Below are 144,179 nucleotides of genomic sequence, written 5' to 3'. Positions count from 1 at the left end.
CCTGGAGAAATGGAGGCTGAGGGGAGACCTTATTGCTCTCTACAGCTACCTGAAAGGAAGTTGTAGAGAGGTGGGAGTTGGTCTCTTGTCCCAAGTAACAGGCAACAGGACAAGAGAAAACAGCCTCAAGTTGCACCAGGGGAGGTTTAAAATGGGTATTAGGAAACATTTTTACACTGAAAAGGTTATCAAGCATTGGAACAGGCTGTCCAGGGAAGTGGTTGAGCCACCATCCCTGGAGGTATTTAAAAGACAGGTATACATAGTGCTTAGAGATATAGTTTAGATTAGTGATGGTTTTTGTCAGAGTTAGGTTGATGGTTGTACTGGATGATCTGAAAGGTCCCTTCCAACCTAGTCAATTCTATGATTCTACAAACAAAAGTGACTTACAAACGTTAGCTAATCTCATCATTGGAATAGAACATGGTGCTATTAACATATTTGATTTTTTCCATAGAGATGAATTAATACTAGCAAAACAATTCTGGTCAGGAGCTCAATAAAATTTGCATGAGATCCTGTGATGAGATTTTGTAGTCTTCCCTTCCCTTCCCTTCCCTTCCCTTCCCTTCCCTTCCCTTCCCTTCCCTTCCCTTCCCTTCCCTTCCCTTCCCTTCCCTTCCCTTCCCTTCCCTTCCCTTCCCTTCTCTCAATGTGTCATGAAGATGTCATGCACATTCCTGACATCTCTGATCTGTTCTGTTTCACATTTGTTAGAAAAATTGAAAGGGACTGGGGAAAATCCAACGGAGGGATGGAAGACATGAAACTCCCCTGTACATGCTATTAAACTCACATGTTGCGAGCTTAATTTTTTATTGCTATTGGTGTCCACTTTGTAATCATTTAAAATGGACATTTTCTGTTATTTTTATTATAACCTCAGCAAACTGTTAACATTCCAAAATTTATTGCTAAAATGTTAAATAATGTTCAATAACTAGAGGGTTATAATCAACAGAGGAGAAATGATGCATTGATAATATTGTTAAATGTTTCTAATGTGACTGTTTTCTTCTATAATGCCTCATTCATCCCATTTTGGTAATACAGTAAACAAGCTGCTCTAATAGACAGGGAAAAATAAATTGTCATCAATTCAAGAGTGAGCAGCTGCTGGTAGACTTTATACGACCAAAAAAGAGAAAGTTTTGGTATTCCAGGGTCTTTTTAGATCTGATAGTTTCAGCTTAGAGCGTCCAACTGCCTCCAACAGAAGGGGAGAGTTTTGTTTTCCTGGTGGGAGTTGAGAGCTCTTCCCCACCTGGCCTCATGATGCTGCGTATGTCCACACCAAGTCTTGCCCCATCATGTGGGGACCTGGCTTGTGTCTGCTGAGCTAGGCTGGGTGAGTCTTCCAGCGATGTTGAGACAGCTTTTGAACTGAGGGGATGGTGCCCACATACAGAAGTTCCATATTGACAGGCAGTAGGTAATGAGTTTTATGGTTATTTTGGTACACTTGTTGTCATAGGCTGAAAATTGACCTGTACTTCAGATTTTATCTGGTTATACTTCATATTACAGTGGCTGCTTGTAGCAATGATAAGGTCATGACTAAGGCAAAGTCAGTGAGCAAAGGCAATACCTTTAATTACAAGTAGTAATATAGCTAGAAAAAACATTAGAGAGAAGCAGAAGGAAAAAAAAAAACACCACACCAAAAAATTTTTTATGATAAATACTAGCTGAGAACAATTCCAATTTCAACTTCTACTTTGCCCTGAACATTGTTGGATTTTGTTTAGTATGTAGACAAAAGTGCTATATTCCCAAGGCTGGGCTATTTTTATTTTTAATCCACACTTAATGATCTAATAGGAAATGCTACATGCACTAGGATTACATCTCAGGCAGAAATGGCTGCTGCACACCATTGCCTACAAAATATCAGCTAACAGAGAATTGTTGAGGTACAAAAACATGCATATTGAATGCAGACATTTGTCTTTGAAATTCTTCCTACAGCCAGAATGAAATTCAGCTGGATATTGCATACACATCTGTTAAGAGTTAGAGGAATGAGGCATGCCTTTCCAAAAAAAAAGAAAAAAAGCCTCAGGAAGAATATAGATAATTAAAAAAATACACCTGAACAAGGGAGGAGGTATGACATCTTACACAGTCAGGAAGACTTATAATTTTTTTTCTAGAGTTTCCTAAGAATAAGTCTGCCTTAAAAAGAGCCCGACACACCTGTTACAGTTTGTGAATGCTGGGTGAAGCCTGTCCCAGAGAGGAAAATCTTGATCTTGATCACCTCTGCCTGGCTTGAAGTGACAAGGTTAATACTGCCTGCACTGGAAAACAAAAAGGCATTAAAAAAACTTTGTTAAGTAACTGCTGCTGGCTTCCCATTTTTGGTAAGACATTTGGGAGGCGAGAGCAGGGGAGAACAGATGCTGGTGGCAGCCAGTAGTGGCCCATCAGCATGGGAACCTCATAGGACAAAAAATCTTAGAATTTAAAAGAATTTTTATCCACTCCATTTAGGACAACAAAACCCCATACCTGCAGATGGTAAATCACTGAGCGATGTGGTTCTGCATTCAGTTTCCTTATGACAGCTCTGCTTATCAAAATGTCTGAGAAACAACGGCCAGTCTTTTCATCTGGAAGCAGCAAGACTAGCTACGCTCTGCAACCGTTGACATCCATATGCAACCATGACTGCACTGCTGGAGCCACCATGGTTACTCCTGGATTAGACCAGGATAACCAAGAGCAGGATTTGGCCTGATGTGTTTGAAGAGCCATTTCTGGAACAGTGATAATAATGATTTACAAACTGGAAAAAGCATTCTCTTAGGTCAGACAGTGATTCCGCAGCTGATGAGGCAGAGAAAATGCAACACGAGCACGAACATACATGCTGAGTACAGAGATCAGGAAAAAATTGTCTTTTAAAATCCTCGAGCTTGGATTATCATATATCAAATAATAGTGACAAAGCAATTCCTGTAGAGAAGTAATTTCTAAGCCGTAAAATATGACTGACCTTGGATTAAATATAAAAAAAGATTAAAAGTAGGCACTGTCTCCTCTTCATTGGCAGAAATACTAGGCAATGTTTTGATCCTATTTACCTGTCTACAAAGATCAAATAAGACTGTGCCATGTTTATTTATCCTCATCAATCTGATGTTTGAAGCAGACCCAAACGAGTCCAAGTGTTATTGAATCATCATTCAAGTTTTTTCCAATTAAATTATAAAATCTGTCTTTCATCCTGTCATCTTTTCTACCAGCAGACCATTGTCTGTTATCTATGCAAAATCTGGGATTGCAGCTGAAGCTCAAGCTGCTTCAAAACCAGTTTGACAGTTTTGTGTTGACGAAATAACTGAATGTAAAGATAATGTGATTTTACATAATTTGACCAATATTTTTGTGCCCTATGTGTAAATAACATCACTTCTGTTGGTAGTAATTTTTGAATCTGAACAAATAGAGAATTTTTGTTTTATAACTGTTTCTTTCACCCTTTTTGCTAGATGAAGGAAAACCGAAACGAAAAGGGTTTTTACTCATCCCAATATGTAATAGCTGTGGCTCAGAGATGAGCAATGATTCTCAGTTGGTTTTCTGGTTTTTTTCCTGAGCAGTATGAAAAAACCCACTAAATGATTTATTTTTTTTTGACAGTGGATAGAGAGATTAATTATAGTTCTTCACTTTAAAGCATCTGTGTTAGTATCATGCATGCTAAATAAGTTTACAGCTGTGTGATAACATAATTGGAATTTAGTAAGCTTTGAACTACCCACGCTTGAATTGAGCTCTGTGAGCCTCGAGCAAAGCTTTTGACAGCTCAAATGCTACAATGGAAAACTGTGAGAGAATTACAATATTTAAAGTCCCCTAGATACCCTTCCTCTCTCCTTCTGACACTATGCATTATCTCCAAGAGCACCCGTCAAGGCTGTGGTGCGGGTCACACTACTGTGTCCTGTAAACTCGTCTTTGCTTGTCTTTCACAATCATTGAAAAGCCTACTATGCTAGCTGCAAAGACTCAGAAGCCTAAACTCAGCATGTTGCAGCCAACCAGTGTACCATAGCGGATGCTTGGTCGATGAAAAGCATGGTGTTCTACGTGGTGTGGTTACCGATGAAGGGTAATAAACACAAAGACTAATGAGGGCTGGGATTTTTTGTCCTTTACCCCAGGCTGTCCCTTTGCAGTAAATGTGCAGGGGAAGAGACAAGCTGTAGCCACCATTTTGAAGAAGGCCTGCAACAATGTTTACCCCTTCTAAGCTCTCTACTCCTCTTTAAAATCTCCTGTAGCTTTCAGTAAGTCAATAAAAGTATTTTTATTTTATTAAAAGGAGTTGTAATTAAGGAAACCTAGAAACAATTAACATCTCACTGATGTATATCTCATGTAGTCCTGCAGTGGAGTGAATCAGTGCTGCACTTGAAGTTTTGGGTTTCTTTCCATTTGCATCTTTAAGGCAAGAATGAAAGACGCAAATGACTGTTTTTCTTTCAGAATGCTTTTTAAAAGATGATTTCATAGTTTGAGAGATCAGGCAGATAACATCCAACAACAGGAAAGTGAGCAAAGCAGATGAAGAGATAAACTTGTACAATTATTTACTGGAACTAAGTGACCTTGGGAACTTTTAGGCCATATTATATGAAGGAGACAAAACCAGTTGTATTCACAAGTGTTTTAGTGAAGAAGGAATTTCCCAAATGTGTGATTTCAAAACACTCTTGAAATTCAATCACATTGAAAGATAGCAACATTCTAGAAAGTCAAATGTTCTTTTTTTCTTTACTGAACTGAGAGTTCTTCATTGTTGAAAAGTAAATTACTTTCATATTCGTTGCAATGTTCTTTTTCCAACTTCCACCAATTTTTGCTGTTACTCATATTTTTTCTTTAACCATTCTCTACTGGCTGTTTATAGAGATACTGAGTAAGATAGACCTTCCATTTCACAAAAAATGGTCTTTTCTGTATTTTCACATACAGAAGCATGTAGAAATCACTTTTTTAGTAATATCTCAAATGTTCCTGGACAGGGAGTATCTTGCTTACCCAAACATGGAATTACAACATTGCTTTACAGACTTCAGTCAGAAAGAAGCCTACATTGTGGATAGAGACAGACAGTCTTTCAAAGGCTCTGGAAGTTGCCATATAATTAAAAACTCAGACTTCTGTTAAGGTAATTCAAATGGAATAGCCATATTGATATCAAATTAAATATCATATCAATAAAGTCTCATTAACCTAAAATTAGTGTAGATTTAAATATTATAATTTGCATTGTGGAAACTTTTTTAAAATTTTAGTAACAAATATTGTCCAACAGGAAATCCAAGAACTCCATTATTTGCTTGACAGAATATTTGACTTTAAATAAACCTAGTGTTACTTCATAAGTATCCACTGCATGGTCAATGCATTTTCACCTCCCAAGCACTCAGCTGAAACCTTAACACATTTAGCTAGATTAGCAAGTTTGATGATATTTAGCCAACTCTCTTCTCCTTTTGAGTATGAATGACTGCAAGGCTGTTTACAGGGAGACTTAAGCCAGTCTTTATTTATGTGTTTACTATTTTAAGTTCACAAGCTACCAGAAAATAGAAGTACTGCTGTATTTGAACAAGCTGAAAATACTTAATTTCAATTCAGCTAAAATTCAGCTGAATTCCCCTGATGTGATCCACTGCTTCCTAGAAGCAGGAACTCAGATACTAGTGTTCTTCAAACGTCAGCAACTTTCTAACTGTCCAACATTTTACAAGTTGAAACGTAACTTTAATTTACTGGTTTTGCAAAGGAAATTGTATGTTAACAATTGTATCATGGGGAAAGTAGTCCCAGGAACTTCCACTTCAGTGTATCATGCAATCAGCTCTTTCAGTGTACAACTCTGCCTTACACAAAAGTAGCTCTTTTTAGTTCACTCTAAGAGGAAATTACTATCAATTCAATAAATCAAATGGGCATTTTTAGTTTCATCAATATGTATTTGATTTCAATAAAAGCTTTGCAAATTGTATCGTTCTTGCAAATGAAAAAAATCCTAAAAATTTTGTGCCTATTTTCACAATTTAAACTTTTATTCTAATTGCATGAATTAAGCCTAACCTTTCAGATTTTACCATAGAACGTTAATTCTGTATTTTCCCACCCCTTACTAAAATCCACAAGTCTTTGAAACTCTAATATTTTAAACTGCTATCATAGACATGCAATAAGGAACTTAACTATTTAAAATCTGAAGGAATCTGTGGTGATTGTCAGTTATCCCTGTGTAGTGGTATTTACAAAATATCAGCTTTTGAAATAGATTTCCCTATTAATGATATACACAATTGCTTGATTATTACATGAACAACAACAAGTAGGGCAGCATCTGAGTTTGGTTAACTGTTATGCATGTAACTGTCTATTTAAAATATAGAGATAAATGTGATGTTGTTTATCCCCATTCAAAGGCAAAGCAAAGAAAAATATGTTGCAGCTAAAAAAAAGTGGGATGAAATGTTTGCAAAATTATATACAGTAACATCTTGTTATATATTATGATTTAACTCATCAACTTCTTTGCACCGTCAGATTTGGTCATGATAATATATATTCAAGTATTATACTCAGTTAAATTTTAGATCAAACATATGATATAAATATCAACAAAATTAGTGGCTTAAGGAACAGTCTTACTCTTTTTGCTTCATGCAGAAGAAAATTTAATTCTTAATATTTATTTTTGTAAATAAATATTTATTTATTTTTGTGTAAAGTCTAGTTTACAGGAAAAAAAAAAAAAACTACAATACCAAATTTCTTACCCTCTTTGGTTTCACAAATAGAAATTCCCTTCCCTTCAACTCTCACATAGCATCAGGTGTGCCATCTAGCTCCCTGTAAGTACAAATTCAAGTACAAGACAGCTCATTTTAGAACTTGCTCAGCATACAGTTTAATTCCTACTACCTGCAATTGTCATTCAAACATTCATGTTTGTAGTCAACCTGTAATAGTCTCACAGGGTCATTATAATTATTTCAGGAACTTTGAGGTCAGTTGCTCTAAAGAAATACATCTTGATAATATAAAGGCATAATTTTGACCCAAAAAAGACCAAGGACTCTTAAGATGCGAATGTGACCTTTTTTCTGGTGTAACATTGTGAGAACACCTTTTATCATCCTAGGTAGTAGTAGCCTATCTAGTAGTTTAATTTGCTAGTAAGAAACAAAATGAGACAGATCATTTTTAACATTTCATATTCATTACTTACAAATAACATTTGTCTTCCATATCACATAATATCATTTATCATCTCTAGCTGGGTAAAAATCTTTAAAATGAATCAATGAAATCAGAAGAAAAATTAAGCTATAAGACCATGATAAATAACAATTACAGCTGAAAATATCAGCAGTTTTGGTAAACTCACATTCCATTCTGGATTTCGTTCATTTCATACATTTCCTCTCACACAAATATATAGTTCAGCTTCACAGTGCATCAAAGTCTATGTAACATACAGATCCTTAAAACAGGAATTTAACAGAATCCAAATGATTCATATAGATGCAGATGTGCCATTTCCTATTTTGTGTAATATACAAAAATGCATACACTAACAACTGCGTTGAAGTTTTTTTCCCTTTTTGCTCTTTTTCTTTGGGAAGTCCAGCTTACCTGCCATCTGATAAGAAACAAAACCAGTTACCAAATGTTTTTAAAATTACTTCAGAATCCTTTTGAGAGGGTAAAAACCTTCTGGAAATTTCTGTGTGCAAATAGTTTTTGTAAACAGTAATAACTTCTTTTGTCACATTAAAAAAAATCAAAAGGAAACTTGTCTTCTTTTCTTTACATGTGTGTATTCTTTGCTGAGTCATCCAACACCTAGCTACCCTGTCCTGCCCCACAATTTTCAATTTTTTAATCTTATCTTTTATATTACAGAGTTGCAAGCTATTTTCAGCCCACACAGCTGCATTAACTTTGCAAATATTTAAGAAAAATTATACTTTCTATTTACAATAGAGAAGTCTAAGGCATCAGAAGAAGCAAGTTTCTCAAATTTCCTCTAGAAAATGTTAGCATTCTGATACAACAGACTGTGAAATGGAGGAAAGGATCAAGATGTTTTTTTGTTTGTTTCTGCTTCTGACACACTGCTTTTCTACTACTCATTACAGGGGAGAAAGATACCAGGGAGTTTGTGTTTAGCAGATAGGAAAATGGTATCAAAGTCAAGCACAGTGAAATTAGATTTTAGATCCCATGTCGGTATCAAAGAGGAAATATTTCATATCAAGTTGCTGCAATGATTTGTAACAAGAAAGTTATATTAGTTCTAAAGCATTCAAAGATTTGGAGAGTTAACAGGCTACTGCTTTTCCTTCCTTAACCAGATGCTCTCCTTTTTTTCTGCCTCTCTCTTATGTTTGCTGCTGTTGTGACTTAATCCTTTCATAAATTTCCATTATGGAGTCTCAGCTTGAATTTATAAAACCTTGTATCTGCTTCTTAAATAAAATACTGTGTAATCTCATAGCTTATTCAGAATGCTGACATTTTCAACTATGAAATTAATTTTTGACAAACATTCCTTTTTTTTTAGTTTTATTTTATTTAATCTCTGAAGTAAATCTGCATGCAAGCAAATGGTGTTGGCTAAACTTTTGCACACACATAAAGTTTTCTGTTGATTACTGGCAACATCTCTCCTTTTATTGTTTTACGCAACATCTTGTATAAGACAAGAACTGTCCTTATTTACACTCCCAATGATTAATATATCTTTAGCAAATTTCTGCAAAAAAGAAAAAGAAAGGGCCATGAAGGTGCATAAGACCTGCTGCAGCTTCTGGGAGCTGCTGTGCATAAGGCAGCAGAACATACCTGGGAGCATCGTAAACATGTGGTTCAAAGAATACAGACTGTATGCCCCAAGGATAAAAGCATCCTGCCTGCTTAGACAGGGGCCAGCTGCACAGAGTGGCTTACACCTGCGAAGGAGTAGTCTACCTCTCTTATAATCCATGCTTACACCAAGGCATTCTCCTTTGTCTGCCATTCTGCCCCTCACTTGGTCTGTAAGTATAAGCAGGGTAAAAAAACCAACCAAACAAACAAAAAAAAACAACCCACAAAAACTGGAATCTCTTTGTGCCTTCAAAAAGCTACTACAAAAAAAAAAAGTCCTACACGGCTTAAACAAGACCTTCTGTTCTCCATATGGGTGGATAATAACATGCTCAAAGCCAGTGCCAGCTAAGTATGAGCACTTGCTGGCTGAGTATTTAAAAACACAGCTGTAACCTCAAAGTGAAGATATGTTCCTCAAAGGAAGATATGTTCCTCAAAGGAATATGTGTTCTTTTATGACTCTGAATAACCACTGGTGGGAAGATCTCACAGTCTGGACGTCCACTTCTGGAAATATACAAATCTTCAATGCCTGTCCTTCCATCTGCACGATATTTAATGACAAGTTGACAAAGATGTCATTATTGAGAACTCTCTTTCCTGTGACATTCACATTGTCATAATAGAAACACAGTTCTTAGAAAAGCCCTTCATGAACATAGTTGTTACCTACAAGATAGATAAATAGAAAATACTTTGCTTGCTTTTTTTCTATTTTTTATTTTTAGGCTTATAAAATATGTGTTTGAAATCGTATCACCGTGCATTTGATCTGGCTCCTGTTAACACATTTCAAATAGGAATTTCATTGCCAGATGTATTTTTATTATTTTTAACTTTTGAAGATGAGGGCTGGATCCTATATTGCTGTGACAATGCAGTCAGGATTTGTGTCCTGTAAGTGCAGATGTTCCTACAGTAAATTATCATACTCTTTCATAGTTAAAGGTGATGACTTTCACCTTTTTTAATAATAAAATTGCAACATCTTCAATAGAGAAACTGTCTCTGATTATGTGTTTGCGTAGCTCTGAGAAAAACAAGGCCTTGACCGTCCTGGGCCATCAGAATCATACTGTAATACAAATGCTCAATTATTAATGTTATTGTGGGCAATATAATTCTGGAATGACGGTCCAAATTGACTCATAATTGACTTAGAATTAATTTCTGATGTGAATATCTGCAGCGAGTTTGAGTCTGTTGCTAAAAGTTTGCTTAAAAGTCCAGTCACAAAAAAAAAATAAAAAAAAAAATTGCAGGCTATATGTGCACTAGTAAATTAAGCCATGCTAGGAAATGTTCCAAGTATTGTAATTGCATGTATTTTTCCATTGGTAGTATGCTTTCTGGCAGGTACTCAGCCGGGGTCAACCATCAGTCTCTCAAACAATCCCTTGGCATGATTATGAAGTTTAAGACCACCCCCTGGTTAAGTGGGACCGTCTTTGGAGGCTAGGAGGATTTAATGATTCGAATTCCAGCCTTTTTGCACCAGTTGGGCTCAATGCCAGCAAATGCTGCCTAGCACTGTTTAACTTGGTATTACAAACGTCGCCACAGGGGCCAGATATCGCAGTATCGTTGCTTACAATATTATCAACAACAGAGTCATCTGTCACAGCTCCGGAATGTGCTCATCATTTTGTTTAACTGATTTATATTTCAGTGTAAACTGTTTAGTGTCTTCAACTGTTTCTGTTCTTGTACATGGCCAGATTGCAAACAGCAGGGAAAAAATCCTATCATCCATAAGCAAGCATTTCATTTCTTGGCTGAAAATTTCACACAGGAGAGAGGTCTCTAGTTTGTATGCTAGTAAATGCATTTACAGCTGAGACACCATCACAAAATGGGCTGCCAGTTATGAGAATAAGTTTGCACATGACTGAACATGTCCAACCCACTTGCATTCAAATTATTTGGAACGAATGGTCTAATTTCTGATATTCTTCATTCTGTACTTGTCATTCAGTGCAGAGAAGTTCAGACCACCATAAACTTGTGTCAGCTGTTTTGATATCTAAAAAGGTTTTTTCGGGATTTTCTCTTGTATCACAGATATTTTTCAGAACAAGGTAGGAAATGTTTCCTGATTACTCTACCTATTGAAAAAACATTAATCAGCAATAATGATGGATGATTCTCCAAAGCTGTGTGATTTGGCTCACAGGACACCTCTCGTCTCTCTCGAAATAGTAATTTGAAAGTGGCTAGCTAAAAGTCAGGAATATCTATTTGGAGCTTCTCAGAAGCATCTTAATGAGTGGGGGAGGGATTCCAGGCAATAGGATTTTTCCTTGGCATACCAAGACAGGGAGGGTAAAGAGCCCCAAGAACTTCTGAAAGAGGTCAAAGTGAAAGTAAACTCCAAGGCCTATTTCCTGTTTACAGTATTGGATGAGTCTGACGGGGATTTCTCTCTCTGTGCGCGACTTCTTCCACAACAACAAAGAAAATTGTTACCCTTTCTGTGTCTCAGACATGCAAACTGGAATTGCTTTCCCACACTATCTGTACAGTTCTTTTGAATACTTAAATGGGAAGCTCCTCCAGGCAAAAGCTGAGCCTCAACACAGCACGTACAGCTCCCTGTACAGCTGACTCTGACCTACACCAACAGTACAACCGAGACATTATGTGATCTGACACTGAGGTTAAAGCTCATGTATTACTTATTTAAACTAAGTAACTCATGCCTAACAAAAGGATAACTTTGGTTTAAGAACAAAATTTCAATCATAATTAAAAGTGTTAGCTCACTTTTGTGTTTGTGCTTTTTTTTTTTTGACCAAGATTTTAAGACTTCTTTTTCTAAGGATGTTTAAAGATAACTTTGCACCAGAGGTACATTTAGTACAATAATGCAAACTGTGGCCTTTAGCCACTGCTGCAATGTAGACAGGAAAAGTGGAAGCAACTCCTTTCTCTTGAATAGATTAATAAATGAATGGCAAATGAAATCTGTTGTCAGTCACCAGATGGTGCAATTATCAACAGTCCTACAAATTTTGTTTAACTGTATGTATGGTTTAATCTCAGGGAAAATGCACTTCGTTGGTTATACATTTTTTCATCACAGAAGATACTGCATTTTATAAGCAATGACTCTAACTGGAATAATTTCCTAAGTGCAGAGATAAAAATAAGAAAATAGATTGCTTGATATCAGAGTTTCTTAAATGCAACCTAAAGAATCTGATTGTTATTTTGAAGCTGTGGATTTGTATCCATAGCTTCATAATTCATGCATTTCATGTTCATCTAGTAATGTCATTCTACATAGTAATGTTGCACAATTTAATATATTCAGCAGGATATATCCTTAAGTACAGAAAAGGAAAGTTCAGCAGGAATGTAGCATTACTTTATCTTTTGTTACTGGAAATAAAGTGATTACAGTCCTTGTATATACAGTAATAGATTTAGGAATAAATATTTAATATTATCAAATGTGGTAGAATATTTGGGAAGGAGATTAACAAAAACCCAGACGCTGCTGTATTTTTTAATGTGCGAAAAGTGACTGCATTTTAGACAGAAATTACCTTGAAACTTGATTCAGTAAATTCAGTTAGATTTTAAATTCTAATTCAGAACATTTAGTCCTTGAATAGGTCCATATATGAATAAAAGCAGTGTTGTTACAGTGCAAAATTATGTGCTAAACCCCAGTCTTCTTACAAGGCAAGTCTGAACAATTTTTCTGTACCCTTTGAACCCGATCCTTCTGTAATACACACTTGTAAAGCAAGAGTTAATTTGTCTTATGACAATGGTCTTCCTCATAGATGGGGCAAAAAAGGGCATCCCAAAGTCAGACTTATAATGAGAAACAGTGTAAGGGATTATGTACGTAAGTGTGCATGCACATACAAATATACTTTGAACACAGATTCACAGGAAAGAAATTACAGCTCTTATCAAAATAAACAGAAGTCGTCTATAAATATACAAGGCCAGAACTCCAACTGCAGTAAGTAAAATCACTTATGTCCTAGTTTGAAAGGAACGCATAGTATGTGACTTCTGATTTAATTAATCAAGGGCCCATAACTTTGGGAGGTTAAAATTCTCTCATCAAAGCGAAAGATCAGAACCACAAGTGTGGCTGAAGAACCCTTGCACTGCCATGAAAAAAACAAGGAAGGACCCTTTTATTCTTCTGGTCCTGAAACCCTGATAGGTTTGCTTTTCTCCCTTCTCTGTGAAGGCCAACAGTCAGAGATTGCTCAAACAAATACATTTCTATGGGTTAAGAAATTTACAGATTTGTGGCTGCACAAGTCAGTGGAGGAAGAGAAACAAAGGAGTTGCTGTGACGAATCTAGGTCACTCAAGGAGCTTGCCATGATGTATTTGGTCTGATTTAACTTCACGATTGCTTCATAGTGCAAAGCAGTCAACAGTGGGCAGGAACTAATTTCAAGTCAATAAATATATTAGCTTATTGTAACAGTAGAAGGATTATAAATGGATAAGAAAGAAAATGACAGATTATTACTTGCCTCAAAGTCAATCAACAAAAAAAATTGTTGTATGATTTTCTCTCAGAAACATTGGCCAATGATACAATGATCAAAACTTTAAAAAAAAATACATCTGTTGTACAGCTGAGTATAGAAATTTCTAACTGCAGACCCCTCCCCTAACAAAGAACAAGCCAACAAAAAATATTGGTTAAGAATTACTACCTGGTATAGATATCCAAATTAGGTCTGTGACACTGCCTGAAATTGTAGCATGCTATCATGAGTTATTTTGGACTGAAAAGTTCCAGCTTAAAGTAAAAATAGCTATAGCCAGAGAGTAAAAAAGGAACTAAAGAGAACATATAAATGTATTAGAAATAGGACAAAAAGAGTTTATAGCAATTTGATTAAGTTTTTCTTTCTCCTTGCAATTTATATAGTACCCTAGATAGACAGCTTCCTTAATTATGTGTGTGCATGGATTTCTGATTATGGTATACTTGCCTGAGAAGAAAACTCATACAAAAAACTTTCCACTTCACCTGAGATCATGAATGCTAATGAAAAACAAATGTTGAATTATGCAATTAAAAGTAGTGTGATTTTCCAATATGAATATTACTTTTTCCTTAGTAATTCTGTAATTATCCCAGCATATGCATTTCTAGCAAACTGAAGAAAATCCAAGTGCCTGACCTAAAGTGCCCTATTTTATCTTTGTTTTGCTTTAGAGTTTTTTGTATCAGAATATCACTATTCATTAAATATTTTTTATTGGTAACACATTTTGGCACTCAGGCTACTGACAAGCTGTCTTTATAGGCAGGATTCTATAGAGAACAGGGAATAAAGCCACAAGATGATATAAGGTTGAAATGCAAGTTCTGAACCTGCAAAGATTTATGCACCTGATGACTCCATGCACTGCAATGAATCCCTGCTGACATCAGCTGAGCGGTTCTCAAGATGCTGAGTTACATGTGGTTTCAAATACTTGCAAGTTTAGGAGCAATTAGGAGGGAAAACCGTTAGTACCTTGTGTCTCTAAAGCCCTAAAAGCAACTTAAAACAATCAGTTTCAGTTTTAGAAGTTATCTCCAGGGTTACACATGGTCTGCACATTTTCATGACATGGTCCAATATAACTTTTGATTTTAGATTACTGGACACCAGAACATCAATTTTGCTTTCATGACTTGCTTTCACTTGTCCGTTTCATGTAGGGAATGTTTTCAGTTAAATCCCCCTTGAGTAACAAGCCTAGTTAAGTGTTCTCCTCCTCGCTCAGCAGCCCATGTTGGGCTGCCCTGCTCTTCACTATGCATCAGCATGGCACAGATAAACCTCCTGAACCCACACCTCCCTTGTTGGTTACACCTACGTCTGACCCCGTGCAATGTGGTTTGGATTGCTGTTACTCCACCTTGGGCACCTCACCGAGGCAAGAGGGAGAGAGTGCCTCCATTTTAGACTATGATTTTTGAAGTGATGAGTGAAAATCTCCAGAGAAACTGTGAAATCTGTAGTCTCTTCTGTGGACTGTTTTCATCCTTTGCCCCATGGGCATGAACTTGGTTCTCCACTTCTGTCTAAAATGATGTCAGCACAGTGATCACTGAATCTATGGGGCAGACTCTGGTGGATTTGCTGCCTGCTTTTCAAAATGCAGTGTGGAGCTCTAAAAAGTCAGTCTGTAATTTAAAGCTACTCTTTGAAATATGCAAGGTTTTAGGCTGCAAATCCTGTGTTTAAGTTAAAAAAACTTGGGGGTGTCTCCTAGGTCACAGCATTCTGGACAAACAAACAAGGAGAAAACATTTAGCAACAGATAAATGCAAAGCTACTGCTTAAACAAAGTGGCCATGCTTTGAAATACCTGGTATTTGTATTTAATGTTTAAACATGCTGAGATTGCATCTCTTCTTCAGTGTTTCCTTTGCAGTAGCTTCTTTTTTTTTATTTTTTATTTTACTTCAGCTGAAGTAACTTGGTGACTTTGGTGGATTAGATGATTGTCTAAGAGAAGGAAGTGGGTTAAACCAGGTCATGTTTCCTCACCTCTGCTACAAGCTAAGAGCACGCACATGAACTGGTACCACAGTCCAGTTAATGCTCAATGACTTTTGAAGCAATGACAACTTGATCAAGTGAGTGTACTCTCTGAAGCGTCTTTTTTAAACAGATATTCCCTCCTCTGTTATACAGTGGAAGTAATGAGAAAATATTTATTTAGCAGTCTAATCAAGATCCAAGTACTACAAGGGCCTTCATTTGCATTCTTTTAGGTTTATTATTTTACTGAAAGGTGCTTAATGCTTGTTGCTACAGTGGCAGAAGGGCAATAATAACTGATGTAAAAGCTTAGGGTGATGTATAACTGTGCCGTGCTGTAGCACAGTCTAACAAACAGTAGCTCTTTGGTTTCCCTGTCCCAAGATTTCTGAGCACCCCACCTTCTCAGTGGAGCACTCCACGGCTGAGGTGGAGTTAATTTTCCCCACAGCAGACTCACAGAGCTGTGCTTTGTGTTGGCAGCTGGAGAGGTGTTGGTAACACCCCAGCGCTTTGACTACTGCTGAGCAGTGCTCGCACAGCATCAGGGCTGTCTCTCCAACGTTCCCCTCACCAGGAGGCTGGGGGTGGGCAAGGTCTTGGGAGGGGACACAGCCAGGACAGCTGACCCAAACTGACCAAAGGGATATTCCGTACCACATGATGTCTGCTCAGCAATAAAAGCTAAGAGAAAGGAAGAGGAAAGGGGGGCATTTATTACTTGTGATGTTTCTCTTCCGTAGCAACTGCTATGTGTATTGAAGCTCTGCTTCCCAGGAAGGGGCTGGACATTGCCTGCTGATGGGAACAAGAATGAAATCTTTTGTTTTCCTTTGCTTTGTCTTTGTTTTTGCTTTATTAAACTGCCTTTATTTTGACCCATTAATTTTCTTTCCATCTTATTTTCTCCCTTCCCTGTCCTGATGAGAAGGGGAGTGATAAAGCAGCTTGGTGGGCTCCTGGTGTCCAGCCAAGGTCAAGCCACCACACTGACTTTGCATCTAACACAGAGTCAGACTGAACTATTTGGAAGGAGGTATTAATTAACTCTTCCCCTAGACTAACCAAAATGCTCAAATTGGAGAACCTCCCAGAGCTGAAGTGAACGTGTGAGGACAGAGAGCAAGCAAGACAACAGAGCACTGCAGTGAGGAGGAAGAGCAGGAGGCTTTTAAAAATCTGCAGAGAATGAACTCAGATTGATGTCCTGTCCCAGAGATAGGTGTGAAGGGCAATTCAGAGGATAATTCAGAGGGCAATTCAGAGGGCAATTCAGGGAGCTATAGAGAGTTGCTCAGCTGTGAAAGCAGAACGGAGAAAGGGTAATCCTTCTTCTCTCCCTTTTTCATCTGTGCAGTGAGACCAAAGGCAAAAGGCGGTTTTCTTCTCAGGTTTTTATTTGCTTTGACTTATCCAGAAGACTTAAATTCAGTGCTACAATTTCCCTCATCCAACTATGTTACTTTGTTGTTTTAATGCAATACAGTCTAGTGACTGAAAACCTTTTTTTATGTGTTGGTGTTCTTGCTTCAAAGAAAACTTGGAGTAGCTCCATCTCAAGGTTCTAAGATCTCGTAATAAAAATGTTTTAAAACCATTTCTTGGCAATAGATGCCTGTTCTTTCCAATAGGTAACGGTGGTATTAGTGACTGTATTTAACTGGTAAATATGCGCCAAAGAAATTAGATTGTCGTTAATTGTGGATGCCATGGTTCAACATATTTATAAAATAATTGCTGTAATTGTACAATTACTGTACTTACAAGATGCCAAAAAAGTCTAGGCAGAAGGATTTCTTTGTGTTCATAAATTACAAATAGGAGATTGGCAACCAAGAATCAGGCATTATTAGAAAACAACATAAATTACTGCATTACTGATGCAATAACCTTGTATTTGAAGGAAATATGTAAGAAAGCATTAACAATGATGAAAGGAAAATAACTATGACCTTTGAAAATCTTATTCTCAGGGCTGGCAGCAGGTTGACCAGCTGTAGCTGAGGTCTTCCTCAGCCAGTTTTTTAGAGATTATACATGTAAGCCATGACATGTTTCACGGAGAAGTAAAGATACTTCTGAATACTCTCCTTCGTAACTGATTTGGGAAAAAAGGGATCTGGGTACAGTGCACAGGAATATAAACCAATCATCTCTTACAGTGGGAAGGAATTTGGTTCTCCAGTCCCTGCCTTGTGGTCCATCCACTCAAGAGGTGTGGGAAAAGAGGTTGCCAGTGAAGACTGAGGCAAAAAAATTGTTGAGTACCTCATCCTTCTTCTTGTCAGTTTGCCAGTTGCGTTCATCAGGGGAGGTACACTTTCTTTGACCTCCTTTTTCTGGCTGACATACCCGTAGAAGCCCTTCTTATTATTCTTTGCATTCCTTGCCGAGCTCAGCTCCAGACACGCCTTGGCCTTCCTGACCCGCTCCCTTAACAACCAGGCAGCGTCCCTATACTCTTCCCAGGATACCTGTCCTTGCTTCCACTGCCTGCACATTTCCTTCTTGCCCTTTAGTTTGACCAGCAGGTCTTGACTCAGCCATGTTGGTCTCTTCTCTTCCTTTCCTGATTTCTTACCTCTGTGGATTGAGAGGTCTTGTGCTCTATGAAAAACCAGCCTTAAAGATCTGACAGCTCTGTTCTACTCCCTTGTCCCTGAGGGCAGTTTTCCAGGGGGTTCTATTGACTAACTCCTTGAACAGCTGGATGTTTGCTTTCCTAGATTCCGGGGTCCTGACTTTACTCTTTGCTTGACCCATATAGCCTCAGGATTGTGAACTCCACCAATGCATGATCACTGCAGCCCAGCCCACCTCCTATCTTGACCTCTCCAATTAACTCACTTTTGTTGGTGACCCATATCACGGAATCACGGAATCACGGAATCACGGAATCTTCAGAGTTGGAAGGGACCTCTAGAGATCATCTAGTCCAACTCCCCTGCTGGAGCAGGATTGCCTAAAGCACATCCCTCAGGGCTGCATCCAGGCGGGTCTTGAAAATCTCCAGAGAAGGGGACTCCACAACCTCCCTGGGCAGCCTGTTCCAGTGCTCTGTCACCCTCACTGTAAAGAAGTTTTTCCGTGTATTTGAACGGAACTTCCTATGTTCTAGCTTGTGCCCATTGCCCCTTGTCCTGTCACTGGGAACCATTGAAAAGAGCCTGGCTCCGTCCTCCTTAAACCCACCCTTTAGATACTTGTAAACATTAATCAGGTCCCCCCTCAACCTTCTCTTCTCCAGGCTAAAGAGGCCCAGCTCTTTCAGCCTTTCCTCATAAGGGAGGCGCTCCAGTCCCTCAGTCATCTTGGTTGCCCTACGCTGGACTCGCTCCAGTAGTTCCCTGTCCCTCTTGAACTGGGGAGCCCAAAACTGGACACAGTACTCCAGTTGTGGCCTCACCAGTGCAGAGTAGAGGGGGAGAATGACCTCCCTCGACCTACTGGCCACACTCTTCCCTATGCAGCCCAGGATGCCATTGGCCTTCTTGGCGACAAGGGCACACTGCTGGCTCATGGATAATTTGCTGTCTACCAGGACCCCCAGGTCCTTCTCCTCAGAGCTGCTTCCCAGCATGTCCGCCCCTAACCTATACTGGTGTTTGGCACTCTTCCTTCCCAGGTGCAGGACCCTACACTTGCTTTTGTTGAACCTCATTTGGTTCTTCTCTGCCCAGCTCTCCAGCCTGTCCACGTCACGCTGGATGGCAGCATGGTCCTCTGGAGTGTCGGCCACCCCTCCCAGCTTGGTATCATCAGCAAACTTGCTGAGGATACACTCTGTCCCCTCGTCTAGGTCATTAATGAATATATTGAACAAAATTGGTCCAAGTATTGACCCCTGAGGGACACCACTCGTTACAGGCCTCCAACTGGACTCTGTGCCACTGATCACAACCCTCTGAGTTCTGTCACACAGCCAGCTCTCGATCCACCTCACTGTCACCTCGTCTAGCCCATACTTCCTCAACTTCCTCTATGGTAGGACTGTCTGTTACCTGGCCTAAGAAGTTATCCTCAATGCACTGCAGGGGTCTCCTGGATTGCCTGCAGCTCACCATGCTACTTTTCCAGCAGATTTGGGGTGGTTAAAGTCCCTCTGCAGGACAAGAGCCTGTGACCGTGATGTGTCCTGTAGCTGAAGTAAGAAGGCTTCGTCAATAAGCTCCCATAGATCAAGTGGCCCGTAACAGGCACCAATCACAAGCTTCCCTTTGCCTCTAATTCTTACCCATAAGCTTTCGACCCGCTCACGTCTGCTCTTCAGAGTGTGGAATAATTACTAAATTGGCCAAGAATACAAAAATACAGCATTGTTCACACATTAAGGAAAGTCATAAAATCAAGAGGCTTCTGAGGTAGAATACAGCCGCAGCTGGCACACGAAGAATGCAACATCTGTGATTCCCTGTACAAGGTTGTTTGCGAAACTACACGAGGGATGAAACGGAACGCGCTTGTTCCGTGGCCTTCCCTTGTGACGAATAGCAGATATGGGAACGAGATGGTACTACGGAACAGATAAGCGGCCTACACGCTACCCAAGCCAACATTTCGTCAAAAGTTGATGAAATGCTGTCCTTTGTGAGAACTTTGCTCACCACAATGTACCAAAACACACCTCCATCCCGGAGGTTATCCACCCCAGAGGTGTGAACACTCCTCCTTGAATACATTAATCATAATAAAAGTACGTATGACTAAAGTCACTCAAACTCCACTTTGAAGATAAAAAAATAGTATAAAAATAGCCCAAGAGAGAGGGGATGTCGGGGAAGACACCATCGCGAGGAATTCCACCGCTGATTTCCGGGATCAGTCGACGGGCTGAGCCTTTCTTCCCCCCTATAGGGACGCCTTTGGGTAAGACTTCGATTACACCAAGCACTTTCTCAGGGACTCAGAAATTTCTCTAGAGACTTTCTACCCTACATTTATAGCCAGGCTGTATCGTTTATAATTTTGTCACACGTTTGTATATTTAACAATACCTTTATTTGCACGTGCTTTGCAGACAGTGTGTTTATCACCGGCAATCCTAAAGAACCTGTATATCTGTTGTTTAAATAAACTGCACTGTTTAAGTAGCTAGTCATTTCGCTTTCTCACTGAACGCGACCAAAAGTTGAGAGAGGCCGTGCTAGTTCAGGAGCATGACTAGAATGAAGGTGCAGCCCACTATTAGCATATCCAAATCTTAATAGTTTAATACATATTAAACGCGATTGGACTGGTAGTGCTGAATTGGGCATCACTCAGAATTTAAACCTAGCCGCACCTAGCCTCCCACCTCGGTGACGAGTGTTAGAATGCAAGGGGGGTTATCTTCTGCCAAAACCGCTTGGCCCCGTTTCACGCAACACAGAGACAGCTCTTGATACTCTATCCATTTCTTGAAGTAGAGGGCAAAACCTCCACTGCGCCTGTCGCTTCTGAACAGTCTGTTGCCATTGATAGCCGTACTCCAGTCATAACATTTGTCCCACCAATTTTCAGTAATGGCAACCAGATCATAGCTTTCTAGCAGCACAATGGCTTCCAGCTCCTCCTGTTTGTTTCCCAGTGCTGTGTGTATTGGTGTAGACACACTTCTGTTGGGCTGTCGATCATGTCCACTTTTTAGAGGAACACCCCGTGATTCCTCTGAGGCATTTCACTGGTGTATCCCTCTTGGCTCCTATTATTTCAGGAACCACTGGCTCATCTCTGTACGACTTCAAGTTTGCTGCAGTGTAGCCAGCAAATCTCAGAGCAGCAGGCTCTGTGTCCCTCTAATCGTGCCCCTCTAACGTCAGCATGTCATCCCTCAGCTTGTCATGGGCAAGGTTGATATTATCCCCCTCCCCCTTCAAGCCCACTTTAAAGCTCTGACAATGAACACCGCTAGTTTGTAAGCAAAAACCCTCTTCCCCCTTTCAGAATTGTGAATCCCATCTGATGCCAGCAGGCCTGGTGTTGTGTAGTGTAGGCCATCCCATTATCGAAAAAACCAAAATTGTGTCAGTGACACCAGTCATGCAGCTATGTATTAATAGACTGGGCCTGTCTGTTTCTACCAGTGTTGCTGCCTACAACTGAAAAGAGAGAGGAAAAAATAACCTGTGCTCCAGATTCCCTTGCCAACTGACAAAAGGCCCTGAAGACTCTTTTGATTGCCCTTGAACTACAGGTTTTTGCTTCATCACTACCCCAGAAGAACAGTAACAGGTAATAGTCTGAGGGCCGTACTAGGCTAGCGAGTTTCCTAGTGAAGTTCTTAACTCAGGCCCCAGGGAGGCAGCAGACAAGAGGGTCTGCCCAGAATATTGGACTTTCTGTTCCCCTCAGAAAGGACGCGCCTACAACTGTAACCCATCTTTTCTTCCTCATGGAGGTGGCCGTGACACATGTAGGTAGGCTTTTCTGGCCTTGTCAACGCATCATCTGGTGAAGAGAGACTATCATCCACATCATCCATTGACTGACTTTCCACATCCAGAGCCTCATACCTGTTATACAGAGGCACCTGGAGAGGCAGGGTCGGCAGGAGAGGGTCTGCCTTCTGCTCCAAGTGTGGACTTGCTTCCATTTACTCCACTCCTTTAAGCTACTGCCTTCAGCCTGGTGGGGGGAGTATGCAGGTTCCCCTTGATCTTGTTTTTTTTTTTTCTGGTGGCAGTTCCTGTTTCTATCTCAGGGAGGGCAGACCATGGTTTCAGCAGTCTGTCTCTTTCTCAGACTCCATGGTGCTCCTTAACCTTTCTACTTCCTCCCACAGCTCTGCCACCAGGCTGAGCAGATCATCCACCTGGTCACACCTTACACAACTGTTCTCATTACTGCTGTCGGTTACCAGTGAAAGACTCTGGCACTGTCTGCAGCCTGAGACCTGGATGGCTGCATGTGTATGTGGGAGCTCCGTTTGTGTTGCCATATCCATTCTTCCAAGTGCAGAGGACGTAGCTTTCTGCCGGGTGGATACCATAGCTAAGCTCCTTCTAGGAGGGTGACAACCACCAATTGAACTCACCCCTCAGTAGAGTGACTGCTACATTTAGTAACACTAATGGGAGATACGTATTTCAGCACAGGAGATGTCAACAGAAAAAGCACTGACCATAATAATAAACTGTAGATACTTGAAGCCATAAGGGGCTTTTGGAAGATGCTAGAATTGCTAGACTGGAATCTGTGTTACAAAAACCTGGTCTAAATCCAAGAGGAACAACTTTTATTGATATTTATAAATTTTAGAGCAGATTGGTTTTTATCAAATATTTTTTCACAACACCTTGCTCTTCTCATTGGTGAAAAACAGGAGAAAAATAAAATATTTATTTTCACTATTACTTTCAAAATAAAAATATTTGATCATTAGCTCTGAATAAAAAAAGAATCTATTCAAATGCTTGCTGAGATTCATAAAAATAATGAAACAACCTGCAAATTAAAACAATATTTTGAACTCAATGGAAGGAATTTTTCTACAGAAAAATAAATCAAAAAAACAAACTAAGAAAGCCTCTCAGATTGACTTGAAAGATTTCCTCTGCTCTTCCTTGTTATTTTTTCAATAAGATCAAATAATAACTTCCAAATACATCTCTGGGATGTCATCATATTAAGGTCCAGAGTTATGGAAGACTATAAACTATACAGCTTAGAGATGCGACTATAATTATTTATACATAAATGTATATTTTAGATAGTATCTTCAAGCTGTTGAGTATTTTTTATTGGCAAAGCTGTTGCAGCCAAGTACAAGAACGCTAATATTGTTACCTCAAGCTTTTCATATGAGAAACACAGAAACCGTTGTTCTAGACTGAACTCATCACACAGCTCAATCTATATCCTACCTATCCTTACATTAGATAGATGCAACACAGTCAGCTTTCAGTGTCATTGTTGACTGCAATGTATTTGCTAAAACTTGAAGGAGAATGTAGAGAATCAGCTGTCCAGTAGCACAGGATATTTTAAGAGCCTTTTTGTGTCCATTGTCAAATATGCAATAACAAATCCTTCTTTTAATAATCTGACTCTTAAATATCTTCAGTTATCAGTGTTTACACTATCCAAGAATATGCTCCAAAGTACAATCATCCTATGCTCTTTTCTTGTCACAAAAGCTGCTGAAGAGCACAAAAGCTCAACAAATCAGATTATTTCTTAATCATCTGATTTCATTTAGGGAATTCTTTTCACTTCTGGAAATGCCAACTGACATTTGGCATCTTTGATTATATATTTAAATATTCATATACTATTAGTCTATTATCTAAACTCTGAGAAGGTACCTTAAGCTATTATGTCTGCACAAGTTCTTTACAAGCAACTTCTTTGCCAGTTTTGACTTACCCTGTTAGACCACCAAAATGCCACAAATCTGGAAAAGATGTTGAGATTATTTGAGGCTTAATTCAAATTTAGTTACTTGTCCCTTGCATATTCTTAAAAATCTTGAACCAAACTTTGACTTCCCTGTGAAAAGTCTCATTAAACGCAATGGGACTGCGAAGTATAGGCACCCTGAAGCATTTTTTTCCTTTTAAAGTCTAAAAACCGTGAAATTCCCACATAAATAACTGTAGGTACTCATAATTTCAGGAATTCTAGGACAAAATTCTCTAATACTGCAGACCAGCATTCTGTTCTGGTTTTTACAACCCAAAATATCTTCAAGTAGCCATTCAGCAATTTTAATTTTCCTTGCTAAATTTGCAGTTACTGAAAGTTTGGAAACTTTCAGTTTGTGAAAAAAACCCAAACAAAACCAACTGCCTGCCCCTGCCCCCCCTCAAAAAAAAAAAAAAAAGGAAGAAAAACAAACCCTACATAAAACCTAAAGTGTATTCATTTCACTGAATTTTTCATAACTCAAAAGAAGGATGTAGTTGTAGTTTAACAGGGAAATTAATTAGGGAAATTAATTATTTTATGGAATAGAGATGGGAGAAGTTCACAAATTGTGGTTGCAATTGTGAGAAAATAAATTACATGAAATATTGTTGTTAGACTGTAATGCCATAAATCATAGAATCATAGAATCATAGAATTGTTGAGGTTGGAAGGGACCTTTAAGATCATCGAGTCCAACCTTTAGCCTACCCTGACAAGAGCCACTTCTAAACCATGTCCCTCAGTGCCCCATCTACCCTTTTTTTAAACACCTCCAGAGATGGTGAATCCACCACCTCCCTGGGCAACCTATTCCAATGTTTAATAACCCTTTCAGTGAAAAAATGTCTCCTAATATCTACTCTAAACCTCCCCTGACATAACTTGAACCCGTTTCCCCTCGTCCTATCACTTGTCACCAGGGAGAAGAGGTCAGCCCCCATCTCTCTACAACCTCCTTTCAGGTAGTTGTAGAGGGTGATAAGGTCTCCCCTCAGCCTCCTCTTCTCCAGGCTAAACAACCCCAGCTCCCTCAGTCGTTCCTCATAAGGTTTGTCCTCCAGGCCCCTCACCAGCTTTGTAGCCCTTCTCTGGACACGCTCCAACACCTCAATGTCCCTCCTGTAGCGAGGGGCCCAAAACTGAACGCAGTACTCGAGGTGGGGCCTCACCAGTGCCGAGTACAGGGGGATGATCACTTCCCTAGTCCAGCTCACCACACTATTCCTGATACAGGCTAGGATGCTGTTGGCCTTCTTGGCCACCTGGGCACACTGCTGGCTCATATTCAGCTGGCTGTCAACCAACACTCCCAAGTCCTTTTCTGTCGAGCTGCTTTCAAGCCACTCTGCCCCAATCCTGTAGCGCTGCATGGGGTTGTTGTGACCCAAGTGCAGGACCCGGCATTTGGCCTTGTTGAACCTCATACCATTGGTCTCAGCCCATCGGTCCAGCCTGTCCAGATCCCTCTGCAGAGCCAACCTACCCTCAAGCAGATCAACACGCCCGCCCAGCTTAGTGTCATCTGCGAACTTACTGAGGGTGCATTCAATCCCTTCATCCAGATCATTGATAAAGATATTAAAGAGAACCGGCCCCAGCACCGAACCCTGGGGGACACCACTTGTGACTGGACACCAACTGGACTTAACTCCATTTACCACCACTCTCTGGGCACGGCCATCCAGCCAGTTTTTTACCCAGCGAAGAGTACACCTGTCCAGGCCATGAGCAGCCAATTTCTCCAGGAGAATGCTGTGGGAAACAGTGTCAAAAGCTTTGCAAAAATCCAAGTAGATAACATCCACAGCTTTTCCCTCATCCACTAAGTGGGTCACCTTATCATAGAAGGATATTAGGTTTGATAGGCATGACCTGCCCTTCACAAACCCATGCTGACTGGGCCTGATCACCCTGTTCTCCTGCATGTGCCGTGTAATGGCACTGAGGAGGATCTGTTCCATGACCTTCCCAGGCACCGAGGTCAGACTGACTGGCCTGTAGTTCCCGGGATCCTCCTTCCGGCCCTTCTTGTGGATGGGTGTCACATTTGCTAGCCTCCAGTCAGCTGGGACCTCCCCGGTTGTCCAGGACTGCTCATAAATGATACCAAGTGGCCTGGCGAGCACCTCCGCCAGCTCTTTCAATACCCTTGGGTGGATCCCATCCGGCCCCATAGATTTGTGCACCTCCAGGTGCTGAAGCAGGTCCCTCACCATTTCCCTTTGGATTAGAGGGGCTTCATTCTGCTCCCCATCCCTGTCTTCTAGTTCAGGGGTCTGGGTGCTCAGGGAACAACTGGTCCTACTGCTGAAGACTGAGGCAAAGACTTCATTAAGTACCTCAGCCTTTTCCTCATCCTTGGTCACTGTGTTGCCGGCCCCATCTACTAGAGGACAGAGATAATCCTTAGTCCTCTTCCTATTGCTAATATATTTATAGAAGCTTTTTTTGTTGTCCTTGACAACAGAAGCCAGGTTTAGCTCCAGCTGGGCTTTAGCCCTCCTGATTTTTTCCCTACATAGCTTAACTACCTCTTTGTAGTCGTCTTGAGTGGCCTGCCCTTCCTTCCAGAGGCCATAGATCCTCTTTTTTTCCCTAAGTTGTAACACTAGCTCCCTGTTTAGCCAGGCCGGCCTTTTTCCCCGACGGCTTGTCTTCTGGCACATGGGGACAGCCTGCTCCTGCGCCTTTAAGACTTCCTTCTTGAAAATCATCCAGGCTTCCTGGGCTCCTTTGCCCTGGAGGACTGCCTCCCAGGGGACTTTGTCAACCAGGCTCCTGAAAAGCCCAAAGTCCGCCCTCCAGAAGTCCAAGGTAGCAGTTCTGCTGACCCCTCTCCTTGCTTCTCGCAGAATTGAAAACTCTATCATTTCATGGTCACTGTTCCCAAGACAGCCTCCAACCTTCACATCCCCCACAAGACCTTCCCTATTTACAAACAACAGATCCAGCAGGGCACCTTCCCTAGTTGGCTCTCTCACTAGCTGTGTCAGGAAGTTATCCCCAGCACATTCCAGGAACCTTCTAGACTGTTCCCTCCCTGCTGTATTGTATTCCCAGCAGATGTCCGGCAAATTGAAGTCCCCCACGAGGACAAGAGCTCGCGATCTTGAGACTTCTCCCAGCCGTTTATAGAATATTTCATCTGCCTCCTCATCCTGATTGGGCGGTCTATAACAGACTCCTACTACGATATCCGCCTTGTTAGCCCTGCCCCTGATTCTTACCCATAAACACTCAACCCCATTATCACCATCATTAAGTTCAAAGCATTCGTAACACTCCTTAACATACACAGATGGAACAGTTTCACTTGCATAAAGTTCTTTATTCACCTCAATATTAGTCTAATTTTTCAAAAAATTCATTTCAGTGATCAGCTCCAATTCAGAGTTTGCAATTGCCATTATTACAGTAATACTACATCACAACGTAGGAAAGAGTCCTGATCTGTTAATTCCAAAAATCCTTAGGGATAAAGGTTCCTGGAGCTGAAGGGTATTTTATTTCTCCACCACACTATTATTCTTAGTCTGGAACATAGCTTACTTTTACAAGTTTAGTGTTAGTAATGACGTGAAACTTCAATGTACACAAGTAGTCCTTATACTTTTATGTGATCAATGAAAGACTTTTTTAGGTCTGGTTTGTCCGAAGTGCTAGATCTTATTTCAAATAATAAAACAACATAAAAGCTGTCTCAAATTGGAGGCTCAGAAGTGGACATGTCCAACATTAGTCATCAGCTGTCCACAAATAAAGATAATTTTCTTTATAATTCTAAGTAGTCGGTGGTGAAAATTATTTTTTTGTAGCTCAAGACTGGTTTGAAAAATAGATAGAAAAATATCCGTAATTGCTTCAAATTAGCTGAACAAAGAAGAGAATGTAATCTCCTATGCCTAAATGAGAAATCATAATTTATATTCTACAATCAATACTCACACACTCTGTGACCCCACTATAATAATGAGCTCCAAAAAATTTCCATAGGTGTCTATTTCTGTTGCCACCAAAGCTAAAAGCTACATTATCTCCTATTCTTTGCTTTTTCCATTTCGTGCCCGACCCCGGCAAAAGAAGAAAACATCTTAAGCATGATAAAGTGTTACCAAATGAAGTACCTCTTTTTGTAACTAAATGACTGGGAAAGCCTCCCAGCAGCCAGACTGCTGCCCAGGCATACTCCAGCACATAAGCAAAGGCAAAGACACAAGGTGAAGAGGCAAAGATGACTACAGGGCCCTTGTAATAATATTTGCCAATTTTTCGGGGGCTGGGGGGGTCAAGTTTCCCTGACTGTGTCAAAACACTCTGTGTCCTCCTTCTCCCTCAAGTGAAAGAAAATTAAAAGGTAGCCAACTTTTCCACACAGCAGCTTTATCACAGTTTTGTTTGAAGATGACAGGTGTCATACCATCTGCACTTTAAGCTTGAAAAATCTTTGAAATCATCCTCTCCACTTGGCAGGTTTTCAAATTTTCAGTCGCCTGAAACGTAGAAATAATCTGTCAACAAAAGGCATCAGAAAGGTTAGACAGTGCTCTGAGCTATAATCCCAGAAATGAGAGAGGCCAGACTTTGTCCTCACTGGTATTATCCAAAGAAATGTTGTCAGGCACTTGAGGACAGAGGGCACCAAGGCAGACGTCACCCAGCGCAGCTGGGAGATGTGTGTGGAGAGAGCTCTGAAGAGCAGTGGGGAAAGGGTGCCATCGAAAGATGAAGTCCTGCATCTCTTGCAGTCACTCTAAGCACAGGAAATTTGTGTTGTGCATGGTTGATGTCTGACCTTCACCCATTACGGGACTGATAACAAGATCCCTCATGTTTAAGCAGGAAAAAAAAGAGTTTAATAAGAATGTATATGAAGCAGCTTCAAAAAATAACTATGCATATATTTATATATATATAAATTGATATATAAATAAATATATACGCAGTTTTATATATATAAAATGAGCTATGCAATACTAAATTCATCCAGGAGTATTTTTCAAATTCTCTACAAATAAAATTGGTTTGGTAAATTTCCTATGAACTTCACCAAATGAACGTGTTTTCCAGACTGTACTCTAGTACTTCATCTGTGAAAGACAAAATATGGACTGCAATCAAATGCTGTTAAATTCATATTATTCCTGAAGTAGTTATTATATTTTTACCATTTACAAAGTTGAAGTGCTTTAGTTAGCAACCATAGCTGTTTCACTCAGTGATGGCCCTGCGTTATGGACTTTCTTCTTAGAGAAAATAAAGAAACTTACAAAAAGAAATTCACTGGAATCTTCATTCTTCCTCCCTTTCATTACATTGAAATTGTCACAGAAAGTGGCTGCTTATGTTTAAGTCATCATATCATATAAATAAAGAATTGTGACGTTGTTTCATAGAAAATATGCTATGTAGCTGTAAAGAATGTAAACAGTCTTCATATCAGCCTGTTCCTAAAGCAATACATACCTAAGCAAAGCAAAAATATAGCAGCTGGAAAGCAGAGTGTGAGCAGCAGGATGCAGTGTTTAGTTATTACCTGAATAAGTAACAAATTACAATGAAAGCACGTGTCAAGATGATAACAGTGTTCCAAGCAAATTGTTTGTTTTAATGATGAATTGAAGTACTAAGCTGCTCCTTTGGAAAAGTTTTGAGATCCAAAGTGTATTTTGTCAGTATAAAACAGGAAAAGGCACAATTTAGCGTCTACATAACAATTAATCTGTATAAATATTTTGCAGAACTAATTTACATTTTCCCATGCAGAAATATCAAATGTTTTTTCGTTTTGGTGTGGGGTTCTTTTGGGGGGTGGCAGGAACAAACAAATGAAAACCCAAAAAAACCCAAACAAAAATACCTAATGACTGTTCCTATTATGCTAGTGAGGTAACTGCTGTAAGGAGATATCTCAGAACATAAATGAAGCTGAGATGTTCAATTTCTTTCATGAGTGGACTCATAAATCTTTCATGTATCATATATCATTGAGCTTACTGTACAAAAAACTGATCCCCCTTACTGTCTTTCAGTTTGTTCTTAACCAAAGCCTTCTGAAACCCCTTACAAAAACATTAATATTTTTTAATCTTACACAGTATTGCATTCTTCACAGTTATGATATTACACACTACTGGTGGTTTTCATAGAACTCTCCCAAAAAATAAATGTTGCTGCATCCTTAGGGAGGTCTGGAACTTGTAACCTGTTAGAAAGTTTTGTTGACTTGTCATACACTGAGGATCTTCCGGAGTTCAGGCATCAAACAGGAGCACTCCTCTGTCAGAGTCTGGTTTGGAGACCTTCCTGCTCAAGACGGAGTAAGTTTGCAGCAATCGTGCATGCAAATTTTAGTACAGTCGAGATTTTAAGGAAATATGTTTGTATGGAAAGCTGCATGACTTTGCAAAGAGACTCTGTCACAAACTCCTGAACATTACCAGGATACGATCAATACAATTTTGGAAAGGTTACCTAATCAGGAATTTAAACCATGGTACCTGCACCTCCCTAATATCACAGCACCTGGAAGCAACAGATGCTTTCAGCAGCTTACTGAAGAAACAATAAAAAGGCCATAGCTCTTTTGAAAACCTGTGTTTTCTTTCAATGGCTTAACTACTTGCAGATGTATGCACTGAGTTGAAATCTTTAACTTACAACTGAAAATGAAAACTCCAGATGGTCTTGTAATTGGATCTTCCTGTTTCTCCAGAGCATCCTGGACCTTGGCAAATAAGGACAGGTGTTACAAACAGGTATAATTTTATTTTTTCTCAGTGTTGCTACCTGAAAGTGACATGAATATGAAAAATCCTTCTACAGTTGGAGATGATGTCAAAATAAATCCCAAACTGCCCATCAATATTTTAGAAAAGACAATGAATGCAACTTATTTTATTTTTTACTTGTCCAACAAGATTCCCTTCCCTTCCCTTCCCTTCCCTTCCCTTCCCTTCCCTTCCCTTCCCTTCCCTTCCCTTCCCTTCCCTTCCCTTCCCTTCCCTTCCCTTCCCTTCCCTTCCCTTCCCTTCCCTTCCCTTCCCTTCCCTTCCCTTCCCTTCCCTTCCCTTCCCTTCCCTTCCCTTCCCTTCCCTTCCCTTCCCTTCCCTTCCCTTCCCTTCCCTTCCCTTCCCTTCCCTTCTCCTCTTTTTCCTGATCTGAACCTACAGGTTTAGATCTCTGTCTTATTATGAACCTAGCTTTAAGCCTTCATCAGCAGGTTAAAAAACCCTATGTCATACATGCTTCTGCCTTACTTTGTCAGATGGAGTAATACTCTCCCCATCAATCCTGTATTTTGAAGAGGACCACACAAACAATGCCTTGCCAGCAGCACCAGCCATGCAGCCAGGCATTGATCCGCTGGAAGCACATGCTCTGTCCCAAACCCCTCTCTCTTACTGTTGGGATCAAGGAAAACACCACCCTGGCCCTTGTCCCCTCCACTGCGGCTCTAGAAGGCTACGCTCAGCCTAGGTCAGTTCCAAGTCTCCTTGAGCAGTATTGTTCTGCTACTTTGAACTGGCAAAAAAGAGCAATGGTCATAGGGTCAGCAAGCCTTGACAGTCTTTCTACAGTTTCAGTGGTCTGGGTCCTGGGCCTGTACCAAATCCTCCAGTAAATCTTCCAGTCAGTAGATGGGCGCCTCTGTCCCCCACTAGGACGGAGTTTCTAACTATCCCTGGTTTCTCCTTTGTGGAGTTAGTTTGGATCCATCAGTCAGGTGCAAGAAAACTAGAGGCTTCCCAGGCCAAAACTTGCTCTTTCTCTCCTGTTTCCAAGGCCTCGCTCCTGTTGTCCAACCAAATAACTGTGGGTAGAAAAAGAGCTTTTTTGATTCTAGTGGTCAGATTCATTCCATCTTCAATATAACACCTTGTTGTCCACGTTTCCCTCATCAAATGAAATCTCTGACCACCCCTTCCCTTCAATTCTAGACAAGGATCTGGTGCCCAGCAAAAAACACAGGTAAGTGACACTCTACATGTGTTAGTGCTTCTGCTTTTCTGTTACCTTAGGATTTTTATTTCTCATTTTCAGTGTGCTAATACCCATGCTAAGCTCACTGAAAAAAATTGTATTTCAGAAATAGAGATATCTGACTGATAAATAATTCAGAACTGAAAATGGGAGCCACTAAAACAATCAGATATTTTTAAAATTAAATCCTGTTTAATGCAGTGCAATGAATAAAGCATTCTGAGTCTGCTTTTGACCTCAACAGTATAGTCAGAGTGGAGGTTATATGTGAGGTCCTGAGAAGAAATAAAATTTAAGCTATATCACTTCATTCCTTCTTGGCTTTATACATTGGATATGGTCTATGGTCAATACTAATTCATCCTGAGTATCTAACTCATCAGTGGAGAGTTCAAGACCAAAATGATATAGTTCAAACTCTTCAGTGCTTAATTTCCAGCTGGTAGAAACTCAATCTGTAGTACAAGTCTTGAAACTATTTGTCAACAAGATCTGAGTCAATGCAGCACAGAAAGTCATCAATTAAAAATCCTTGTATCATAGTCAGCTACTACAAACATAGTAGGTAGTCAATTAATAAGCCTTTTTGAACATTTTCTATACCTCTATGAGGAGCAACTGAGTAGGTGCCTGAGCATAGCAGATGTCTAATACTTATATGTGGAAATCACATTACTCAGACTTCTAGGAGAGATCAGTTTGAGAGATTAATCTCTCTTGAGGGCATGGAAGATTTCTTGGTCTCAGAATTCTTAAGAAATATTAGAAAATACTCAGTATTATGTATAACTCTGGTTCAGAAGCATTTCAGCCAAAGCAGAGACACATGATACCTATACATTGTAAATGTATTAATCAGCATGTAGTTAATATTACTTTGCCTGGAAAATAAATACAAGCCTATTAAAATAGTGCAGCTAACAACAGTAAGTATGTATTTTGTAACACTGTGATGGTGTAGTCAGGTACCAAGTATAAGCATTTCGCATAAGCTTGGGAGCAATGTGATCACCAACAGGGCAAATGAAGATTAGTGTACTTGCACTTGAAAGGCAACACAGTAAAATAGTTGCCAGACAGAGGTTAAGATAAACAGAGGGGACTGCAACCAGGTGGGACTTCCTGCTGAATGCACTAGGAGGGTAACTAACAAGAACAAAGAAAACAAGATGAACACAAGTGAGCGCAAAGAACTCCCTCTTTCTGGGAGGGGAATGACATAAACCCATCAGATCTCGGTGAAGAAAGCTAACAAAAGAGAGAGGACAAACCTGCTCTGGCTCTGAATTTTCCTATCCAGCGGCTCTCAGACCTGACCATCACAACCTCCATGACCACACACCACCAAGGACCCCAGTTATCAGCCCAAACTCCACAGCACTGGACCCTTGGTATTGCATCCTCATAGCTCATCTGGGACCTAAGTGGCAAAGACTAACAAATTTGTATATATATTGATGGTGATTACTACTATGTAAAATCTAGCATATACTGTTCTGTTAATGAATCTGTTCTGAAGTTTAAAATTGGACACATTTGTAAGTCTCCTAAACACTCCCATCCCAATAAGCTCTGATCCTCTGATATATTATGAACAAACATATCAATATTCATATATATACACACACAGAAAATCTATTTACACTTTTATTCAGTCACAATATTAGCACCAACAATGGCGATTATTTCAGTGCTTTCCGTGAATGAGTCGTATACTTTATGTATCGAATTCCCTATTGACACACTGTTATTCCTTATAATATAGAGGTAAAATAAGTGTCTTGAGCAGCATAATTATTTGAAATTGTAGATATAATTTATTAAACATACCCATAATAACTTCTTTCTAAAAATTTAGTGAAAGATGAAATGTTATGACAGCTGTCAGTCTCAACAGTGTCAAAACATTAGACTATCAACCTCAAAAATAGCTTCAAATACATAATAGTGCAATTTCTCAAGTATATCACAAGAGAATGAAAGTCAATTTTCTATTATAGCTCATTTCCCAAGATCCAATTATATTTTAAAAAAATATTTGTAATAGCCCATAGAAGGCAAAATCTGACCATTTTGAAATAAGAAGTAGTGTTTTCATCAGCTTATATAGCTCCTTCTGCTAGTCAAAAAAGATGTGGAACCAAAAGACTACATATATAGTAGAAGATAATAAAATAATTATTTTCTAGGAAAGATAAATAATAATTTATTAGGGAAGACCTTAATGGGAAACAGGTTAAAGAAACCTTAAGCCTTAACAGAAAATTTGTCTGAAAAGTCTAAAAATGTAAAAGTGTGGTAGGATGTTAATTATTTCTTTTAATTTCAAGTAACATATGTACCACAATATGAACATTGAAAAGCTGTGGAAAGATTATTTTTTTTCCCTTTATCCCCCCTTCATATTTTGACTTCCTACAATTTCAAAAGAAAGTACTGGTTTTTTCCATTGCTTTTTGCTATATGATAAGAAAATTTAGAGTGTTTAAAGATAGTCATACAGAGGAAATATTATTATTAAAAACATCTTTAACCTAGAAGACAAAACCGTAACAATAACCAGTACCAGAAGTTTTAGATTCAGATGCTTTTAGTAATGCTTTTAGGCAATGCTTTTAGCACTGAGAATGACTAACCATTGAGACAATTCACCATGAAAAGTAGTGGGCTTTTCCATTATAGAACTTCTCAAATCAAATTCATTTCTGCACAGGAATCAGTTGAAAAATATCAATACACAACTGTATGTGAGTTACGTGGAGAATCAGACTGTATGAGCTGATGCTGCAGTTGATCTTGCACTTTAGGAATCTTCAGAGACTTGATGACCATACAGGTTTGGGGCATTATTTCCTGAACAGGAGAAAGGCCGTGCAGAGCTTTGTTTTTACATAGTTGTTGTGTTCTTTCTGCTGTGTTTCTTTCGTTGTTATCAGCTGATGTCATGAGGCAGAAGTTTGGTTCTACCAGCCCGCTCCAATTCAGTGAAGCAACCAACATAAGACACACAGTGAGACTTCACATCAGGAACCTACCTCTGCTTGCCAGAGCTTGGCCTAAGTGTTTCCCCCTGGAAATCACTTTTTGTATGGAAGCATCCCAATGGAGCAGTGTGCTAATGGGAAAATGCTTCCTGGGGCTGTACAGGCTCCTTCACAGTTCATTTGAGAGCTGTGAGAGAGTCATGTTGACACAGGAGCCAGAATTATCTGCAGCTCACAGGAAGAACTTGCATCTCTGAAATACCGCTGGCTATCAGCAGTCTGCTCAGAAGAAAACATGAGATCTGGGAAATTTCCTTACATTGCAGCGCTCTGGAAAGCTGTCTTGACAGCACTTCACCAAATGCCCAGGTAGACAGCACCCTTGCAAAATACATTTTGGGGGTTTTTCAGATGTGAGCTGGTCAGATAATGTAAATTTTCCTGTTATAGGTGAATCCAATTTTTTTACCTTTTCTTTCTCCAATATTTTAATCTTTCCTTTCACCTAAAAAAAAAAAAAAAAAAAAAAAAGAAAAAAAGAAAATTTTCAACAGAATTATTTCCAGACTACTTGCATCTTACTTTGCACCGTGAAGGACCTGACTATTCTGAGGAAAAGCACACTGGAGAAATATCTAGGATCATATATAACCACAGAATGGTTGATATTCTGCCTCCTACTGCTCAGGAAAAGAAGCAGTTAGGATGAATGATAAGCCTAATTTTTATTTTAATTTGGGTTGGGAGGGTGGTGGTGGAGAAAGCAATGGTGGAATTATTTGAAAGTTTTGGGTTTGGGGTTTTGGTTTTTTTGGGGTTGTTTGTGTTGTTTTTTTTTTCCTAGTAAGCCATTTAAACACTGAATATTGCCCGCAAACTACCTGTGAAAGCAGAACACAATAGTAATTATGACTTCTTACACCAGGTATTTGTAAGCAGAAATTTCATAGACTAGGATGCACTGTCACATCCATCTCTACTTTAGTATTTGAAGTTCTAAAAGGATAATATTATGTTATAGTACATTTTGGGTACTGCAAGAACTCAGATTGTTCTATTCAGAACACACAAATGAAGTAAGGTTTCCATTTTGCTTGCAAACTTATGTGTTTCACCTTCTGATATTTCAATTCCTAGCCAAGTGACATAAATACACTTGTGATATTATTATTTTGATTATATAAATGAATACATAAATAGTCATTGTCAAATAGGAAATTAAAATTAAAGGAGAAATATGAACATTAAAAGTCCCCTTTTAACATTTATTAAAGAAATAATTACTCTTGTAGAATTAAGAATAGGCTTGCAAATTCAGACAATATTTCATGAAATGATGCATGAATTATTTTATAGACATACTAAACATAAATTTCTCTCCACCCAGTGAAAAATCTCTGAACACCACTGGAGATACATAAAATGAACTTCGGAGAGAGAACTTGGCTTCAAGATAGTCTTTATGATATTATCATTTCCCATTTAAATGTTGATTTTGATAAAGGTTTTTAAGAGTTGCAAATATCTGTGTGGCTGACCATATGAAAAATGAGCTGTCACATGGAGAGAGACAGAACTTAGAATAATTTAATATTTGCTGAACTAGAGTTTCATTTAATATTTAATATATTTCCACATGATCTCCCTATGACCTTATTGTAAACGTAAAAGGAATTTGTGAACATTCTGATGTTTTGATCAAAGTTGATTTACTTTTTCCCAGGATGACATGTAGTTTCATCCCTGTCTATTTCAACCATCTTATAACTGGTTATAAGGGAGGTAAGTGTATAAATGAAAATTTCCAGTAATGCAGTATGGAGCAGAAAACTGTTAGCATACTTAACAGACTTAGCAGTAAGAGCACCAGTGTATAGCATTAATCAATGCATCAGAGGAGAAACAATAAAAATATCCCAGGAAAAGATCTTACAAAACAGAAAAAGAGAGATAAAAAAATGCCCTTAAAAACTACTTTTGAAAATAAGTAATATCTGTCCTTCCCTATAATGACTCTGCTTTTTGCACTTGGAGTGAAAAGCATGTAGATAATTTCTGAGAATTGCATTAAATCAGAAAAGGGGAAGACAGGTTTGATTTTATTCCCTGGAATTTCATGCTGCCATTGGAGTACTGTTGATGTAATATTGAAGTGACTATTATGAAACATCAAATGAAACCCAATGAAAAGTATATCAACCCCCCACTTTTTTAATGTATATTTTGTATTTTGCATGGCCTTTGTAAAACATGCATATTCCTTTTTTTCTGAACAAAAAAGACAACGTTTATTCTTCAAAAATCCTAACAACTTTTTCAAAAGCCGTATTCTTTTTTGTTTGTTTGTTTGTTTGTTTTCAACAAAATACAGCAAAGTGAAACTTTTTATCAGAACCTAGGATTTGCACTGAAAAAGATTCTGTTTCTGGTTTCAATGCAAACTTGCAAAACTTGATTGAATGCAACAGCTTTCTGTCAAGTTTTACAGTTTTTACAAATATGTATTGCTATTGTTTTTAACTTTTCAGTGGAAACATCTCATTAGTCCCCTAACACAACTTTACACCAAAGCTTCCTTGATCACCAGGACTGCAATAGTGAACACTGGAATAATACTGACATGAAGACTGATATGAAGATGCCATCATTTTCCAACCTGAAAAACTGACATAATAAACTCCAATCAACATATGAGAAATCATCCCATCCTGTTATTTGTCAAATTTCAGGAATCAGAACTTAAAAATGTTAACTGGAATTCAAGCATTTTCGCTCTTTTCATATCACAACATTCTGAAGTAAAAAAATAAAACAAAAATTGAAGAGCACCAATTGGAAAAAAAGAAGTGCTTTACAAACTCGAGGCTGTAGGTAGCAGCTTCTCATACTGAGAAACTATTCTCATTTGTCTCTTGAGAGATAGTTTACAATTTCTCAGCTAGAACTGTGGTGAAGCATGTGTGCTGCAAACCTGGCAATGTTATGGTCCATCCTCATAATATCTTCTAAGAGAAGGCACACTGGAGTTGCCACATAACCATGAAGTCTAACTGTCTGACCATGTTTAAGTATTATAACAGCTCTACTAGAAATGGATCCCTTGTTATAACAGTATTGAGGTGTTAATGCAAACTGATTAGAGTATAACCAGTTACGACGTTAATAACGTAGCCCGCTGTTTTTGCTGTACCTATGCAGACTGTTCGGCAAGAGCAGAAATTGCTATGACAATGCTTTGTGGCATTGTAACAGCCCAGCTTGACTTTCAGGGTAGTGGTTGGGGAGAATGTGGGATCGGAGCACATGCATGCACAGGACAGGAGTCAAATGCTTCTTAGGACGAGCACTGTGACAGAGTATTTGTCCACTGGGCAAACCAAGGCACCTTTTACATCATATAAAAGAAGGAAGAAGTGAAGAGAAGAGCCAAACGACCCTACCAGTGCTATGTCCAAATGGCACTTCCCAGTTGTCAGGGCTTATTCCTTACACCAAACTGATGATGTAGTATCACACTGTTGATGATTGCAAAAATTTAATATTGAAGCAAGGGCACAGAGCCTGCTGGCTCGGAAATGTTGTGGTGATGTATGAAGGAGGAAATCAGTCTTGCAAGCTTCTATTACTAAATGCCCATGGATATTGCAGTTTTAGAGGCCTCAGAAGGAAAACCAAATAGCTATTGCTAACTTCCTTTACATTGTCCACGATTTCATTGTTGTTGTGATTTTAACAAGCCAATGTGACTGTAGATCTCAGGTGCCTCTAGTGACTAATAATACCTATAGTTTCTAAGCTCTGAAAATAACTAGATTGTTACCCAGGCCCATACAGTAGAAACATTTATGTTAAAATATCAAACAAGTCAGAAACAAACAAACAAAATGATTCTTTTTGTACTCTTAAGAGATTTTCCTAGGGTGATGGGTTGGTTTAGTTTCCTGAAGTAGAATTTAGCCATTTTTGTTCAAGGGATTTGTCACTTGGATATACTAATATATTATATGTATTATTTTATATATATATATATAATTTTATATATATTATATTATGTATATTTTATATATATTATTAATCAAAGCATAACATAAAATCTGTGTAATCTGCAGCTGTGCATGTTGAAATATGACTATCCTTCAATAACTTTTGTTGTAATTGTTCAACTTGTTAACTGGTCTTTTGAAAAATGTCATCAGGGAATCACAGCATGATTGAAAAATTTAGTGTGGAAGGGGCCTCCAGACATCTTCTCTGCTCAGAGCTACTCTAATTAGACCAGGTTGCTCAGTGCTGTGTCCATTTCAGTCTTGGACACCTCCAACCATAAAGACTTCACAGTATCTCTAGTGACCAATCCAGTATTTGACCACCGTTGTGCTAAAAAAAAAAAAAAAAAAAAAATCATCAGAATTTCTTATATTCCAATTTACGCACATTTTCTCTTGTCCTACTGCTGCGTATCACCAAGAAGAGTCTGAGATCATTTTTTCTATACCCTACCTCTGTACTCACTGCAGAGAGCAGTGAGGCCCCCCTTCCTCTCCTCTTCCCCATGCTGAACCAGCCCAGTGCCCTCTTCCTCTCCCCGTATATCCTGTGCTCCAACCTTGACCATCAGGGGAACCCTCCACTAGACTCACTCCTATATGTCAGGGTCTGTTGTGTGCCAGGACCTCAAGCCTGGACTATAAGGGCAGACTAACCACTGGCAAACAATGGGTCAGGATCCCTTCCCCTTGGTGGTGCAGCCCCAGGTGTGGGAGCTGTTTTGCTATTTGAGCACACTGCTATGTCCTTGGTGACTTGCTGGCCCCAGGTCCCCTCTTACAGAGCTACTCTCAACCATCAGCCCCATCTTGTCCTGTTCCAGGGGTGAGTTCAGCCCTCTTCAGTACCTTTGTCTCTGACAGGCAAAAGGATCTTTCCAAGCAAGTCTTTGAGCAGTCCAAAAATCTGCTCTTCTAAAATTCAGGGTGGTTGCCTTTGTGCAATTCTGCTGTTCATCTTGTTTTCAGGATGTAAAGCTCCAGAGTTTCACAGCCACCACAGTCAAGACTGCCCTCAACCTTCATGTCTTCAACCAGTTCTTCGTTGCTTGTGAGTACCAGCTCCAACAGAACCTCTTCCCTGGCTGATTCACCAAATCACCTTCATCAAGAATTTGCCCTTGGGTTGCTTGCATCTGCACGCTTCTGCATCACTGGTGCTGTTTTGTCCCCTGACCCGTTCCCACAGGATCACCTTCCCCAGGGTGAAGTTCCATGCCTCTGAGTTACCCCTTTGCATAGATCACCCCCTCTCTTTCCCAGACAACCCCACCCTTCCTGAAGCACCTGTACCCTTGCACTGCAGCTGTGCAGGTGTGAGAACTGTACCACCATGTCATTGCAATCCCTCTGAGGTCCCAGCTCAGTTACAATGCACCCACAGCTGATGTCTCCCTCTTGTTCCCAGGACCACCTTCATTTGTATGAGAGCATTTGAGACAGGTCCCAAGTTGTGCAGCTTTTGCAGATGAAGTGTGAAAGCCTGTCTGGTCATGCTATCTCCTGGACCTCTTAACACCCTTGAGTCCTTGCTTCTCTTCTGCTTGTGGGAACCCCCTCTCATGTGTTTCCAGCCCCCTCCATGAGGCCAGTAAGTTTGTTTGAAAACACATCCTTGCCCCATGTTGTCAGACACATCCAATCTCTTTTCGGTAGCAATTTTTGTGAGAAAACTTTGCTAATTAGTAAGACAGGAGAGTAGGCATAAATCAAAATGCCGACCTTTTAAGCCATCATCCCAGTCCTAACATTATATGCGTGCTTTCACACATGCACTCTTACCAGACTGAATCCTTCCTGCAAATAACAAAATGCCTTAAGTGATGAGGATAAAGCCTACTTATGCCTGGATTATTTTCAGAGCCTAAAATCCCTTTATAAATCCAATCCATGACATCCAGAGCTCTCTTTTGTGTAAGCCATTTCCCTGTTGGAAAACTGGCAGTAAGCAGACCTCCATGTCTCATAGAGCTTTGCGTTATTTGCTATTTTGAGGTGATCACAATGCACGAAGGATAATGGAAACAAACCCAAGTATTTTGAGTGCATTGTTTCTAATTATTAACTAACTACATTTAATTTCAAATAAATAGTTTTTTAAATAAAACTATAGTGCTGCCTTTTCAGAATCCTGAATTTTCAGCTGTTCTGTGTAGCTGTATTCTAATACGTTCCTCACAAGTGATTACCCAAGATGCAGAAAACAGCAGATCCCAGGTTAAACTTGCTGGGCTGCACTTCAATTGTTTTTCCTGAAGATAGGAACTTTATATCTAAAAGGCTTCAGTAGTTTTCTTAGATGCTTAGAATTTTTAAGTTAGACAAAATATCTGCTTCTGTTACATGTATGTGAAAAAAACCTATTACTAACTTCCTACAGATTATTGTATGGAGTGGAAGAACACCTGGCATACTTATCATGAGGGTCTTACTGGCATGTCGTGTCTGTAGGAATACAAAAACTCAGCTCCATGAGGCACTGTAAAGTCTTACCTTTGAGATTATTACATTGTTATATAAAATAAGTAAGGAAGACATTACTTTTTTTAATAACATAAAGTTATATTCTAGTAATTCTCAATAAGTAACTGAAATAAGAAGAGATGAGTTACACAAGATAAAAGCGAAACATGCTGCTTCTGGTAGGATTGGATTTCAGGATTACACACATTTTGGCTTCAGTATACCTAGGGCACAAATCTATGGTTTATCGGAGATTTGTTTGCATTCTAGTCATAGCTTTGGGCAAATATGAAACAAGTATGAGAGCTACGACTGAAATGTAATTAAAAACCTGTGTTCAGAGTTTACCTTGGAATGAATTTTTACCACTAGTTAGACTTGCATTTTTTCCTATCTGTAACAGGTATCTGCTTTTTACTTAAATGAAATGTGTAAATTATATGCCAGATCCATCATCAGCAGCAAATATTACACGCTTAGTTGTCCTCTTGTTCTAGATTTACAACCTAGATGACTGGTATGAACAAGACAAGGACAAATTTGCTAATTTCTGAGCTCAATAACAACTAAACGAACATTTCATAACAATCCAACTGAAGATCTTTAGAAAAAAAAAATCACAGAATTTGCAGTTAAAAATGGATTTTTTTTCAGAAAAACACTCAGAGTTAACAATACCTGAGAGAGAGACAACTGTTTCCAGCTAGTAAACATGCTGTGTTACTTAAGCTTTGAATGTTCCAAACTGGAAAGAAAGATTGCTTTTGCCTCATCTATTTCAAAGATCAGTGATAACATTTCTTTTGTAAATTCCTACCTGGAATCACATAAACTATGAAGCAGAACAGAGCCCACTGATCCAGGAGTATTTAATTAAACACACAAACCAAAGACCTTTTCAAAGAGCCAACTGAATGTATTACTGAGAAAATTTAGTACTCTTAATCAATACTGATTAACCTTTTCTTTCAAACCAAAATCATGCTGAGAAATCTGTTGAAAATAAGGAACATAAGCTAAATTCTATATAAGTAGCTGCTTTTAATTTAATTTAATTTTCTTATAAAAATAATGTGTAGCTAGGAAAATCCATTGATTGAACAAGGTTGCTCAAACTTTGTCTTTATTTCATCTCAACGAAGAATCTTCACAGTATTTCAATGAAAATAGAACTCCTTCCCCCTGTTCCTCTGACGGTTTGTATGTGGGAGCCCATTATCCCAGTTTCTGGCTTCTTAACCGTTGTTTCCATAGTCTCTGTTTTTTTCTTACCAAGACCACATGTGGGTCTCATAAACTCTCCCTAAAAGTAAGAAATTACTTTCTGCATGTGACTACAGATCTCATGTCTTTGAAAAATATCAGAAATGCAAAATAACCTCTATCTAGTCAAAGAGGATGCAGAAATATTGTGTCCTTAACAAATGCAATTCTTTAATAAATAAAACAAATTATATCACTGATAAGAGCATAATGACCCAATGACCCAATACTCCTGAATAATGATAAATACTAACATGGAGAACACAAATACACATATTAACTTCTTCGAATAATAATTTAAAAAAGGAAAATAATTTTGCAGCTTAGCCAGTGGTGCGCAACATTTTAAACATCTAACGTTATCTCCAGGGTTTTTTTAAAAAGCACATAAAATGGAAGAGACTTTCATTTATTTGTCTTTTCGTAGTCTAAAATATAAAATAAATATTATAAATTAATTTGTAAGTCATATAAATTAATGTTCTAAAAGCTGAGATTGTACCTCAATTTATTACATATGCAAAATAATCCTGCAACAAAAGATATGCTTTGCAGAATTCTCATTGAAATAATTCTTAGTTAAAATCTTTGGGTTTTTTTTTTTTTAACAAGAAGCTTATACAAATACAGCATGCACAACTCTATATTTACAAGATAAACTCATCTTACAAGTAACACTTTTACTAAGTTTTGAGCTTTTCTTTTTTTTCAGAATTACTTTGGCATATGGCCATATTATATACACATATCACTTCTAATACCTGTGCAAGTGCTAGAAGGAAGAAGTATGGTGCTTAATCACTGGACAGATTAGAGAAAAACCTTTCATCAGAGCAGAACCTGAATTCCACTTGTGATTTGTGTCACAAGAAAAAGATTTCTCTACTCTTCAAAATTACTGCATAATTTTCCCACAGCTTTCTCACACACATGAATAGCTTTTACTATCTGCCCAAGCCTCTGCCCAAGACTTCAAATAGCACAGGTGATGATGAAAAGGAACTGGCAGACACACTTAGAAAAAGTTTATCACGTTATGCCTCTTTCAAACTATGTATTGTATATTCCCAGTTTCCAATAGAGCAATTTATCTCAGTTCTAAATCATATTCATATAAAAAGGAGCATACTTAAGTAATACTTAAATACAAAATTAATTAGTAGAACTCACTGTGATAAGTTACACAAAAGCAAAAAACAACCTCTAACCTTTTACATTCTTTTTCTGATTGAACTCTCCTAGTGACAGAAGAATTAAGGCAGCAGACGTCTTTAAAAATCTAGCAGTGTTTTTTTACTCGGTTTTTACAGCAGGAGCACGCTTTTATGTTCAAAAAGATGAATAATAATGCTGTGCAGGAGTTGTTCTCTGTTAAATGAAACAAGTTACATCAAAAAATGTAAGTATGCACATTATATGTAGTTGATTTATAAAAGACCATATCTTTTTTTTGTGTGTATTGGAATTACCAAATTCTTTGTTTATTTATAGTATACAACCATCAACATAGTAAAGGCTGAAATGGTTTGTTTGGGAGGGAGCATCTGTTATTTCAAGCTTTTTCCTTGGTGTTTATTTTTCCCATCATAGATTCTTTCATTTTATTCCTCCCTCTTCGTACTCTTGAAATATCTTAATTTTTTCAGCTATAATATTGCTGATTATATCCCTCTTTCTGCTCCATCTCCCTATCCCCAAATGATTATGGAGAAGTTTTGTAAGAGTGGTTAATACTGTGGCAGCTCCTAAACCATTTTAACTTTGTACATTACCACACTTTGCATACACTCCTTTAGCCATTTTTTTCCTATATAACAGCATTTATGTGAAGCCCACTGGTAAATACTTGCTAAACTTTTAACTCCTGCAAGCATTTTGGCAATGTAGACAAGCAAAAAGAAATATGGAAAACTTGAAAACACTGCAAATCTGCAAATATCTGAAATGGCCTAATAATTCCCAGAGTTGTCCTAATGAATTCAGTAAGACCACTTATAGTCAAAGTATGCAGTGTGTGTGTAAGTGTGTCTGGATCTAGAGAGTGCACAGATTAAGCAGATTTCTAATAAGGGGTTAAAAGTTTATGAAAAACATTTTGTATTACCTGGATAATGTATGTGGCTTACAGAATGCACTGCTTTGACTTTAGAGTGAATCATCCCACTGAAACAGTGTTGTGTTTTTTCTATTTAGAGCTTCTCTGTGAAAAATATTTATCAAAGGATCGACAGCGATCGCAAAAAATAGGGAGGGAGAGCAGATTCAAGAAGTTGCAATATTGTTAAGATGGTAAAATCTACATGCAAAGAGTGGGGATTCAGTTCAGTTACATTACCGTCAAAATACACAGAAAAATCAAGGTATACTCCACAATGAAAGTAAATTTCTATTTTACAAATTTCAAACAAGCAAGACTAGCTCCCTACATCATTATAAGTATATATGTATGATCCAGTCAATTACACCTGAAAGCGGTAATAACATCAATGCAGATGACACGGGAATTAATAATATTTTATTAAACTATTATAAGAATCTTTACACACTAATGACTAAGTGTTCTGTGGAGGAGACAGATTTATTTCCCGTGAGGCAAAATTTGTCATACCTGACTAAAGTCAAAGGTACAGAATCTACAAAAAAGAAAAATATACAATCATTAAATCCTTAAACATAGGCTGTGCTCCAGGATGTGATCGGTTGCTGAATTTTGCGTAATAATATATTTGACTAATTTCAGAATCTTATAGAAGCTGTTAATTAACTTGGCTAGGAGATTCCCACGTGTGACAAGATGTGTAATGGATGACTGAAAAGTTGACACAATTTTCACATGTGATAAGAAGAGTGATGTTCATTATGACCAATCCTGAACTACCTCTGCACTACTGAAGAATTAGCATCAAGTATTTTCTTCTGTTTTGCTTTTTCTTTTTAATATTAAATATTCAGGTAACACTCTGAACAAACCTCAATTTGTTATACATAATTATTTTCTGAAATTTCAGTCCAAAGTTTCAACAGTGGTATTGTCTCTTTTTTGCCCTTGCTGCTTGTGCCTGCACAAACACATGCCACTTCATAGTGAAGGAGACGACGGTGCAAAAATTAAGAAACATTTTCAAACCAGCCGAGATGCCTACAAGGCAAAGACATCCGAAGCCACCTCCAAACATTATTTTACTAAGTTTGTAATACTTAGTAAAATAATATTTGTAACACTGGAGTTAAAATTCATGTGAATGTATGAGTTGTGTGTTATGTGTGTGTGCAAGAAAAGAAAACTCTTATCCTGCCTGGATAGAAGGAGTTTATGACTATAAAACACAACAAACAGCCGAAGAAATCAGAAGATATTTGGTTTGTTTTTCCTGCCTTTTTTACAAGCATAACTGACTCCATAGATGTGAGCATGTGAGCTGTGTGTCCAGATCCAGACAAATAAATGAACATACATTCACTATGTTTGCATGAGGGATACCAGTGAGAAGCTGTAGAAATGTGTGATAAATATTTTTTTCATATACTTCAGATGGTTTTGTCTCTGACTAGTACAGTTGTTTTCATATCAGTATTGCAAATTCATTGCTTTTTAATAGTTTCTTTTGTACTATATATCAGACCATTTTATTCAATACCCAGTCTCACACTAGATTTGAATATACCTTTCAGTGGGAGCTGGATTCATATAGATTTTTTTTTCCTCAGAACTACTGCATTTTTCATTACTTTATTTCTGTCTTGTGCTATTACTTGCTAGAGTATTTGCTTTCTTGTTGTTTTTATTTCTTTACCAGATTCATGGACTGAGGTGATTTAGGGAATTCTGTAAAGGGAAGAAAAATTTAGACTTACCTGGTGTTACTGCTGCTCCTATGGATACACTGGCATGAACTCATCACCATGAGATGATAGGAAAGATGTCTGGGTGTCCAGCAAAACTTAATTAAAATTTCCCACAAGTGAGAGGGAGAATGGGAGTGGAAGGCCAAAAAAATCTATTCTGTACACAGACAACTGTCTCAATGGTGGATAAAGACGGAAAAGAAGTCATAATTTAGGCAGGTAATGATACATTTATATTAATGTCTTTGTCACAGAAACTTCTGAGACCAGTGAAAGGAGTTCAAAATTGACCTTTCTCATCCGAGACTAAATTTCTGTAGTCTCTGTGTTGTGGCCCCTTTTCGCAGCAGAAGGGACAAGCACCACCTGAGAAGACTCAGTCCTATAACTCAGGGGGAGGACTGAAATCTTTCATGCAAAATGCCCCGATTACTTTTGCTATTTAAAGAAGCATATGTTATAATACTAGGAAAAAAAAAAAATCATTGCTGTCTCAGTAGTAAGATGGATAGGATGGATGGATTACATTTCCACCTACTCTCATATCTCTGAAGTACGCAGATGACTGTGAAAGATGTGCTCTCTTCATGATCCTCTGCTTTTCTCTTCTCTTTAACAAATCCCGTTTTATAGAATAAATTCAGTAATGAATCTTCAGAATGTAAAACACAGAATGCTTGTTGCAGGTCCCCAAACTCCAAATTACAGAATTGGGAAAGCTTCCGAAAGACAACTAATGGAATAATTGCTCTACTCTGTGAGTTAAAGAATTGCTATGAAGAGGTTTAGGAAACATCTAGTGACTCACAGCAGCTGAATGTTCATGCCATATGGGCAACTCATTTCAAAATTTCTCTCCCTGATTTTATAATCCATCTACCTTTAGGGACTTTCTCTGAATCTTAGAAAAGTACGCATGGATTTGAAGATAATCTTTTTATTAATAAATCTTTTTAATGAACATAGCCAATAAGAAAAAAGTGAGTACAGGAAGCAATAATATATTGGGAATCAAATTAATTAACATGATGAAACCATAATCCTTTAATCACTAGCTCTCATCTGAGTTTTATTTTCTTATTAGAACATACACACTGATTTAAAACCTGATGTGAGATCCAAAAAGCAAAAGTGCACAGCTTAAAACAAATCTATCTGAAATTGGCAGAATTGAATCTGGATCATCCCACAAAACAGGACTCTTACAGACACATGATCTCTCATTCTCTCTAACTTATTTAGATCATTCTTTAGCAAATGCTGGCCTTCATATTTAGAGGAAAACATTCTCTATGAAGTTTACATCAAGTATCTACTTTTAGACTGGGCTGCCTACCAAACTTTACACCAGGATTTCAGAAAGCAAACAGAAGGTAGGATGGACACCTTGAGGCATTTTCAGGACATCTTATTTTTAAGCTGCTCTTTTACTAACTATTCGTCGTATTGCAAATAAAAGATAAGGAAATAAAACTAAATACTCAGAAACATATGGCTGTATTAATATGGCACTGAATACTAGGTGATATTTCGTTTTTCTTAGCAGAGCTTATTAGCTTGGCTAATCATCAGGCCAACTGCTGCTACTGGGCTTGGAGTACTGACAAAGCAAATAAATCTCTGTCTGCCTAGAGCATTGCCAGAGACATTCTGCAGACAAACTCCAAGCACCTCATTTTATTTTTTTTTCCCTAGCTTTCAAATGATTTTTCAGTTTTCCATTGCAATTGCCTTAATTTTCCACCATCCTTTTAAAGTTGTGGGTGCCAGAGGTGGGTGCTCATTTCCAATATTGACCTATCATGGCACAGTTATCTCCATACTTGCACTCCCATCACCCCTAATCAGACTTGCAAACGACCATCTTGATCCTCTCTGCTGCTCCTTTTCGATATATACTGCATTATATGATTGAGTTAAATATTTAAGATTCTGACGAATTTTGCATCATTGTAAGTATTTCTAGACTTGTGTTTGCTCCTAGGTCATCAATAAAGAAGCTAAACTACACCTAAACTAAGCACTGATCCCTTCAATGTTACACTAGAACAATTACACTATACTGATATATTTTACACTCTCTGTTTTAATACATTTACAGTGTAAAATATTAATGTTTAAAATAGAATATTGTACCATATTAAATTAAATGCCTTATAAAAGCCTAAGTTTATTACTTTGTTTATTCTTACATCCATCAGCAAAACTCACTATATGCGTTTGTCATATGTTGGGACAATGATATTTCTTTGACTACCTGCATTCTCCTTTTAAACAACATACTTTTCCAATTTGCCTTCCTTGATTCTTAACCTTTGCACAGTATGGAAAAGGTAGTGAGGAAGAGTTGAATCTTATAAAAATCTGTGCATGCATTTAAGTATTGGAGATATTCATAAATTATTTAGAAAAGAGGGTAAGAATGTAAAGGAATACGCTTTGCTGACTTCATCACGGTATTCAGATAAATGAAGATTAACATGTTGTGAAGAATAACGGAAGGATCTCAGAAAATTGTGATAATTCAGTAAAAAAGGAGCTGAAGTGCAGTGTAAATAAATTTAAACTGATTCACATAGTTATGTCTTAAATATCTCATTTTAAAAGGATTAAATGCATTTGGAAAAAGAACAAAAGAAAGGTGGAAAGAATGGTCAAAGTATGGAAGAACTTCCAGGCAAAGAAACAATTAAACAGGCTAAATCTGTTCAGTCTCGAAAAAAAATTACCATGAGGTCATATACTGGTCTACAAAATCCAACAAAGCATTCAGAAGACAACCAGGAAAGGACCGTTCAGTACCTCTTACATGCAAGAACTAGACGTGCATCTAGCAAGGCTTGGAGGTGAAATGGCTGAAAAAAAGATTAAGAAAGGGGTTCTTGTAGCAAGGATATTTTAATCTGTGGAACTCATCCCTGGAATGTCTGGGGCACTGAAAGGTCTCATGGGTTCAGAAAGCAGCTGGAGGAGGTTTTAGAGCAAAAGTCCCCGCAAGAAGAGAAAAGTCCCTGCCTTAGAGAATCCTTGAAAACCTGTCACTGGCAGTTTGGAGGGCACTGTGAGGAAGTATTATACATATTTCCTTTGATCTCATACCTTTCATTATATACATTTATAAAGAGAGGATATTAGCCACAGTGTACCTTTTCTGACCTTGAATACTTGTTCTTATATACGTAGTGTGGAAATAACTACTCCATACCTTCACTACAATCAGTCTTCAAGCAGTGATGAAATAAGAGAAATCCTTTTATAAACAGCCAGTGAAGTTTGTGTTTCTCCTGTTTGATATACCTATTCCCTGTGGCTTTCACTCAAGCTATGACAGTAGCCATTTCCACTGTCACTGGTGAAGGGAATCAGACAAGAGTTCTGATTCCAAGTTCCTCTCACATGGAACTCTGACTAGACAAAGAAAATGATGGTGCTAAAAATTATTTCTCATATTTGACAGTTCAAAACTTACTTTTTTGTACTTCTGAATTCAAGTGGTTATCCATGTAAGTGGTTAATAAAGTAAATAAGAAGTTAATTCTGGCCTTATTTTCATCTTAGACAACTGTGTTTCCATACACTTAAGGAGGTCATTTTAACTTTGCATAGTTGAAAATGAAATTATAAATCTTCACAAGAGAAAGTCTTGTGCATACGAGTTTCCTCTACATAAAACCAAGGTTCACTAAGGCCAATATGGTATAAATAGTTCCAAAATTTGATTTGACAGTTTCTTCTAGAACATCACTACAATCTAATTGAAAGGAAAAAAAAACAACAGAAAAACAAAAAAAAACCTGACCCAAAAAAACCCCCAAATCAAAACAGCCAACCCTAAACTTTTGCTATCTTTCCCACAGATGGGAAAAATATCAAACATATGTTTAAGTCTTTTCTTGTTATGTATGTTCGTTTCCATTAATAAAAAGAGCACTCAAAGAAAGTTTATGTCACACTGATTTTAAGCTCACCAGTAATTTTCCTGTGTTTTCTCTGAATAAACCTCACAAACCCCTCAAGAATTAATGTGATCAGAGGTGAAAATTTATGAAACAAAAATCAAAACTTTGCCTGATTTCTTGTCATGAGACACCTACTAATGATGCAGCATTTCTTTTAATCTTAAAAAGAATCCATATCATATTTTGAGTCTTCCGAGTCAATCTAGGAGTTGCAGCTATCTGGGGGAAAAAGTATGTAACACCCTCCCTTTACAGGCAACCATCAGGGCAGAGTGCTGAAGGGAGGAGTCACCTGTTTTTTCATTCTGTATAAAGGAACAGACATTTTTTCCTCCCCACTCTTTTGAAGTGCTCACTGTGCAATCTGCTAAACCTAATTAAATTAATCTGGTCTCCTACAGCACTCTTGATTTCCCCTGCTTTCATGGCAGTTTGAAACATTTAGTGTATGTATCCACCTTCAAACCCTGTAGACACCTCAATGAAAATGTAAGCAGTGAATTTAGCACTTGTCCTTAGGAAGATACAATTCATGGAGAGAAAACAGAGGATGGTTCTATCCAGCAGATTTTTGTTCTCATGTTGTTTCATTCAGCCTTTCAAGCATATGGGATTCCTAGCAGGAGCACAGAAAAGTGAAAACAGAGAAGGCCAATGTTCTCCATAGACACAGAGAGAGAGCTGTCTATTCACAATATGTGACTGGGATGGTTGTTACTGCTTTTGACTCTCAAGTAATGCTGGCAACAATGACATTATTAGGGTTAACCTACCTGTGTAAAGTAATGGCATTCAGAAATAATGTAATTCAAGTTGATTAATTTCCTGATTAATTCAAAAAAAGGGAAAAATTGTGCAGTTTAGCCATTGATTTCAAGCATCACAGACAGAAGGAAGAAAAGTTATCTTTTAATAACTCAGTATATGAGTAGTCAGGATCTCGACTTCAAAGCAGACTGCCTCTAGACTAGAGATAGGTCAGGTTCTGAAATGTAGTCTGAGCCTTTTTCACTTAGCCCATGACCTATTTAGGAGCTCATCACTTTCACAATGTTAAACTAATTGGTTAAACAATTTATTTAAACAAATCACTATTACTGTAATGTGTAGATGAAATGATGGAAACTAAGAGACATTTTTGTCTCACAACAGAATCTATTTTTGATTTTTGGAGTTTTAGTTTTTCACTATCTCCTTCACTAAATTTTTGAGCAGGGCAGATTTTCTTTAATCTTATTGGCAAGTGTCTGAGCTCTCCAAAGATATTTTGTCAGCTGTCCAAATTTAATTTGTATCTAAGATAACCCAGCTAGCTGGAAACTGGGGTTTTTTTCAGTTTCTTATAAATAGCAAAGGAAGTATATGACATGTTAATTTTCATAAGAACATTAAATACGGTCTTACTAAGATTGCTGTAGGAAAGGAAAAAAAAGGTTGCCTTGGGTTCAAAGGAGTCTGTGGCAAGTTTAATGGAGAAAAAAAGGCATGTTAAAGATACATCTGTTTATTTTTTTTTTCCCAGAATATTCTTGATTATAATTTTTGCTCTCTCGGTGTGACAGGATTTTAGGTCATACACCACAACGTAACACTGCAGTAGAAAACAAGAGGCCCTGGATGCAGATGCCTGTCAAAAAATTGTGCACACATACACAGGGGTAAAGTCTGATGCAGTTACTTTATAAAATAACTAATTTATGGTCATAATCAAATCAATATATAGCCTTAGCAAAGCCCATTAAGATGACAGAAGAGCTTTTCAGACTGAACAACAAGCCCTATATGCAAAGATACATGTTTGTATGGACACATCACACTGAGAAGAACAACAGTTCAACTGTCAGAAAGAGTTCTTGGGTTGTGCTTTTTATCTACTAACTAAGCATAAGTATCCAAAGACAGTTAAAAATTATTTCCATACAAAATTTTTACATACAAAAATTACGTAACATCGAATTTCTGTTTTCTCCAGGCTATGGAAAAACTCTGTGGTCTTCCTTTTCTGTAAATGCACAAGCAGTTTCAGATTTGAAACTCTTTCATTTACTAATATTTACCTCCTAGTTACCTATAAGCAAGACATATCATAAAACTGTAACTTAAATTGTTCCACAGTAACACTTTGACACAAAGCTGGGGGGGCTGGCTGACACAGCAGAAGGCTGTGCTGCCATATAGAGAGACCTGGACAGGCTGGAGATTTGGGCAGAGAGAAACCTTATGAAATTCAACAAGGACAAGTGTAGGGTGCTGCACCTGGGGAGGAATAACCCCATGCACCAGTACAGGCTCGGGGCTGACCTGCTGGAGAGCAGCTCTGTGGAAAGAGACCTGGGAGTCCTGGTGGACAACAGGATGACCATGAGTCAGCAATGTGCCCTTGTGGCCAAGAAGGGCCATGGCATCCTGGGGTGCATCAAGAAGAGTGTGGCCAGCAGGTCGACGGAGGACATCCTCCCGCTCTACTTTGCCCTGGTGAGGCCGCATCTGGAGTACTGTGTCCAGTTCTGGGCTCCCCAATTCAAGAGGGACAGGGAACTGCTGGAAAGGGTGCAGCAGAGAGCTACAAAGATAATTAGGGGACTGGAACACCTCTCTTATGAAGAAAGGCTGAGGGATTTGGGTCTCTTCAGTCTGGAGAAAAGATGTCTGAGGGGTGACCTTATCAACACTTAGAAATACTTAAAGAGTGGGTGTCAGGAGGATGGGGCCAGGCTCTTTTCAGTGGTGCCCGGGGACAGGACAAGAGGTAATGGGCACAAACTTGAGCATAGGAAGCTCCATGTAAACATGAAGAGGAACTTCTTTACTTTGAATGTGGCAGAGCACTGGAACAGGCTTCCCAGAGAGGTGGTGGAGTCTCCATCTCTGGAGACATTCAAAACCCACCTGGACACTTTCCTATGCAACCTGCTCTAAGGTGACCCTGTTCTGGCAGAGCGGTTGGACTAGAAGATCTCCAGAGGTCCCTTCCAACCCTATGATTCTATGATTCTATGATTCTAACACCACTTCTTTTTCAACAGTTGGTCTTGTCACTTTCTGCTCTAGCACTAGCATCCCACAGATGATTTTGTCCTTTTGCATATTTTCTTAAAAACGAATGGCAGGGGTGGGCTGAAAAAAAATACCCCAAATAATACAATCAATCCCACCGTTTATTTGTAAAAATAAAACTATTTCTGTACTCCGCTACAATTGAAACACCCTTTCAGAATCCCATCCATTTAAATTTTCAGTACAACTCATATTCGCATCTCAACAGCAATTAACAACAGCGCAAGGTATCTCAACACATAGAGTTACACATATAAAACCCGTTTTGAATACAGCGTTATCCTTCATATCTTTTTTATCCCGCCTCCATATGCCATTCTGCTTTCTTCCTTTAGGAAACTCCAGAAGTTGTAGCCAAAACCATTCCTTTCACTCCTGTTACCGCACTTATCCTTGTCAATACTGGCATCAAAAGCCCTGTTTGCCCTCATCTTCAAGTCTCTTCATCCTCGTCTTCATCTCTTCTCACAGTCTGGTTCTCCATCTTAGTTCTTAATGCCCTTCTTCAAATAGTTGTTAATTATTACTTCCTTCATCTTCACATGTGACACAAGGCTTCATGCCATAGAGTATGGCCACTGGTAAGTAATAAGTTTCTTTCTAAAACTAAAAAAATACATTTATTTCAACATTATTATTCTATACTTCCAGAAGCAGGCCAATGGCATCAGCTCAAAAGCATTTCTACTGTGCAGCTCTTTTCAAAATTTTATAATTAATGCAGGATTTGTTTCACAGAAGCAGCAACTCTAATATCTGCAATATTTGAGACTATCTCTGATTTCTGAGGTAGGTTCATTATTCACGAGAACACAAGATCACCTGAATTAAAGAAGTGTCTCACACCTATACTTATCTATCAAAGTGACTTCAGAGAGGATAGAAGCATAAAATGAGCAATCAGGGAGTACTAGACTGGAAAACTTGATCTGACTTGGTAGTTGACCCTGCTTCGGGCAGGAGGATGGACTAGAAGTATCCAGAGGTCTTGAGTAATTTTGGAGTCCTGACATTCTATGAGTCTGTCCTTGATAAAAGTTTCTCATCCAAATAGAAAAATAGATTTATACCCTGAAACTTTATCATGTTTGTATATGTGTGTACATGTATTTTATATATTTATATATTTACAAATACAAGTGCTTCTTCTGAGGCATGAACATGTGTGCTTAACATTTTTTCTAACACTTAGAAGGGACTTTTTTTTCTTCTTAGGTCAGGAAGAATATAGTGATAATTTCACCAAAATCATATGTACAAAACTCACACACACTGTAAAACTTATGGTCACAGATTTGAAGATTCTTTTAGGTCATAGAGGATATTGAAATCTTTCACTATTTCTTAATACTCTTAAGAAGTTTAAATATAATAGTTAGTTTGTTAAAATTCATAATCTTATCTCTTTTATTTTCACTTTAAAAATTAAGTCTTCTGAGCCTGGAAGCAAAGGTTTAATTACCTTTAAGCCTGTGGAAATCACTATTTTAAGCAAAAACTGGGAAATTTGTCTTTCTGTCAAACTTTAGAAATACTTTGTGTCATGAATGATGAAATGCAGAGCCTGCACACTTGTAGTTACAAGCCATGTCCTTGTTGAGGGGTTCTTATCACTTTAAAGAGATGCACAGCCATGATATGGGCTTGGTTTTTGTGATAACAGGCAGGAAGTTTGGGTCAGCATCCTCCTAAATTCAGTTCTTGCTCAAGACCCTGCAGAAGCAGATCGTTTCCAAAAATTACTTCAGTAGTAACTGCTTTCTTTAACCTACTATGTTTCTCCAGTCCTGCAATCGTGCTTAACTGGCTTTCTTGCTAACGTGTATAATATAACACTCAGGAAGTAATTTAGACATAACCTAAGAGACTGGAGGTCTCAAAGGAAGTGTTTTTGTCATACTATCATCACAATCAGACACATGGTATTGGTGGGGTTTTTAGGCCTAAAGACTAAAAATCCAGACTTCAGTGTCCTCGCTCCACAGCCACTGCAGAATGCCTTTATGTTTTGATAGATATATAGCTGATATAATGTCTAAACAGAAATAGCTACATATAATTTATGTACAATACAATGTGCAAACAAAACTGCCCAATTCTGTTAGAAAGAAGTAGTTCTTCCACTTACAGTAAAGACTGCATTTGTCTTACTGATATTGAAGACTATATGTTGCATGATTATATGGGTTACATGATTATATGTTACATACATGATGCAAACCCGCAATGTGGAGTAAAAGAAATAAAGATCTGAGGAAGGAAAAGATTCAACTCGAACTTCAGAATAAACAAGGATAGACATCTTGAAAATCTTACAGTGCTTCAGAACCACTGGTCAGAGGAGAAAAACTGGGCTTCTGAAATTCATAGTGTGGCTTCTCAGGGGAGCTGTAAGTGGAACCAAAAAGCTGAGAGCAGCGGGAATACTTTAAGCTCCCAGACATAACTTTACTTAGAAGTTGTCACTTGTAAAGTATTTGTTTTCCAGTTTTCCTCAAAACACAAAAAAGTTACTGAATTTCTGTTCCCATTTGTAATCAAAATAATTTTTAAAAATCCAAAAGCCTCTAACAATAAAGAGAATTTCCATTCAGATATTATGAATATGTCACTGCCAAAGGTTTATGATGACAGACCAACTATATATGTTCAGTAAGATCTTTTGATGTTATCACTGATGCTATTTAACATGATTTTGTTCTGCTGGCAGTCACCAGGGACTCCCAATCGTTAATAATAAGTTTTCCTCTTTTTCATGTTGTTTTAACTACAGGTTCTCTGACCAATTTGGTGGAACCTTCTATATAAATTTTTATTCCACCCTTCTGTTTGCAAAAAGCCTTTTGATTTACTTTTGGATAATAGAAAAGTGTTGCTGTCTGAAAGGAAATTACTTTTCCACATACAATTTAAAAGATTCTCTTCCTTCCAAGAGATACTCCAAAAGCAAAATACTAGAAGATTGTGGCACCAACCTGTACAAGGCAATGGATGGGTTTTGTGGGTTATTAAACAACAAAATAAAATGGAGGAGCAGCTAAAATGGCAGCAGCTCTTTATGTAGCAAACACTAAAACTGTAAATAAGGTCTTTTCACAAATGAGCCCAAAACTACCTGAGAGTACATTTGAAAAGTAACCTCATAAAAAGAATATACACTTTGTCTACCACAGGGTGGTAAATTTAAACCTTTTTAGAGATCTAAAATGTAATTCACTCCACACACCCTTACGTTAAAAAAGACATGTCAAAAGTAAATTAATATGTTACTTACACAAATAATCAAATATCTATTTTGAAATTAAAACCAAAATTATCGTAAACCAAACAACTGTCTAGATAGACAATATTCAAAGGCAAACATAATGCATGCTAGCCAAATTGAAAATACAAAATAGAAGGCAAATACATGAGGAAAGCTAGAGAAAAAGTATTTGAAAAACAAAATCAGAAGGAAGTGGGATAAAAGAAGATCTGTGATATCATAGAAAGCACAAGTAGAGTGCTGAGATCAAAATAAGCAGTTTGATGCTTTAAGCCAAGAAACAAGTGATGGTTTCATCATATGAATCAAGTGACTAGAAGAGCAGGAAAACAAGATCTCCTTAAGAGCAACATTATGAGCAAATCTTCTAAGGGAGAGCAAAGAAATATGGAAGAAATCAGTTTAAAATAATTTAGTCAAATCTTGACATGCAAAAGCCTCGGTACCAAGGCAGAAAAAAATTGCTGGTGGTGTTTGAATGTAAAAATTTAAAGAGGGAAGGGAGTCCTATAAAGTAGAAATACCAAAAATTATATCTGTTTAAAACGTGAGGAGGAAGTATTTTACTTAGCTTTGTTAAGGGTAGCAGAGGGAAGGTTAGAGGAGGAAACAAATCAGAGACAGCATTGTAAAGTACGCTGCTATCAAAAACCCAGAAGCAATGGCATATGCCCCAAATAGAGAATATCTTAGCTGACTATATCTTCCTCTAGCAGACAATTAAAGTCCACAGCACAATTATTTCCTTTGAACAGTCCAGTAACAGTGGCATAGAGCTCATCAAACAAGATTGACTGTTACTCAATATTTAAAGTAGCATTAACTTTTCTTTGGCATAAAGTCATGCCCTTTTCAGGAAAAATGTGTTTCTTGGAACATCTAATTGTATAAGGTCCATGTATATTTCGATTGGATGTCTTAATCTTAGAAAAAATTACTAATTTCAGGGACTATGGCCTGGAACGGGAGATTTGAGGTTTCTGTCACAATGCAGAACTCAGCAGTAGAAACCACGGTATTCACTTTCAGGGAAAAGAGGGCAAAATTCTCTCATGTTACTTCTCCTCTATTTAAAGAGTAACTGAGTAACTATTTAAAGAGGCACTGAAGAGGTCTACTGTGTGTCCAAGAGAATGACATATAAAGAGACCAAATGCTGACAGTTAATAACTTTTTAATGAGGAATGACATTAACTAGGAAGTAATAAATAGATTGCTCAGAGAGGCTATGGGATCTCCATCCACAGAGGCACTGGGAACTTGACTGGTCCCAAGCAACCTTGTTTAAGATGGCATTGTAGAAGGTCATACCAGGGGCTACCAGTGGTTCCTACCAGCTCAAATCATTCTGTCATTACACAACAATTCCTTATTGTGAAAATTATTTTATGGCGGTGATTTTTTGCACAAAAGCACTCTTGTTGAGAAAAAGGTATGAGGATGACAAATGTATACCTGAAGCTGTTTTAAACTAGTGAGAATAATATCAGCGGCAATAAAATATTTGGAGAAAGCTTTAAAACCAGATTTCTTTTCTGAAACCAGGATTTCCAGGCCTACAGAGAAAACCCTCCTTATAGCAATCAAAGAAAAATCACTCTGAAAATGGTGTAGCAGTTACAGGCCTTTACCTAGAAGTATGCCTATGTGCTTGGAAATTGTTCTAACATGATATAGAGCAAATCCCAGTGCCAGCAGGATGATCAGGGTGCAAATGCTATCAAGGAGGGGGAAGAATACACAGACTTCCTCAGAGCCCCCTACCACAGTAGTTAGACCAGCAGCTGAAGAGGTTCTCCTAGAGTCAGTGGTGATTTTGAAGGCACTTGTCTCATAACTATTTATTTTAACTTCTTTACTACAAACAGTTTCCCTGTGACAAATCAAAGTGGGTAAGTTAAATTCTGCTGGTTTTGAACACAGTTTTGAAGTCTGTACCATGTTCCTGTTCCTGTTCCCGTACATCTCAGGTTTCTGTTCACAGATACTTTGCCAAGAGCAGAATTGTTCTACATGTGCCTATGCTAGGATGTGTACAGGGCAAGAAACACCAAACAGCTGTGCATGGAGAAGAATAAAAACACCATCCAGATGGACAGCTGAACAATGTAAATACAGCGGCTTTGGCTGCCACACCAAGTGTGCTGAAAACCTACCAGAAGCTCAGGGAGGGCAAGATCAATTACTCTGCAGCGGCGGGAAGTCTACTTTTCACTGACTTCTTTTGGGATTACAGTGACCACGTCAAACCTTTGTTGGAGAGCTAGCACAAGACTTTACTAAAGCAGGAGATTCTGCCTCACCGGAATATTTAACTTGCCTGTACACCTGTATCCAAGCCAACTTACGGGAGAGGAGAGGCTAATCAAACTGCATGACATAATTGTTGAGTTATGTTGTTAATGTGATAGAAATGCAACTTTTTTTAGCAGTTAATTTTTTTGGGGGTTGTTTTTCTAAACAGATATTTTTGATTATAAAATATAACAGCAACAATTTTGTTCCTTAGAATATGTTCATTTAAAAGAGGCTTTCTTAATATGCAAGTATGAAACAAAACTAGTCAGTGAGATCTATCTGGTTTTTCATCTGAAAGCCTAATTTGTCACTTGAAGTCATAACACACAGTTCATAAACTCAGGAATTTTGGGCCTGTTAGAGGAAGATTTTGTGACAGATGATTGAATTTCCCAACTAGAGCATGATTTTATATTATGAAGAACGGTGGTATATTTCAGTAGAAAATTTTATATTGACATAAAAATATTTGCAGTGTTTTGGCTGATTGTACTTTCCATGAATCTTTATAAACACCTCTATATTTCAAGGGCTATACCACATTACATAGGTTGTGAAAACTTTAGCAACATTTACATACAGATGAGACAAAAATCCAAATGTGGAAATAGATATTTATGAGCTTTCACATATAAGTAAAATTTTATGTCTGTGTGTGCATGCATGTGAACGCATGTATTTATTTCCTTACTGTTAGTTCTTTTTTTAGTTTTCTCTCCTGTGTGCAATAGCAAGGACAGTAATTAAAAGGTATGAAAAATACTTTGAAAAAAATGCATGTGATACAGTTACTGTTATTTCAGAGTATGTCTTTGATTCATCCCATCATCTCTGCTAGTGTTTTGGCAAGGTAATTAATATTTCAGTAGAATGCAATGTTTTTGACTCATCACATACCAATAAAGTATCTGTTTTACATATAATTTTCATAATTTTCAAAAGATATACAGGAATGAAATGCAAAGGAATAAAATTTAGTTATGATTTAAGACCTGTGTTTTCAAAATCCTCACACCACTTCCAAATATTTTTACAAGAAAATATAGAAGTCTCTTTTGTTGTCTGCTCAGGTTTTTCTGAGGACTGCAGAATATCTTTATTGTTACTATCAGAGAAAATAATAAGGGGCAAGGCTGTTAAACAAGACTAAAAAAATTAAGAATCTAAGTACTTTTCAATTACTGTAGGTAGTCTCTGTCATAAAGACAGAACTATTGAAAATTTCCAAATTGGTGATACTTATAAAAAAATAATTTTGTCCTGATGACATTTACTCTGAAAGGATACTCATGGTCATGATACATAAACACATTTGTGTGGATGAGTGTAAAGTCTGACGTAATTTGAATTTAAAGTGGAAGACTGGGCAGAGTATCAAGGAAAGATATTTCTTGTCTTTAAACCGTAGTAAAACTTTTAACACTCTTTAAATGCCTTTTGCTGCCTTTTTCATATTTCTCCTTAGATAACAATCTTTCTGATTAAGAAATACTTCCAAGAAAGTTGAATTAATATCAAAGTGAAACCAAAATGAGAAAAATTACAAAAGTTTTTAATACAAAGAAATCTGATGATGTTTTTTTCTGATATATGATGAAGGACACGGCATATGAGACAATTTCCCTCATGAATAAATATAAATTAAAGCCATTTTTCACCAGATATGTATTTAACTTTCTACAGCTATATCATCAAACACAAGAAGAGTATAAAATTTTATATAGCACCATAATACTTTTAAAAACTGGAAGTTTTTCACCAGTACTGTAAAAGTTGTCATAGCTAGCCCCCTGAAGCAAGTAGTTCTTGATTTCCTTTTATGTACATATCCCAGATGAATTATTTCTAAAAAATATTTATTTAAAAATTTAAAGATATTTCTATGTATTATTTAGAAATAATTTATATTACATTTAATCTGAAATACATTGTCATCATTTTAAGTCCAAAGACAAGCTGTGTCCATCGCAGGCAGCTGTCACACTGTGCAGCTGTCACAGTCCCCTGCAGATCCTGCTGGTGGCATTGCATTCCCTGTGTGAAACAGTGGTCATGAAAGTGCCCCCTCACCCAAATGGACAGCACCAAGCATAAAATGATGATGGCAGAGAGTAAAAAAAAAACTCACCAGAGAGATAGGTCCACAGGAGATAAAGTAATTGAGTTCCTGTGGTTGGAAGGGCTTCAGGAGATCTCTGGACAAGCTTCCTGCACAGAACACATTTAATTCTGAGTAAAAAGCATGGGGTTTTGACCAGTCATGTCTTGAAAACCTCCAAGGCCAGAAGGTCCAAAACCTGCCTCAATGCTTAATTATCCTCAAGGTGAATTTCTTCTTTTTTAACCTTAGCTCCGTTCTTACTGATGACGCTATGTCCCATATCTCTCATCCCATACCACTGAGAAGAGCCCATTCCTGTCCCCTTCATTCTCTCCCCATAGACACTGAGGTGCAGTTATGGGCCTGTGAGATGTCTCTACTCCAGGTTCAACCAGTCCTGGCCCCACAGCCTTTCCTCACAGGGGGAGTGCTCCAGCCCCACTGTCCCAATGGCATCCCCTGAGCCCCTGTGGTTTGTCAATTTCTTTCCTTCACTGGGCAGTCCCAAGGAATGCAACAACAAATCAGAAGCTTCAAAGCATCTAAGCCTTTAGATAATGATTTTGCATAGGGCACGATTTGGTTCTTCTTTTCTTCCTTTTATGTTCACTTTCCTAGAATTCTTTTGACTGGCTTTTTGTCAACTCCATGACTTCTTTTTTTAGGTATTATTAAATGATACATAGTATTTATAACCCTTTTTTGTTGTAAACTTCCTCTTTCAGCTGATATTTTCGTGTATACTTTCTGTGACATACAAATGTTGGTGAAGTCCAAAAATCATTTCTCCAAAGAGTTAAGTTTACATATTATTTCAGATTACATTTGCAGGGAAAAGCAAAACTTAGAAAGGAGAATCCGTATTTTGATTAGGGCATGCCATCCTGAGTATACCCTGCTTCTACACTTAGAACATTTTTTTCTATACAATACTGTAAATCCTGAGAGACATCCTACTATAAACTTCATAATTTCCTCTGAAGAAGAGAGATTTTAGAAGATGGCCAGACACACAGTTGGTGAAAACTATCACTGCTTTGTAAGTTTCAGGATGCCAATGACGGACTGTCATTTTTTTTTTTTTTCAAAAGTATGACTCCTGTATAAATGCCAAACCACACGTGTTAAAGGTTAGCTGAAAACTTACTGCTACTTGTGTGTGGAAAGTTCCTGAATGACACCAGGGAAAACCTTTCATAAAGCAAATCATAAGCAATGTTTCTGGACCAGCTTCTGAACGTTTGCAACTCATATATACGAATATATACAATAAAATACAACAAATATACATTTTTTTTGTGCCCATACACACACATATGTCTAAAGCTATGGCTATACCTATACATATTTCAATGGGGTTTTGCAAGACATATTTTTCCACAGCATTAGGTACAAAAAGGCTAATATCATCCATTTGGCAGGGAAACCAGGTACCCCTGAGGGACCTAACAAATAACCTGGAAAGTGAAATAAAAGGCAAGGGTAGGTAATAATTAGCAAAGATGAGAAACTGAATTGCTTTGTTACATAATTTTAACTCTGAGGAATTTGTGATGTTTAAGAAAGGCAACTTGAAAATGGCCATTCAATGAAAATTTGGCTTCTTAAATGAAGGGCTTCTTAAACAAAGCTGCAAGTTTGCTGGCAATGGAAAAATAGTGTTGGACAACACAGCATCATTTGCAGAGGCTATACAGACATATATGCAGGCACCTGCATTGCATAATGTAGAAGTAACTGAGTAGTGTTCCAGTAGGACGCAAAGTAAGATTGGTGTTGCCAGCAATCTTTTACTGCACCTCAGATAGAAGCTTCTTTTCAATTAGACCAAAACGTACTCATTATCACAATATCATTCATACTCCTGGCAATTAATCTGTCACCATTCATAGTACTCATTTGGAAGTGCAAGTTGTTGTGGACCGGATCCAAAGTCCATTGTAGTCAATGAAACTAACTTGAATTTATTTCAGGAAGATCTTTAATAGGCAAATCTAAAGTTTTCCACACAAAATTAATTCATCAACTAAATAAAATGTTCCATTGCTTGGCATGTCTGTATCAGCTGTTAAGTACAATTCATGCTAAGAGTTTATTTAATTTCATTCACAAAAAAATTCAGATCTGCTATCTCTGCATGATTTTTTATGCTATCTGTTAAATCATGTTACTGAAATGCAAAGGTGGACTAAACATTACTAGCTCAGAAAGCATTATTTTGTCTCATAGGATTGTCTGCAGAATTTAAGATGACTGTATTTCAAACCAGATATCACTTTTAATGCAACATCAGTAAGACAAAGCAGGAAAAGTCAGGAAGTATTACAAGTAATAGAATTCTATATAGCAAATATCTTCATACCTTCAAAATAGGAAATTCAGGCTTTTAAATTGTTATGTGAAGACTGTTTTTTTATTATTTAAGAAAGCATATATCATCACTTTCTCAAGAATATTCTGGTTTTGGCAATGATTAAAAATACAGAATTATCTTAATGTTTTGAATAGGTTTGCCAACGCCATCTAACGTTTATGCAGTATCAAATTTCTGGTGGTAGGTCACATTTCAGTCCTTTTGACAAAACCTCCATAAAAGACATACTGTGATCTGGAAAACAAACATGTTTGAATAATTTAGCAGCTATATATAGGCCTATGAAATATTAAAGGGACAATAAAAAACTATAGGGAATTTCACACAGATCATGGCTTGACATCTGTCCCTTCCCTTCTCTTCACTTACCACTGCATTTAGAGGGTACTGCAACTACTAACCACTCCAGACTTACAAGAAGCCATCTGCTAAATAATTCAGACTTCTGCATACCAGTCTACAGAACTTAAGTGGAATCTCTTACACAAAGAAATGTAGAAGCACACAATCATAACATAACTGAGGTTGGAGACACCACTGGAGATCATCTAGTTCAACCCTCCCTTCTTAAAGAGGGTGTCCCTCAAGGGTTCATACTGGGTCCAATGTTTTTAATATCTTCATCAACAACATAGGCAGTGGGACTGAGTGTGCCATCAGCAAGTCTGGAGATGACACCAAGCTGAGTGGTACATTTGATTTGCTAGAGGGAAGGGATGCCATCCAGAAGGACCTTGACAGGCTTGAGGAGTGGGACTGTGCAAACCCCATGAAGTTCAACAAGACCAAGCACAAAGTCATGCACCTGGGTTTGGACAGTCATGAGTATCAGTAAAAACTGGGGCATGAACAGATTGAGAGCAACCTTGAAAAGAAGGACTTGGAGATACCGGTGGATGAAAAATTGGTATAAGCCAGTAATGCATGCTTGCAGCCCAGAAAGCCGATCGTATCCTGGTCTGCATCAGAAGAAGCGTGGCCAGCAGGTTGAAGGAGGTGATTCTCCCTCTCTACTTGCCTCTTGTGAGACCCCACCTGGACCACTGTATCCAGCTCTGGAGCCCTTAGCACAGGAAAGGCATAGACCTATTAGAGTCGGTACAGAGGACGGCCATGAAAATAGTGGTTCGAGATCTGGAACACATCTCCTAGGTAGAAAGGCTGGAACAGTGGGGTTTGGACAGCCTGGAGAAGAGAAGGCTCTGGGAAGACCTTATTGAGACCTCCCAGTACTTAAATGGACCTTATAAGAATGACAGAGAGAGACTTTTACCAAGGCCTCTAAAGACAGGACAAGGAACAATGGCTTTAAACTAAAAAACAGTAGTTTTAAACTGGGCATAGGAAGAAATTTTTTATGATGAGCGTGGAGAGATACTGGAAAAAGTTGCCCGGAGAAGTTGTGGGTACCTCATCATTGGAAGTGTCCAAGGTCAGGTTGGACAGGGGTTTAAGCAACGTGATCTTGTGAAAGATGCCCCTGCCCATGGCAGGGGGTTTGGACTAGATGATCTTTAACCCAAACCATTCTGCAATTCTATTATGCTAAAGCAGGGCTGTGGTCAGTCAGGTTTTTGATATCTCCAAGGATGGAGACTCCATAACCTCTCTGGGCAACCTTTTTTGGTATTTGACCATGCTCATTGTACAAAGACGTTTTTCTTATTTTTAAATGGACTTTCTTATATTTCAGTTTGTGCTCATTGCCTCTTGTTCTATCACTGAGCACCACAGAGAAGAGTCTGGCTCTGCCTTCTTTATACCCTCCCATTTTTATACACATGGGTGAGATTCCCCCCAAGCCTTCTCTTTGGCAGGCATGTCTGACAAGACATAAGTTTACCTTCAGAAATCAATGGTGATGACTCCAAGTCACTTCCTTGTCCTGCCAGTGTCCAGGAATGGTTTTGAGAACCATATATTCTATCACCTTCCCCGTGAATGAAGACAAGCTGACCTGCATTTTTTCCATGGATTGTGTCTCCTTGCCCTTCTTGAAGACTGCAGTGTTATCAACCTCTTCCAGTCTTCAGGAACCTTCCTCAGTTGCTATGACCTTTCAAAGATAATTGAGAGTGGTCTTTCAATGACAATGGCTAGCTCTCTCAGCACTCATAGGTGCAACCCATCAGATCTCCTGGATTTGGCTATGTCCAATTTGTTTAAAGGTCCCCAGTCTGATCCTCCTCCACCAAGGGTAAGTCTTTTTTACTCCAGACTTCCGCACTGGTCTCAGCATTCTGCAATTCCTGAGGGATGATCCTACCAGTAAAGACCAAGATGAAGATTTTTCTGTGTCCTTTGCCAACAGGGCCCCTGAACTATCCAGCAGTACACCCACATTTTCCCTGGCTTTGCCATTGCTAATGGTGTACTTAAATAAGGTCTTTTTGTTGCCCTTCACATCCTAAGGCTACCCCTAACTTGTACATCCCTATTTCATTTTTCTTGTTCACAACAATGTTGATCTTTCAGATTTTTTGTAGGTTGTGAACCATTTTTAGAGGCACAGTAACAACTAAGTCTCTCTTCACCATTATAACACTTATTGCATATCAACTGTATTTTATGTCTTACACTTCAAAAACCAGCCTTAGGCAGTCTTGGAAGATCTTTCTTCTCAAACTCTGAAAGGTAAAGAAATATGCATTTTTGTTATTTATAGTTATAGCAGTAACTTTGCTTTACTCCTGTTGTACTTAAAAAAACCAAACCAAAACAAAAACTTTGGTATTCCCTCTTCTGCTTGCATTTTATATCACAATTTGCATACCTCTGAACTAATTCATGGTGCAGGCCACTACCTTGATATAGCTGGGAAAATGTGTTGGTTTTTTTCTGAACGTTTATTTCAACAGGTTATTTCTCTGCTTTTCTATCTTTCACCTTCTAAATCTGCTGAGAAGTATGTCCTCATAGTCATCTGAACTCATAAGGAATTAAAAACAGAATGTAAAGTCATAGTTTAAAGGACTATTTTTTTTTGGCAGATTTTTCAAAGAACTGTGATTCACTACACTAGAGATGAAGGAGACGGTCTTCAAAATTCAGAAAAAGAGTTTTCTGTCTTCTATCCTGTCAATATTGTGAGTTCTGAGTGAGAAGGGTTCTTTGCTGTTAAGTCCCAGGAAAGGTATAAAATTCACGGACGGAATATTTCAGTGATGTTTTGAGCTTCTTAGTTTCCCACTGGAAGTGTACCTGAAAATGACCACAAATGGAATGTGTTGTGGCACACATTATTTCCTACAACTTTATCTTAACAACCATTTGTCAATGTTTTTTCATTTGACCTGCTAGGAAGGTGTCATACTAGTGCAATCTGCAACATAGAACTCTGTCGTACAAATTGTCTTTTTAAGGATGTACTGTCATTTTATCAGAAAACAGACATTAGCTGTTTATTTTGTAAGCAGCTCTTAAAACAGAAAAGTTTTTAAAACTGGACTGGTGAGTTCCTTAAATTCATATATAAAGTTTAAAGTGAAAGCAAAATCATTTTGAAACTGCAGGATTTATCTTCAAATTTCCAAATTATTTTTCCCCTCACCCAAATAAAGACATACATAAACTAAAAGTAAAAAAGGAAATAAAAACAAACAAACAAACAAAATAAGAAAGAGCCACCCAACAACCTAGCTTTAAAGTAGAAAAGAAGAAATATAAAGACATAAATGTCTTATGGACTGGGAAACTTCAGCTATGGAAAGAAAAACAGGAACACATATCTGTTTGTTAAAAGAAATTAACTCGTCTGAACAAATTTGAAGCATATATTTTGAGTAGAGTGAAATATTTCCTTGTGCAGAGATTTGATAATATGTTTTACAGTGTCATATGAGATATAAAAGCATATCATGAGTTATGAGAAAATACATATCAGAGAGGGAGGAAAGATGAGGGCATTGGCCTGAACTAAAAGATGGTCTAATACGTGTTGCCAATGGGAAGGCAGAAAAATAAATGTGCAGTATAATTATGCCTGTTCTGTAGTTAGACAAAGGGGTCATTTTTGTAGTAGAGCTTTGGTTTACCGTACAAGTAATAAACATCTGCAGACCATGTCTTTAAACTTTATTTGTTTAACTTCTTAAAAATAATTTTGTGGGTATTTTGGGCATTTAATCCCAAAGCATTTATCTGAGGCAACCCCTCAGGAAGCCAAAGCCAGATTCTACCTGAAATCAATAAAGACAGAGGAAAATCAAGCAGTCATAGGAAAAAATAAGAGGTGAAATGTTAGAATAGACCAAATTTTGCTTCAAACTGATCTTGTGCACATTCTCTCACAGGAATACACCATCCAAGACTAGTGTAACATCCTCTGGGCTCTGCAGCAGTTCTCCCTGCATTCCATATAATGAAATTTCTAGAGAACTATTTTATCATTTATAATCTTCCTTTTATATATACACACATATGAAGCTGATATCACTTCAGGGGTCAGTTGCCTTTCAAGTAGCCAACTGCTGTAGTAGATAATGCAATACGCAATTTCCTGGTAATCAGTAAATGAATGTAAAACTACTTACAACTTGATGCTGGCATGGATTAAATACTTCATCAAACGATTCATATCGAAGACCGCCTTTTTCTTCACTGCCTCTCAAGCAATGTTTTTCGTGCTTGTCTTGCTTAAATTAGGAGTTTACCTCAGATTCTGGACTAGAAATACAAACCATGTATGTAGGTGTTTCATTTATTGTGCTATGAATATTGCTAGTGTAAAATGAACTATTAGTTTTGTTAGTAAAACACTAGATGCTTTTCAGTCTGATTTAGTTCTGGAGTGGATGACAGCTTGTTCTGTTTAGGTGTTAAGGAAGGCTGTTAGATAAGTCCCTTAACACTGAAGAAATTTCATAGCCTGAAATTTCAAGCTATTCTTCATAGTCTGAAGAATGGAAGAAGTCCACACTTACACATAAAAAAACCACTTTAAAGTCTTGCTTTAAATCTAAACAAGTAATCCCTTCTGAATATGTTCTTAAAAAAAAAAAAAGCTTAAATTTTATTCTGATGTATATTAAATACTTTGTTTTGATGAAATGATTGATAACAAAATTATTCATTTCACTGCCTCTTGAGGACTGTATTACTTAGAAGTTTGGGTAGGTTGTCTCTATGTAACATACTTTAGGAAAAAAAGGTACAGAAAATACACTTTTGAGTAAGCAAACAAGAATCTAGCCTGAACAAGAGCTAGTATTTTCTGTAACTCAGTTTAAGTCCTCCTAACCAGGGCCACTTCAAGGGCTTCCAACTGATTCATATGTGTAGAGGATCCTATTAAATAAGTATAAAGGGAATAGTAAGTGGTTTATGCTTTAAATTTTTTTGGATCCTTTCTAACAATGACCTCTCCACTCCCAAGGAACAGTAAAACCAACGTCTTTGATCTGCCTGACCTTGCTGTTCTTATCTTCCCCTCTGGAGTATTTTACTGCTTTTGACAATCAGGCATACAGGCAGCAGGAAGTGCTTGTCCTATCAAGACAGCTGCAGGGATGACTATCTCACATTCTAAAATGAATTAATAATTTTCATTTATGATTTCATGCTTTCAATATTAATATTTATTAGTTTTGCATTTGATTCTTTTCTTTCTCTCAGAAAATAAAATAGAATAACGGAACTATGGTCAGAGAAACACTCTTTTCCTTCTGCTTTTTGGTAGATCACCATATCTGATTGATCACTGTGTGAACGTTTACGCAAGAATGACTTTCCTAAATGAGATGTGCAAAAGAGCTAGATTTTCATGATTCAAGTTATGTGAGGTAAATTAGAGCCAAGGCAGGTCAATGAACTCATAATTTGCTTAAATTAACACTACTACTAGCTGTGAAATTCTTTATCGGCAACTGAGTGACACTCACAAGAATGCAAAATTCTTCTTCATCTTTGAAAACATCAAAGCACAAGACAATAATTATTTCCAGTCTAACCAGATGCAAGCTGAGATGTATACTATAAACAAGGGATAATACCAATCACAACAGTTGCAACTGGCTTATGCAAACCAAGCATACTTTCATAGAAACAAAGACAATTTCATTAAAATGGTATTCCTGTTTCCAACAGGAAACAGACCATAATCATTAGCTTGGTAATGCACTGATGACTGTAATTTTGGTGTTCTTTGAGCTTTCTAGATAGCAAATGCACATGCACTCAGGAGAACATTCTCTAATGTCTAATAATATGTAAGCAATCTTTATACCCACCTCAGAAATGCTTGAAAAGTTATACAGATATTAACTGTATCTCACAATAAGTATAAAGATGTTGAAACATACATCACAGAAGGTATCAAAATTAGAGCAAAGGAGACAACTCAGGAATCCCCGTTTCCAAGAATTATGATTGATCCCTTAGAAAAATATCCCATTGTTATAATGAATCGATAGCTAAAGAAGAGTGAGAAAATAGAAATAATACCTATTTACCTAACAGAAAAAATAGAAATAATACCTATTGCCAGTAACATTTTCAGCATTATTAACCATCTTATTTCTTATTCCACAGTTCTGAACTGTTATGAGTTAACAACATTTTTGAAGCATTTCCATAATGACTTTTTTCTGATTTCAGTGCATTTCTTCCAGTTTTGCCGTTTGTTTTTATAATACATTCCTTACTTCATGGATGAACCTCAGAAATGAACCTTCCATTCTTTCAATCTTAATTGTTTATTTATATGTAAGATATTTAATGAGCAAACAACATATTAATGGCCCTGATGGTACGTTAATGCGTGTCATAAGTTTCATGTTATAGCCAACTTCCATCAACGTTTTTTACATGGAGAAAATTCTCCACTACATAAATTAAATTTATGCATCAAAATATACCAAGTGTCCAGATTAATTGTATTTATTCACTGCATGTGCTAGCCAGTTTATGATTACATGTTTTGCAAAGTGATTTAAAAATGTTTATATTTTAAGTAAGTGATTTTGTATTTTTCAGTGGCATAATAGCCCAACATGAATCAGGAAAAGAAAAAAAAAAAAAAGGAAAAAATAGAGGGGAATGAAAAGATTTTATAGCTTTCCAGGTATGAATTTCTCTTACTGAGGTAAAATTCAGAACGTACAAACAATGACATCAGATGAAAAAGGAAGAAAGCTTAATGAGAAATAACTGGATAATTCCTTCCTAATTGAATGGAATGTCCACACTTTATTGCTCAGGATGAAAGCACTAATCACTGTGCCTTTAGTACGTGATATTTATTAAACTCTGAACAAAGAATTCCAATAGAGCTACAGATTCATTCTTCATTAATATGCAATGAACCTCATAAAAAATCAAAAATACAAACAAACCCCCAAGACATTTCATATTATATAGAAGAAAAAAGTTGGTTAGAAAAGAGAAACTCTCACAAGAAGTTTTAAATTAAAGTTACAGGAGATACAAGCTCACGGAAAGAAATTAAAACTATGTTTCTGAAAATTGTCCTTTCAGAAAGGTTCCATATGGCTTAATTATTTTTGGTTTTCACTTTATTGGTCACCAAATTTTTCTGGAATTAATTCCCTCCTCTAAAAAAACCCACAAAATACCACTCCCTTAAAAACCAAGAAAAAACCCAACCCCAAATTAGCAAAGAGTGAACTGACTCCTTGTGCTCAGGATATATTCTCAAATTGTTTAAACTACATCCAAGACATTATGGATTTGGGTTCTAGCAAGAGAAAGAAAACAGCATGGGCTACTGATGTTTATCACCAGGAGAAAGGGCACAAATTGGACAGACACTGAAAATAGAAAGACCAGTCATCTGAAGCAACTTTGCAATCTTCAGCTTTTATCATCAATGAAAGTTTGCACAAGTAAAATTAATCCAGTTCCCAAAGTTAATTGTGTTGAGTGTTTGCGCAGCATAGACTGCAATCTGTAGAAAGTGAAGGAAAAAAATTGCAACTCTCCAAAAGAGATGTAAACCTGTAATTTTGAACTATTTCCTTGACTGACAAATTTTTAATTTACTGGGAATTTAATTTTTACTGAAATGAAAACACAAGTAAATGCACGATAATAGCAAAAAACAAAAGGCTTTATGTTAATTTGTGAACTGCTACACACACATATGAACAGTTTAATTCAGTTGCATATCTACTATGCTAAAAATATGTATATTTGCAAAATTGGAACTAAATTTTCACCTTTAAAATATGTATTTCTATAATAAATTTCCTAGGCATGCAAATGATGAAAAAGTCAGCTTGATAGCAAAAGTCAATTATATTCAATAAAACTATATAAAATGTTTCCAACATGTCTTGTCTTTTTGGCATTGTAGAATAATTCATTAAATTTTACTTTTTTTTTTCCCCCTCAAAAGATCAACTTGTTTCCACATAATTCATACAAGATTTAAAAAGGGAATAACTAAGAATACTAGAAAAAATGATGCATCTGAAATTTATACTGTCATCATACAAAGGGGACTTCTTTCACCATGTCCTCAATTGTGATAGTCATTCAGTGGACCTACATACATGTAGGTTCCTATCTATCTCTTCTACCTCCATTTATGGAGTCCCAAGGCTGAGGCACTTCTGCGTAAGATTTTTCTTTTGAAGTAGCACTAGTGAAATGGAATATGATAATACAGCTGACAAAGTACTCCAATTCTTGTGTTTGATGTAGTCTTTGGTACATTGCCAGTCTGACAATACTTTGCATCATTATGGATTTTACTAAAATCCGTTTCAATGAAAACATTAAACAGAATTATTTTTAATAAATACTCTCCTGACAACTCTTAACCTTTCTACATCCTGATTACATTTTATTTTCACTCTCACATTACAGTTCTCAAAGTAAGAGCTACAGAATTCAGTTATGTTTTTTTTTAAGAACATCAGATTTGTCTGTTGTGATTTAATTTACACAAAATCTAGATTTGCTTTTGCCCACTTTTTCTTTTCTCCACCTATGTAGTTAATGTTTTCTTCCAAGAGCTCTCTTAAGATTTTTCAGAATCCTATGTCAAATGAAGGTTGTTGTGATCACCTTGACCATCATTTTTCCAATATAGGCACTACATACATAGCACAAGCATGTAACTCCTGAACTGTTTGTTAGTTCTTCCATTCCCCTTGAATTTAGAGCTTTATCTCTTATATTAGACTAGCCATTTTAGGTGGCTTTTATAATGAAATAACACAATGTGGATCTCTAACTGATACTTGACCGTGTCACAGACTGTAATAGCACACATGGAAGCTGCTGAACTGTTTTACCTTGCTATGTTGGCCAGATGCTATGTGAGTTTTCATTATGATACCACTTACATACACCTTGTTAAACATACAAAACACAAATGCACAAATCTGGAAAGAGGGTTTAAATAAAACCTCTTCCCAAAGCAAGAAAAAAAAAAAAAAGAGTTGTAGCATCTTTAGCTCCGCACATGTATTTGAATCTGATTCTATGACCTGTAAAAAAGCAAACAGCAGTCATTGCTGAGGAAGAAAGACATATGCAATGCTTCCAGGTCCATTTAGTTCAGGACCATTTTGTTCACAGGGGGAAAGGGATTGTGCCACTGATCATAAGTAGTCAGGACAGTTTAGAAGGGGAAGGCAAGAAGAACAACTGATTTATTCATTCTGAATACCCTTTGAGTTCTATATAGACAAAAGACAAACAGACGGTCAGCAGACAGATAGACAAATATATCTCAAATAAAATTATTCAGGAGACCATCAGTTCTGTGCAGGACATGATGCATCAGTGCTAATGTGTAACATCAAGGGCAAATCAGGCTCTGTCAGATGGTCAGAGAAACCAATCACTCTCCCAGTAAAGCAAGGCTAATTTTACATTTGTAAGCAATGAGGCAGACTGAAGCCTTCAGAAGTAGTCTTCTGTACTGACTGTCCAGCAGCAGTTGGAGTGAGTAAAATTAACTCCTCCAGTTTCGTTAAAAGGACTCCAGTGTGTGCTCACCAGGATCACTCTGTGAGATTACCTGCAGCAAAATAGGTGGGATGACTAGGAGATTCCCTTAAAAAAGCACTCCTTTATTCAAAGTGAGTATTTGACTAATGCTTAGGTTACATGACGGATGTTACTGATTTTGTTCTTCTACCCAAGTGATACTTTTCATATGGGTGCTTCAGCAGAATTGTGATTGCATCTGCATTTTTATAAACTTAAGACATACATTATTTTGTCTTTTCATAGAGTACTTAGTGTCAGATTTTAAATGCCATATTAAGGAGTTATATACCTAGAGTAGGACTGTATTAGTGATAAATTACATTATGAGATACTATACCCACACATAAAGGGAATATGATCTTTCATTTTGTATATCCAGGACATATTTGCAGTGTTTGCTATCAGCTGTCATTACATGATTCATCCATTCCCACTGTAGTTTGCTAGAATACAAAGAAGCTTATTCGCATCAGATGTTGATAATCATGTGACTTCAACTAGATTAATGCTAAATGGTCATAAGGCCCATTATTAGGTCTTGGAAGCCAGTTTATGCAGGGAAATAAAGGAAAAGGTAGCTAATAATATGACTATAAGAAAATCGCCATTTGCTTATCCAAATGTTAGTTCTTAATGAAAAATGTCCCTTATTTCCCATAATTATTTAAGTAATTGAAACTCCAAGATTAAAGTTTCCACGGTTTAATTACTACTGCAGGCCCTATTTATCTGCTTTTTCCCTAAAGAGCTTGAATTTCATCTTAAATCTTCCAGTTTGAGGAAATTCTGTTAAAAAAAAATGAAAAAAGGAGGAACAAAATATTAGGGACGAAGATGAAATTCTGTGAAGGGTGAAGTATGAATGCTGTACTATTTCATTCAATTTTCTGTTCCACTTGTAATCTTCTATCAGAGATGGGAAATTATAGGTTTGCTTAATGTCTTTGGAATGGGGATCACAGAAGATAGTTTGGTACAGAGACACCATTTTCTTTGTAACAAAGTTTTTGAAGTCCATATTTAATATTTACTGAGAGAAGTATATTTTGGAGTATTTCAGAATTATGAGGAAAGAAAGCTGTGCTATTTTTCTCTTTTTGCTACTTTATGGTAAATATTGGTATTCTTTAACATACGGTGAAATTCTTTGACATTAATGGATAAAAATATTTTTTATCATTTTTTTTTTTTTTTTTTGCATAGAAAAAATGACCATGGCTATTTTTCTCCTTTTAATACACTAACTACAGTTTCTTTCCCCACTAATTTATTACCAGTCTTTGATATTTAAAATGATCTTTTATCTTTCTGCTTAAAAAAATGGATAGTAAATCTGATATTCTGAATAGTACTTGCTGGTTTTGTGAAACAGATTTGCAGAGTTCAATCTATGCAAATCTGTGCAGCTTGTCTTCTCAGACACTGCTCCGTAACTATACAACATAGTGACTTCGTAATCACACCTGTGTAATTTTAGTAAATATTTTTACCTACCGGTTACATTAGTAATTTGAAAAAAATTCATTAAGAGTATCAGCATATCTTTTTGTTAATATTTGAAATGAGTGCTGCCAAGAAATATAATTTAAAATTCAAGGTTTCTTTATACTGAAATAAATATGAGACAATGCTGCTGAATAAATAATGATTCCAATTTTCTGTTGTAAAATCTACTCCTTAACTCCATAATGACCACATAACGATGTGTACGCGAGTCTTATATGGATACACATTAAGTTTTTTGATGGTAGATTAGTGTAAAGCTTGTTGAACAACAGAAATCTTGAGCACCGGTGTTTTAACAGCTCGTGACAATGAGTCACACAGCTTCACCATCCAAAATGAGTGAGCCACAAGATATTACCAAACAGCACCAATAATTATAATAAATGCTCTCCTAAATAGTTTCAGTTTTAATCTAAAATGTTACTAGCAACCCAAATAATATCATAGAATCATAGAATGGTTTAAGTTGGAAGGGACCTTAAAGATCATCTAGTTCACATGTGACATCCTGAAAATTAGTACAATTACACAACATTAGTACAATGATAAGGAAATAATAACTAGTTGACTAATTGAAATATTATGTAATTAAGTATAGGGGTAAATGAAGAAACATGAGGATTTTACAATTAATTTACAATACAAAGCTCTTCTGGGAATGGTAAGTAGTCATACGACAAGGTAAATCAGAGAAACATGATAAAGGGTATCAATACCCATTCTGAAAACCTGTGTGTGTGTTCTGTCTTTGAATCACATATATTTGCTTAAAGCAAGCCTCAGTGCACATGGTCCCTTAATACCAAGCTCCTTCAAGTAACAATGATTTAGTGTTTCTAATTACATAGCTTCATTAAAAGATACATTTGAAACAAGCAGTTGTTTACAACTTGTGTTGTTGCAATTCCCATGGAGGAAAATAAGTTTAATTTCTTTTCACTCTCCCCCTCAACTGCTGCCAATTCAGTTTGCATTTGCCAAGACATCAATTTCAAACACCACAAGTGGATATAGAAAGAAGCTGTCACTCACCATACACTTCCCAATAACCCTGTACTATCCAATTCCCACCTTTAAAGGTTTCTTTTATACCTGCAAAGAGATATAGCTCATGTTCAGACAGATGAAAATATGCAGCATGTTTACTTCCCACTTAGTCACAGATGGAATTAATATTGATTTCTATGTTCTTTTACAAAGTGCTAAGGATTAGAGGAAAGCTTTTGAAACAGAAGGCTGGCCCTGCTAAATGAATGACTAAGCATACCTCAAACGTGCATTTTGTAGTTATCACAGCTATTGATAAATATTTATTGTTTAAAGCTTCTTTCTTATATATTTTTATAACTACCAGATTCATGCTGTAATGATTTTGTCATTACTAAGTTGGATACATTATAAAAAAATAATTTAAAAATTTATTTTACAATGAAAAATTCAGTAGGATACATCGGTAATTATTCCCTATTCCCTCAATTCCAGAAGGAACTGAGCATCGAAGAAGAAACAAAGAAAAAAATTGAAGGAAAAGATATAGTGATAAAAAAGATTAGTTATTAAGCTGTCTGCTCCTTAATTATTGAGTTCTGATTTTTATAACTTACTACTTGTATACGAAGATTGTTGCTGATCCAGCTCCTAATGATTTTGCCAAAGTAATTAAGGAAAATAAATAGATTGCATTTCAATTAAAACAACTTTTTCAGTAATCTTCACTTTACAGTGATTTCATGATGATTTATTCCATACAGAACTGTTGCACTATTTTCTTTTGGCAGTCTAATTTGAAGAGGTTTTCCTTTCAAATATTTGCAGCTAGCAAATCAACTTGAACAAGGTGTTTCATGGAACTCAAAAACCTGTGAGTTGAGTTTCATGCAACTCAAAAACCTCTGGAAACTACAAATCGTGAAATAAAACAAATGTTCACAATTATTTGTAGAACAGAAGAACAAGTGCATACATATATCAGTCAAAAAAAGCTGAAAAGTTCACTGATTAACTTCTCTAATTGATTTTGTAGATAGGTCTGGCAATGTCTCTCCCATGTCCTGTGAAATTAAAATGTCTGAATAGATAGAGAAGGGAGAAAAAACAACAAAAAACCAAAAAACATTTGAGTCAGTGTTTGCTCTATCTAATAGCAATCTGGCTGTTGTGTACATCCAGTTTGCTATGATGTCTCACTGTGCCAATTACTGAGAAAAAAGACAGGTAGTCCTCAGTGGAGTCTGCATTTCAGTTGAAATGGCTTCAAGTTAGCTTGGCAATTGTTTTGTCATGAATCACAAAAAATAATACGTGCTAAACATTCTTCCATATTTAGCCTCTGATTTTTATATTTCTTTTCAATTACTAAACGCTTAGGATGGAAGATGAATGAGTCACGTTAATGAAAATCTAGGCTCTTTATTTTGTGTGGAGGCAAGTGTACTGTTGTTGACTGTGGATCTGCTAAAAGTTGTCAGATGCGATATGACTGTATGCAATAAGACCAAACAACACTTTTAGCTGACAACATATTAGGCATCAGAAGGTCTTGTTTTATAGTGAAATTGCTGGGTCTTCTTGGAGTAGCGGAAGATGCAGTATTAGTTCTGCTGGTAGAACTGCTGCAGCCGTCAGAAATGGGTAGGTTTATCCAGAGCCTCCACATAAGGATGAGAAAGGGTCCCCTCCCCTTGATCACACGATCACTACTTTTTCAGCTGAGACAATCACATGGTTAAGCTTCATGTCTTTTTAGACAATGTTTTTATATATCCAATGAGTTAAGAGAGGTAAAAGTGTTGGACTATGTGGAGAAATATTTAATATTCAAGTTTTTAACCTTATTAAAGGTGACTGGATGTTACTTACAGCAAAGAATGCTGTAGAAATGTTTCAAAAAAACTGTGTCATAAAAACTCTCCTACATCACTACTGCCAGTCTACCCTTACAGTACTAATGATTTCTGTGCTCTATTTTTAGACACTGTGGAAGCAGGATATGTAACACCCTATCATTACTAGTTTGTCCAATTTGTCGATGAATACCATTCTGATAAAAATCTCTTGTACTTTTGCTCATAAGACGACAAAAGAAGAAATAGGATGCAGTCTGTGAAACTGTCAATTAGAGAAAACACTGATAAGTATGTTTTCTCATAATGCATAAATACACTGCAAAACTAATCATCATACAATGCCATGGAAACCAAAAACATATAAGGATTTCAGAAAAATAGATTAGGCAAGTTCATGAAAGACAGAATCATTAGACACAACAGTCTGGATGAAGTTGGTAGGAGTGAGTCTCTAAACCTTGGGTTGCCAAAACCAGGTAGGGAATGAGAAAGGCAAAATCACTCTGTACACACTCCAGCTTTTATAATTTTTGTATAAATACTCACTGCTATCTACTACCAGAAACAGAGAAGTTGAGCATTTGATGTCATTCAGTATGGCTTATATTTACACTTTTCGACTTTTTCACAGGAGTAATCCTTATGCATCACAGCTCACTAGTGATCCCCTTCCCCAGAAATCCCCCAAAAAGGCCTTTCCTGTTAACCTTTCCAAGCATCTTTCTACAAAAATATTGGTAGCTTTCTGTTTCTGCCTGAACTGTAAAACCAAACAGAAAACCTGTTATCTCTATGGAGATGATTATACTGGCTTCTGTCACTGAGATAAATGTTAAATTATAACAGCTATGTTACACTGAAATATTGGATCATTATTCCTTGCATTTATATGGTGCTGATGAGTGTCATTTTCTCTTTCCAGTGCTATCAGACAAAAACGTTAATGATCAGACACACCAGTTAAGATCAAGAAAATAATCCTACTAATGGTGACCATGAAAAATAGTAGAACTCTTCAAAAGTTCAAGTTGCACACATATGGATGATGACAAATTATCAGTAAAAAGGACATACTGGAAAGCAGAGATGTCAGTTGTGAAAATAAAGTGAAGTCAAAAGAAGTCAGAGTTTACTTCCTTTATGAATACATAATGGTTTAATACATTTTGCCATAATTTCTTTAGAGTTTATCTGCAAAGTAATTTTACCTTGTGTCGTGGCTTAACCCCAGCTGACAACCAAGCACCACACAGCTACTTGCTCACTCTCCCCATGTTGGAATGAGGGAGAGAATTAGAAGAGCAAAGACAAAGGCAGTCTAGTAGGGAAACAAAAGCTACACGTGCAAGCAAAGCAAAACAAGGAACTCATTCACCACTTCCCATCGGCAGGCAGGTGCCTAGCCACCCTCAGGAAAACAGGGTTTCACTTATACGCAATGGCCACCTGGGAAGACAAATGCCATTATGCTGAACTTTCTCCTCTTCCTTCTTCTTCCCCCAGCTTTATATGCTAAGCAAAATGTCACATGGTATGGAATATACCTTTGGTCAGTTGGGGTCAGCTGTCCCAGCTGTGTCTCCTCCCAAATTCTTGTGCACCTCCAGCCTACCCACTGGTTGGGGCGGTATGAGAAGAAAAAATGGTTTTGACCAGCAGCAGCAGACACAGAAGGGTCGTTGATGGGTTAGAAACTATGGTTGCGCCTGGGAGTGGTCAGGTGGAAGTTAAGCCTTTTTCCAGCAAAAAGGTGGCAGGACCAATAAAGTGCTTCTACACTAATGCACCCAGCATGGGCAACAAACAGGAGGACCTGGAACCCATTGTGCATCAGGAAAGCTATGATGCAGTCACAATCATGGAAAAGCGGTGGGATGATTCACACGATTGGAGTGTTGCATTAGATGGCTAAAAACTGTTCAGACAGGACAGACAAGGAAGGAGAGGAGGTGGGATGGCTCTGTATGTTAGGGAGTGTTATGAATGTCAAGAACTTAATGATGGTAACAATAGGGTTGAGTGTTTATGGGTAAGAATCAGGGGGAGGGCCAACAAGGCTGATATCATGGTGGGAGTCTGTTATAGACTGCCCAACCAGGATGCAGAGGTAGATGAAATATTCTACAAGCAGCTGGGAGAAATCTCAAGATGAAATATTCTACAGGCAGCTGGGAGATTTCTCAAGATCTCTGGCCCTTGTCCTGCCTGATGGGAGACTTCAACCTACCAGATATCAGCTGGGAACACAGTACAGCTGAGAGGGAACAGTCTAGAAGGTTCTGAAGTGTGTTGGGGATAACTTCCTGACACAGCTGGTGAGGGAACCGACTAGGGAAAAAGCCCTACTGGACCTGCAGCTTGTAAATAAAGAAGGACTTGTGGGGGATGTGACAGCTGGAGGCCATCTTGGGCATAGTGACCATGAAATGATAGAGTTTTTGACTCTCAGAGAAGCAAGGAAAGGGGTCAGCAGAACTGCCACCATGGATTTCTGGAGGTCAGACCTTGGTCTTTTCAGGAGCCTGCTTGTCAGAGTCCCTTGGGAGGCAGTCCTGAAGGGCAAAGGAGTCCAGGACGGCTGGACATTTTTCAAGAAGGAGGTCTTAAAGGCACAGGAGCAGACTGTCCCCTGCAGGGACAGGTCCCCATGTACCATAAAACAAGCTGTCGCAGGAAACGACCGGCGGGGCTGAACAGAGAGATATGGATACAAGTCAGGGAAAAAAAGAGAGTTTCCGGCCTTTGGAAGAAGGGGCAGGCCACTCAGGAAGGCTACAAAGATGTTGTAAGGCTATGTAGGGAGAAAACTGGAAAGGCCAAAGCCCAACTAGAGCTTGACCTGGCTTTGGATGCTAAGAACAATAAAAAGAGTTTCTACAAATATATTAGTAACAAAAGGACGAGTCTTGAGACTCTCCATCCTTTATTGGATGAAGGTGGTAACCTAGTGACAAAGGACGAGGAGAAGGCTGAGGTACTTAATGCCTTCTTTGCCTCCGTCTTTAGTAGTAGAGTCAGTTGTTCCCTGGGTATCCAGACCCCTTAGCCCCTGAGACAGGGGTGGGGAGCAGAACAAAGCCCCCGTAACCCAAAAGGAGATGGTGGGGGATCTGCTCCGACACCTGGACACACACACATCTATGGGGCTGGAGAGGATCCACCCGATGGTACTAAGGGAGCTGGCGGAAGTGCTCACCAAGCCACTTTCCATCATTTACCATCAGTCCTGGCTAACCAGGAAGGTCCCACTTGACTGGCATGTAGCAAATGTGACGGCCATCCACAAGGAGGGCCAGAAGGATGATCTGGGGAACTACAGGCCTGTCAGTCTGACCTCAGTGCCAGAGAAGGTTATGGAAAAGATCATCCTGAGTGCCATTATGCGGCACATGAAGGACAGCCAGGCTATCAGGCCCAGTCATCATGGGTTCATGAAAGGCAGGTCCTGCTTGACAAACTTGATCTCCTTGTATGACAAAGTGACCCGCTTGGTGGATGAGGGAAAAGCTGTGGATGTTGTTTATGTGGTGTTTAGTAAGGCCTTTGATACAGTTTCCCACAGCATCCTCCTGGAGAAACTGGCTGCCCATGGTTTGGATGAGAGTATTCTTTGCTGGGTTAAAACTGGCTGGAGGGCTGGGCCCAGAGAGTGGTGGTGAATGGAAAGATCATCCTGCGTGCCTTACCGCTCTCTACAGCTACTTGAAAGGAGGTTGTAGAGAGGTGGGGGTTGGTCTCTTTTCCCAAGTAACAGGTGATAGGACAAAAAGAAACAGCTTCAAGTTGCATCAGGGGAGGTTTAGACTGATTATGAGGAAAAATTTTTGCACTGAAAGGGTTATCAAGCGTTGGAACAGGCTGCCCAGGGAAGTGGTTGAGGAACCATCCCTGGAGGTATTTAAAAGATGGGTAGACATAGTGCTTAGAGATATAATTTAGTGAATATTTTTGTCAGAGTTAGGTTGATGGTTGGACTAGATGATCTGAAAGTTTCTCTCCGACCTAGGCAATTTTATGATTCTATGACTCAGTGTAAGCACTTTTCAGCAATAACTAAAACATCCCTGTGTTATTGACACTGTTTTCAGCAAAAATCCAGAACATAGCCCCATATTAGCTATTATGAAGAAAACTAACCCTACACCAGCCATAACCAGCACACCTTCCCTTAAGAACAAGCTTGTTGACATATAATTTCATGACTTGCAGAAGAAAAAAAAGTGTACATCTTAGATAAATATTTAACAAATTTTCTTTGTGTTGCAACCTTGGATTTAAAGACCTGTATCCGATAATATTTAATGCATGAGATACAGACCCTTATACCAGCTTTCCATTTTACATTGAAAAGCCAGGTATTTCAAGGATTTGCAAGTACTTTGCTCAAAAATTCCAGAATACTGACCATAGCCCAAAGAGGTATGAAAATTTTTCTTTTATCATGCTCTTTTTATACACAGAAAAACTGTTTTTCTGCTTTGGAAAATAGCAGCTTTTGCTGGAAATTCTTGTGCATGAGCGATGTAGTTGGTTGGTTCCTATGGGAACAAATTGTATTGCTTTCCTAGATAAGCAACTGTAAAAAGTCAAAAAAGGAGGAGAAAAAGGGGGGGAGGAAGATGAATGGTGATCAAAGCTCTAATTTCTTTGCATGATTCTCTTTTGAGAATCAGAGATAAATGAACAGAAAGTGACTTAGGAATCAAATATCTGTGTCACGCTTCAGTTAATAATTTCTTTTCAAATCTTTTTGTTTTCATGTAAGAACTGTCATGGTTTAACCACAGCTGGCAGCTAGAATCATGCAGCCACCTACTTACCCCCACTTCTACCCCCAGGAAGGGTAGGGAGAAGAGGGAGAAAAGGAGGGGAAAGGAAAAATCCTCATGGTTTGAGATACGTACAGTTTAATAGAACAATATTAGAAGAGGAAAGTAATAACAACAATAATAACAGCAGTAAAAATAATGACAGAAGTCACTCTCACCACTCAGTTAATTGGCACTGTCCCAAGAAGTGATTGTGAGTACACACCCCCTTGCTAGCCCTATTTGTATACTGAGTATGACGTCCATAGTACGGAATATTTCATTGGCAATTCCACCATTCCAGGCTTCTTCTCAGCTTCTATGGGAAACTGAAAAAAAAGCTTTGAATTCCAGCATCAACAGTGAAACCACACATGCCAGAAAGGGAAGTAAGAGACCTTTTCCACATGAGATATTTTTCAGATATTTTGAGAAATTCATAACACAAATAAATAATAAAAACAAAAATTGGTTTATTAGATTTTCAATTTTCTTGATATATGAACCTATACATATAAAAAAGATGTAAGAATTACTTTTCTTTGTAAACTGCATTTATAAAATTCTGAGACTGGTTACTTTGTAGGGGATGAGTCAAAATGCTCCACAGAAACCATACCCACTCTTTAGAAAAGGTGTTATGATCATGGCTTTAATTCTAAGAGGTGGAAAAAAAAAATTCATACTATATTCTGTGGTGGTCTCAAACCATGTGCCTTCTTGGCACGTGCTTGTGACAAGTAAAATAGAGTGAACTGAAGTAATGATTTTGTAAAGCCATTTATTCATCATGAGGTACTGCTATCATTTCCCTCACAATTGCTTGTTCATGCTCCAAGATACAATCTCTTTCACCTCCACGAAGTATTTATGTGACTGAATACTGAAATAAGTCAGGGAAATGAAGTGAAGTCAAAGTAACCTAGGAATAAAAGCTTAGTGTTAAACTGTATTTGCTCCCCGTCTCTTTTATTATGCACTGGGACTAACACTTTTTCCAACAGAACAAAGTAGAACCTGGGAAAGGAAAGCTGAAGAAAATCAGTGGGGAGCTATGGAAAAGTAATGTTAGCTGAAAGTTTTCACAGCTCCTGGCCTGAGAACCCAAGGAGATAAATCAAGTTGGTCTCCCTGGACAATACAGCCATCAGTCAGTGCTAAAAATGCTAGGTTAGTGAAAAACAGTGCAATACACACAATACTCGCAAGATTTGTTGGCTTTCGGTGGTTCTTCTTTCATACTGATTTGAGACAGAGCCCAAAATCAGTTTGTTATATGCTATTAAGGTTTATGCAATAAGCTTTTGTTTAGGAAGTGTTTTCAGCATCCCAATGAAAAACAAACTCTTCAAGCTAGGAATGCCTTTCTTGTTGATCAAGAAAAAGAATGAAATAAAACATATGTTGCCTGAACGCAGTATTTCACTTCCTGTAACTGACAGTAACTTGAAAATCCAACTTTTAAGCTCTCTTTGAATGAATCTTCCAATATGAACTCTATTAGCAGCTGGGCTGAGGTTTCAACATATATTTGTGCAATTAGAGTTCATGAGTTTCACAGCTAGAAGTAAGAAATTTATCGCCCCCTTCTATGAAGAACTGTATCTTCATTTACAGAATCGTAGAACTATAGAATGGTCAGAGTGGAAGAGACCATAAAGATCATCTAGTTCCAACCGCCCTGCAGTAAGGAGAGACATCTTGCACTAGACCAGGTTGCCCAAAGCCCCATCCAGCCTGGCCTTGAACACTTCCAGGGATGGGCATCCAAACTTCTCTGGGCAACCTGTTCCAGTGCGTCACCACCGTCACACTAAAGAATTTCTTCCTAGTATCTAATCTAAATCTCCCCTCTTTCAGCTCAAAACCATTACCCCTTGTCCTATCACCACACTCCTCGACCAAGAGTCCCTCCCCATCTTTCTGTAGGCCCCCTTTAAGTAGTGAAAGACTGCTATAAGGTGTTCCTGGAGCTTTCTCTTCTCTCGGCTGAACAACCCCAATTCTCTCATCCTCTCCTCATAGGAGAGGTGTTCCAGCCCTCTGATAATCTCCCAAGATACTTGTTTACATAGCTTGCTGAAGTCTTGTGATCATTCATGAAAATTGTTACTGAATAGACTATCACACCATCTTTTTCATTGGCCTGAAACTAACAGGATCAGGCGAAAACTGGTAGATGCTACAGTTGCTTTTGAAGAGGAAAACTGATTTTCTCAAAAGTTTGCATGAACATGCAGCATTTTAGAATATTGGGATCTGTATTTGTGAAGTTTCAAAGCCTTCCAGCCTTCCAGGTGCCTGAGGGACTGGAGGAAAGCTAATGTCCTGCCAGTCTTCAAAAAGGGCAAGAAGGAGGGCCAGGGAAACTACAGGCCAGGAAGCCTCACTTCCATCCCTGGAAAGGTGATGGTACAGCTCATCCTGGATGTCATCTCTAAGCATGCAGAGGAAAAGAAGGTTATTGGGAGTGGTCAACATGCATTCATCAAGGGGAAATCATGCTTGACCAATCTGATAGCCTTCTATCATGGCATGACTGGCTTGGTAGGTGAGCAGAGAGTGGTGGACGTTGTCTACCTTGACTTCAGCAAGGCTTTTGACACAGTCTCCCATAATATCTTCATAGGTAAGCTTAGGAAATGTAGATTAGGTGAGTGGACACTGAGGTGAATCAAGAACTGGCTGAATGGCAGAGCTCAGAGGGTTGTGATAAGCGGCACAGAGTCTAGTTGGAGCTCTGTAACCAGTGGTGTTCCCCAGGGGTCAGTACTGGGTCCAGTCTTGTTCAACAGAGTCATCAATGACCCAGATGAGGGGTCAGAGTGCACCCTCAGCAAGTTTGCTGTTGACACAAAACTGGGAGGAGCGGTTGACACACTGGAAGGCTGTGCCACCATACAGCGAGACCTGGACAGTCTGGAATGTTGGGCAGAGAGGACGTATTGAAGTTCAACAAGGGCAAGTGTAGGGTCCTACACCTAGGAAGGAATAGCCCATGAATTGATACAGGTTAGTGGTTGATCTGCTGGAAAGCAGCCATGCAAAGGAGGACCTGGGAGTCCTGGTGGACAAGAAGTTGACCATGAGCCAGCAATGTGCCCTTGTGGCTGAGAAGGTCAATGGTCTCTTCGGGTGCATTAAAAAAAAGGGGCCAGTATGTCAAGGGAGGTCATCCTCCCCCTCTTTTCTGCCCTGGTGAGGCCACATCTGGAGTCCTGTGTCCAGTTCTGGGCTCCCCAGTTCAAGAAATATAGGGAATCACTGGAGACAGTCCAGTGAAGGGCTACAAAGGCGATCAAGGGAATGGAGCACCTCTCGCAGGAGGGAAGGCTGAGAGACCTGTGTCTGTTTAGCCTGCAGAAGAGAATACTGAGAGGGGACTTCATCAATGCTTATAAATATCTAAAGGGTGGGTGTCAAGAGGATGGGACCAGACTCTTTCTAGTGGTGCCCAGTGACAGGACAAGGGGCAATGGGCACAAGCTAGAACACAGGAAATTACATCTCAACTTGAGGAAAAACTTCTTTATTTTGAGGATGCCAGAGCACTGGAACAGGCTGCCCAGAAAGGTTGTGGAGTCTCTGTCTCTGGAGATATTCAAAACCCACCTGGATGCATTCCCGTCCAGCCTGCTCTAGATGAACCTGCTCTGGCAGGGGGGTTGGACTAGATGTCTATAATATGGTTACAAAGACAATGGAGCTAAAATATTCCAGCTAGTTCCAGACAATGCAACATGAAGCAACAGCAAAAAGTTGCATCCTGGTAAGTTCAGGGTGAACATTAGAAAAGATATTTTCATTATGAACATTGTACAGTGCAATGACATTGCCAAAGAGGTTATGATACCCTTGAGAAGTTTTCAAGTGTCAGTTGTATGAATTCATGAGCTGCTTAAACAGTATTGGCAATAGGAGCTTGGACTGGATTTTACTTGACATATCTTACCCTTTTGTAGACAGCTGCTGTGAATATTCAACAACTAATACCCCCTCACTTTATTAGATTGTCCAGTTCTTGAAAATCACTATTAGCATAAAATATTTGTATATATATCAATATAACATCAAAGTAAGGATCATAATATGAAGGGCATTACATCAAAGGCCAGTATACTTTAACTAAGACAGAAATCACTCTCAAATTTACAAACATGGAACCATAACACAGACAATTAAATTACTACAAAGAAAATAAGAATAAACTCATGATTACGTTTATAAAGTCCTAACTCAAATTCTAAAGGACAGGCCTCATCATCTAGTATCCGGGTTATTTTGGTTCTGTTTGGTTTTTTTATTTGTGTTGGTTTGGTTTTGTTGTGGTTTGTTTTTTTTTGTTTGTTTGTTTTTTCTTTAACATGTAATAGTAATTTAGACTAGAATTTGTACATGCTTCCTGAATTGTCTAGTATTTCTACTCCGATCCCAAAGTTAAAAATATTCTTTCCATTGGTATTTTTTAAAATTTTGCACAGTCTCTATATAAAAAGAATATGACTCCTGTGGAAATAGATTATACATGAGCAAAGGACAGCACTGCAAAAATCTTTCAGTCTGAAGCTTAATTGTACAGTTACACTATATTGTGTTTGATTTTTTTGTTGCTCTCCCCTGCTGCTGCCTGGCCTTTTCTGACAGAAACTTCAGTTTGCTTTATGGGTCCCTTTACCCAACTTTCAGCATAATCATTTAAACGTAAGTAATTTTAAAATGAAACTTTAGTTCTTTTATCATTCGAAAGAAATCTCAGCAGAGGCATATAGTGAACTATGTTAAATTAAATAGAATAACATGATTTGAACATTTCAGACAGATGTTTGTGTTTTCTGTGCACATATATACCATCTCTAGCTGCCCCTGGAAGAATGAAACAAAAAATATGGATCCTCCAACTTTCCTGAAAGATGACTAATAACAAGTTTTGAAAAAAGAGACTATAGTTTGTCTTTAAAAGGCGAAAAGAGAAACCTATTTACTACCAAGTGGAACACTTCAGCTCTTGGGGGAATAAATAAATAAATAAATAAATAAATAAATAAAATGTTTACTTGCATTCATTAATGAATAAAGTAACTATTCAACGAAGGGAAATGTCCAAACTGAAAGATTTCCATTTTCATGGCTGTAAACCTAGTGCCACCTGAACATGAACTTACAATCACCTGAATCACATGAATAAGTGGCTCCAATTATGTCCCAGTTTCAATACAATTAAAGATACCAGATGTGGAAGCAGCTGAAAAGATTTTTTTACGGTCAGACAGATGAAAATATTTCTATTTTTAAGTAACTTTGACAGTGATAGCAAAATACAATCTTATTGAGTAGTGTGTTTGAAAGAGTCCTTGATTTAAACAGAACTCAGAATTTGAATGACTATCAAGTTTCTTGGTTAATTTTCTTTTACATTTTATCATCAGATGTATCACAGTGACATAATGTAGGTAGTTCAGTAAGTATCACAGGTTTAAAAGCAAATCCTGTGTCTCTGTATTCACTCAGAAGAGCTTTTGTGTGTCCTATCTTTTTAATCTTTGTACAATTTTTGTTTGATCTCCTAATCATTATCACCAGGGTATGGAAAGTGTTTTTTGCTACTCTTCAAAGTGTGCTAAATATGCATGTAAAAATAACATGAGACGAATACAGAAGGAAAAATACAAAGTCAAATGAATGAGCAGGAACACAATGTACATCTCTAACAAAGACTTTAAAGGATCATAATTATCCTTTAATATGTGGTCAGTTACCTCCACTGAATATATTAGAATAGAACTCCTAACTTACTATAGCTGTCATTACCAATTATCAGTTTCATAGTAAGAATTATTCCTAGTTAACAGTATTTGCACTGTTATGTGCAAATTATTATTTGTCTGCAAACCTGATCAAAAGCGGAGTGCAGCTGACTCAGATTTTAGGGGTCTTTAATACAGACCCACTGTTAAATTCAATGTTTTTGTCATGTTAGTGTTCTGTCTTCTAAACCTAATTTAACTACTATTAAATATATTTAAAGGGACAAAGGCAAAGTAACACTGCAATTTCCAGTAGAAGTAAGTGGCTCAGATGAAAATTATCCAAAGAAAAAAATTCTGTAAAGCAGTTGTGAAAGGCACCTGGGAATAAAACTGCACAGAGACTCTGACATTTTGCTCTGGTTCTTCATAGTTGAAAAACATATAAAGCTTGCCTCTCATCTTATACTTTGTCACTTCTGCTGCTAATACTACGTGCAAGTCAGACACAAAAGAAACAGTCCTTCAGAAACCAGACAACAGTTCAATTTAAGTCCATCTTTTATATGGGAATCAGTATGTGAATGTGTGGGCTGCCAATTGACTTTCAAAATGCAATAAATAGATATGAGCTCACATCAGAGTATTCACTGAGTATTTTGGCCAATAAGCGTAATGCAAAAAAAAAAAATAAAAAAAAAAAAAATTAGTTCACTGAGCAGAGAAGAACCTCTTGTTTTCCAAGAATAATCCAACTTGTCTGCACTTAGCTCCATAATTGCCTGGTTAAGACATAGCACCAGTCATACAGCAGGGAGGGAAAAGAGTAAAGGGGAAAACATACAATGGATAATTAAGGAAGGGGAAAAAAACAAACCATCCTCCACCAAATATCAGAAATATACTTAAAATACAACTATCTGGATATATCTGTATAAAATGGTGGTAACACACCCTTGCAGGTTGTGACTTCTTTACGTCACCGGTGCTACCATCTGCAGAAGCGTGGAAGTCAGTGATAAAGCTGAAAACAGCTGACAATACTCTTCTGATATCGTCATGTATTGCCTGATGGCCATAAAAACACAAGCTAATAACCTCTGGTAAACATGCATGTGTGATACACATATATGATTATTTAATCTATTTTAAGGTTACAGGTTCAGATAGCTTCAGATAGCATCCATCTGTCCTGGTACTTATTTCCTCTCCTAAATTCTTTTGCAGCACAAAATTCACTTTCAAATAGTATTTTAAATGCAGTCAGGGTGCTACAAAATGACATGTGGAAAAAAAAATAGTTAATGCCTCATAATAACTCATAATGCCTCATAATGCCTCATGCAGGCTTTCCTTGTTAAGAAACATTTGCAGCTTATGGTTTTACCAGTTAACATGTTTTAATCAACAAAGGAATGCATTATTATTAGGAAGAAATGGAGTCTGGAGCCTCCTTATCTGAAGGATTTCAATCGCTGTTTGTACTTACCATATCTTGCTTATATAAAAGGGTTTGATGAAGAACATATTGTGCACCATAAAGGTATATAAACCCTGTAACCGCCCTGTATGGGCAGAGCTTACATCAGCAGAGGCAGTTGTGCTGCTGCTTTGTGATCTCTCCTATAGTAATTGGAGTAAACTGTTCCTGTTCCCAACTGATCTAAGTTATATTCTGGTTACTGCCATGACAGACACAACAGGACAGACCACTTTCCATATTTACCCAGGAAAGGTATGAATTCAGTACAATAAAACAAAACAGAAAAATAGCCCACAAGTAGATTTGCAAAAGTACATTAGTACAACTGCTAAGTTTTTGGAGTTGGAGACAAATGCACCCTGAAACTTTATCTTTATTTGTCTCTTTCATATTTTTGTTTTTATAGTTTGTTTTGCTGATCCAAAATTTGTCCTTAGGCTGGTCAAAGATATGCTTTTTAAGGTTTTTAATGAGACATGTGTAATAACTTCAAAAATTAGGTTTTTCTTCATATACTGAGAATAAAGTGAAGTAACATGTTGCTTCTCCTTTATTTCCAGAGTTTTTGTCTTTCTTCTGTAGTTGCAAAATTTACCTTGATGTCACCAACTTCCTCAGGGATCATCCACACTCTTTGCAAAAGTAGGATCTGCAACAGTCTGTGAAAGAAATTGTAGCTTGGCATTCTGCCTTTGCATTCTTTTTTATTCAACAATTAATAGAACTTTACATCATTCTGCAAAACCTTAACTGTTCCTGTAAACTACTTTTATTATCATGTCAATGTTATTAAGCATTCCCTGTAATATGCTGGTGTGGAGCCCTTGGTGCAGGAGGCAAACCATAGACCCCATGAACCTTCCTTCCCAAGACCTAAAATCCACACAAAAGTCTTGGGAAATGTCAATGGCTTTCTGAAGGGCACAGATCTCATCCCTTAGTGGGGAAGGATGTGAAATATCAAAACTATTTTCTTGGGAATCAGAAAGTCTAAGGACACATCAGTCTGGTGCTATATCAAGCCTACCAGAACCCTATTTGACATAGGCTGGTTCTCTGTGTTGTGCTGTATGTAGAACACTGATGAATGAATTCAGGTTGGCACTGGATCAGTAATCTGCCTGGTGCTCCACAACACAGCAAATATACTCCCTAAACAATCTGACTGGAAGCCAAAGCAGACTTCTAGTTTCTCCATCATTTTATGGGGTTTTCTATATAGATTGTTGTTGGGACACCCAGTTTACACAGCATAAACTAATGCATTTAAATCACTTAAAGTCAGTTAAGTCTTTTAAACAATACAGAGTTGACAGTGTAGGGGAAAGAAAAGTCATACACGTCACCCATGGACAATACTGTATGATCCCAACACACACAGCCTAGGTCTCATCCTCTTTGCATATCGAAGTACTTATCTTGAAAAACTGCAGTTGCCTTATTATCATAGTTGTGAGTGACAGATTCCCTACTGCTACCAGGTAAATTTCAACCTGGATCAGACAACCACCTTCTCACTGGTGCTCATGAAGAACAAGTGCAAGGAAAGTTTATGTTATGCTCACCACAACATTTTACTCACTCTTTGCAGGCATTCAGACATTCCCAGAAAATAAAAGGTGGCAATAAAAAAAGAAGACCAGAATTTTTTTTGTTGTGACTTTGCTGACAAGTTGTCCAGAGGAAGAAGTGACTTTCCCTCTCCACAATACAGTAAATAATTACTGAAATTACTGTTTTCTGAGCATGGAGATACCGAATCTATTTGTCAAGTACATTTGTATATAATGATAATCAACCGAAAAACCATAAGTTTATACAGTCAATAAAATATCACATGTTCTAGCACATGGGAATTTTTATAGTCTATACCATGGACAGGTGGATGTAATATATTCTTTTTAAATAATTTCACTTGCCCACATCTCACAGAACAATCTTATTAGGGTAAAGGATTTCTAAAAGATACTAACTAAAGAAAAAAGTACTTCTTCCTTACTATTCTGGTTTTTTTTTTCACTCTACAGAGTGTCTTTTCATGCACACAGTCTGCACTCTGCATTGTCTCCTACTACGTCTTCCTGAGACATTCTCCATTATTCACAGTAAAATACAATTTCATCAGAAATTTTTAACAGCTGCAGTACAGCGCAAGTACTCATAAAACTGAGGATGCCATTAAAGTATGTCCTCAGGATTACATGCTGTATTATGCAGTCATGAACTCCTGTATTAATGTGTTATAACCTATGGCAATATTAGTCTAGAAAGGAATGTTAACATTTCACATGAAGGATGGTACACTGACTTTTAGAAAAGATGGACTGTGATATTTGTTATCAGTTCTGCTGTAAATGGCTTTGGGTCAGCTACAGACCATCATCTTCTACAATTGTAAGCCTTTCCAAAATGTACCGTGGCAGAAATTTGCAAGTGCTTTTATATTAAAAATATCTCCTTAAGAAGGATTTTCTTTCAAGAGCCGTCATTTCTTCTTCACAGTTCTCTGACTTCCAGTTCTGACTTCAGCTTTGCTAACCGTAGGAGCAGGTTACAAATAATTTTCATTGAAAATATTCAAAGTTTTGAAAAAAGAAGATATTAAGTCACTTTCAAGAAGCAGTCTAGAAAAGTAGTAAAAGAAATTAAATGAGTAAATGTAATAAAAAAAATGTATCCCTCACCCTCTTGTTTTTAAACGTATGCATATATGGGCATGTGAGCATGAACACGATGTGCTGAAAAACATATAGCAGATATTTTGAGGGATTCAATTTACCATATCTGTATTTTGAGTTCCCTTTGAAACCACGTAAAAATTCTTGTGGGCAGATCTTAGACATGCAATATGTACTGTATTCAATCTGTATTCACTTCATAGTGTCCTAAGTCAAAGACTTTGAAATAAGTAAATGTTTATGGTTTGAATAAGAAACCTTGAAATAAGCCTTAACCTTTCACGTTGTAAGTTAACATAGACACCACAGTAATGTGCTACCGAGAGAATTTCATAATAAATTTACACTTACTTGCAGTCTCAGGGTAATTCAAAATAATTTTCTTAGTATATTTAGATTCCTTTTATTCTTCCCTTAGTCATGCTTCAAGAACTATACGTTCTAACTTCTGCTTGTAACACAACATGACTCATGATATCAAGTAATACTAGAAAAGGTTATCTGTATTTTCCTTATTTCTTCCAGCAAGACACAAAACACTATATTCTAGTCAAATTTAGAGCTTCCTGAAAAAAATAAATTAAGCACAACATTTGGCTAGAAAAATCTATCCGCCACAAGGCAAATGTGATTCTACCTGAATACGTGAGATTTAGAGTACAGTTGCTCCAAAAAGAATGAACTGTAAAGGCCTACAGAAATAACAGGAAAAGTATTTTCTCAGTTTCCACAGGTGTTTTTTTTTTTTCTTGTTCATTTCTTTTCCTATAGAGCCTGTCACCCTCTTACTAAAGATTTCAGTACCACAATGACCAAAAAGAACTCAAGCCAATTCCATGAAGTACAGACTAAGGATGTGTTACAAGTTTACAGAAAACACACAAGTGTAACACCACGAAAAATTGGTCAGATACATGAGAGCACCAAGATTTCCAAGCTGTCTTAGCAAGCAAGTTTGTAGAGGTCAGGAGGGATCTCTTAGCCACGTGGGCTTTCGTCAGACTGTAGAACTTCAGACAGTCCCTTTCTACATCAAGTTCAACAACATATACGTAACCCAATTCTTGTCTAGCGCATTAATTTGAGTTTAAAGGCTTCAGTTGACATAAAATTGGTCATCAGCATACGTAGTTCTTTCAGATTAGTTTGTAATCATTCATTCCACATATTTTCATCGTCTATGTTAGGTAAGTAGTAAGACAAAAAATAAGTCTTTTGATCCGTATGTCTAAGCAGGTCAAGAACAGATTTGTCAACCTGGTGAGGCCTTTAAATTGGTTTCTTAGCAGACAGCAATCCAAGCCAGAGGAGAAATGGAGGCACTGGGGACACTGAGGAAGTGTCCAGAGGAAGCTCCTGCACTTCTTTGTGAAAGTGATGTCACTGGGAGTCCACATCGAGTGTTTGTGCATGAACTCACACAGCATAGAAAAAACATTGGAAGAATCAGTTTGCTGTTGCATTTGTGCAGATAGAGTTTCTTTGGAATTGTGGAGGTTCAGGGGGTCTGGCCACATCACTGGAGTTCTGCTGGTGATGCACAAAGGCTTTTCAGAAGAGAGACACCAGGAAAGAAAGGAGGGACTTGAGTTTGTGAAACTTTGTCTTGAAAGAGGTGACAAGCTAGTCAAGACCCTTCCTTTATGGGAAAGGGTCACAAGGCAAGTGTCTGTTACAGATCACTTGATCACAAAGAGAAAGAAACTAAGCACTCTGTAGAAAGATGGAAGAAACCTCATGATCACATGTCCTGCCTGATAGTTATGGGAATTTTGACCACTTGAAATGTCCTGTAAGGACACAGGGCTAACTGCAAGCAATGCGGGAAGTTTGTGGATGTGTTGAAGATGATTTCTTGACATAAGTGATCGAAGAGCCAGCTGGCTTGTTTCTTCACAGAGAAGGAAGAAGTGGTTGAGAACGTGAATGTCTAGGGTAGCCTTGGCAGCAGTGATAATGAGACTGCTGAGTTTAAGATCCTGTGGAATATGAACAAGCCAAACAGCAAAATCTCAGTCCAGGATGTCAGAAGAGCAGATTTTTTCTTGTTGAGGAATGTGGTTTGAAGCTTCTCATGAAGGATTGCAGTTGATGACAAAATGGCAGAGGGTAGCTGGTCATCTTCACAGATGGGATTCTCAAACCACACATATGGAAATATGAGCCACTGCCACATAGCAGGGGCTGTCATGGATGAACTGTCAGTGAAAAGATTCACACAGAGGTGCAAACAATGCTGTGTCACCCTAGGAGAACACACAAACATTACTTACGTTTGAAGGGCTGGAGTTAGGAAAGCAAAAGAGCAAATGCAGCTGAAATTAGTAAGGGGTGTGAAGGGTAATGTGAAGGACTTCTGTAAGTATACTAGCAACAGAAGAAAGGCTGAGGGAAGTAGAGAATGCTGCTTAGTGGGCTGGAAGACCTTGTAACCAAACATATGGAAAATGCTAAAATAATTTCTGGTTATACTCAAGTTTCTCTCATTGAAGGGTGCACTCAGGCTTCCCAGGTCCCTGAACCTAGTGGCAGGTTCTATGGTAATGTCATGGATGAGACTGAGCACAGCACAGCCTGTAGTGGATTTGGATGCTGGAGTCTATTTAAGTACCAGTGAGAACTGAGCTTGTACCTCACCTGATGATCCCCTCCACTCACTCACTCACTGCCTCCAGCACTACAGTTCCAAGGTCCTGACTGCCTGTCCCCTCAGGGATGTCACTGCTGGCACGTGAAGGCTGGACAGAAAATCATGGAGTTCATACTCTGCAGCTGTCCGCAGGTACCAGTTCAAGCATCACTGGCCACCATCCCTGGACAGCCCCCAACACTTTTCCCTGTGCAGCTGTCTGGTTTCTGGTATCTTCCCTTCTGCCACCATTTTTTCTCCAACCAGGGCATTCACCTTCCTCTGCCTGAGACTCCTGCCTCTCTCTAAGATTTTTTCTTTCCAGACGTTACTTCTTTTCTGGGAACCCTAATTTACAGATCCCAGGTTTCCCATCTAAATACTCAGTGTGCAGAAGCACAGCTCTTGGTCAGCCTCTCAACTGCTGGTCCTTTCTCGTGTCTCTTTATCAATTGGAACATTCAGGATGTGCCACTTGTGCTCAGACTGGGTGTTATCAAAATTTACCACCAGTTCATACTGGTTGTAGCAGCAACCAGCAGGCGGCTTCTACTTTGAGAGTTCAGACTTCCAATTTCAGATATTCAGTGCCTGCCCTCCTCACGCTCAATTATCTTCCACCTCTCAGTGTTCACAGGTTAAAGGTATTTCTCACCTTTGACAGCTAGAAAAGCATTATCCAGAGTACAAAAATGTTGAGATAGGAAACACATAATTAAATTAGACATATACAGGCAACAAGGCTGGAAAGGTGCCAGGGAAATGACTGATAAGCTTACAAGGCCAATCTCTAACATTTTTATAATAGAATGGCAACCGGGAGAAAATCCCAATGACTGGAAAACCGTAAATGTAACACTTGTCTTCAAGAAAGAGGAGCTGTGGAACTACTGACCAGCCAGTTTCATCTCTGTGCCTGGGATGACCATTGGGCAAATAGTCCTGTAAACCACACCCAGGCTTTTTAAGGACAAGACAGTGGTACAGAACAGCCAGCATGAATTTATAAAGAGAAAATTGTACCTGAGGGAGATGACATCATTCCATGATGAGATTACTCACTCAGTGGATAAGGGGAAAGCAGTTAATGTTGTTTACCTTGACTTTAACAAGGCATACAGGGTGGTGTTCACAGCATTCCAATAGCCCTGGCAGCAGGGATAGGGATCCTGGGAAGAGCATGGGGACACTGCCTGGTTGTGTAGGGATGGGGTCAGGAAGGCCCAAGTGCAGCTGGAACTGGTCTTGGCAAAGGACACAAAGAATAATAAGATGGGCTTCTACAGGTACGTCAGCCAGAAAAGGGAGGTCAAAGGAAGCGTACCCTCCCTGATGACCAAGAATGGCAAACTGGTAATAACGGAGGAGGAGAAGGCTGAGGTACTCAACAACTTTTCTGCCTCATTCTTCACTGGCAACCTCTCCCCTGACACCTCTCAAGTGGAGGGACACCTCTCAAGGCAGGGACTGGGGGAGCAAAGTCCCTCCCACTGTAAGGGAAGATCAGGTTCAAGACCACCTGAGGAACCTGAACATACAGAATTCTAAGGGACCTGAAGAGATGCATCCCGGAGGCCTGAGGGAATTGACTGATGTAGTTGCCAAGCCACTGTCCATGATGTTTGAAAAGTCAAGGCAGTCAGGTGAAGTCCGTGGGAACGGGAAAAAGGGAAACAACACACTCATTTTTAAAAAGGGTAGAAAGGAGGACCCCCAGCTTCACCTCTGTGCCTGGAATATCGTGGAACAGATCCTCCTAGAAGCTATACTAAGGCACATGGAGGACAGGGAGGCAATTTGAGAAAGCCAGCATGGCTTTGCCGAGGTCAAGTCCTGCCTGACCAACCTAGTGGCATTCTATGATGGAGTGACTACATTGGTGGACAAGGGAAGAGTTACAGGTGTCATCTATCTGTATTTCTGTAAAGCCTTTGACATAGTCCCCCCTTAACATCTTTCTCCATAAATTAGACAGAATCGATGGATGGGATATTTAGTGGATGAGGAATTGTTTAGGTGGCCACATACAGAGAGCAGTTGTCAATGTCTCAACGTCTGGATAGAGATCAGCGACAAGTGGTGTCCCTCAGGGTCTGTACTGGGATGAGTACTGTTTGATATCTTCAACAGTGGCATGGACAATGGGATGGAGTGCACCCTTAGCAAGATTGCAGATGACAGCAAGCTGAACGGTACGGTTGACATGCCTGAGGGACAGGTTGTCATCCAGAGAGACAAGCTGGAGCAATGGGCCCACGTGGACCTTGTGAGGTTCAAAGGAGGCCAACTGCAGAGCCTTGCATCTGTGTCCGAGAAACCCCCTGGTATCAATACAGGCTGGGGGATAAAGGCTTTGAGAGCAGCCCTGCAAAGAACAACTTGGAGGTACTGGTGGATGAAGAGCTGGACGTGAGCCATCAATATGCACTCATAGCCAAGAAGGCCAACCATATCCTGGACTGTATCCAAGGAAGTGTGGCCAGCAGGTAGAGGGAGGTGATTCCGCCCCCTGCTCTGCTCTGCTGACACCCCACCTGGAGTACTGCATCCAGCTCTGGAGCCCTCAGCACAGGAAAGACATGGACCTGTTGGGGCGGGTCCAGAGGAGGGCCACAAAAATTGCCGGAGGGATGGAACACCCCTTCTGTGAGGACAGCCTGAGATAATCGGGGTTGTTCACCCTGGAGAAAGGAAGGTTCCAGGGAGATCTTATTGCAGCCTTTCAACACTTAAAGGGGGTTTGTGAGAAAGATGGGGAGAGACTCTTTAGCAGGGCCTGTTGCGATAGGAGAAGGGGTAAATGTTTTAAGCTAAAGGAGGTTAGATTTAGAGTAGATATAAAGAAGAATTTTTTTACGCTGAAGGTAGTGAAGCACTGGAACTGGCTGCCCAGGTGGTAGATGCACCATCGCTAGAAACATTCAAGGTCAGGTTGGATGGGGGCCTGAGCAACATGATCTAGTTGAAGATGCCCCTGCTCATTTCAAAGTGGTTGGACTACGTGACCTTTAAAGGTCACTGAATACGTTATTTCTCTTGTGGCAAACTTTTGGGTTTTTGGTTGTTGTGTTTTTTTTTTTTTTCATTTCTCTATAATTTCACACATTATTCTGTGATTAATACAAGAAGGAAAAAAAGAAAGAAAAAAGAAAAGAACACCAAAAAAACCCCAACCCAAACAAACAAAAAGCCTGCTTCCTCTGAGAACATAGTATAACCTGAATAAATAGGAAAGCTTCTGCGTATTACTTTAGTAAGGCCTAAAATGATATAATCAAGAAAGCATCAGATAGTAGCTGGTATGGTAATGAAGATGCCTCTACGGACTCATTTCATAAATATATAGAACATAAAACATGTCCAAAAACGAGAGAAAATCAGAATAACTGCTTCATTTCCAGTCTGTCTGAATATGTGTTTATTTATAATAGTCTCATGTTCTTATCAAAAACCCAGCTATTGTCTAGGTAGCTCACAGGAAAATACTATTAAAGTGAAACTTCAACAACAGATACTTATTTCTGAAAGTTTTTTGCAGGAAAAGATTTTCCCTTTTACTCACCAAATTTACAGCAGATTGGAATCTGAGTTTAGCTGCAATTTCCACACAAAAAGGGGGAAAATCATGGAAGTCTTCTCCCTGCCACTTACTTGCCCTTCTTTATCCAAAGATTGGTGAAGTGAAGTATGTCTCAAACTGGATCACACAAACCATAAGGGAACCTGGAACAGACTATTGCCAAAGACAGCATTGTTTTGTCTCTTAAGTAAATAGTGGTAATGGCAAGCAAATTGTAGTAATTTTTAGATGGATTTTTTATCCTTACACGTAACCACAACTTTCAACTGCCCTTTAGATTTTCATTATGCATGATGTCACCCAAAGTGCCACACATACAGATTTCATATCACACTGAAGATGATTGTTTCCTTCGCAAAGTTTTATTTCCTGCATGTAGGCTAAGATGATTGTCATTCAGAATGGCTGGAATATATTTTTTCCTGCTAGAAAATGGTTATGAATCAAAACCGCACAGGATTAACAGCTCCCTTAACATCTCTAAAAATGTACTGTATTTCTGTGGAACCAAATGTGGTCAATGCTCTCTTATAATTGCTCCCAAAGTAGAAGTAAGTCAGGCTAAAGCTCCCATTGATTAAAATGAGAGAAAATAAATCATTTCTAGTTCTCTTTTCTTCTGTGAAAATATAAAATATACTCATATTATTTAATGATATTTATTTTAGCAATATCTATTTATATTCAAAACTGAAAAGCTTCTTAGCTCTAAAATAACTCATATTTAAGCAGTGTGTCTCTCCCTGATTGGTAAATAAGCTATATAAATGTTTAACTGCTGTTTAGTACTTCATTCTTTGCATCACCCTTGTGAGCTGGTAGAAAGGTGCTTGCACTTCTACAACTGAGGTCTCAAATTACAATGTTCTGCTTTTTTGCAGCCATCCATGAAATATGTGACTATTATTCTGTCATCACGAGACTTCCTTAAGTCAACTCAGTGTTTAACTTTTTCTGGATCCTCTGCAATTATTCAGCACCCTTCTTAAATTGCAAAGTCAAAACTTCATGCAGTATGTTACCTTAAACCATAGCAATAGTAAAAGGCGAGAAAACAGCTTGCTATGGCTTACAGATATAAATAAAATCCCTATAAATTCATGTCCATAAATCCCTAAGTGCAAACCGCTGCTTTGCAACCTCTGATTCAGGTTTAGATAATGTTTGGTTTAAATCCCTCAGATATCCTCTGTGAAATGGCTATTACCAACTTGCTCCCCATCCTATGTCTGTGTTCACTTAAGTAACCAACACTTTGTAATCTGGTAATGGCTGGAGCTTTAAACTTTGCCTGGGCTTGTAAGCTTCCCCAGTGCAGCTTGATCTGTGAATTTAATAAACAGTTTGCATTCCATCTTTCAGAGTACTAATGAAAAATATTGAATACCAGTACTCACTACACATTTCTGTTTTGATTATGAACCACTGATAATTAATCTCTGCAAACAGGTTTCTAGCCAGTGTTATCCATAATATATTCTGCACTGTGCTCTTCAAGGTCATCTGTCAGACTGTAAAATCTGAAACTGTTAAAACCCTGACACAAGTCAGGATATCACATCCACTGCCTCTCCCCTATGCACAAAGCATGTTACCTTGTCACAGAAAGAAATCAGACTCATCTCATGCAATGTGTTAGCCGTCACTTTTCATTTTACCACCCTTATTGGGTGTGTTTCAGCATGTTTTGTAGGTATTAGCAAATAAGTTCCAGCATCATTCTAGAACTTGGAATCAGGTAGAGAGGTATACAGTTTACCAGTTTCTCATTTTCAGAGATACCATTATCTTTCATTGTTTTGTTGATGTTTACTCTTCTAACTATGACTCTCAATAATGACCACTGAAGTTTTGAAGCTTATGTTTTGTTGGCTATGTATGAGATATGACTACCCAGATACAGATTGATCTGTGATAAAGGGAAAGAAAGAGAGAAATTTTTTATAGACATATAACTTTCTCTTTCTCTCACCAAATTCAGACTAGCACTGTAGAAGGACTGCTTTCTTTCCAATTATTTCCATTATTAGAGAATGGAGGTGGAGAATTGGAAAAAGGAGCTGAGAGAAAGCCTTCAGAGAAAAAAAAAAAGAAAAGTGTACAATTTCACTGGAAACCCGCTGGGAATTTCTGTAACTATATTTTATGAAAATATTTCTCTGAGCTGAAAAGCCATTTTTGTCTTGATAAAATCATTGAATGAAAAAGTCAACCAAAAAATATAGGGAAACAATAAGTAAAATAAAACGTCATCAAGCATCTCTCTTCCTTATACTTACAGTGACCTGAAAAAGAGAGAAGTCCAGTGCCTTGCCAAAGGTTGCTTCACATCACCGACACTTTACTGCTACTGGATTGTTCTGCCTCATAGAGAGATGGATATGATTCCTAGTGCTCAGTTACTTTATGCAAAGTACATCAATTGAAAAAAAAAAAATGTTTACATCCAAGTATAAGTCCTTTTAAAATTTTCCCATGTAACATCTATTTTAAAAATTTGAAAACAAAAGTCAAAAAATAAATGTCCTAAGCAACTCTAATTATTTACTTCCATATAACAGGAACCTGAACTTTTTTTTCTTCCAAATGTTGCTGAGTAGTTAGTAAGAAAAAAAGATCTTTACAGGATTTCTTTACTGCTGCTACAAAGTTGTGCAATTGTCTTCATTCGCTCTCACCAGAGCAGCGTAGAATGAATGACCTGCTTTGCTTGTCATCTCAAGGCATGAAATGAAGTTTAAACAATGAAAAAAAGAACTCTTTCTTGATAAAGAATACTTACAGAAAGCATTTGTCATGATTCATATTTAATATCCTGTCTAGTTTCAGAAGGTACTGCAATTAAAAGTGCATTAATGGCAATGATTTCTAATTCATGGTATGAGCCTAACAGAGCATAGCAACTGTTAGAATTGATAGACAATTGTTAACTGTCAGAAGATAACATTCTTTTCAATGAGATAAGCTTTGCAATATTAAAACTAAAGTTAGATGAATGTAAAACAGCTTCCAAATATTACTGAGGCAACCAAACTTTTATGACTTCAATTCTGGGGCATATAATTGTAAAACTACACAGAGGAAAACCAAGGTATTAGACATGACATGCAAAAATTTTGTCACTTATGGATTACCCGTTACAATGGTAGATTGATAAAAGAAGTTTTGGAATATTTTAAATGGATATAGATCTCCCTTCTTGCAATACACTAGCCATTGTGTTAAAACAACAACAAAAACGTACAATAAAAAGTACACTACCCTAATAGGTGGAAGTTGAAATGAATAAAGCAGGCAAAGCTTGACTCTGGGTATACACCTAAGGAGGGTCCTATAGAGGGAAACATGCAAACAACACAATGGACTTGTATAGGATTCTAGCAGAAAAGTCAGGATGAGGACCAAAGATATTAAAGCTGAAAGACTATGCTAGCATAAGGTAAAGGTAGACATCTAACTGCCAAAGATTTTGTTTCCAAAAACAAAGAAGTAGCACAGTAGTCTTCTAAACAGAGGTTACAAAGGAAAAACAAACAAAATCCCAGTAGGGTTAGTGTAAAGTGTGATAAACTCATAAAAATGCAAGTAACACATTGTTGTCTATATATAGACCTTCCTACTCCTACACTAAAACTCTTGAAGACAAACTTTGGAGAAAGATAGTGACCATCCTACAGCCTCAGACAAAGATACACAACTCTTCAAACTATCTCTAACCAAAGATACTATTATTCATAGAATCATAGAACACAAGGTTGGAAGGGATCTTAAGGATCCTCTGGTCCAACCTTTCTACAAAAAGCATAGTCTAGACAAGATGGCCCAGCATCCTGCCCATCTGAATCTTAAAAGTGTCCAATGCTGGGGGATCCACCACTTCCACGGGGAGGTTATTCCAATGGCTGATTGTTCTCATTGTGAAAAATTTTCCTTTTGTGCTCACTCAGAATCTCCCCTGGAGTCACTCATACCCATTACCCCTTATCTTTTCCATGTGACTTCTTGTAAAAAGGGAGTCTCCATCTTTTTTCTAGAAACTCTTTAAATACTGGAACAATTATTATTACTCTGTGTTAATGAAGAGCACCTGGTCTTGAGGCAGAAGAGGGAAAGGGAATGGAGAAAGCAAGGAGGTGACGTAGACTGGAAGGACACACTTGGTTTCACATTCTGCTTCATTCCAAAGAGAGCAATGTACCCCTCACACTTCACATGTGAGGCTTGTGAGAAAGATAGATAGCAATAAGAAAGCAAATGTTTCGTACTGTCCAGAACAGAAGGATTAATTCAACAGGGAGTTTAAAGGAATCCGTATTGTAAAGATTCTATTGCAAGTCTCAGAAATAATGAGTCAAGTCGCTAATTATCATGAAATATACTCGAAAGGAAAAAGGGTTCCAGGATAATACAAATGTTATGCTTTATAAATTTTAACCATGAGAGCTGATACAAGCCATGGTCTTCAAAACAGAAATCCACTAGGTAAGTGTTTCCCTCCACCAGTCCTGTATGGTATAAACATATCCTCTGAGTTTGCAAGAGTAGAGGTATTGATAGTTATATACCTTGCCTCTTCAAGGTACTCTCTAAATCCTTCCTTGTCTGCACTGGAGAGAAACACATTAGTAGCCATAAGAATGACACTCAGTTTCACATTCAAAGTTACCTCAGTTATTTGGTGTTGGAGGAGTTTGCAGACCAACCAACAGTCTGACTATAAGATCTGAGCTTACAATTGAGCTGCTCATCTGCCTTCATTGACTTTATTTATAAACAATTATGAATGGCAATTACACAGAAATTTAAAAATCGTCTTTACAATAATTCATTAATATTTATGCTAGCATTTACAAAAGAACTTCTGCATTTCTAACAATTAAAAATTTGTTTGGGAACTTCTGAATCTTATTGATATACCATCCATTTAAATAGTTGTAGAAGATAGTCTCTAGAAAAATTATGAAAATATTTACTTAAGGGACATTTTGAGATTAAATTCTTTCCTCACATCTATTTTTTTTTGTCTTTTTTCTTTCCTCTCCATTTGCACATACACACATTTTCCCCCACTACTTAATTAAGTGAGGCAGTAAGTACAGCTTATGCTGCAGCCAACAATTAATAAAGAAAGCAATAACTGGCTGGTCATTCAGTGTGTAAGAAAGAAATCTTAAAAAAAAAAAAAAAAGAAACAAAAAAAAATACTCCAACATTACTACAATTTCTAAAAAGGAATAGCAAACAAGGAAAAGGTAAACCAACAAACCAGCCTGTAAAAAAAAGTTACAGGTATCTTCAGAATCAGATCCTGACTGCTGTGAAAAAGGCAAGTTCAGCAAAGGACCATGCAGCACTTGTTCCCAGCCAGTCCTTCCAGGCAAAAGAGAACTATGCCTGAGAGCAGATTAAGAGTTTACAGAAGTATATAATTTACATTCAGGAATGTTTCTGCTCTCACACCTCTTCTGCCACTTTACCTCTAGGGCTTTGGTTCAGGAGGGGGACCCATAATGAAATTAAAATACTTTGTCCCAAAGCGGCAAATTGCTACAGAAATTCAACAGAAATCCCCTCTTAGCCATTCCTGTCTCTCCTGTCATTCCATCTCTCATAGACAAGTGAAATACAGATAAAGCAAAGCATAACAGAAACTGTATTTTAGATCTCAGTGTGATAACTTAAAAACGCATACTTACGCTATCTCCCTAAACTGGCAGGATTTATACAAGCCTTAACCTTTATGCAATGATCTTATTAAATGTACTATCTACTTAGAGCTGCTGTGCCAGTATGAATTAATATTGTATTTGCCAGCTCTGAAAGCTGGGCATGATTTAGATAACAGATTAGTATGGAGTTATCTTGCAAAGGATATTTTCAGTTCGGAAAATCGTCAAGATATCACAAAAAGCACATATTTTCATCTAAATAAAGAAAATTATTCTGAAAAGTAGCTCATACACACAAACAAGCATCCTGTGAACAGTGACTCAGACTTTCTGATTTAAAAATCAGATACAGTAAAAAGAGAATCATATTACCAATATTTCATAGTCAATTCCGTGTTGCTGTTACTGACTTGGTGTACTAGCAATGTTCTATAGAACCAACATTGACAATGCACAGCTTTAATAGCTAATGACTTTCAGGTATACTCTGCAATCAGTAAATAATAAGCAACACACAATAAGCAGGAGACCTAATTTTTTAAATACTATAGCACTAACCCATGAAAAATCCAAAATTAATTACATTATTAATAAGTAAAGACAAAGAGTTTCTTCTCATCCAGTGGATCGTAGATCCATGCATCTCTTTGATGAAGTATGTTCAGGATGTAAAATATTTGTGCATTCAAAAGAAGACTGAGCAAATGCTTAGAAATTACTGTTTAGCCCATTAAAAGTTACTAAACTGAGCTAGGAGTACTTGAACTTGGAGGAAGTATTGTATATGCTTGTACTGTTTTTATTCTTCTGTAGACACCTATGTGTAGTACTTCATACCTCCCATCAGCGCCTCCAAGAAAAGAAATATTCCCTCCTTCCACAAATGCTGCAGTTGATATTTAGCCTGGTAAAAACACCTTCCTTGGTCCGCAGTGTCTACCCTACCTACCAGGTAGATCCAGAATTTCCCTGTAAAATAAGGCCATAATTTCAAGGCAGGATTGACACAAGTTGGAAGAGTGAGGACTTCTGAAAACAATGCCAGAGATTACCCCAAACACAGTCCTGCACAAATGATGCAACCAAGATTCCTGTATTTAAGGAAATTACAGAGATCAGCATACTTAAAAAGTGAGAACTGAACTTTACCAGTGAAAACTACAAGCCTGATCTTGGAGTGCCCCTTCACAGCTGAAGGCAGGACACAGGACAAGAGAGATCCTTCATTTGAATTCACTCAGAAGTCCCATTCTGTAACAGCACACTATTAGACCAAGCACAGAAGTGTGAAGTTGCAAGATGGTAGGTATATAAACAAGTATATAACAAAAGACATTATGCAAAACAATGAGCTTGGGCTTTCTGAACATAATGACTTGTTTCAAAACAATAATACATCTTAAGTGGCGCAGTAGCAGCTTCTTTCACTAGTCTGTGTTCTCTGTAACTACTACAGCCGTTAACTGTAAGATATTAGCAACTTTTTCCATTATTTTCAGTGTTCTTTGGAAAGCACTACGAAAGAAGCTTTGAGAGTTCCTTCAAAGAGAAGGAATCAACGTTAGAAAGCCCTCTAACGACAGCAGTGGTCCATGGACAGCAGTATCAGAAATGTAGCCCTGTGCTGTGCTATGAATGACCTTACTGCAAGCCTTACTTAAGGAAGCTCTGAAAAGGTATTTAAGACTTCTAGCTACAGATAGACCCCAGAAACAAAGGTGAAAGTTCCCCATACATGTCCACATAATATATCAAAATTGAACTAATACTGTGAAATAGAAATGGAAGAAATATTACTTGCCTACTTTCTCATCCTGTATAATAGAAAAAACAGCGCATTAGAATTATGTGTCTTAGTAACTAAAGTTTTTAAAACACAGACAATCTTCTCCAGTGGAACTCTACTTACACGACAGTAACTGCCTTTAACTCTACTTAAATGTGCTTTACAACACACGGTACAATCTCTGACTGATCATGTATTATCCCAAATCACAGTACTGCAACATGCAAAAAATCCACATCAAATGTGAAATAATCTGTCAGAAATCTCTTCCTATTAAAAAAAAAAAAAAATTCTTTATGAGATTAGCTTTGCCTTTAAACAACATTCTTCTCCTATATTTGTCTCCGCAAATATTAAATTTCATGATAACATTTCCGTCATCCTGATGAAAAAGACAGCTGGAAAGCAAGTTCAGTTCAGATATCATAAAAAAAAATCCATAGAAAGCAATTTTTCTCAAAAAAAGAAACATTAGAAAATTGCCTAGAGGAAGTAACTGACCCTCTGAGCTGGTAATGGACTAATTTTAAACAGGTAAACAAATCCTTCCATTTTGACAGAGAAAATAACGTAAAGAGTATTGAAACAACATATGAAATATTCCTTGATGCTTTTCAAGACAAGGCTTATTACTTTCACTTTGGAAAGGTTGAAATACATCTGTGATGTAAAAAGAGAGAACAAGAGAGAGATGTGACTATAAAGGTGCAAGCAGACAGCTATACAGAAATTACTACAGCAACAATAGCCCTGCAGCAGGAAGAAATGCTGCAATACATTTGCAGATAATTATTCTTTAAATATATATACATCAAAGAGAGCAAGAGCAATTTGTTTGCAAGAAGCATAAGGAAAAGTTCTCAGAATTGGCATCACTGCATGTTTTTACAGACTTCCAGCAGAATGTAAAAGGCACAGGACAGGGACATCATTCCAAACCCATAATGAACTTCCTTGCTGCTTATGCCCACAGTTAACTCAAAACTACTGAAGTACCAGGATTCTGCAAAAGCCTCCAGCACCCTCCCTTGTCTCTTTCTGATGTGGAAGGTTTCTTTCACAATGAGATAATTAATCGAGTCTCTAAGAACAAACATAATTTTACAGTCCCTGTAAAATTATAAGCTATGCATCTATCCGCTGAATCCTAAATCTTTTAATCCTTTTATTCATCAGTTTCTTGCTGATACAAATTAAAATAAAAAGAAATTCAATCTCCTTATAAGTTCCCTGCTTTGAGTTTCTCTAGCAACACACTGACATTGAAGGAGATCAGCAGATCATTCCCTGAGCATGGAAAGGTCTCACCCCTGTCTTGGTTCAAGCAGACAGAGGTAAAAAGCAGCATGCCCAGGTTTCCAATATTCCACAGCTAGCACATGTGCTTTGGAGGAAAACTGCTAATTAGCAGAGATCCCCAGGTGACAGCAGGCTGTACCAGAGAATGGTGGAGGTGTGAGAAGGTTCCTCACAGGTTGCTTTTCTCCTTTCATTCTGTCCATAAGCTGAGTCTTGGCAAAACAGAGTTTGGGCAATGAGGTTTTACAAACAGTTGTGTATTTCCAGAGGTTCCTCAGTTTTAGCAATCAATGTCAGGAAGCCAAGAAAATGAGTAAATTAGGACACAACTAGCTCTAGATCACAAAGTACACAAAGTAGTCCAGGTGTTAAGAGTGTTTGCTTTTGACTCAAAACACTCCTTTGCATACTTTCATACATACAACACACCCTTTCATACCATTTATACATATGAGCTTAGGCTGGTCTCTCTTTGCAGCTCAGCTTTCTGTACTAAAGGGAGCATATAACTACCTTTGCTTATGGAACTATTAATTGTCAGGTTCACTGCCATAACAGGGTCCATACAGTACAGTATTAAGGTTAAAATAAAATTAGAAGTAAACTAGAATTTCACAAGTAACAGAAGCTTTACAGTGAAATACTGTGGTTAACTTAGTAACCACCAGCAAAAAGACAATAAAAAGGCCTGTTTCAGTAAACACAATCAAGTTGTAATTATTTAGTACACCACTGAATGTTAACTTTTTGTGCTTAATTAGGAGAATCTTTGACAGCTTTAGATTAAATCAAATGTATTTTGACAAACATGTCTGTGGCATAGAAGATGTGTTGTACTTCAACTATATTCCTTAACTTAGTCCACATTAACGTCCTTAGTGTAACAAACCCTTAACATTTTCAATTTACTGATTGCCGTACTCTCTATCATATAGAACAGGGAACGAAAGGCATGTGGAAATAATAAGACAAAAATAAAATAGAACTAAAACGGAGGTGTCAGTATATTTTATGCTAGAAAAAGATGATTTACCAGAAATTGTTAGTTTAATTTATAATACATTATTGGAATTAAATGTTTCTTTAGCAATAATAAACGTAAGGCAGAGCTAACAAAGTGTTTACCAGATATGTGGGAAAAGCTCAGTACACAGTGCTGCTTGTAAAAATGTTTATATTACAGGAGCACGTAGGGGTCTTGAAACTTGGAGAGCTGGTTCCCTAAAATATGGTAAATGAGATATGCCTGTGCTTGTTGAATGTGTGAGGACTACTTATTACCTCTAAGGCAAAACTGACTACTTCTCAGGAAAATGCAGTTATTGGAGTTCTGAATAAGACAGTCATTAAAAGCAAAAAAAGATCTTTCCTTCCAACCATTTAGATTTTGTGCTGTTTTGCAAAAAGGAGGCAATAAAACAGTTAAACAATGAAATTACTCTTGATTTGCTCAGGTGACCATGTCCTTTTATAGACATTTGTGGTCATGTGGCCTGAGTTTTTGTTTTACAATACATGTGCTTAAGTGCCAATGTAATGAGCAGTATGAGTAACTACACCAACAAAACTAGTACCAAACTGTAATGGCATTCTGACAATTTGTCAAGGATTCAAGGGATTTTAAATAGATTTTTCTTTTTCAATAGGACAATTTTCAATCCCCTTAACCATTATGAAAATCTTACCATAATATGCAATAATACAACATATGCTGATTGTCAAAGCTCAGATAGACTGTGACATGTGTGTGCTTTCCTCAGAATACTTGTGAAATCAAATATTCCTCCTTAATTTGGCTATTTATTGTAAGTCAACCACAAGAGAATAAACTCTCTTTTCTCTCTCTCATTTTCAGTCAGAAAAGTTCTTCCGCTGTCTAAAATAAACAATTGGAGTTATTGCTTGGTCATGTGCTGTGTTTATAGTTATTATAGTCTCCTGAATGGTGGGGAATGTGAGCATTGTGGGAGCTCATGAGTTTGAAATGTCCTGATCTTTCTGCATCGGAGGGATGCCGAGGATACAGAAACAGAATTCCTGAAGGCACAGTTTCAAACCTGGCAGTTTTCATTACATGATGCAAGTAGCTGCCCACCAAGATGCAAAGTTTGTTTAGGGTCTTGCCCTGAGGTGTCTCATACTTTTTAAGCATGATCTGAATTTTGCTGCCAGCATCAGAGACATTTGCATGTAAATGTCTCCTATATAGAATGATGTTTCAAAATTTGAGAAAATTTTTACATTCTACAGGAGTACAAACCTTTCTTCAGTGGGACAATACAGCTCCTGCTTAAAAATCAGGAAGATCTTCTTTCTAATAAGAAATAGATATGTACATACATATACATATAAAATAGATATGTACCCATTAAGTCCACTGAAGAATGTAAATGATCTAGCAAAACTTCAATATTCCTAAGTAGTTTTGCAATATTCTTTCATTAGCAAAAAATTACATGGAAAAGATGTGAGTTATAGAAATCTGTTTGCTATGGCTGTATTATTATCTGATATGATATATGACCTGATAACAAGAACAAGAGAAATACCTTACAAACAAGATGTCTCTTTTCTTCCTGATCCGACTTTATGAAATATCACCATACTTATTCACATTCTAAATATCAAAGAAGGTCATGGTACTAACACCTCAGAAGCTCCTTAACCTTTACTCATTCATGAAGGAAAATAGCATATCCTTTTATATACTTACATATGCATGCAAAAAAAAAAAAAAAAAGACAGAGGGAATATAATGCCTTATGATTTAACAACCAGAATATATCTGCCAAACTGAATACACTTGTTTTCCCTAACAGTAATACAAACACAAACCAATGTAGTCAATCCTGAATTAGGGTTATGTTATTGAAGAACAATGATGACTAAAATAATATGTTTAATTTGTGGCTGTGCGTGTACCTTGGATGTCAAAGGATGTGTTGCTATGTACAGTCTTAGAGATAAAGCCATTTGCATGTGCATATGTTTCAAAAACACAGTTCTTGAAAAACGTAGGGCTATAGTCTCTCCTATATGATACGCACCAAGAAAAGGAAATATCCAGTGCCATAGAAATGATGCAAAGACCAAAGCTAACACATACATAGACCTAGTGTTTCCCTCAATGTTTGGATTTTTTTTTTTTTGAGGCTTTCATCATTTTTAGTTTTAGTGTGAATGACCAGTTGCTGAGGGGTTCAAATCCTACCTGTCATCCCAGAAAATGATACTAAAGAAATTTCTTTAATAAAATTCTTTCCCAAATGTCCTGGTTTGAAGTAAAGCAGAACCAAGTTTCTGTTCAGTAATTTTACTTTTCAGTCAAGTCTCTTCTAACTAACTCCACTCTCTGAAATAAAGAGTATATTTTCCAGACAGTGTCTGCTTCTAGCACAGATAAGGCATGATATGTGTAGTTAATATGATGGAATTGCAGAGAAGGTCTTGCTTATACTTATTGCTATAACAGCCAAGGTTAGCAAACTTTGTTATTTGCCCAATTGCCTCCAGGATGGAAGTGGAAAAGCATAGAGGGGTCCCACCTGTGGGGAGGAGCAGACAGGACAGGTGACCCAAAACTGACCAACAGGGTATTCCATCCCATCTGCATCATGCTTAATATAAAAACTGAGGGATCAAATGTGTCAGCCTCTTTCTTCAATGGCCAACATCCAAGGAGGACTCTGTTCATCTTTTTTGATCCCAATACGTGCATTCCTGAATCCAGATCCAGAATCCAGTTCCTGTCCATTGCTGAGCCCAGTCTGGAACTTTCACAGTGCCTGCCAGTGACGTGATCATTATCCTGGGAGCTTGATACTGGCTCTGTATGTATTGTAGATATTGTATATATTTCACTATTTTATTTTTTGATATTATTATATTTTTTAAAAAGTATTTTATTATTAATATTTCATCAAAGTGGTTTGGTTTCTTTTAAACTCGTAAGTCTCTTTCTCTCTCATCCTCTCCCTGAAGGGAAAGGTTGGAGAGAGCATCTGTCATTCATTTCAGTGGCCACTCTGACCCAAACCATGACACCAAAACAGGATTTATCTCCAGATTTTCCTTCTTAAAACATCTTCACAAATGTACTGGTGTCATTAGGATAAGACCTTAGAAACCTAAGTTCAGGCTGTCTGCTTTGAAGATTTCAGACCAGAATGGATGATTCAAATTTCACTTCTGACTATGTTAAGCTAGTGAGACTTGTAGTTCTAAAACAGCAAGAAAAGAAGTCCCAACATTTCTTAATTGGGATATTAATAGTTTGTCTCTTTTTTCTTCTGTACTGAACTCCCTTTTTCATCTGATGTTCATTTGGCAGGTGCCAGAAAACACCCACCTGTACTGTTCATCACACATCCTGTTTTTCAGTCCAGCACTGATAAAATCATTCTATGCCAAACTTCAACCTAACTGGGCATTTTTAATAAAATTCAAGTTGTGTGTATCTGCCTGTAATTTTTTTTTAAAAAGAATTATTACAGACACTTTCACTCTACCGCAAGGTTTATATCAGAGTTATTGATTTATTGTCAACGTATCCAGTCCCATGTTGATGGCTTCTGTAAACACTTTCTTCCTTTCTAACATGTCCAATGTGGAAATAATGAGCAATCCACATCATCCTCAAGGCACCTTTGATCTGAAGTATGGTACAATAGTGTCTAGATGGACAACTTACTATATTGAGCTCTCTTTGTTGCTAGGGGTCTTCTTTTGTAATAAGAAACCTCTATGGCCTGTTCCTGAAGAGAATAACCGACATTTCACAATTCACGGATGAGAGGACAGCTCTGGGTCCATTTCTTGTATGCCAATCTTAAAATATGGTTAATATCACTCTTAAAATGATTAATACAACATGCTAAAATTAGTCTTTGACTGCCATTGGTCCCTTTCAAACTTCAATAAATAAAATCTTCTAAAAGTTCAAAACAAGACAAAAAAAACCAACCCATTGAAATGTAAGCTAAAACTTCCTGAAGTCCTCAAGTAACTCTAGAGGCCAAAAATCATGAAATTAAATCAAGACCCATACACAGGCTCTTTTATTGTTACAGTTTAGTGAGTGGGATCACAGCTGAAAACTTGTGGAAGAAGCTATTTAGTCTAAATGGCTAATGCTACTTCAGAATTCCACTGCCACATTTATTCAGTTGTCAGCTGCACTTCACTGCAGTTAAAAGGAAAAAAAATAAAAAATCCCTTTTCCCTTTCTTCTCTTCTATCCTTCGCTGCTATCACTCCTTCTTCCTGACCCACCTATGCCAGCAAATTTGCAGGAACATTTGTGAAAGATGCAAAAAGTATAGATCTCTCTAGATTCCTATCAAGGTTTAGCAAGTTCCTTATTATTGTCAAAACTTAAAAATGCTAAGTGCCTAATTTATGAATTTACTTACTGTAAAGTCTATGAGTGTCTAAACGTCTTTTGGAACAACTGATATTAAGCTAACTTTGAAAAGAAAACATATTAAAAAATAGTATTAGTTTCAGCTGGGATAGAGTTAATTTTCTTCCTAGTAGCTGGTATAGTGCTGTGTTTTGGATTTAGGATGAGAATAATGTTGATAACACACTGATGCTTTAGTTGCTGCCAGGCAGTGCTTACACTAAGCCAAAGACTTCTCAGCTTCTCATACTGCCCTGCCAGGCAGGAGGCTGGGGGAACAGAACAAGTTGGGAGGTGACAGAAATTAAAGATATTCAATCTAATAGATGATTTTGAAACCAATGGTAACTTTCATATAAGCATGACTGTTATATGGAGTAACTTATTGTATTAAAAATGCATTAAAACACGTTAATATATGGCTGCACAAATGTGTGCAACCATTTAGTTTTGCCTACATAGTGAAAATTAAAGCCTTTGAAAAATAACTGGGGAAGAGAGAATTAGGTGAGTTCTAGCTGATTACTTCAGTGACACTGATTACTTCAGGCCCTGTCTTTCTTATATTAGAATAAAAAAGAAAGCACTGTTTTTTTCCCTCCCCTCCCCTCCCCTCCCCTCCCCTCCCCTCCCCTCTCCTCCCCTCTCCTCCCCTCCCCTTCCCTCCCCTTTTACCTTCTTTTTCTTTTCTTTTTCCCTTTCTTTTCCCCTCTCAATTTTCTTGCGTCCAGAATTGCAAAAGCTTGAACATTTAGAGTTTTGTGGTTTTTCACTAAACTAGCTGATGTATCTGCAAAAAATTCTTGATCAGCTTTGAGTCATGTATCTACATAAGCCAGCATTTCAAAATACTCAGAACGGGCAAAGCCCAGCAAAACCCTGTAAAACCTGTGGTAATTGTGTTTACCTTTCAATAACTCTAAGTGGGGATGAGGAAGTAGGAGGGACTATACTATGATTCTGAAATATGTCTGTTTTCTCATGTTAACTTTCATAGCACCGCATGAGCATAAAATAAAAAATCATTAGGAGAAAAAGAAAATCAGAAACATGAATTTTTCAGTGAATCAGATGGAGATGTCAGGTTTGGATTTTTTTTTAGAATTCAAGTAATTTTCTTGAGCTGAGAATGACTGAAAAAAGAAGTATCTTTGCTAAACAAGAAAAACTAGATTAATGTATATGTTTGCTACTTGCATAGTTTGATACTTGTCAGCAGAATGCATAGCTCTAGACATTTATGGTGTCTCAGAGACATTGTCTCAAAATGAGAAGAAGCAACACAGAAGAAGCATCAGTGACCTTTAACTCCCCTATCCAATAGCAATGTATTTTTAAACATTTATCCTTCCTGGTTAATCCCAATGATTCTGACAGCTGAGAGTTCAAGGCAAGCATGTATCAGAGACAACATCAAAAAACAGCAGTTACAGCCTACCAAAGTTACCTCATTGTCATGCAGAGTCTAATTAGAAGATTAGATTTAGTAAAAGGCATCCAAGGTGCAGGCACAAAAAGGCCTGCTCTGTGTGAAATTGCTTTTCCTGGCACAGGCAATTCTCTAAGCATGGAGCTGGTGACACTCTGAAAACCAGCAGGTAGATGTAGAGGGACATTTTTCAATGGCAGAAAAAAAGATGTATTTTTTACCTGCTGTCCCTTTGCTTGATAGTATTACAATTTAATTATCTTTTTTAGAGTAATGACTAAATTTAAACTCCCCCACTATAATGAGGGAAACTTAGAGTAATGAAGAAGTTAGACCCTGTAAGTTTTCCACAGTGAGACTTTTCTGAAAAAGAGTACAAATCAAAAAGTCCCAGTGCCAGTGTTTTAATTGCAGCTTACTTTTGAATGGCAAGGGGAAAGGCAGGTTAGACTCATCCATTAGGTTTTTAGAAGCTGTAGACTTGAGTCATCCTGTGCCTGTGTGAAAAACACTAGGGGAAAATTTGATGAGCACGGATGGGTCAGTGTGTTTTCTATACACTGTAAATGGAGACGATTTTCACTACAGAAAGAAGCATGATTTTACATCAAAGAATTAAATCAATGTATACACTTAGTAATTTGGAGGATGTGCTTTGGAAAAATTGTTATTCATGCTTGGTGCGCTTCCATTAAATTCTCAAGGGCAGGGCTCCTGCTGAGGTTGTATATCCTGTTACACCCTCTCAGGCGGTGTTCAATCGCTGTTTGGAGCAAAAAAGAAAACAGCAGCTTTTTTAAACAGAAAGCAGCTAAACCGGAAGTATTTAGCATTTTGAGTGACTAGTTTAAAAAAGCAAAAAGCACCAGTGTATGTTCAAATACGATGATTTTTCAGTAAGATATTAACAACACACATCTTTGAAATATCACAAAAATATTTTTTGTTCAAAGTTTTTTGTCCAGCATTGGATACGTGCCAGGGAAAACAAGTGGCTAATGATTTCCTGAACAGTGGTAGGAGCATGTCAAATACAGGAGTGGTCTGGAATATAGGCCAAAACATGTATGAGTGAGACTGTTTTCCGCAGGAAATATATGCGCGTTCTCATGTAATGAAGCAGTTGAAATGTGCATGGTTTACCACAAACATAGTTTTGACACAGACAACAGCTCCAGAGAGAGTGAGGTGCATGTAAAAGAGAGTATCATGCAATCTATGAGGAGCAAAGAGGAGAAAGCAGTGGTGGGAAAGAGGAGACAATAAGTCTTGGAGTAAGAGTAGTTAAATAATTAGAAAACTACAAACAGTGCTGTACTTGGCTGGTTTGAAACTGGTATAAACAAAACCAAAGCAACTATTCAGAATGTGAAAGGTGACCATCAGAAATTACTACATCTTTGCTGACAAATGTTTGATAGAACGTGAGACTGATCAAATAGGAACAGTTAGTGTAAAAATACCATTAGCATAAATTACGGACACAAAGAAGTTTCACAGCGATACGTGTTTAAGGCTTCACTTTCAATAAAGAACTCTATTCAAGAATTAATGATGGGAAAAAGTTATCGTAAACATTTGACAATCATAGAAATCCTGGTAATATTGGTGCAAACAGCCTTCAAAAGGTTTCAGCATTGATAAGAAAAAACCCAGTCTGATCCCTGATTCAAAGCTGAGATTAAATTTATGCTTACCTTTAAATACAAGTTTCTCACTCTGACCATGACCAGTGTCATGGATTTTTAATGTTTTTTTATCAAAGTCAAACATATACTAATATGTCTTCATTGATCTGTGACACCATTTGACTCCGCTAGAATCAGAAATAACTTGAAATAAATATGTTTTTTCTCCGTCAGAAAGTAGAGCATATAGAACCAATGTTTTGAAATGTGCATCTTCATAATTAAACTATTTTTATTATACTACAAGATAGTTGCTTTAAATTATAGGGATTGCTAACACCTGTAGGTGTTTTATTACCATATTAACCTAATTAATACTTAATTTTATTTAACTTAAGAAAAAAGTCTCTGTACAAATATTTTGTCCAGAATATTTAAATTTACTATTACTAGCTATGAAGACAGAGGACGATGTTATACACATTCGTATGATACAATTAAAGATTTTCATGCTTTGGAGAGGAGCATTAATGCAAGGTGAGTGAAACCACTAGTAGCTTCCTGATAAAATTTTCTTAGCAGACACGGGTTAATAAAACCATGTAATTTAATAGTTTATACTTTAGAGAGTAGAAATGTACCACAAAAATGACTAGCATAGACACTTTGCAGGGTTATACAAAATGAGATTCTGAAAAACTTTAGCATGGATCCAAATTCTTTTACTGGAGTGCTCAAATGAGTCACAAGGTCATAAAGCTAGACTGTGAAGTACTTGTAAAATGGTCACAGTACTTGTGTTCAGCTGTGTGTTGTAACCATTAAAAATTGAAAAATTTAACCACTAAAAATACTGGATTTCAACAGTAGGTATCTTAGTCAAGGAAATTCTTGATGCTTTTCATAATAAGTGAATGTTCCATCTATGACAAAATGGCTTAAAAAGTACAGTTAAGTTACTTTTTCAAGTAACTTGTATTATGTCAGAAGAAGAGAATAAAAGGGAAAAAATGTCAGATGGCCCATCAGCCTAATCCTATTTAACTCAAAAAACTAATTACATCAAGCTAATTGTACTGAACAGAACAAGCAGGACCAAAAAGTTTTCAAAAGGCTATTTTTTTTAAAGGCAAACTATAGAGAGACAAGGAGACAAGTCCTAATTTTCATTCTTATCCTTCTTACCCTGAAGGTCTATGTGAATCTCACATTTGCAGTTATAACAGAAAATGAAGTAAATTCTAGGAGAAATGTTGTGCTTTCCTATAAAGCACAAGAGGTATGTTGTATTTCTGCAATTTTTATGCAATGAACAATTAATTAGCATAATTCCAAAGGCAGAGCTTGGGAAAATAGAAATTGCCATCTCATATCATATAGAAGATACGTCTAATCCAGTATTGTACCTCTGACACTACACAGTGTTTGGATGTGATTGAAAGAAGTGCAGGACAGTGCTTAAGAGATTACTGGCTACAGCTGCATGGGTACTCCAACTCTGCTGGAAGTTAGACACCTGAAGTAAAACAGTTCTGAACTTCTCTGATTTCCTCCCTCACCTTTTCAACCTAATGCAACTCCTAATGTTTTCATCTTTAAAAAGATTTTCAGTCATTGGTTTTGGTCCCAGTAAGTCAGTAGCCACAGTGATAACCAGTGTTAATGAATTAGTTTCGCAGTCTGATTTCATACTTATGTAAGATGATACTTCCTTTTCCCTGCTCTAAAGTTGTAGGCTGTTACTGCCACAGTGTACCCCTTTCTTTATTTCTAATGGCATTTAGAAGAAGCAGTCAATTTAGTGCTTGTCTGACTGATCACCAGGCTTAAGTGATAAGAGACAGATACTACCTTCCTCATCCATCATCCCTATCCTTATTTCCACAAGCAGTTCAAGGGATCCCAAAAAAACCCCCATCTGCATTAGGGATTGGCTGCAAGTCATTCCTGGACACACAGGCACTTGCCTCCTCTTGAAGGGGTCAAATGAACATCTACAATTCCTACACCTTAAACTGCTGCAAAAATTCTCTTAACCAGAGAAGCAAGGCAGCTAAAGTGATGTTGATGATGTTGTGACAGATGTGCATTTGATTTGGTTCCCAACTTGCCTCATGTTTATTTAACAGAAGCAAGTCAGGTCCCTGTGGATGGAGGGTAAGAATTTCCACCTTGGATAACTTGTCCAGTAGAGAGAAGCTTGCAAAGGCCTTTATGCACAACATAAGGGAAATCAAAGTGTGGATCTTGGAACCTCCAACTTGTTCAGGAAATGGAGACTTCTGGGAAAGAAATAGAGCCAAGACCCACACTGGTAGAGAGGGAAACTTCTGAAGGAGTGAGAATTTGCTATAGCTCAGGAATTGACTAAGTTTATTGGAAACCAAACAATTGTAAAGATGAGATTTGACAGATAGAAGTTGCATATAAATGTTTATGTTATGCCTTTGCCAGGTATTAAGATTGTTCTTAATTTAAAAGTTGGTGGCACTAATTCAAAAATATAGCTTCTTTTTTTTTTCATTTGAAAAAATTAAAAAACCAAAACCTCTCAGCCCATTGAGTGAATGTCATTGTGTTTTATAAAAGGAGAAGTTGTAGGACCATCTACTTGAAGTTCTGAGTGGTTTGACATCCCACCACAGGTGCAAAAAACCAAATTAAACTAGCACTGTTACAGCAAATATCCCCAAGCAATGATGAAGTAGGAACTTTTGCAAAGCAAGCCGTGCATTTATGATTTTTGCCTAGCACCTGCTGAAGTCAAAGTAAAGTAGCCTAAATCATTTGAGTGGGACAGAACTGGAGTTCAGATATTCAATATGAGAACAAATGTTGAAATTAAGTCATCTGTGTTTTGAAAATTGTGAAGTTCAGGGGTTTTTTTGGTAATATATACACTAACATTACTTCTTGGTAGTACCTGAAATTTGAAAAGACAGGAATCAGTTCAAAACGATTTAATTCAATTCCCCTTCGCCTCTGAGCAGATGTATTACTTGAGAAGGAAGGTACTTATCAAAACTAACAATACTGATCAAGTCTAATCAGGTGTTATTTCTAAAGGTCTTAAAAGGCAAAGTGGTATTAAAAACAGAGTTGAGAAAGTGTATATAGCTAGTTGTCAATTTAAATAAATATAATAACTTATTTTTTAATTAAATGTTGTTGTTCGTTGGCAACCTATGGTCTCATTGAACATGAATGTACAAACATTTATTTTCAGAACATGAATTTACCATTAACTAGCATCTTACCATTTCTTACGGAAATAAATCCTAGAAATAGGTAAGAAAAGATGCACTGTAGAAGACTGTTCTAGCTTTTTTCAGAATTTTTGAAAACAAAACATTATGAATACAAAGCATTGTAAATTTTTTCACTTTGGCTAAAAGAGAAGTGAAAAATGAAAAATTTACTGAAGCTTCTTTTATGCACATGAGGTATTTGTAAACCAAGCAAAATAAATGTTGAACCAAAAGGACCTAGTATATGAAAAATGCAACAGAAAGTTTAGCCATGGTTGTTTATTTTTCTAAAGATAAAACAGTTATCACTCACATTAGGTTTCCTTTTCTGCTTGATTAGTGTGGTTTCTTTTGAGAGTAAGACACATGCTGAAGATTGGCTGCAATCTTGTTAAGTCACTGTATTCCTCTTGCACCTTAATTTAGTTTTGTAGCATTCCTTACATGTCTTGATCAGAGCTTGCAAGCCACACCAAATTTTATATCCCAAAGCACACATGTTCATTCTTAAACTATTTATCAGCACTGTAGTTCTTCAGGTCCTGTTTCATATAACTGAATGCCTTTCAGAGTTTTCACATTTAGAGTGAGAACATTGTTTTAAATGTTAATGAATAAATAAACAAACAGATTTCTAGAGAGAACGACTTTCTTAAAAGTCACCTGGGGATACAGAATCAGAGTTGGGCATGAAATTCAGAGCAGTTAAGTCCCAGGCCAATATGTTTATTGTAAAATATACCTGTAAGAGAAAAAAAATTGCTGAGAAACGTTAGCTCTATTATAGCACTCTTAACTGATTTAAATTGAGATTACATCATCAGAGATTAGAGCGAAAGGTATATATTTTATTTTATAAAATAAGGCAAGTATTGGTACTCGGGAGTAATAGAATTTACTGAGTTTTAAAACTCAGTAGCTCAAACCTGGGAACCAATCCAAAAAACATTAAAAAAAAAAAGTTAGGAAAGAAAAGCATGCTTTAATACATAGTACCCTATAAACAATCCCCCAGACAGCTGAGCAGAAAACTAATAAGAAACCATAGATTTGTATGTGTGGCACAAATCCAACAATGGATGGATTGCTTTTAGGTTTGTTCCTTGTGTATAAAAAGAAAGCAAGTGTCAAACTGAAAAAGGAACAGAAAACCAGTCATGCTGTCAAGGTACAAGTCCATCCAGGCTGGTGTCCTGTATTTGAAATTGTCCAGCAGATGAGTGCTCTGGAAAACAGAGCTGTTAACACTTCCTCAGAAAACTCACCCACCCTCCAGCAATTTGAGTTTCAAGATCTTCCCTGACATTGAATATTTATCAGTACTAAATTTTCTGTTCTTGCCATAAGAATAGACCTGCTGCCGTATACACTTGAAGTATTTCCGACACAATGGCTGGTGAATAATACAGTCTCCTGATTTTTTCTCTACTTGAAAATGAAGTGCTTTTAAAACTGGATGCAAATCCTCTCAAATAACCTTGATGGTGTTTTCATCATATGAAAGAAACTAGGATTAATGTAGAAAACTGCAGTCTGTTTTCCTGTTTGCGTGTTTTAGGTGTGAAAGTAACAAACAACAATTGTCCAATGAGGAAATAGAAACATACCTCTAAATAGGAAAAATGCAGGTCTGATCTTTGTTTTGGTATCGGACTTGAAACGTAGGATCAAATCCAGTGATATTTTAGTGGGATTATGTCAATTTATGCTACAGAAGAATCTGACCTATAGATAGCAAAACTTTCTGCCGTGTTATATGATGATGTAAATAGAACTTTGAAGCTGATATCCTGAAAGCCTTCTTAACTTGAAGATTCAGAGATTTCAAAACATTTTAACAAGAAAAATGTTTTTGTTTATATCCCGTGGACTTTTCCTCAGCCAACTGAACATCTTCTCCAGTTTTAACGTTTACCAATGTACCAGTCAGCTCCTCTAGAATTTTTGCAGTTGTCCTATCCCCTACAGCTTTCTTCTTCATTTGTTAGAAGTCCTTATTTTCCTCTGTTCTTTAATGGCTCACTTAACACAACAAAAATAAGTAGATTTTCTAACCTTTTTTTTTTTTCAAACTTTTGATACTTTTGAAGGTATGATCCTTAACAAAACACTCTCTGTGTCATTATAACCAGTATACTGCCACCAAAAAACCTCTGAAGTACTGAAACATTTAAGCAAATGGGAGTTTTGTTTTGTCACTGTAGCATTTTAGTCCTTGAGCAAAAGGGAGCAAAGAGAGAAACAGAATGGCTTTAGCAATAAATTATGTTTTCTTAGTTTCTGGCTCTTTGCTAGAAAAATATTGTTTTGGGATTACTAAACACTGCCATGTGGTATGTTGGTGTCCATTCCATCATTCTCCAAACTCATGGTAGTGGAGAAATCTGCACTAGCCTTCCCCAGGAACAAGAAATAAAACAGGCAAGAAGCTCAAGCAAATGTGCTCATTTAACAAATCGGACTGGTGTGAAAAGAAAGCTCAGGTGATAATGGCTAGCATGGTCTTAACAAAAAGATGTGCCACAAAGTGTACGTAGGGAGAGGAAAGGGGGAGAAATACCTAGTTAGTCTGCAGGAAGCTCAGGCAGATATGCTCTAGACGAACGCTTAGTTGCTCATTATACACATATGATGCCACATTAAAAAAAGTAGCAGTTTTAAATGCCTGCTTCATCCTGCTCCATGTTTTGCCCATTTTAAAGATGAGGTTTTAACTAAGTTACTGTTTTTTTCTGTACTACCCAGAGATCAGATGTGATGGGATTCCAGGGAGCATAAAATTTTGTGGTTAAAGAAAAGTCAATTTAAAATAGTTAAAAAGCATGTCTTTCCTCCTCAATTTTTCTCATCTATTTTTTTTCCTTAATCAGAAACCTGTCTTCATAATTTTCCCTGAATTCGACACTATTTAACATAGAAATAAATATTAATTAATTATGTCTGCAAACATAATAAATGGTCAACTCTTTTTGCTATCATCGTGTACCGGTACTGCACACTGGTAGTGTTCTCACAGAGAAGCAGAATAAAAGGTCTCATTGTTTATAGGAGACTTCCACTACAAGGCTCTCCAATGCTATGGGATGATCACTTCAACATTCTCACTTTTTTAACTTTCAAATGTTTTTATTTTCTTCTCAGTCTACAGAGACCTCTTCTCAGGTCTAGAAGAGCCAGACAAAAAAAAGTGAAGGGTGAAACCAGTTCTCCCCCATGCCAGAAATTAATAATTCCTACTTAACACACTTAATAATAACCTCTCTAACTCCCAGGCTTGGTGGGAAGGAAGATTTCCAAGAAACTGGATGATCACAGAAAAGACAGTTCCAAGAGCTGAGCTCCTTTTATGTCTGTAGTGGTTATATGCATATATCACAAAATCACAGAATTATAGAATAGTTTGGGCTGGAAGGCACCTTTAAAGCTAATCTAGTCCAACACCGCTGCAATGAGCAGGGGCATCTTCAACTAGATCATGTTGCTCAGGCCCCCATCCAACCTGACCTTGAATGTTTCTAGCGATGGTGCATCTACCACCTGGGCAGCCAGTTCCAGTGCTTCACTACCTTCAGCGTAAAAAAATTCTTCTTTATATCTACTCTAAATCTAACCTCCTTTAGCTTAAAACATTTACCCCTTCTCCTATCGCAACAGGCCCTGCTAAAGAGTCTCTCCCCATCTTTCTCACAAACCCCCTTTAAGTGTTGAAAGGCTGCAATAAGATCTCCCTGGAACCTTCCTTTCTCCAGGGTGAACAACCCCGATTATCTCAGGCTGTCCTCACAGGAGGGGTGTTCCATCCCTCTGGCAATTTTTGTGGCCCTCCTCTGGACCCGCCCCAACAGGTCCATGTCTTTCCTGTGCTGAGGGCTCCAGAGCTGGATGCTGTACTCCAGGTGGGGTGTCAGCAGAGCAGAGCAGGGGGTGGAATCACCTCCCTCTACCTGCTGGCCACACTTCCTTGGATATAGTCCAGGATATGGTTGGCCTTCTTGGCTATGAGTGCATATTGATGGCTCACGTCCAGCTCTTCATCCACCAGTACCTCCAAGTTGTTCTTTGCAGGGCTGCTCTCAAAGCCTTTATCCCCCAGCCTGTATTGATACCAGGGGGTTTCTCGGACACAGGTGCAAGGCTCTGCAGTTGGCCTCCTTTGAACCTCACAAGGTCCACATGGGCCCATTGCTCCAGCTTGTCTCTCTGGATGACAACCTGTCCCTCAGGCATGTCAACCGTACCGTTCAGCTTGCTGTCATCTGCAAACTTGCTAAGGGTGCACTCCATCCCATTGTCCATGCCACTGTTGAAGATATTAAACAGTACTCATCCCAGTACAGACCCTGAGGGACACCACTTGTCGCTGTCCTCATCCACTAAATATCCCATCCATCGATTCTGTCTAATTTATGGAGAAAGATGTTAAGGGGGGACTATGTCAAAGGCTTTACAGAAATACAGATAGATGACACCTGTAACTCTTCCCTTGTCCACCAATGTAGTCACTCCATCATAGAATGCCACTAGGTTGGTCAGGCAGGACTTGACCTCGGCAAAGCCATGCTGGCTTTCTCAAATTGCCTCCCTGTCCTCCATGTGCCTTAGTATAGCTTCTAGGAGGATCTGTTCCACGATATTCCAGGCAGGTGGAGGTGAAGCTTCACCAGAGGTGAAGCTGGGGGTCCTCCTTTCTACCCTTTTTAAAAATGAGTGTGTTGTTTCCCTTTTTCCAGTTCCCACGGACTTCACCTGACTGCCTTGACTTTTCAAACATCATGGAGAGTGGCTTGGCAACTACATCAGTCAATTCCCTCAGGCCTCCGGGATGCATCTCTTCAGGTCCCTTAGAATTCTGTATGTTCAGGTTCCTCAGGTGGTCTTGAACCTGATCTTCCCTTACAGTGGGAGGGACTTTGCTCCCCCAGTCCCTGCCTTGAGAGGTGTCCCTCCACTTGAGAGGTGTCAGGGGAGAGGTTGCCAGTGAAGAATGAGGCAGAAAAGTTGTTGAGTACCTCAGCCTTCTCCTCCTCCGTTATTACCAGTTTGCCATTCTTGGTCATCAGGGAGGGTACGCTTCCTTTGACCTCCCTTTTCTGGCTGACGTACCTGTAGAAGCCCATCTTATTATTCTTTGTGTCCTTTGCCAAGACCAGTTCCAGCTGCACTTGGGCCTTCCTGACCCCATCCCTACACAACCAGGCAGTGTCCCCATGCTCTTCCCAGGATACCTATCCGTGCTGCCAGGGCTATTGGAATGCTGTGAACACCATCCTGTATGCCTTGTTAAAGTCAAGGTAAACAACATTAACTGCTTTCCCCTTATCCACTGAGTGAGTAATCTCATCATGGTTGATCCCAATTCCTTCAAGCCCCAGGCTGTTTTAATATCAGGGGTTGCCTGGATCCAGGTGCGAGATTTTGCAGTTGGCCTTTTTGAACGTTATGAGGTTCACATGGGCCCATTTCTCGATCTTGGTTCCAGGGATCTCGTCCAGGTCCCTTTGGATGGCATTCCATCCCTCAGGCATGTCAACCGCACCACTCAGTTTGGTGTCATCTGCAAACTTGCTGTGGGTGCAATCAATCCCACTGTCTATGCCATTGATGAAGGTATTAAACAATACAGGTCCCAGTACAGACCCCTGTATGTATTTATACTTATAGAAAAGTATTTGGAAATTTTTAACTTTCTCCCACTTGATATAATGTCTTTCCAAAAAAGTAGACTACTCTGTCTCACGATTATTTTTTTTTTACTTATGTTATTTAGGACAAGGAGATTCAGCCCATATTTTCATGACAGTGTGTATGCAAACCATACAGTGCTCTGATTCTAGACGTACTTCTACAGAATTTATTCAGAAATCACTCCATGAAGATGTACCATTCACTTGGTATGAATCTAGGATGAAAGAAAATTGAACATCCAGGCAGGGCACTGACGATAACAGCAAAACAAATCACACATGAATAGTTGTAGAGAAGCATAGTGAGATACTGAAATAACACTACCATGGTTTCTTCATTTGTTTTGTAGGGAGACAGGGTGACAAGCTAAGGGTATCTAAACAACATATTTCTATATATTGAGTCAGAAAGGCAAGTGAAGTATGGAAATTGTGGTAAAACACAGCAAAAAGACTAAATGAAGGCAGAAGCAGAGCAAATACAGCACCCACTGACACCTATCTCACAATGATACTACTTCTGTTATGCTAACATCAACATTCATTGAAATCATCTAACAGCAAACCCTACTTTGAGTGACAGGCCATCACATTACAACTATTTTATGGTTTGCTGCAATTTTATTTTGTAACACAAAAGGCTCTAAAATCTCTAAATGTGAATACAACTGACTGAGCCTGATAGTTCCAATGAGAAAGCCTTATCCCATATTTGCAAGGGTGGTGTTCTTTTCTTAAACCTCAACTCATTTGTCAAGAAGCATTAAAAGAGTGTACTAAAGGAGTGTAGAAAGAATCATGCACAGGAAATTCCAGTAAGGGGGGAGCTCAAGTTATTTAAAACTTCAGTTACTTCTGTAAGAAAACATTAGCTGAAGAAAAGTCAGGAATGAGCAGGTCGTGAAGTCCACAAAATATCTGGCTAATTTACTGTGGTTTTAAGGTAATGTTATCAGTGAAAGTAAATCATGCAAGACATGTAGGCAGGTGTAAGAAAAAAAAGCCCACTGTAGCACTCTGTTGAATACAACAGTTGAATAAAAAGTTGCACATTGACCTTTCACAATGATCACCAAAGCAAATAAGCATTATTATAACCAGACGTGACAATGATACATAATGCAATTCAGCAGTCCCTTAGGAAACTGGAAATAAAGTAATTTATCCATGGTCCTGGGGTGTTGTTATCACTCGATTGAGCTGGTAGGATCGTCAAAAGCACACAGTGATTAGGACAGAATTCATGAGAGGCTGAGTTGTTTACCCCACAGCTGGGTTTACCCCATGGGTGGAGTAAATTGCAGGCCCAGTACAGTTTTCATAGCTTACAACTGTAATCAGTAATTGCCATAATCAGTAATTGCAAATATTTTCTTTCAAAAACAGTTAGTCAAAGAATATTGTAAAATATTCGAAAAGGTCAAGTATTCTAAAAGTATTTACAGAATTTATATGAGTGAAATTAAAAAATATGGAAAAAGTTTTTGCATGGGTCAGTTCTGGAAAAGTGATAACTTGTTCTAGCTGCAATGAAATTGAACTTGAGGTACTGAACATGAAATATTGCTGGTTGAAAATCTGTAATGTTGCCATAACAGTGGAGAAAGCCAAAAATTATCAGCCCCATCACCCTCAATCCTTTTGATATTCCTAATTGAATCTAACATCTTTTAATCCAGTTACCTTTATATGTCAGTCTTGCCATTCTTGGGGTAGTTCTTCATAGTTAATCACTGCATGACACAAAGACAGTGCTTATACAGCTTAATTTTTAAAGTTCTGCTGTTTATGTATACATACAAGTCAGATTTCAATACCTTAGGAAACGTTATACAAATCCTTTGTTTATGATGTAATTTTCTTTAAGCAGAAATGCTTATCTACATGGCAGTAACTTGTTTAATTCTTTAGATTTCCAGTACAAAAATACATAGGACAGAAAAAATTTCTATAAGCCTGGCATGGACAGGTGGGCTAACATTTGGGAGTAAAGAATTTTCTGCAGGCATTTGTGGTTGCTTCAGTAGTAGGGCTTATACAGAAATGGAAAAACAGGAAATTACATATATCCAGGGGATATGTAGTCTCTGTGTCAGCCCCCTACTGCAGGATGAATTGTACAATGCTGTTCTGTTAATGTTCAGTATACAGTCAGGGACAACACATAATGTACGCAGAGACTCTTCTCATATTCTAGGCAAAGGATTTTTATGCAAATGAAGTTATGCTAAATCAAAGGGAAGTGTCCTATGAGACTCTTTTATGCAACAAAATTAGAGACTTGGATAGTCTGGAGAACACCTAACGAAAATATTATATATTCTAGTCATTTGAAAACAATGCAACATCTACATCCCCAAAGGCAACCTGTCAATAAAGAATAGAAAGCAGTAAGATCTGAACTGAGTCATCCATTTTAATCAACACCATTCAGGATCACATGTTCCATTTCTCCAAGTGTTGTTCCACCTTATCAGTTGAATACTTAATGCATGTATGATCCTTAGTGAGACGAAGATAGGTGTGTCTCACAGACAAGGCATAAGCATAGAAATTAAATATATGAACTGTTAGTTTAAATGTAAATAAAGCTGAAGAATGTAATTAAAAAAAAAAACCAAACATTTTTCACTTAAATTTACTTATTCACCGGAGTTTCCTTAAAGGAAAGAAAAGAGTGCCTCAAAGCACACCCAGCCTCAGAAGTCCAACTTCTAAAGCCTTTTTATGTACCATAGGACAGAATTCCTTACCAAAATGAATGAATAGGTATGCATTACGTGAATATGATCTCACCAGCTTGCTGTATAGTTTAGCACTTATTTTGACAAGATATGTGTTAAATGAACCTACTATGCACTTTTAATTGAAGGGAGCAGGTGAGGCAACCAAACTGTCTTATTGAGAATACTTCTTTAGATCTAAAACAACATAAGCAGCTTCAGGCAGTTGTTTTATTAGAAAATAACCCTCCAGATAAAAATAAATTCCCAGAGTTTATTCGTAAAAGCACAAAATCACAGAATTGTAGGGAGTGGAAAACACTTCTGGAGGTCATCTAGTCCAACCCCCCTGCCCAACCAAGGACACCTAGACCAGATTGTCCAGGGCTGTGTTCAGTCATTTTTTTAATATCTTGAAGGATGAAGACTTCACAACTTCTCTGGGCAACCCCTTCCAGTGGTCAAATGTCTCACAGTAAAAAACATTTTTTCTTATGCCTCAGTGTAATTTATTCTGTTTCAGTTTTTGCCCGTTACCTCTCATCCTGTCACTGAGCACCTCTGAGAAGAGCCTGTCTCTGTCCTCTTTGATCCCTTCCGTTTATACAAATGGTAAGATCCCCCTGAGCCTTCTCTTCTCCAGACTGAACAATCACAGCTCTCAGCCTTTCCTCATAGAAGAGGTGCTTTGGTCCCTTCACCATATTTGCGGCCCTTCACTGAACTCACTCTTTTAAGTTCATGTCTTTTACAGGGGAGCCCAGAACTGAGCCCAGCATTCCAGATGTGTCTCACCAGGGCTGAGCAGGGAAGGATTACCTCTCTTGACCTGCTGGTAAGAGTTATCCTCATGTAGCCCAAAGGGCTGTTGGACTTCTCTACTGCAAGGGTGCCTTGCTGTCTACCAGGAATCCAGATCCTTCTCTGCAGACCTGCTTTCCAGATGCTCAGTCCCTGTACTGGTACAGAGATTTTCCTCTCCTATAGCAGGAATTGGTATTTTCCTGCATTGAGTTTTATGAGTTTCCTGTCAGCTTGTTTTTCCAGTCTGTTGAGGTCCCTCTGAATGGCAGCAGAAACATCTGCTGTGTCAACCACTCCACCTAGTTCTGTGTTATATGCAAACTTGCTGAGGGTGCACTCTGCCCCATCATCCAGATCATTAATGAAGATGTTGAACAGCTTTGGACCCAGTGTCCACCCCTGCGACAGAACACTGAAGAATGGCCTGCATGGGGACTTCATGACACTCATCATAACCATTTGATTCCATTAATGATGTCAGCTACCAGGCTACATCACTGTCTGCTTATCTGTCACATACTCGAGCGATTTATCTTCGGAATGTTCGGGATATGGCCTTGAAGTCTTTGAAAAGACAAGCTAAGTAGCATCCACTGTTCTCTGCTCATCCATGAAGTATCTCATCATAGAGAGCTATCAGGCATGGTTTCATCTCCATAAATTCAAGCTTCTTATCCTTAATGTGCTTGGAAATGGCTTCCAGGATTATTTGCTCCAGTTGAAGTGAGGCTGATGGGTTTAGTATTTCCCTGGTACTTCTTGACCTTCTTGAAGATAAAGGTGACATTTTCTCTCTTTAAATCTTGACTCATCTCCCCCACTGTCCATGAACTTTCACAGATAACTGAGAGTGGCCTCACAATGACATCAACCAGCTCCTTCAACACTCGTGCGTGCATCCAGTCCACTCCCATGGGCTTGTGTATTTCTGGTTTGTTTAACTGTTCCCTAACTTGATCCTCTTCTCCTCTTCCACAGAATACACTGTAGATGGGCTTTGACTTTCCTAATCCTGTCTGTATGCATGTGAACAGGCCCTGAGCTTTACAAGAAGAGGCAAAAATTGGAACTTCAATGAATTATTTTAGAATACTTTAAATCTTCCAAAAAATCACTTGGTGGGGTGGAAGTTGTAAAATATGGCACAGCTGTCAATTCTAGGTATTTGAATGCATAGTAAAGAGAAAATCACACAAAACAACATTTTTGCACTATTCAGTTAACTTGATAGCACTACTTACACACAACCTCACCACTGGTGAATAAAAAATGTCTTTCAGAAACAAGAAATCGTACTAATAGGATTACAAAATCTTTCAGTGTTATTTTAATCCCCTTTCGTGAAGTTTATAACACAGCCAACATCAATGACAACAGAATTAGAACAACAAATAAAACTTTTGAAATATTTTGGCTTCTTACCATCACACTTCTCTTGCATAACCTAAACCAAATCAATGAGGTAGCCACAAAATTTAACTATTTTATTCTTCTTTCTCTTCTGTAGCCTCACGCTTTTAAAAATTGTAAACATGTCTGCAAAGTAACAAATACAATTCTCATTAAGGGTCTTCTAATGCCAATGTAAAACTAATTAGCTAAACCAACAGACAGATAAATTTCTTTCAAAAATGTGATCTTTGACAAAACCCAGCCAATGTATTAGGTGGACTTTACTCTCCTTATGAGCTCCATAATCTTTTATTTCCTAATGTTTCAGCTGACTACACAACATTAATATAATTTTTCTGAAGTCACAAATACCTCACAAGATGACCTACTTAGTAAAAGACTAATAAATTATTTTATTGTGGTTCTGTTGTTACTTAATTTTTTATTTTTTTTTTGCAGAACAGCAGAGTCTCTGTAATACTCTGTAAATCAACTGTTACTTTCAACACTTACAATCAGATCCCTACAAGCTACACGACCCTCCCACCCACGATTTTTTTTGGTGTGTGATGTCACAATATGTGTAAATGTAGTGGACATAAACTGAAATATAAGGGCAAGGCTGAAGTAAAAGTGTTCAGTGAGTGCAGCCTTTCTCCTTCTGAAGGAGAGTGTGACAGGAATTACCAGATGGATTTGCTGAGTTTGTATCCTGGTCACAGGGCTTTCTCATTTGCAGGGAGGGCAGCACCAGAGCTTGTTAGGGAAAGGATGTGCAAAACCTGGCAATAATTGATCTGCTTCAAAAGCCTGGTGTGCTAAGGGTTGTCTACCTCTCTATTGGACGTGGGATTCTTAACATTTTGGGGACCAGAAATTTCACAGGTACTATGCAAAACTACATTCGATAGCTGTCACTCTTCAGTATTCACTTTCATTGATGGAGGAAGACCAAGATAACTTAGGTGAAGAGGAACACTGAACAATATTGTCCTACAATGTTTCACACAAAAATATGCCTACTAACTGTTCAGGAACACAGACTCCTGTCAAATACTCTGTTTTCTTTTCAGGTCTCCATTCTAGACCCTGCATTGTCCCATCACAAAAAGTTTTTCAGCATCATATTTCACATGAAGACATTCAACATTTTAAGTGTATAATACCCAAATCATGCTGCTCTTACAGTTTGCTCCCTCTATTTTGTTTTAAAGAAGAAACAACATTCTCGCAGGTGTATCAATGCTATCTTCTCTCTGCTTACACAAATGAAGATGTCAACAGATACAGCTATGTTATTTTGTGAAGCATGTCTCAGATGGTTTCTAAATAATCAATTGTATCTACCTAATAATTTCTCCAGCTTTCCCTCTAGCAGGTTGATTCCATGGGTTGGTTCACATGACAAAAATCCATTATCTCAAACCATAACTTTAGTCATTCAGCCATTTAATTTAAGGCTTTTGGATTAAGCTTCCGCATTTTCTTTTTTAGGCATCCTGATCAGCAATATTCATATCATCAGTAGAAGATATGCATGAAATTCAGCTTTACAAATTTTCTTTTATGCAAATCAAACACACTTGGTACCAGAATTTTCAGAGATGGATGTTCAAGTGGTATTAAATCATTATAATTCCATCACAGTAAATGTAGCTACAGTGATTTACAGCAGCTGAGGCTCTGGGTGTAAATAACAGACAAGTCATTCCTCACATCTAGTGTTACATTAATATAAATTCAACACCTCCTTTGAAATGAGGAATTTTAGTAGCTTAAAATATGCATATATTAAAAGATGATCAAATCCCTGAATTTACACCACTGCCCATCAGTGTTCTTTTGCATCTTCTGGGAAGAGGAAAAGAGAAGATCAAGATCTCTCTCTTTCTCTCAAATTTGATTTGTTCTACTTCACAGAAAAAAAAAAATATTCACTGGCTTGGGTTGTCTCTGTGAATATTTCTTTATTGACAAAAGGTCCTAGCAATAGAAACAAAACATTATCCAAAGAAGAGCCAACAAGTTGTTGATGAATGCGGTAAATTCAGACAATAAAGAAGGGACTTAAGTTATAGTCTCTGTGTTGCAGGTTCTTTCCTGGGGGAGTGTCTACTAGCTTCTTACTTACACAACTGAGAAGAACAATAAGCTCCACCAAAGCAAACCCAAGTAAAGTAAAAAAGACTAGGCTTCTAACAATTAATTGTGGGGAACACAATGGTAGACTTGATGACATAATGGCCACTTATTTCAATAAACAATAAAATCTACAATATCAGTCTGAAATTTGAAACTCAAAAGGTATATGAGTTTACATCCATCCCTATGTGGAATAACACTTAAGGTCATGCAGAGTGTTTCAACATAGTTCACAGAACAGATGCTTCCATAACTCTGCGAGTGCAGAGTTATGTTTTCCACGTTTCCTTTTTTAAAACTGAAAAATTAAATAAGATATTTTATAAGAACCTATGAAGGAGCAATTTTGGACTGAATTAAATGTGGCATCAGGACTCTCTTTCTGGTCCATCATGGTATTTATGACCTCCTGAACTATTTATGTTTTCTCAGTTCAGAAAGAGCAATCAGATGTGACAGATATATTTGGGACTACAGGAATGACACAGATGGAAATGGAAGAAGAAAAGTCATCCCTGAAAGATATGGTAGAAAGAAATTCTTTTGTAACATGTTCCCTCTACTGCCTGACAAAATTGCTTCTGCTTGTGCGATCAGACCTCAGACATCCCAAAAAACAGAGCGGCACACAAAACAATTATTTTTGTCTCACAGATCTGTTTTGTTAGGCTCTTCCTATTACAGTCCAGGCTTCAAAATTTTTATGACCAATGGAAAAACACTTTCTGCAGAGATGACCAATACATGACATCTTCTGGTTTTAGCAGAATGTTAGATTGGCAGTCATCAGGGAACCGTGAAAGACTTGGTTTAGCATTGCTCCTGAAACAGGTGATAAGAAAATTTTAATCATTGTATACTCCAGCCCTTTTTTTTAAGCAGAAACTGAGGCTTAATTGTCCATTGTATTTATCTGGTATTTCTAAATTCTCAAATAAAAGAACAGACTTATTTAATGAAGTTTTTAACCCGTGTTTCTTAGGCTTATCTACATACCCTTTAAGCTGAATTCTGAATCCTACTCTGCACAGATATCTTCCTTTGCCACTTCTTGACGGTGAGGTGGATCGAGAGCTGGCTGTGTGACAGAACTCAGAGGGTTGTGATCAGCGGCACAGAGTCTAGTTGGAGGCCTGTAACCAGTGGTGTCCCCCAGGGGTCAATACTCGGTCCAATTTTGTTCAATATATTCATTAATGACCTAGATGAGGGGACAGAGTGTATCCTCAGCAAGTTTGCTGATGATACCAAGCTGGGAGGGGTGGCCGACACTCCAGAGGGCCGTGCTGCCATCCAGCGTGACCTGGACAGGCTGGAGAGCTGGGCAGAGAAGAACCTAATGAGGTTCAACAAAAGCAAGTGCAAGGTTCTGCACCTGGGGAGGAAGAATGCTAAGCACCAGTATAGGTTAGGGGTGGACCTGCTGGGAAGTAGTTCTGAGGAGAAGGACCTGGGGATCCTGGTAGACAGTAAATTATCCATGAGCCAACAATGTGCCCTTGTTGCCAAAAAGGCCAATGGAATCCTGGGCTGCATAGGGAAGAGTGCAGCCAGTAGGTCGAAGGAGGTCATTCTCCCCCTCTACTCTGCACTGGTGAGGCCACAACTGGAATACTGCATCCAGTTTTGGGCTCCCCAGTTCAAGAGGGACAGGGAACTACTGGAGCGGGTCCAGCGTAGGGCAACCAAGATGATTATGGGACTGGAGCACCTCCCTTATGAGGAAAGGCTGAAAGAGCTGGGACTCTTTAGCCTGGAGAAGAGAAGGCTGAGGGGAGACCTTATTATGGCATACAAGTATCTAAAGGGTCGGTTGAAGGAGGATGGTGCCAGACTCTTTTCATTCTTGTCCCAGTGACAGGACAAGGGGCAATGGGCACAAGTTAGAACATAGGAAGTTCCGTTCAAATACACGGAAAACTTCTTTACAGTGAGGGTGACAGAGCACTGGAACAGGCTGCCCAGGGAGGGTGTGGAGTCCCCTTCTCTGGAGATTTTCAAGATTTGCCTGGATGCAGTCCTGAGTAATGTGCTCTAGGCAATCCTGCTTTAGCAAGGGAGTTGGACTAGATGATCTCTAGAGGTCCCTTCCAACTCTGAAGATTCTGTGATTCTGTGTGATTCTTAATTTTTCATACTGGGGTCTTTGGGAGGAATTTCCAGGAGATCAGGATGCAAAGTCATGTATCTGGGAGGTGCCATTGCTCATCTCAGAGGTCCAGAGGTATTTGCAGGAAAAACTCACACTATCCCTGGCTGTCTCTCAAATATTAGTAGATATTGAAAGTATTATCAACTACTAAACTAAGTCCAAGGATACTGCACTTTCTTGGCAAATACATTGAAATGGAGTATTTCTTACTAAAACTATTTTTATGTTCAGCTTTCATTAAAATGAGCCTTTAAGGCCATACTTCAGAAGAATACATATTTTAGTCTTCAAATCCTTAGTAGCATTTTGCTAGGAACTACATTATCTCTCTGATCTTACAAGATAAAGACCTAATTTATATTAGCCGGGTATCAGCAAACTAGGGGATGTTGGTCTCTCCCTGTCCCACTCTATATTTTAGCTCTCCAGATGTATAGCACATGACCTACCAGAAACAAAAAGATACTGTTTATTAAAGTTGAGTAAAAAGGGAGAGAAATTTTAATAAGATTTATACTAGGTACACTAGAATTTTCTGTCACACTGTTATTTTTAATTGGAAAATATCCAACAGTTGTGCAGCCAAGGCATTTAGGAAGATTTCCAAAACACAAAACAAATGTATACAATTATTATACAGTTTCTTAGAAAGTACGAATAATTCCTGCTTTGATATATGTTTCCAATTAAGCTTGGAAAATATCCAGCTTAATTTCAAGCAGCTCTACCTTTCACTGAAAGGAAAGGGAAAGGAAAGGAAAGGGAAAGGAAAGGGAAAGGAAAGGAAAGGGAAGGGAAAGGGGAAGGGGAAGGGGAAGGGGAAGGGAACCCCAAACCACCAAAACAAACAACGAAACAAACCAACAAAATAAAAAAAAAAGGGGTAACTCAGGCGGTCTCCCTTTCTTAAGTGAAAGATGATCACAATATGTCAAACACATACACAACACAATATCATGCAAGCACAGTAACTGGAAGGCATTTTTCAAATTGTGTAATTATGAACTCACATTATAGAGGACATACTATCATTACAACTGGAAAAGGATCAGAGTATGTTTGTTATCTCCCTGAAATTAAATTGCACCAGTCGGAAGCTGAGCTGTGTATTACATAATGAAGATAAAGACTACAATTGAAGAGTGTTTTTTGGAATTACAGCAATCTTATAATTGATTTTTAATGAATGTTTACAACTTGACCAAGTGAAAAAATGTTGAACAGGTGTTTATAGGAGCCAATTAATCAACTTTTTCTTACGCTGGTTTCTTTTGTACTTTTCTAGGCATCACTTTTTTTTGAAAAAAATGTTAACACTTTAGTAACCTGAACTTCCTCTTACAACTGAATCCATCAAATACCACTGAAATTAGACAGCATTACCATCAAGTGAAACGTGCAGTGATTTACAAAACAGAAGATAATTAATTAGATGATATTTCCTTTCTTTCTGTCTCTCTTCTGAAAGCCAGTCCTCAAACTTACTTTTATATTTTATCTGATTCAAGAAATTCAGTTCTATTGACCCTGTTGGAAACAAAGCAAATCTGTTACTTTCCTTCAAAATTTTGGGGTTTTTTTCTCAAATGATTTTTGCCAAACTGACGTAGTTTCATTACTACACTGAACTGAAAAAAAAAAAAGAAGATAAAATAGGGTTTCAATAGGTGCTAGGTATAAACTGCCCTTTATAATTTTTAAAGAAAAATAAAACCCAAGTATTTCAAGGCCCAGATTTTGTCATAACGTGTTGGAGTTAGCACTGTGAAATGTACCGGGAGAAACTGTGAAATACCATATAATCATAGACTTCCAAAATAATACTTTTTCTCTAGAACTTTTGAATTTTTTATATAAATTAAAATATTTAAAAGTACTTAAAATTATATGAAATGTGGTCTTTCATATATGACTTAATAAAGATATGCATTTTTAAATAAATGAAAAAACAGGCTCATTTAGGATTTTAGTTTATATAGAATAGAACAAATCAATAGAAATTCCAATATAACAGTGTAAAACTCTACCACAGAAATCAAACGTCTGAAGTTTTAATACAGAAGGAAATTTTAGATTTAACATATTTTCTCTTGATGAAAATTTTCTCTTTTACAGGAGATGTTGGCAGAGATTTGCTTAATTTGCTTCAATATCCTTGAAATGCAGAAGAGGTTGTGAAAATTAAATAAATTATTTTGAAGTAAAAAGAAAATACTTCAAATCATTTTTTGCTCCAATGATAATTTTTATTTTCTTTGTCTTTCCCAACAAAAAGCACATTTTCGAGATGTCCTGCTATCTTTAGTGTATATGCATTACCTTTAGAAAGACACTAATGTGCTTAATGTGGCAAGGAACAGAGGAAGCACAGTGAGACAATATATAAATAAAGAACAGCTAAAAGTTTTTAATCTTTCAAGTAGTGGTACAATGTCACTGCTCCCATACTTTTCACAAAAACCTGTTTTTCAGAAAATCTCCTTTTACAGTGACATATATTTTAGAGTACATGGTGTTTACATAATGTAGTAATTTCTCCCTGCTTTACTATCTTTTCAGCTACAAATTTCAGTCTTAATTGTGTCCTGCATTTGCCGAGCAGCATCCATCTGCACAACCATGTTTGTAAAACTTGCATTCAGGCAACGTGTAATTCAGGTACACATTTCACAATCTTACAGATGCTTTCTCACTTATTTTTCCCTGGTCTTGAACCAGGGAAGGTAATGTAGAACTTAAACATATAGATCTTGCAAGAGAACCAGCATTTTCTTTTTGGCATTAATTCTGATATGCTTTTCTATACACATTTTCAAAGGTACTTGTTAAATCTAAGCAATTTTTTGAGAATTCTACATTCCCCAAAGCATCTGATCTATTTTCCTTCCAGAGTGTTACGGTGGGTTGATCGTGGATGGATGTCAGGTGCATAAAGCCACTCTATCACTCCCTCTCCTCAACTGGATGGGGGGGAGGAAAAAATATAACAAAAGGCTCATTGATCGAGATAAAGACAGGGTGAGATTGCTCACCAAATACCATCACAGGCAAACTGGCTCAACTCAGGGAAATTAATTTAGTTTATTACCAGTCAAATCAGAGTAGGATAATGAGAAATAAAACCAAGTCTTAAAACCACTTCCCGCCTACACCTCTCTTCTTTGCAGGCTCAACTTCAGTCCTGATTTTTTCTACTTTCTCCCCACCACTGGTGCAGGGCGACTGGGAATGGGGGTTGTGGTCATTTCATCACACATTGTCTCTGCCGTTTTTCCTTCTCTCCTCACAGTCTTTCCCTGTTCCAGCATGGGATCCCTCCCACAGGAGACAGTCCTCCATGAACTTCTCCAGTGTTAGTCCTTCCCACATGCTGCAGCTCTTCACAAGCTGCTCCAGTGTGTGTGCTTCCCCAGGGTGCAATCCTGAAGGAACAGGTTGCTCCAGCGTGGGTTCCCTCACAAGGTCACAAGTCCTGCCAGCAAACCTGCTCTAGCATGGGCTCCTCTCTCCATGGGTCCATAGGTCCTGCCAGGAGCCTGTTCCAGCGCAAGCTCTCCAAGGGGTCACAGCCTCCTTCGGGCATCCACCCCATGGGCTGCAGGTGGATTTATGCTCCACCATGGACCTCCATAGGCTGCAGGGGGACAGCCTGCCTCACCATGATCTTCACCATGGACTGCAAGGGAACTTCTGCTCCAGCACCTTAAGCACCTCAAGCACCTCAAGCACCTCCTCCCCCTCCCCCTTCACTGACCTTTGTGTCTGCAGAGTTCTTTCTCTCACATATTCTCATTCTTCTCTCTGGCTGCTGTTCTGCAGCAGGTGTTTTTTTCCCCCCTTTTTTTAAATATGTTCTCACAGAGGCCTTACTATTCTCAGTGGTGGCCTCAGCTTTGGCCAGTGACAGGTCCGCCTGAGCGCTGGCTGTCATTGCGTCTGTTGGACATAGGGGAAACTTCTAGCAGCTTCTCACAGGAGCTACCTCTGCAGCCCCCCTGCTACCAAAACCTTGCCATGCAAACCCAGTACAGCCACTTTAACTCAGTCCGGGTGTCATCAAATTTACAAGAAGTCCATACTGTTTTCAGTTATCTTCTGCTTGAGGGTCCAAAGTTCAATTTTGGAACTTCACCCTCACAAACTCCCAATTATCTGCCAGCTTGCACAGTTCAAGCTATTTTTCTCCGAAGACACACTATTTTTTTTTTATTTTTAAATAATATCATAGATAGTATTTTCTCTCTACAGAGACCTGTATCTCATTTCTCTGCTCACAAGGTGCAAGGATAATAAAATTTTTCATCCACATGCTTTCTGCTTGACTGAGCATTCAGCTTACAGTATCACAGCAGCAGGACTGAATGGCTTGCTTAGACTGGGGGTCATTATGAATGGTGGTGGCTAGAAAATTACAGTCTCTGCCTCAAGACATAATGAGCAGCACCATTTGACTTTACCATCTGAACTTTAAAATCTAGATATGTTCAGGAGTGTTTGAGACAGGAGACACTTTCCTCTATGCCCAGTCTCACCAAACTAATGAATCTAACACCCTTGATAAGTTAATACCGTTGTTTACGGGCAATAACATTCAGGAAAACATAATGCCAGTAGCATTTACTTTACTGCCTCCGAGGATTAAAGTCTTGCAATCAGGAGAATTTAGCTCTGTCTTTCAGGAGGCAAAGAAGAAGAAAGCAAAAGAAATAGGTGGTGAAATAAATAGAAGTATTTTTTCTCTCATGGATTTCCTTATAGAATTTCTGAACCTCAAGTTGGGCTAACAGGGTTGGCTATTGAAGAGATTGGAAGGGAAGAAAGAAGAAAACAATAACTTTGTTAGTAAAACTGAACACATCTGGTAAAAAGATAGACAGAAAAACAACTGTGCAATCTGAAAATGACATTGTCACTCATCAGCATGAACTAGTTCCTCCTTAAAGTGTATAAGCCCACAAAAGCATATTGCTAAAATGACAGGTCTTGCTATTATTTTTTTTTTTAAGATTAAATAATAATATTTTTTAAAGCCAGCAGTAAATACACTAAGCAGCTTGCCAAATTACACTATCTTTTAAAATCATATAAATTGCAAAAATAGCTGTATGATGTTCTGGTTCCATTAAGGTAAGACATTAATTTACATGTAACTTCCCAGGTGCAGTTTATGACAATGACATGATGTCATTGCAAATTAACTCTATGGAGATGTCTGAGTGGGCTAGAAAATAAGTTGTTGCCAAAATAGAGCATAACATATTAAAAATTCCTCTTATTTTTGTTTGGGTCTTTTTTAGTCTATTCCCTCTATCTCTTCTCAGACATGAAAGAGTAAAGAGCAAAACTAGTACAATAGCACCAACAGAAAGCTCCCAAAGACACCAACAACGCCCTCAAAGAGTGGCCAGAAGGGAAAAAAAAAAACACACAGAAGATCATCATCAAAAAATACGTGGCAAAACACCAAAAAAGTAGAAAAAAAACTACAAACTACCATGAAATGGAGGGTAAAAGAGAAAAAGATATCCAAATAAAATACTGGAAATGGAAGAGAAAAAGATATTCACAAAATAAATGCTGAAAAATGTGGAATAATCCAGTCATTTACCAAAAAATCTATGAGGATGGACAATCTCAGCCAGCTGGAAGAAAAAAAAGAAAAAAAAAAAAAAAGAAAACCATGAAAGCAAACAGATGTCCTGCTTACTGCCAAAGTCCCTGTAAGTTACCTTTATTTGCTGCAGTGCTGCTTACCAGCTGGGTAAATAGGTATTCCCACAGCAGCCAAATGGGAGCCATCTGCAGAACATCTGCAGTTACAAACATTTACAAGCTGAAGAAAAGTAGCTGTTGTTTTACGTTTCCATTGCAAGCATAGAACTAAAGAAAGAAATCTGATTTTCGTCAAGCAGCTTAATGCTTCAAGGTGTACCATTTGCAAAATAATGAGGAAGTAAGTGGATTTTTCAGTTTTGTCATTTTACTACTAGCCTCAAGTCCAATCAGACTACTGAAATTTTAAGAACAAGCACTTTTTTTTTTCCTCAATAGAGAATATTTTGATAATCACAATTCTCCTGTGTCACATAGCTCTGATACTGAATCAGATACTGAGTTTCATTTCCTCGGGTGTCAGATTGCCTATTATCTGTACAGGAGTTTGACTCATATGTCAGCTAATTCACTAGCACCAAATCACAAAAATATCTGAAGACAGGGAAACGGGATGGAAGAGCTGAAGATACAGTGGAATTAAACTGTCTTAGCAAATATATACATTGCAGCTGTTGCACTCCAGCTCAGAATCAATGGGGCTTCTTTTCTGTGTCAGTTACAATCATTTCCCAATGCTTGTTTTTAAGCTTTACTTCCACATATGGGCCAATCTTGGCATTTCTGTTGCTTGACAAATTTCTGTGGCATCCTCTCCTCGGTGTCTATAAGAACGCACATTTGACACCAGCTGTCCTCTGCTTCACTCTGTGGTACTTTCCAGATGATCGCGGATTACTGCGGGTCAACCTGCATAGACCCAAGTCACAGTTTGTTCCCTCCTCTTTTCGAGAAAGAATTTGGTCCCTACATTTTCCATATAGACCCTTGATCTAATGGAGGAAGGAGAGACTTCTTTGATTAGCAGAACACAAAGGAGCTGGAGACCTGGCTCTTTTTCTCCTCTTTTTGTTTTCCTAACCTGGAAATCAGAGCATTAATAAACAGCTCCTTCATTAGATTTAGGCAGCTTTTTGTCAGGGAAGAATTTGGGTTGCAATATTTAATATAACAAAAATTTACCTAATCTTGATGCATTCTAAATATGGTGTTAACAGTATTCACCCAGTTCAGTTTTGAGCAGGGTATTCGGGATATTTAATCAGCTATTTCATATTGGAAAACCCTTTTTGTACCTATGGACGTTCCTACTAAAAGACAAGCTAAAATGGTTTTTCCAATGTTTACACTATACTGATCTTTTCACTCTTTTGCTTTCAGAACAGATAATAACCCTAGTTTTAGTGGGGTTTAGAGATCACATATCTGAATTTTCAGCAAGAGCACCATCACTCAAAAGCCTACTTTAAATGCATTAATTGCCAGTTTCTGTCTTACCTCTGAATAGATTAGTTCTTTGATGCCATACGAGTCTTTCCATGGTTCATCTGTTATCAGACACAGGCATGGCACAGACATTACCTGTGTGTGGAATGGGCAGAAAAGAAAACCCAAAAAACTCTTTTATTGCTGTTCTGGAGTATTGGTGCAGAAAAATAAAATTGTGTTTCTGATTAGCTTGGACAGTCTTAGAGAAGATGAGAGATCACAATACATAGACAGATAAGGTAGTCCTCTAGAAATTATTTTTTTCTTTGTTATGATCTTCATTTATGTTGTTTAAGGAATTTAATTTTTTTTTTGTTTAGGTTTGGTTTTGTTTTTTATATTTGCATCAAAGTGCTTACTCCAATGATCAGACCTTTTTCAGCTAGGATTTAATTTTAAAGCATCATCTTCATGGCTTTAAGAGGTAATAAAAAACAGCTTGTAATGTCCACTGTATTTCTGAATAATTTCATGTCATGAGTAATTAGAATAGTTACAGGAAAAAATACTTTCTTAATGCATTTGCATTTTCAGATAAAGTACTTGGAAGTACTTGGCCAATTATTGGTCTATCATTTTCTGCACATGGAAATTGGCATGTATGTACTTGTAGTGAGGGAAGACCAGGATGCAGGATATGTCTTGATTTGTGAGTTTTTATTAAAAATACCTAGGGAAACACAATAACATTAAATGTGAACTGTAAATTATTTTTGAACTACTGCAGTGTCACAAGTAAAGGAAAATAATTTAGCATTAATATGTTTCTTCATTCAAGAACAGGCAGGTCACAGTCCATTTTTCTGCTCTTCGCAAGGTACTGAACTGAAAATGTGTGGTACACAGAAAATATCAGTAACAGAAGATAAGAAAGGTAAGTATTTATCTTTAAGTGCAGTCTTTACCATTTAGGATCTTGTTCTTATAATAAAATGCCACCAGCAAGAACCACTAAAATTTATATGGCAAGGTGATGTTGTAGTGCTGTATACCAGAATTATGATTAATGTCTTTATCACATGATTAGTTTATGTATCGTAGTTATATTTATCATATTTGTTTAAATCGTGATTACCTATACATGTAGATGAAAACATGATGAAATAGGTACCATCAAGCTATAGGAGCTGGAAGGTTACCAAATGTACATACAGTACTGCTAATGCATCCATTAGGTAACTATTATCTTAATAACAGAACATATACTATATATCATGAAATAATATATCTACAGCTGCAATACATATTTCCTCAGCTCATACTGTGTTCTTTTCAGTTGACTTTTCTCGGTCTAATTCCCTAGTGTAATTTCCCCACTCAAAGGGGAAAATACTGGGTTGTCTCCTCTGTTGGCAGCTTTGCATTTTCTATGTTTTTGCTTCCATATTATCCTAATCCATAAGTACAACTTACAGGCTCTTGGCAGTGAGATAGATAGGAAATTTTCAGTGAAAGTCAACATTTTTGACTGATCTAGCCAACTTTAATGAATATTGTTCAGTAACACTATAATTACGGATATCCACTTCAAGTACAGAATTGAAACAAAGTTATTTTACCTGTACAACAAATAAGTAAGCTAAAGCTTAGTTAGCTTTGTTAAAATAATTTTTCAAAAAAAGTTAACATTTGTATATTATTTAATATAACAGTATCTTTAGTATTAGGTTGACGATTTAGTCAATAGGTATTTATTTAAGATGCATATTTTCAGAGCATCCATTTTACTCCACAGAAGAAGGAAAAATCCCATTATGCAGTTGTGAAGAAATACGTGGTGAAGATGCAAAGTGATAAAGTAAGAGGATGAAGATTTTATTAGAATAGTGAACAACAACAACAGAAAAAAGTGTTAAAGCTATAACAGATTCAGGAATAAGAACCAACTACAAACAATATTGACAAATTAGATGAAAGAACAGAATATCCTTGCTGGCATAGAAAAATCCAAACTATTTTTTTTCAGTTACTAGCCCAACAGCTCTCAGGTAATTTTTGCATGTATTGACCTAGTATACAAACACCCACAAGACATCCTTACAATATTCACACAATCTATTTAAAATATCCATACAAGCTACTTAAATAAATATATTAAAAATATTGTCCACTAGTTTTCCTCAATGGTCTTTATGAGAAAAAGACCAACAGTGCAAAAAGTTCATAGCATTTATAGCAAAACCTGCACATTCATGATTAATTAAAGTTTTGATATTCACTGTTGACACCAGCATGAATAATCTCTGGATCTTATTGTCATCATCAATTAATGACCTGTTAAAGGGCACAGCATGGTAAGTAATTATTAGCGAATAACTTGGCCAATTACATTAGCTGCTGCTCCTTCTTGGGTTTTTTGGGGTTTTTTTTTTGAAGTATCTACAAATCCCCTATGATTTGCAAACCATTTATGTCATTCTAATTTTATTGTTGTGTAGTGATAACAGTAAAATTAGAATGCCAAGACTGCCCCACCTCTCATCAAAGTTGACTTAATTGCCAGTAACACTTACTTTGGTGAGATTTAGCTTTAGATTTTGCCCACTTAAATCACTAAAAAAATCCAGTCTCACTGCTAGCAGACCAGAAAATTGGGGAATATGAACAACCGTCAGTTTTTTGAGGGCTTAATCCTACTACCTCAACTGCTGAACTTCCAGTAAATGTTTCCAGACTTTGAAGGTGAGCCTGTGCCCAGACCTGCAGGTGGCAAATAGCAGGAGGAGAGCAGCAGAGATTTCCTGTTGTCCCTGGGGTGCAGATGTGTAAAGCCAGTCACATAGTTTTGCCTCCTACAGGGCAACTGTCGGGAGGCTGCCAGATGTTTCACCTCCCTCGCTGCCAGACTACCCTGCAGACTGCCCAATGTGCCTGACCAGCATCAGATGTGAGGGCTCCATGGCTCACCTGCTCTCTAATCCTTTGTTTTCTCATGGGAAATTTACTGACTTGGTGCGAGAATCCTCTGGAAGGACACTGAGTATGAGGGAGTACCCACACCTAGGAGCAAGCTTTTCCAGAAAACA

The sequence above is a fragment of the Larus michahellis genome, chromosome Z, assembly GCF_964199755.1.
Source record: "Larus michahellis chromosome Z, bLarMic1.1, whole genome shotgun sequence".
NCBI classification, from domain to species: domain Eukaryota; kingdom Metazoa; phylum Chordata; class Aves; order Charadriiformes; family Laridae; genus Larus; species Larus michahellis.
This window is presented reverse-complemented; position numbering follows the sequence as displayed.